This window comes from Heterodontus francisci, chromosome 6 (assembly GCF_036365525.1).
Source record: "Heterodontus francisci isolate sHetFra1 chromosome 6, sHetFra1.hap1, whole genome shotgun sequence".
In the NCBI taxonomy this organism is placed as follows: domain Eukaryota; kingdom Metazoa; phylum Chordata; class Chondrichthyes; order Heterodontiformes; family Heterodontidae; genus Heterodontus; species Heterodontus francisci.
Genome location: NC_090376.1, coordinates 70,391,521 through 70,535,699, shown reverse-complemented (window position 1 = coordinate 70,535,699; position 144,179 = coordinate 70,391,521). Strand labels below are relative to the sequence as shown.

Sequence of the window (144,179 nt, the reverse complement as noted above, 5' to 3'; positions counted from 1 at the left end):
TGGTAGATGATGAGCCTAGAGAAGGGAGTGTAGATAGTCTCAGTCATCTCATTATCAAAAAGGAGGAGGTGTTGGGTCTCTTGCAAAGCGTTAAAGTAGATAAGTCCCCAGGGCCTGATGGGATCTACCCCAGAATACTGAGGGAGGCAAGAGAAGAAATTGCTGGGGCCTTGACAGAAATCTTTGCAACCTCATTGGCTACAGGTGAGGTCCCAAAGGACTGGAGAATAGCCAATGTTGTTCCTTTGTTTAAGAAGGGTGGCAAGGATAATCCAGGAAATTATAGGCCAGTGAGCCTTACGTCAGTGGTAGGGAAATTATTAGAGAGGATTCTTCGGGACAGGATTTACTCCCATTTGGAAACAAATGGACTTATTAACGAGAGGCAGCATGGTTTCGTGAAGGGGAGGTCGTGTCTCACTAATTTGATGGAGTTTTTTGAGGAAGTGACAAAGATGATTGATGAAGGAGGGGCAGTGGATGTTATCTATATGGACTTCAGTAAAGCCTTCGACAAGGTCCCTCATGGCAGACTGGTACAAAAGGTGAAGTCACACGGGATCAGAGGTGAGCTGGCAAGATGGATACAGAACTGGCTTGGTCATAGAAGACAGAGGGTAGCAGTGGAAGGGTGCTTTTCTGAATGGAGGAATATGACTAGTGGTGTTCCGCAGGGATCAGTGCTGGGACCTTTGCTCTTTGTAGTATATATAAATGATTTGGAGGAAGATGTAGCTGGTCTGATTAGTAAGTTTGCGGACGACACAAAGGTTGGTGGAGTTGCGGATAGTGATGAGGATTGTCAGAGGATACAGCAGGATATTGATCGGTTGGAGACTTGGGTGGAGAAATGGCAGATGGAGCTTAATCCGGACAAATGTGAGGTAATGCATTTTGGTAGGTCTAATGCAGGTGGGAAGTATACAGTAAATGGCAGAACCCTTAGGAGTATTGACAGGCAGAGAGATCTGGGCGTACAGGTTCACAGGTCACTGAAAGTGGCAACGCAGGTGGATAAGGTAGTCAAGAAGGCATACGGCATGCTTGCCTTCATCGGTCAGGGCATAGAGTATAAAAATTGGCAAGTCATGCTGCAGCTGTACAGAACTTTAGTTAGGCCACACTTAGAATATTGCGTGCAATTCTGGTCGCCACACTACCAGAAGGACGTGGAGGCTTTGGAGAGGGTAAAGAAGAGGTTTACCAGGATGTTGCCTGTTCTGGAGGGCATTAGCTATGAGGAGAGGTTGGACAAACTCGGGTTGTTTTCACTGGAACGACGGAGGTGGAGGGGCGACATGATAGAGGTTTACAAAGTTATGAGCGGCATGGACAGAGTGGATAGTCAGAAGCTTTTTCCCAGGGTGGAAGAGTCAGTTACTAGGGGACATAGGTTTAAGGTGCGAGGGGCAAAGTTTAGAGGGGATGTGCGAGGCAAGTTCTTTACACAGAGGGTGGTGAGTGCCTGGAACTTGTTGCCGGGGGAGGTGGTGGAAGCAGGTATGATAGCGACGTTTAAGAGGCATCTTGACAAATACATGAATAGGATGGGAATAGAGGGATATGGGCCCCGGAAGTGCAGAAGGTTTTAGTTTAGACAGGTATCAAGATCGGCGCAGGCTTGGAGGGCCGAATGGCCTGTTCCTGTGCTGTACTGTTCTTTGTTCTAAACTATTTTCTTACCTTGCCTTTTTCTTGTTCATTTGAGCTTAGCACTATTCTGAGCCAAGAAAGCTGGTGGGTAATTTGCTCCCAGATTTCTGATAATGCTGCTATGCAAACAGTTACTAGGATAGAGTAAGATTAATCTGATTTTCTCTTCTTTACTCTAGGGAAATTCTGGCACCTTCTCATGGTGGCAAAGTTGTAATCAAGATTTTAACACACTCATGGGCTGTAAGCCCCCCTCCTAATACTCTGCAGTATAGTTCCATAAGCATAGCAGCACAGAAGGAAGCTATTCAGCCTAATATGTCTGTTGCAACTCTTGGCTATAACAATTTAAACTAATCCCACTGCTCTTCTCTCTCCTGAGCCAAGATGTGATTTGCTCCCAGCTCTCTGATATTTAGATTAAGAATCAGGCTCTGACATAAAACTTTCAAACTTCAAGTTAGTTAAATTGCCTTGTTAAACAGGAAGTGGTTTGGCAGTGGCAGATATCTGTCAATCATCTGAAAGTAGTTGGTTCAATAGGTGTTAATTACTGCAGCAGGAAGCTAAGCTAGCTAGTAACTCATCAGAGGCTCTACAAAAGCAGTCAGATTTTCAAACCACATGGAGTAAGGGGTGTATGGACAGTTAGACAGTGGAGTTAGTTAGACTAACATTATTTGAGATCAGAATAAGAATCTTCTATGACTTGGCAATTTATTAAAGTTTTCCTTGCAGTAATCTTTATCAGTAATAAAATTTACTAGTATAGTGGGGTTTATGAATTATAAACTAAAAGATTAATATATATTAAAGATGGCAGGGCTGATTATGTATTGTGGCTGCAGTATGTGGGAGCTGGTGGATGCCAGTGTGATCCACAGCAAACATGTCTGCATTAAGTGCCTGTGGCTTGAGGAGCTTGTGCTAAGAGTCAGTGAGCTGGATACTGAGATATAGACACTGATGCATCTGGGAGGGGGAAAGCTACCTAAACACTTTGTTCCAGAAAGTAATCACACCCTTAGGATAGAGTCTTCTGATTTGGTCAGTGTTCAGGGACAGGAGGGAGTGACTGTGAGTGAGGCAGGTAAGGGGATTGCAAAGGCTGAAGTGGAGGAGCCTCAGCCTTTGCAATTGTCCAACAGGTTGGAGGTTCTTTCAGCTTGTATGGATAAAAGCAAGGGCTGCAGGGTGGATGAGCAAACTGACTATGACACTGTGGTACAGGAATCCATTCAAACAGGGAGTACATAGGAATGTAGTGGTGGTAGAAGTAGTATAGTTAGGGAGATAGTCTCAGGTCTCTGTGGCCAAAAGCAAAAGTCCAGAAGGCTGTTGCCTGCCCAGTGCTAAGGTTCAGGACATCTACTGTCTGCTGGAGAGGAACTTGCAGTGGGAGGGGGTGGGTCCAGTTGTTGTGGTCCATGTGGGTATGAATGATCTAGGATGAGAAAAGAGGTTCTGCATAGGTAGTATGAGCAGCTAGGGACTAAATTAAAAAGCAAAACCTCAAAGGTAATCTCTGGTTTATTACCGGAACCATGAGCAAATTGGTGTAAGGTAAATAAGATTAGAGTGTTAAATGCATGGTTTAAAGATTGGTGTGGGAGAAATGTTTCAATTCATGGGATATTGGGCTCAGTGAGAGCTATACTGTTGGGGTGGTCTTCACCTGAATCGTACTGGAACCAGTGTTCTGGAGAGTTGTATAACTAGGGCAGTAGAGATAATTTTTAAACTAAATTGTGGGGGTGAGGGATAAAGTGGTAGAAAATGTGGTGATTTTAAAGGTAAAAGAGCAAGGTAGCAATAAGGGTCATGACTGAGTGTGGCAGGAAGGGACAGTGTACAAACTTGAGTGTGCCAGCAGATAAGGCTAGAGTTGGTAAAAAATAAAGGCACTCTAACTGAATGCACACAGCATCTACAACAATGTAGATGAATTGACAGCACAAATAGAAGTAAATGGGTATGATCTAATTGCCATTATGGAGATGTGGCTACAAGGTGACCAAGGCTGGGAACTGAATGTTCAAGGGTATTTGTCACTTAGGAAGTATAGGCAAAAAGAAAAAGGTGGGGTAGCATTGTTAATAAAGGATGAGATCAGTATGTTCATGAGAGGATATTAAATCAGGAGATCAAGATGTAGAATCAGTTTGGATTGAGCAAAGAAACAGCAAGGGGCAGCAAACATTGATGGGAGTTGTTTATAGGCCACCAAACAGTAGTGGTAAAGTAGGGCACAGTATAAATCAGGAAATTAGAGCTGCATGTAACCAGGGTAATATAGTAATCATGGGGAATTTGAATTTACATAGACTGGGTAAACCTAATGCTGTGGAGGACAAATTCCTGGATTGTATGAGATTTTCCAGAACAGTATGTTGAGTAACCAACTAGAGAACAGGTTATTTTAAATCTAGTATTGCACAATGAGAAAAGGCGAATTAATCTTGTTGTAAAGGAGCCTTTAGGGAAGGGTGACCATAATATAAAAGAATTTTACTTTAAGTTTGAAAGTGATATAATTCAATCCGAAACTAGGGTCTTAAATCTAAACCAAGGAAACTATGAAGGTATGAGGGGCAAGCTGGCTGTGGTAGATTGGGAAAATACATTAGAAGGTATTACTGTAGACAATGACTAGCATTTAAATAATTAATACAATGGTTTACAACAAATTTAGATTTTTTTTGAGGCACAAGTCCAACAGGGAAGGTGACCCAACCATAGCATCTAAGTTAAAGATTGTTAGATCAAAGGAAGAGGCTTATAAAATGGCCAAAAGAAAGTAGTGAGCCTGAGGATTGGAAGCATTTTAGAATTCAGCAAAGGAGGACCAAGTAGCTAATAGAGAGAAAAAATAGAATATGAAAGTAAACTAGTGTAAAACATAAAAATGGAATGTAAAAGCCTCTTGGGTATGTAAAAATGAGAAGATTAGCAAAGACAAATGTGGGCCCATTACAGGCAGTCAGGGGAATTTATAATGGGGAATAAGGAAATGGCAGAGAAACTAAACAAATACTTTGTGCCTGTCTTTGCAGAGGAAGATGCTAAAACCTCCAGGAATATTAGAGAACCAAAGGACTAGTGAGAATGAGTAACTGAAAAAAATTAGTATTAGTAAAAAAGTAGTACTGGAGAAATTAATCGGACTGAAATCCCCTGGACCTGATCTACAACCCAGAGTGTTGACACCGATGGCTGTAAAGATAGTAGATGCATTAGCAACCATCTTTTCCTGGTCAAACCAGGAAAAGGCTGAGGAGAGCCCTAGACCCCTACCTCACCTGGTCATAACATAAAGGAGATGATAATTGGACACTTCGAAAATAATGGTGGGGTAGGGTAGAGTCCACATGGATTTATGAAAGGAAAATAAAGTTTGACAAACCTTTGAGTTTTTTGTGGATGTAACTATAGATAAGGGAGAAGCAGTGGATGTGGTGCATTTTCATTTTCAGAAGGATTTTGATAAGGTGTCTTACAAGAGTAAGCAAAATTAGAGCACATGGGATGCCTGGTAATCTACTGGCATAGATTGAGAATTGGTTAACAGACTACAGAGTAGGAATATGCTGTTGGCAAGACATCAGCTGTCTCAATTTCTCTGCCCCCCTCATTCACTCTAACCTGCCCCCCTCTTTATTTATTTTTATTTAGAGATACAGCACTGAAACAGGCCCTTCGGCCCACCGAGTCTGTGCCAACCATCAACCACCCATTTATACTAATCCAACACTAATCCCATATTCCTACCACATCCCCATCTGTCCCTCTGTTCCCCTACCACCTACCTATACTAGGGGCAATTTATAATGGCCAATTTACCTATCAACCTGCAAGTCTTTGGCTGTGGGAGGAAACCGGAGCACCTGGCAAAAACCCATGCAGACACAGGGAGAACTTGCAAACTCCACACAGGCAGTACCCAGAATTGAACCCAGGTCACTGGAGCTGTGAGGCTGTGGTGCTAACCACTGTGCCGCCCAGTGACTTGCTACACTCTGTTCTCTCAGATCTAACACTGACATTGTCATCAAACCTGCAGACAAGGGTGGTGCTGTTGTCTGGTGTACTGAACTCTACCTTGCAAAGGCTCAGCTCCAATTCTCAGACACTTCTTCTTACTTCCCCCTGGACCATGACCCCACCACCAAACATCAAGCTGCAGTCCAGAGTGTCACTGACCTCATCTCCTCTGGAGCTCTTCCCTCTATAGCTTCCAACCTCATAGTCCCACAACCCCATACAGCCTGCTTCTACCTCCTTCCCAAAATCCACAAACAGAACTGTCCTGGAAGACCCTTTGTTTCAGCCTGTTCATGCCCCACTGACCTTATTTATTCCTATCTTGACTATCTTTTCTCCCCAGTCCAGTCTCTTCCCACCTACATCTGTGACTCTTCTGACCCCCTACGTCATGACAATTTCCAGTTTCCTGGCCCTAACTGCCTCCTTCATTATGGATGTCCAATCTCTATACACCTCCATTCCCCCACCAGGATGGTTTGAGGGCTCTCTGCTTCTTCCTTAAAGGCCCAACCAGTCTCCATCCACCACCATCTTCCTCTGCCTGGCTGAACTTGTTTTCACATTGAACAACTTCTTCAACGCCACACACTTCCTTCAAGTAAAAGGTGTTGCTATAGGTCCTAGTTATGCCTGTCTTTTTGTGGGATATGTCAAACATTCCTTGTTCCAGTCCTACTCTGGTCCCCTCCTCAATTCTTTTTCCAGTACATTGACTCTCAGTGCCATTTCCTGCTCCTGCCCCGAACTGGAAAACTCTATCAACTTTGCTTTCAATTTCCACCCTTCTCTCATCTACACATGGTCCATCTGACACTTCCCTTCCCTTCCTCAACTTCTGTCTCCATCTCTGGAGATAGGCTGTCTACTAATTATAAGCCTACCAACTTCAACAGCTATCTCAACTACACTTCACACCCTGCCTCCTGTAAGGACTCCATTCCAATCTCCCAGTTTCTCCATCTCCGATGCATCTGCTCTGATTTATTCAACCTTCCACAACTGCGTTTTTGATATGTCTTCCTTTTTCCTCAACCGAGGATTCCTTCCCCCCCACCCTCCCCACCCCACCCCACTGTGGTTGACAAGGCCCTCAACTGTCTGGCCCATTTCCTGCATCTCTACCCTTGCCCCTTCCCCTCTCTCCCAGAACTGTGACAGGGTTCCCCTTGTCTTCACTTTCCACCCCACCAGCCTCCACATCCAAAGGATCATCCTCTGCCATTTCTGCCACCTCCAGTGTGATGCCACAACAAATACATCTTCCCCTCCCTTCCCCTGTCAGCATTCCAAAGGGATCATTCCCTCTGACATCCTTGTCCACTCCTCTACTATCCCCACCACCTTGTCCACCTCCCATGGCACCTTCCCCTGCAATCACAGGAGGTGTAATACCTGCCCATTTACCTCCTCTCTCCTCACTATCCAAGGCCCCAAACACTCCTTTCAGGTGAAGCAGTGATTTACTTGTACTTTCAATTTAGTATACTGTATTTGCTACTCACAATGTGGTCTCCTCTACATTGGGGAGACCAAATGTAGATTGGGTGACTGCTTTGCAGAACACCTCTGCTAATTCTGTAAGCATGACCCCGAGCTTCCAGTTGCTTGCTATTTCAACACCATGCCCTGCTCTCATGCTCATCTGTCCTGGGATTGCTGCAGTGTTCCAGTGAACATCAATGTAAGCTCGAGGAACAGCACCTCATTTACTGATTAGGCACACTACAGCCTGCTGGACTGAACATTGAGTTCAATCATTTCAGAGCATGATGGGGCCCCTTTATTTTTTTGTTTCTACTGTGCCTATCCACTTTTTTCATGTTTGTGCTTGAGGCCAGGGCTGTTCATTTTACTGTCAATTGACACCCTCTCTGTACTTATTTTGTCTTTCACCACACCATTAACATACCATTTGCCTTTGTTCCATGACCTTCTCTGTGACCTTGTACTATCAATACCTTCTCCTTTGTTAACTCTTGCCCCACCCCCACTTTACTTGCTTAAAACCTTTTTACATTTCTAATATTTGTCCCTTCTGAAGGGTCACTGACCTGAAATGTTAACTCTGCTTCTGTCCACAGATGCTGCCAGACCCTCTGAGTATTTCCAGCATTTCTTGTTTTTATTATAGGAATAAACAGGTCATTTTCAGGTTGGCAGGCTATGACTAGTGGGGTGCTGTAAGGATCAGTGCTTGGGCCCCAGCTATTCACAATCTATATCCATGATTTGGATATGGGGACCAAATGTAATATTTCCATGTTTGCTGATGAGACAAAACTAGGTGGGAATGTGAGTTGAGAAGGATGCAAAGGGGATTTAGACAGGCTAAGAACATGGCAGATGGAATATAATGTGGAAAAAATGTGAAGTTTTTCACTTTGATAGGAAAAAAACAGAATTGCAGAGTATTTCTTAAATGGTGAGAGATTGGGATGTGTTGATGTTCAAAGGGACCTGGCTGTCCTTAAGACATTGAAAGCTAACATGCAGGTACAGCAAGCAATTAAGAAGGCAATTGGTATGTTGGCATTTATTGTATGAGGATTTGAGCACGGGAGTCAAGTCTTGCTGCAATTGTATAGAGCCTTGGTGTGACTGCATCTGATGTACTGTACAGTTTTGATATAATTGCTATAGAGGGAGTGCAACAAAAGTTTGCCAGGCTAATTCCTAGGATGCCAAGATTGTCCTGTGAGGAGATTGAGGAAACTGGACCTGTATTCTGTGGAGTTTAGAAGAATGAGATGATCTCATTGAAGCATACAAAATGCTTACAGGGCTCGACTGGATTGATGCAGGAAGGATGTTTCCCTTGGTTGGGGGGGGTCATCTAGAACTGGGGGCACAGTCTCCAAATAAGAGGTAGGCCATTTAGGACTGATGAAGAATTTTTTCGCTCAGAGGGTGGTGAATCTTTGGAATTCTCTACCCCAGAGGGCTGTGGAGGCTCAGTCATTGAGTATGTTCAAGAAAGATAGATTTTTAGATAAAGGTATCAAGGGATATGGGGATAGTGTGGGGAAAATGGCATTGAGGTAGATCAGCCATGGTCTAGTTGAATGGCAGAGCATGCTCAAGGAGCTGAATGGCCTATTCCTGCTCCCATTTCTTATGTTCCCTGTAGCTTTGTATCTTCCTCTGCTTCAAATATCTATACAGTTTTCCTCCCAAAAATGCTATAAAGTCTGCATGGCAAAGCATCCATGCCAACAACTTTCAGCGTAATGACATTTTTCCTAATCTCTCTCCCCACTTAGTAACTCATTTAAATTTAAATGATGACCCCTTGCCACTGATTCCCCAGCCAGAGAAAATAGCCTTTCCTTATTCACTATGAAAAAGCCCTTGATTTTAAAAACTTCTATTAAATCTGATCATTTCTGTTCTAGTGGAAATAGTCTCTATCTCAAGTCTTTCCTTATAGCTGTAATTTTTCATCTGACATGTTAATGGTGAATCTAGCCTGAACATGCTCTATGGTTTAACGATTAATCTTACATAACAGTTCCTCACTGTTAATAATAGATCAGTATTATAACCACAGATTTGTCACAAATTCATTAGTTACCTCCCTTATATAACATGTGTAAGAAAAATACTGGCCCAAAAAAAATCCATGAATGGGAGGGTGGCATCCCAGTATAAGTGATGGGATGGCTACCTCGAAACATCACAGCAATGACAGGGTAGATTCCTTTGCTTTGCTAATGACAGGCACCCAGGCCACTAGGGGTGCATTTGGGTGCTCGCCATGTTTGAGGCTGGAAACCTTGTTTCTGCAGCAGAGGATATATGGGCACCTCCCCAGCCACCCCAAAAAAGTTGTTGATGCCCATCACCATTCCCTTTCTAAGTGAACTACTTTACAATGATTAAATATACTTTAGGGTCAAGACCAATCCTGGCCAGCATACAATTATGTAGGCCCCACTTCCACCATTTGCCAAATAGGTATTCTGGTCTCACCAGGTTTACTTTCACTGACGCTACATTTGGGTCCCTCTGAGGGCTGGAAAAGCAGGAACGTAATTGTTTTTTATAAAAAAATTCCCCCACCCTCACCGTGTTCCTTCTGATCTTGTTTGTGACAAGTGGAGGTTTGAACTTCAACAGGCCACCCTAGAAACTCCTGGGGTAAATGGGTCCTGGTCAAATTTGCAACCCTTCCAGCACATGGCCACGGATAGTCATCGAGTCATTTAGGGTACAGAAGGAGGCCATTTGACCATGTACATGCTGGCATATAAAATTTTAAAATTCCCCAACTGTAAAAGGTTTTTAACACTCCAAAGACAGAGCACATCAAATATTTGGTAATTTCAGTTTAGAGATACAGCACTGAAACAGGCCCTTCGGCCCACCGAGTCTGTGCCGACCATCAACCACCCATTTTATACTAATCCTACACTAATCCCATATTTCTACCACATCCCCACCTGTCCCTATATTTCCCTACCACCTACCTATACTAGGGGCAATTTATAATGGCCAATTTACCTACCAACCTGCAAGTCTTTTGGCTTGTGTGAGGAAACCAGATCACCCGGAGAAAACCCACACAGACACAGGGAGAACTTGCAAACTCCACACAGGCATTACCCAGAATTGAACCCGGGTCGCTGGAGCTGTGAGGCTGCGGTGCTAACCACTGCGCCACTGTGCCGCCCTATAACAATTTTGTCTATCTGCCTGTTATAAAGGCATAATTAAAAATGAGATGACAGATTTGAAAGGACTGTACCTGTAGAGTGGGAAACATTTGCATTACTAGCTAGCATGGGGACCAAGAAGAGAAGCTGGTTGGTTAAGAGTTTAGTGAGAATAAGGTTGAGAGCAGATGAGTCTTATGGACAATTAAAATTTAATTTAAATCTCATTCACATACTGTTACTTAATCAAGCTCAAATAAAATTCTGAAATGCTGCTCTGGGGAGATATCCTTGAAATGTTTGAGAATTTTCATACGTATATTAACAGTGGCTAAATACAGGAAAACAATTCATTTATTTTGATAAATTAGACGCAAGTTTCATTGGCAGATATTATGTTCAACTTCTATTTTAGAGAAACTTATGCACTGTTACAATAAATCAGTAATGTGTGGTGAGATGTTCCATTACATAAATTATATCTGCCAGTTTCAAAGTAAATCTATTTATCAAAAAATTGGAATTTCTAGTAAAGACAAAAGGATGACTCAACTGAAGCCTTTAAAAATATCTTGTCTGTAATTTAGTTTTATTGTACAAATCCTCATGCAAATTAAAGATCAATTTGCACTGACTAAGCTGCCTTGTAGATTTTGTTAACATTCTGTCCCTTGTTTTCCTTCTGACAGCTTAAAATCATTGTGTTTGGCAACAGCTGTGATCTACTTTACATCGTTAAATACAGAAAGGCGCTCTTTATCTTAAAAGACATTGACCCAAGGCTGAACTCTTAACAACACTCATACCATTTGCTTTGTACACAGTACTTGCTATGAAGCATCAAAGTAATCCAAACAGTGCTGCATTGTTACTTGTGTATCAATGAAAATAAATAACTCTTCTTTGGAATGAGGCTTGGAACATGCTTATGAAATCCAAGACCTTTTGTTAGTAGCATATGCACTTTAATAGATCAATTTTTATTGATTGTGGAAGTATGCCTGACTTTAATTTGTCAAAAGTACTTTTGATACAACTACTGCATACTTCATTGTATGAAACTTGGCTGGCTCAGTAAAAGCACTCTTACCCCTCAGTCGCAAGCCCCACTCCAGAAACTGGAGAACATAATCTAGGCGAACTCCTAAGTGCTGCTATGTTGGAAGAACTATCTTTTAGATTAAATTCTAAACCAACACTTCTTTGTGGAGAAGATACCATGACCCATCTTAAAGATGGGCGAGGGGTTCTCCTGGTGTCCTGGAGAAATTGATCTCTCAACCAAAACCTCCAGAAGAGATTGTGGTCATTTATCTCCTTGCCGTTTGTAGGATTTTGCTGTATGCAAATTAACACATTTCCCTACAAAAATCAATGACTACACATCAAAAAATACTTGGTTGTGAAATGCTTTGGATGAGGATATATTGTACTAATGTGGGTTTTTTCTAATGTAATCCAGAAAATGCTTGCATAGTAAAAGGATTTACAGACTAAGGTCTGCTATCAGAAACCATAAAGCATATCTTGAGCAGCTTGCATGCCATCTAAGTTCAAATTTTATTATGCTCTCTCATTAATTGCTGTTGTATGTAAAACAGATGATCTTTGCATAGTCCTATTGGTGACTGGTATGCAGCATACACATTTTGTTGCTGATTCAGATCAAAAATGAGACCACAAAACAGTGTCATGCTAGATGCCCACCTGCCAAGAATGAGGCATATTAATGTTGTCATATGAACATTGATTTGAAAACTGTTGCTGATGTGAAGAAAGGGCTTGTTTTAAAAAAATGTCACCAAGCACTTGGCTGGAAAGAATATTTGCATATTAACACAGTGCCTGTGGAGACAAAGGGATTACTTCCCTTATCCAATTTAACCCACAAAGGACTTTGAGCAGCATGTATTGTGTAAGAAGAGACATTCCAGGTTTGGCTAAGACCAGAGAATCCACAAACAGATGTGGTCAGACTAGCTGGTCACATGCCTAGGCTGCTTCACAACCTGCATTTTTTCTGAATTATACAAATAGTTTGAACTCTGTATGTTTTGCTCCTGGACTGAAGACCTCTCCTGGCTGGCTCACCAACCTCTCCTGTCTACTCCCATCTCTTTTTCACAGAACTCCAAATCCACTGAAGACACACAAACCCCAAGAGAAAGGTCTCCTACAGTGAACAAGGTTTAAGAAGAATACTGAGCCCCAATGAAAAGCAAGATCTAACTACAATTATGGACTCCACAATGAGCTCAAAGAACTATAATAAAAACCCTCTTCAGAGATTGTCTTAAACTTTCCACTTTATTTTCTTTCTCTTCTGTCTCTATCTGCATGTGTACCATGTATGCATGCTAGTATGAGTGTGTTGTGTATCCGTAGGCATTACTCGAAATAGAGTTTAAGTTTAATAAATTTCAACTTTTCTTTAAACTTGAGAAAACCAGTTTGTGCTGGTTCCTTTGCCTTAGAATTGGAAAGCAGTGAACAAGTATTCACCAAGGGGGACCTAAAAATATGGTGTGTTTAAAATTAAACCCTGTTACAGTATGACCAGGTGAAGGCTGAGAGGGAACCCGAGAGCCCTTTCTCACCTGGTCATAACAGATATGCACTGGTTTCATTTTAAAAAGAATAATTATTTAACCAGCTCCATTTTAAATCTGCAGACTTTGAGTTAGGCTTTGCCCACAGTGTGCTCTTCACCTATATGCTGGCAAAAGCCTTTTTTAAAAAAAAAATTGTTCACTGTCACTGGCAAGGCCAGCACTTATTACCCATCCCTAATTGTCCATGAGAACAAGGTACAGAAATTCCAAGCCCTGTGTACTGCTGCAAATCAGACTTCCACCCACCCTTTAGGAGCAGTGCTAACCTCATCAGAAATCCTGTGATCAGCTCATTTTATTGCAGGTTTTAAAAAAAGACAAAAGTAAAACCAATAATTAGTTACACCAAAAAGCTCCATAAAACAATGATGGTGGGGAGGAAGGTGTATAAGCATACAGCTTTGGCACTTAAAGAAAGTCTGGCCTTAAAGGTGATACATTACTTTGGGCATGAGGACAAGAAAATGGCACCAAGCAGAGGAACCAAAAGAACTGCAAACTTCAAGAATTATATTCAATATCTGAATAGTCAACTGATATCAGGCAGAGCAGGGATAGAAATATGATAAAATCTGAAATAATTAATGGGCTGCTCACTCATTTGTCCTGATTCTATATCAAATGTAATGACCTGGGCTGCCCTAATAAACAGGCCATTAATGTTAATTGTATATCAATTGTTTAATCATATACAGGTGGAGTGTTAATTGGGGTCTTGAGCACATTTAAGGGTCGATGCAAGTCATCAACTATCTTTTTTTTTACAAAAAGAAATGCTTTTACAAAGAAATTGTAAAGGCCCCTAGAGGAAGGGGCTTTGTACTTTGTACAGAATGACATTTATTTTGAAATGTTTGAACATGTTAAACTAAGTTTTATTTTAAGAGAAAGCAGGAAATCTGTTATTTGTATATCAATTCTTTAACTGTATGCAGGTGAAGGGTATTAAGTGGGGGTCTTACTTGAGCACTTATAAGGAGACATTTCCTGAGACTGGGGGAGGTTCTGAGTAAGGAGCTATATGGTTGTAATCATTTTACTCTCCCAAATAAATGAGTAAAGATTAGCTGCAGCTTCATCCTACAACAACAAACTTTCTGGAATATAACAATTGCTTGCATTTGTAGGATGTGTCACAGGTTGACCTGCAGATAAGTATAGCTCATCCTGTAGAGATTTAGGTATTCAAATCACAGTATCCTCTAAAGATGGAGAATATTTGCCTTACCAGGCATTCTACACTGCACAAACATCAAACAAGTGATAAATGCTATGTTTGAGAACCAGCACACTCATTACCTTTCTTGTGGAAAGGAGGCACCAGTTGGACAGGATATAGAGCATAGCTCCCTCATGCAAAACTTTGCAAGTGCCACTCACTTGGGAATCAGGCCTACTCATATCAACTCCACAGGATACATGAAGAAAAAGGATTTATTCTGAACTACTGCTCAGATACCAAACTACAGAAACAGCATTGTGCACATCAATGGTCATTATCCAGGAAGCAGCCATGATGTTTTCATTATGTGGCAGATGTCTATAACCTCTGCATCAATGTCTGCTGATTCTACTGAGAAAGCTCTGAGCTGCAGAGAAGCACCTGAGCATCTCAATGTTGCCCCCACCAGCAAGAACAATTAAATGGACTGGATTTTGTGCTCAGCAGCAAAGCAATAGCACTTGTTGCTCTCCTCAAAGAAAGCTGCTAACAAAGATCTAGTCATCTCTGTGGCACAGAGTTCCCCTTTCATGCTGTCAGTTTGAATCTGGTGCCAAGTTAAGGGGAACTCCAGGCATCCCATAGTAATGATGTTATCGAGCAGTGTAAGTAAGCAGCCAACATTTAGGTATTCTCACAAACAGCAAGTCAGGAAGTAAAAACCACTGAATCCCTTCACTTTAATTTTTAGATTTTATGGATAGTGAAACAAATGATTGGGACATGAACATGGGGTTAAGGTAAAAGCTAAAATATCAGAAACATTAAAAGATTATTATAAAAATGTGGAATTTCTTTGGAAAATTTGACTTTTAACAAATATAAACTTTTTCAGGGCCAGAGAGGGTGGTTAGCAGTAATTATGAACTCGGTACACTGTTATAAACCCAGTTCCCCCTCACTCAACAAGGTGCAACTTTTTCAAAGATTTTTACATTAAGACAAAGCCTAAGAGTGGAAGTTCTTGTCAGTTCATTGATTTCTAATTGAATTCTGGAGGGATGTCAACAATGCACCCTCTGGAGAAACATGGAATCACTGACAGCAATGTCGGGATTTCTGCATTTACCTGCTCATGTGTGCACTCCAGAAGTTACTGTCAGTTTCAGAGGAGTAATAAGGTCAAAAATTAACAGTTTTGCCATCATTACAACAGCAAAATCAGGGGCAATGCTTGAAATGATACCTTCAAGAGGGTACAACAGTTGACAATTTAGGTTTGAGCCAAGTTTGATGGGGCCCTTAACATTTCAGCAACAAAGGAAGCAGTGTTACCCACAAATTTACAATGAGCCACTGTAAACAATTAGTCAACTTTCCTGACACCACCACAACCTTAAAAAGCAGTGCCTCACCAGATTTTTCCATGTGCCAACAGAATGTATTACAGGCCAAACTCTCTGGCTCAGCTTTTCATGTGCCAGTAGGGGGAAGGATGCTTATTGCAAAACTTAGTATGATTTACCCCCTTCTAGTGCCATGGACCAACTTAAACACTTTTTGCCATTTTTAATAAATCACAGATAATATATTCAATGCAGTAAATTAAAATCTATATTGTGAATGCCTAAATAAACCACAGTGAATTTTTAAAATATTGAATACACACATTAATCTAACAGTTCTGCATTCACACCTTGTATTTTAAGGTTCTGATCTGTTGTCCAACTGTGTGATTTGAAAGGTTCCAGTGGATGATGTTAGCAGATGAACAGATTAGGGTGAGAAGGAAGATGATGATACTGCAGATTAGCACTCTGTAGATATTATTGAGGGATTCAGGACAGATGGTGGACTTTAGGATAGAATGAATAGTGGTCCTTGTGCAATCTGTTGTAAGCTCTATCCCCAAAGCAATATTTTTATAATGCATCTTTTTTTATTATTATAATGTGCATTCATATGTAAAACCTGTCCTGAATAAATTAATGGGCTATTCAGTCCATTGAGCTAATCAGCTGCAGTGAAGATTGATCATCTTTTTCTCCATTATTATGTATGACAAACATGTATAACCTGGGGCATTGTATTGTAATGCTGTTCTCTCACATACTTACATTTTCTGTAGGGAGATGTTTTAGGTACCTTACAAGAATGTTAAGAATACCACTTTTAAAAATCAATTGGTTAAAAAAATTATATGTAACATTTTAATATGCTTTTTATGGATAATTTACCAATGCCCACTTCTGTCAGGGAGCCTCACCCACTCCATGGGCTGGATTTTGTTCTCCTCCCGATGCGGGTTCCATGGCGGGGACAGCCGGAAGATCGGAGCGGCAGCAGCCCGCCACGGAACCCAACGCCAGGATTGCAGGGCCTGATGGTCTCGGCAGCGGGGAAGCTCTGTGACATGCTCTCAGCCCCATTATTTTTCTGTCCATACATGAAAAATGATGGAAAGTGCACCCATTATTTCCTCATCTGCATTTCTGGCAAGCAAATGTGCCTGCTGATAGTTCATTTTTTAAAAATAAGTCCTTTATGTCTATATCTGTTGTTTAAAAATGGGGTAAAAGAAACAATACTGATATTATCATCAGGGCCCAATAAAGTCAACATTATAAATGAGAATGATTGACATGTAATTGAATTGACAGAATTGTTAAAGCACTCTTGTTATTGACAATACGAAAGGATTTTGAGAGAGGTATTTCAATTGTATGTGAAGGCATTGTCAGTAATGCTGATGAGTTCTGCAGTTAGGTATCACTTCATTCTGTGTAATTAACTCTCTTTAAACTGCCCTATATGAGTAACTTATTCTGAATGGATATTTTAGACATGAACTCATGTAAAACATTTACATGGAGGAGATAATTTCTGCTGCCACTGGCATAAATCAAGATACTCTCCCAGTAACATATTATTGCCAGCAGGTTTCACAAAGTAAAGGAGTGCTACACATTACTGAACATTTCAAAAACAGTTTTAGTTACATTAGTTGGGTAAACAACTCAATTTACATAGAAACCAGTCTTGAAAAAACTGACACAAAAGTAATTTAAGACACTGGCATGAGAAGACTAGAAAGCTTGGAAGTTACAAACAGCATCAATCCAAATGCTTGTATCAGTGCAGGGTTACTGAACCAGGGTTTTGGGACTGCATTGTGATACCCAATTCTTATATTTGGCTGTCTGTTACCATGGGCTCCACTGCCCTGCCTGTGAAACAATTACCTTACAGTCCCCCTCCCTCATCTCCACCTACCCCCCTTGCTGTCACTCACTTTGCCAGGTTTGCTTGGGTCCCCAGCTGAATCACACTGTATGTGCAGAGCACTGATGCTTGTTTTAGGCAGGCACCCTGCATACCTAAAAGTCGCCTGCTTCCAATTTGGCAGAGGGTGCACTTACAGGGGGGATTGGACATGGAATATCCCCCTTGTGTCTCTGTACCCAACCACCACCCATCACCACCCACCTGACTCTGTATCTCTGTGATGACAATTTCTCTCTATACCCCACCAATTAAAGACTGGCTCAAGTATAAAATTAAACCCGGACCCGACAACAGCCAACCCGAACTTCACTTGGGTCCAAGTCCCTTAATTTTTTTAAATGCCCGACCCGACCCGAACCCGATGATGCATGTATTCAGGTTTGGTCGGGTAGCCAGGCTTTAGAGTACAGGTGCCAGTTGTTGATGTACCCCTGTTCAATTAACATCATAAAGTTTAAAAAAAAAACAAACACCGATTTCAAACAGATAAAGGCCGCAACCCTGAGCACTCGCAGGAAAAAGAGTATTCACTTCAGGAAATCATGCAATGTAACAAATGAGCTTCTGAACTGTATCAAGTTCTGATGTCATTAACAAAAAAAATCTCCGCGGAGAATTCAGGTTGGGAAGTTTAATCTCCCTATTTCCAGATAATTTTAAATCCTTGGGCCAAGTATAGGTTAAAGCAAGAGCTCAGTTGATCAGTTGATTCTGTACTTATTGCAGTTACTGGTATCTTCCCTAGGCTTGTCAGGTTCTCCTAGACTTGATAGATTTCAGACTGTAAAGGGTTGGGTTAATTTCACTCAGGTGCTTTATGTCGGTGCTTTATGTTGGAACTTGTAGCTGTTTCTGTCTCCCCCCACCCCCCAAACTCTTCTCACCTCTGATTTCTGTTTGTTCTGATCTCTGTCCATGTCCAGCCCGACTTGACCTGAACCCAAATTCTGGACTCGGAAGAGAGACCCAATCCAACACATGTTGTCGGGTTTGGGTCGGGTAGACATGCCCTGCAACCAATTTCTGACTTTCTCCATCTCCTCGATCTCTCTTGCTCTCTATTTGCCAATGTCTGTTTTCTGCTGCTCCAGTCTCCTTCTCTGTCCTTCTCTCTGTCTCTTTGTTATCCAAATATCTGTTCACTAAATCACTCTCTCTATCTGACCCCATTTTGTGTCTCCCTCCCTAACCTTCCTTTCTTTCTGTCTAACTCTGTCTATTCCTGTAGTCCTAGTGAACAGGGTGGCAGCAACAAATGGCTCAAGAATGGTCCTGCATAAAATAGCATCATTACTCCATGTATGAGGAGTGGGCAGATAGGATACATATCATTGACCTGTGTATCAAGAAGAACAGGACACTACATTGGCCTGCATCAAGAGGGCAGGCGTGGAACACATTGGGCAGGATTTTCTGTGCTTACCCATCTCTTGCTCGCTGCCATCGGGGCCTACAAATTCAGCCCGTTGTTGGTCCATAAATCAAGATGGCAGGTATGGAATGCTGCATTGGCCAATGTATCAAGATGGCAGGTATGGAACATTGCATTGGCCCATGTATCGAGGGTGGGAGCCAGTTATGGGGTACAGCATTGGTCTGTTTCTCAAAGGTGGTGCCCAAGTATGGGACACTGCTGCATTGCTCTGTTTATCAGTTGTTGTGGGGTGGGGGGGGCATGTTGGTGATGATGAACAGCCTGAGCTACTGAAAAATACCAGAGTAGAAAGCAGCCATGCATGGCCCAAGAAGGCTCAAAATAAATTTTGGAGGAGAACGAGCAGTCTGCAATCAAATAGCAAATTAAACCAATATGGCACTTTCACAAGAAAAACAAATCTGCAGAGACACTGGGAGGCCAGAGCCTGCAACTGCATGAGACTCAATGCTTTTTACTTTTCACTTTCATTATAAAACAGCAGCTGTTGTGACACCATTAACCGTCAAAACACCTATAACAATCACCACCTACAGGCAGAGTAAGTACTTACAAAGAATTTTTTGCATAAAGCCAATATTTACATTGGAGTTTTCAGTGGAATACGTGACCTTTGTGCAAAATTTAACATAGGGTCATAGAATGATGCAGCACAGAATGAGGCCATTTTGTACATCATTACCTGTGCCGTCTTATTGAACGAGCTTTCCAATTAGTCCCACGCCACTGCTCTTTCCCCATAGTCCTGCAAATTTTTCCACTTCAAACATTTATTCAGTTCCCTTTTGAAAGTTATTATTAGATCATATAAACTTGCACTTTTAAACATTTTATTCCTGTGTCACCTATTGTTCTTTTGCCAATTACCTTAAATCTGTGTCCTTTGGTTACCAACCCTTCTGTCACTGGAAACAGTTCCTCTGTGTCTACTCTATCAAAACCATTCATGATATTTGAACAGATAGATTTAAAGTGATTGGTAGAAAAATGAGAGAGGCGTTGAGCAAAAATGTTTTCACTCAGAGGGTGGTGGGGGTCTGGAACACACTGCCTGAAAGGGTAGTTGAGGCAGAAACCTTCAACTCATTCAAAAGGAATCTGGATATGCACCTCAAGTGCCATAATCTGCAGGGCTACAGACCAAATGCTGGAAGTTGGGATTAGAATGGGTGGATTGTTTCTCGGCCAACACAGACACAATGCGCCTCTTTCTGTGCCTTAAGCTTTCTATGATTCTATGTGAGCCGCATGGAAGGTGGCAGGATCCCCAAGGACACATTGTAAGCGAGCTCGTCACTGGTATCAGACCCACCGGCCGTCCATGTCTCCGCTTTAAAGATGTCTGCAAACGCGACATGAAGTCCTGTGACATTGATCACAAGTCGTGGGAGTCAGTTGCCAGCGATCACCAGAGCTGGTGGGCAACCATAAAGGCAGGGCTAAAGCGTGGCGAGTCGAAGAGACTTAGCAGTTGGCAGGAAAAAAGACAGAAGCGCAAGGGGAGAGCCAACTGTGTAACAGCCCCGACAACCAATTTTATCTGCAGCACCTGTGGAAGAGTCTGTCACTCTGGAATTGGCCTTTATAGCACTCCAGGCGCTGCTTCACAAACCACTGACCACCTCCAGGCGCTTACCCATTGTCTCTAGAGACAAGGAGGCCAAAGGATTCTATAAACACCTCTCTCAAATCTCCCCTTAACTTTCTCTGCTCTAAGGAGAACAAACCCAGCTTCTCCAGTCTCTCCATGTAACTGAAGTCCCTCATCTCTGGCGCTAAATACCTCCTGCACCCTCTCTGCAACCTTGACATCCTTCTTAACATCTGGTGCTAAGAAATAGACACAATACTTCAGCTGGGGCCTAACCAGTGTTTTATTAAGGTTCAGCATAAATTCCTTACTTTTGTACTCTATGCCTCCATTTATAAAGCCAAGGATCCCATATGCCTTTTTAGCAGCCTTCTCAACATGCCCTGCCAAAGACTTGTGTATGTACACCCCAGCTCTCCTTGGGCTGAATTTTGTGGTTAGGCCACAGGCCCCCACTTTGGGACCATAAGCAGGTGCCCCTTCCGTTCGGGTGGGGAGTGGCTACACGTGATCATCAGGTGACGAAGCCAATTAACAATGGGAAGGTGAGAAGGCCATGCATTGTGAGCACAAAGGCGTTGGCAGCTGACGTTGCGGTAGCTGCTGGTGCCATTTTTAAAGGGCTGCCAGCCTGCATCTACTGCTGACTGTCTGCCTGAATCTTGCTGACTGCCTGCCATTTACTGGGCTGCTGGGACAGCTGAACTTTTAAAGGAAACCTGCAGCCACAATGGCAGAAGGAAGACCCTGGTTGCCCCCAAAGTTCAGCGAGGCTCTCCTCCAGGCTGCAAGGGCAAGGTAGGAGGACCTCTTCCCCAAAGATGGGAGGAAGCGACTGGCCCGCCTGACTAAACAAGCCTGGATGGAGATTTCAGAGGAGGTCAGCAGCCATGGGATCATCCCAAGAACCTGGATACAGTGCCATCAGTGTGTCAATGACCTTATTCGGACTGCCAAGATGAGTACTCCATACCTATTTTTCCTTTGGGCCTTGCGTGTCACAATGCGAGAGAGTGTGTTTGGCGGAGAGGGAGTGAACCCCCCCTCACCCAGGTAGTAGCAATGGACTCAGGCAGTAGCAAATGCTGCCAGAGGTATGGCTGAATTTCAGTGAGAGGCATCCATATGTCATTGCTGACCCCCACATGATCCCTCGAGATTGGCCACATGCAGGAGGCATTCATGTGTCCCCATCATGGGCTTCCACTAGCATAGGTGTTGTGCTTGTTTCTGCAGCGAAACTAACTGTGTTCATCTATGTGTTTGCAGAAGAAGACAGCTCATAACATAAAGGAAAGAGCCAAGACAAGCAAAGGGTGCCATTTCTTTCCATCCCGATACACATGGAAGAAGAGGCCTCAAAACTGGCAGGGCAGCATGGCAGCTGCTCCGTTGCTGATGATGAAGAAGAAAGTGTGTGGATGAATGCAGGGGCACAAGGGTGCATCTGGCACACAAGAGGTATAGTACACATGCTCCACAGTAGGGATAGTTGGAATGACGCCATGGGAAGACCATAACCCTTCAATCCATCTGTTCTCTCATACATATCCAGGTCAGGCTGAAGATCGGAGAGCCAGCAGCCTCCTCCACATCCTAATCATTGGATAAGGCATCGCAATCCATGAGATCCTCATTGTTCAAAGCCTTTCCCCTCTGCAGTGCCAGGCTGTACAGTGCACAGCAGACCACCAGGATACATGAGACTCTCACTGGGTATACTGAAGTGCTCCACCAGATCGATCGAGGCACCTGAATTGTATCTTCAAGAGATCAATGGCCTGTTCAATGGTCACTCAGGTTGCCTTGTGGCAGGTGATGTACCTCTCCTCTGCATCCGTGCATGGGCTCCTCACAGGCAGGGGTCAGCTACGTGTCTGTACAGGGACACCAGTGTCCATGGTAAAAAAAAATTTGAGGTCTGTGACTGGGTAATTTCAGGGTTGAGAAATCTTTGCCAGATGGCAAATTTCCAACATTGGGAAATTGGAAATCCGCCATTGGCATTTTCTTTCTGACCAGACCAACTTTAAAAAAATCAACTCTCAATTTCACAGCTAACAGGTGCTGAGAGCAGGAACAGCAGCTTCTGAACTTTGGACAGCTTTGTGGTTTTCTGGCGGGATTTTTCTTTTAAAAGCCCACCAGAAAACCACAAAGCTGTCCAAAGTTTGGAGGCCACTGTTGCTGCTGTCAGCACCTGTCAGCTGTGAAACTGACAGCTGTGATTTTTTTAAAACCTGGCCAACCATGAAGCTGCTCTACTGCCAGAGAATGGAGGGACAGAGAGAAAGGGGGGAGGCCCCCAGGTGGGGTAGAGAGAGAGGGGTACAGAGAGAGAAAGGGGGAGATAGAGAGAGAGAGAGAGGGGGGACAGAGAAGGTGGGCCAACACAGAGAGGGGGACAGCGACACAGAGATGGGGAGAATGACACAGAGAGGAGGGAATGACACAGAGAGGGGGGACCGAGACAGACAGGGACGAGACAACACAGAGGTGGGAGGACAACATGGGGGGAGACGACGGGGTGGGGGGGTGATGGGGCCACACAGAGAAGGGAGAGATAACACAGGGGTATCAACACAGAGAGGGGGGGGATCAACACAGAGTGGAGGATGACACAGAGAGAGGGGGGAAACGACACCGGTGAGGTGGAATGACACAGAGAGAGGCCATAACACAGAGGGGGGGGGGGGTCACAGAGAGGAAGGGGAGAGAGAGAGATACAGAGAGAAAGACAAACAGACAGACAGACAGAGAGGAGGGCAAGAGAGCAATCAAGATCACTCCTGTCATATGGACATTTATCCAGAATACTTTGCATTGCTACAACAAGTGTGTGGGCAGACATTAACAACTTGTGCAAGCAAATACAATGTCAGATATCTCATTAAATAAGTGTCCAACATTGTGATGAGAAAGTAAATCAATAAATTAGGCTTCTCATTTAAAGTTTCTTCACAAAAATGCACATTTGTTGTTTTGATTAATACTACGAAGAATTTTTAGTGCATGTATCTTTCTGAAATTGTCTCAGTGGCCCCCTATTAAGACAAAAATTGTAATGTAGCCCCCACGCGAAAAGGTTGGAAACCCTGCTCCAAGCCTTTAACCTAGTGTTTTAAATAACCTAACAACCAAGTTATTTTAAAACTCAAGTTTATACACGCTTGTGTTATGTGAACTCATTTTAAAATGGCAAAAGTCACTTAGGGAATGTCTCGGTTTCTATGCTCTAGCACGCATTACTTTCACTTGGGACACAAGCTCAGTGATATGTTGAACGTTGCTGGCCTTTTCCTTCTATATAAATGTTGCAATCCCATTAATATCCATTTGGAATCACATTGTTCCAGAACTTGTATTGAGGGGAAAGCAGGCAAGAAAATCCAAGGAATCTCAAGACATCAGCACTGTAAGTTCCTCATCAATACAACAGTTCAGTATAATGGGGCTGTGATAGTGGCAAAAACAGGATGCTGCTGATCCATATACAATAGTTAGTAAATACAATGTAATGGAAAGCTTTAATAAGCCTTAATCTGCGATGAACTGTCTATGATTCCTTAACAAAGTCCATGCTGCATTTGCAATTTTAAAAACTGTCGGGGAAGACACAGTAAAAATTTGTTTTGTTTCAATGACCATGTTAGAAACAGTCATTAACTGATTTTTTGCTGCAAATTGGATTAAAGAACAAGTGTTACAAGTATTATTACGGGAGTGCTTCTACTTTTAAAAAAATATGTTTTAAGGACTTATAGTTGAATTATGGATAATAATAATAAAAGGAAAATACTGCAGATGCTGGAAATCTGAAATAAGAACAAGAAATGCCGGAAATACTCAGCAGGTCTGGCAGCATCTGTGGAAAGAGAAGCAGAGTTAACGTTTCAGGTCAGTGACCTTTCATCAGAATTATGGACATTGATTCATCTGGAATCTTGAAAAGATGCTGAACTTTGTGTTTTTGGAAAGAAAGAAGTTACCAGAAGGTACCTGGACTTGGCTTGCAAACAAGTATTACTAGAAGGCACCTGTCTGTAGATAATCACCCAGCAGCGGTTGTTTTTGATTTGGGGAGATGTTTACAAAGAAGTGACAGGTCACGATTTATAGAGGTCAGGAGGCTTGACTTCTGGAATGATTTTAGTTTCAGTTTGAACTGTTACCAACGACAATTGGTTTTTTCCTGCCAGAAGAAGACCCAGTTCATCTCCCTCTCTCTTGAAAAGAAATCTGCATTTCCAGTGTGTCAGTTTCCTAGTTCCAACTGTATTTAAAGAAACCCTGCGGATCGAATGTGTGGGAACTGAAACCCTAGTTTCCACATTTCTGCTGTAAGACCTATCTGAAGCCTCTGGACTTACATTCTATGGAAAGCCTATCCAAACCGACCTTCAACATCGCTTGGAAAGAACTGTTCTAGGAAGATCCCAGTGACAGCCATCTATACGCATTTGGGGCACCGAATCCAAAACCAAGAACAGGTATTCTGCCTAAATGTTTTTTGTTTTCTTTGTAACAGCCCTATAAACAACAATCCCTTTTATTTTTCCACTTAACTAGTGTATATATGCATGTGTATATGAGGGGCTAAGATAAATAAGGGGCTTTAATATTTCAATCTATGGCCGGAATTTTACGCCGCCCCAGCGGGTCAGATGGTGGCATGGGGGCTGCGTAAAATTGAGTGGCAGGCACGGGAGGCCTAACCGCTACGATTCCACCTCCGACCAAGTTTATGTAGGACCGGCAGGGGGGTCAGGGAGTGAGAAGCGGCTCGCCCGCCCGAGGCCAATCAAGACCCTTAAGTGGCAACTTAACGGCCACTTAAGTGCCCTCGCCCGCCTCCACGGGTAATTTACCCATGGCAGGCGGGTGTGCCGGGGACGTAAAAGGCCGCCCAGCTATAGCTGCCGGCCTTTCTGCACCCCAGGAGAGGGGGGGGGGGGGGTGGTGTGCCTGGTAATTGGGCACAGGGTGCACAGGCGGCACAGTGGTGCAGTGGTTAGCACCGCAGCCTCACAGCTCCAGCGACCCGGGTTCAATTCTGGGTACTGCCTGTGTGGAGTTTGCAAGTTCTCCCTGTGTCTGCATGGGTTTCCTCCGGGTGCTCCGGTTTCCTCCCACTGCCAAAAAGACTTGCAGGTTGATAGGTAAATTGGCCATTATAAATTGCCCCTGGTATAGGTAGGTGGTGGGGGAATGTAGGGACAGGTGAGGATGTGGTAATATGGGATTGGTGTAGGATTAGTATAAATGGGTGGTTAATGGTCGGCACAGACTCGGTGGGCTGAAGGGCCTGTTTCAGTGCTGTATCTCTAAGTCAAAAAATCTCCCAACCCAACCCAACCCAACCCAACCCAACCCCGGGATCCAAGACGCCCCCCTACCCCCAAACGAACACCCTAGCCTCACCAGAGCACGACCGATTCCCCTGGTTAGGCAACCCAAACTTACCTTCAGTCCCGGCTCCTTGATATGCTCCTCAGTCAGCTGGGTTGCAGTCCCAACAGTGGCCATCGCTCCTGGTGGTGCTGCTGATACTAAGAGCTGCCAGCCCACTGATTGGCCGACAGCTCACTGAGGCGGGACCTCCTCCCTCAAGTGGGTGGAAGTTCCGCCTCGGGCCAATTAAAGCCTGGGGATCCATAAAATACGGGACGGATCCCCAGGCTGGGCGGAAGCGGGTTCGGCACCAACATTTACGTCGGACTCCGGCTCCTGTCCGCCCAGCGTAAAATTCCGGCCTTTGTGTGTAAGTTTTACTTCATTACTGGTTAAGACTTGTTTCATAATAAACTGATAATTTTGTTGTTTATTAAAGAAACCTGGTTGGTGTGTTTTATTCTGGTAAAAATAGAGTGTATGATTGATCGTATCGGTAAGTGGGAAAATTTAAATGTATGTTGTGACTCGTGGAGAAGTGGGATTAGAATAAACAGTGCACTCCTACCACCTCAGCTGTAACAGTATGTCAAAGATCAGTAACTGCAATGTGCATCATTTACTATCCAGTTTGAGGGCAGATAACCTGAGTGGCCAATATCATTTAAAAGTTGTCTGTATCATACAATTACATTGTGTTAAAAATGCAACTTTGCTGAAGGGTAAGCAATTTGGCTTGGACAAATTGGTTAGGCTGGAGTACAATCTTACAGATTGTGACTAAACATTTTGTACTTGAATAATACATACAGTAATAACCTCTGAACTTTTTGTAGAAAAGCCTTTTGTTAATAATTATCTTGTCAGAGCTGAATTTGAATTGACAGTGATAGACTGAGATACAGATAAAAGTGAATTTAAGAGAATCGCTTTATTGGAGGAACTGAAGGGCGCTCTTAATTTGTAATTGTGTTTATCTAATTTTGTCACTAGCTTTGGTGAGTAAATGAGATATTATCCATGGGAGATTCTGTTGGTTCTGTACTTTAGAATCCAGGATCCAGTTTAACAGCCTATCAAGATGAATAAACTAGTCTTGGATACCTACCATTAATCTCTCTGTCCCTCCTGTCTCAATCTGCTTTTCTGTTTTACATGACTCTTCTGAAGTACTATCTGCTCCATCGTATAACATTCTCCTGATTTGGAGATCACTGCCCTTTTGTTGACTGTCCTGTCTTCAGACACATATTACATGCAGGTGGAGAAGTTGCACAAACATTGACCATTACAAGGTAAGTTGTCTTGTGACAACAACAGTATGAGAAATGGTTTGCCTTTATATTACTGATTTTTCTACTGCCTCACCTCAATAACCACAATAACAATCCTCTCCTTGAGTTTCATGGTTTATTGGATGAATTTGCATTCCTGACACAATGTGAATCCACAGAGGTTATCCAATAATCTATCACCCCCATGACATGGTGTAGCTAGCTCTATTCTGTCAACTAAATTAATTTGCATTGGCAGTGCATACAGTTTTGCTTGATAGCTAGCTAGTACAGTTGTGCTGCTCCCCATTGATGTTTGTATGCTTAGCTATTTTATCTATAGGGAGAAATGTGTTTAAATCGGACTGTGTTTTGATGATATTAGATTGGCTATACACTTTATATACAAATTGCCCCCATGTCCATGGCTGAGTCAGTAATTTGTCAAATGTCCATGGTGCAACATATCAGTGCCTATCCCTGCTTACAGGCATGAGTAGCTATGTGGGTAGCCCTTGTCTCCAATTATCCATTCCTGAAGGCGCATAGGGGCCCAGAAAAGCTATGGCACCTGGGATTGCAGAAGTATGTAGGAGCTGTGGCTGCTTTGAGGGAGCTGTGCACACACCTGAAGGATCCATCTGCGATGATCGCAGACCAATTGTACATTAAGTGAGTGGAAACCCTTCCTGTTGATGAAGGCCCCTGGCTGGTCTGTGGGAGCCTTGATGACCACAGACATGCAGTTGATCACACACTGCACCTGGGGAACCCAGCAATGGCTACAAACCTGTGGACTGAGTAGACCTCTCAGCTTGACTGTCTGAGTCAGTGCAGTAGTGCACATAATTACCAGCCCTCTTGAAACCATGATGCATGGATGTGCCACAGGCTGTGAGATCCCATACATACCTCCAGTGGATTGCTGGAAAGATTCAGATGCATAGAGGTTCAGTGCCCTGGTGACCTTCGGTGCCACTGGCATTGGGTGTCCTTCTTTCTACACCTCCTTTAAGATTGTACCATTTAGTTAATATTCACTCTCCTCATTCTTTCTAACAAAATGAATCATGTCACACTTCTCTGTGTTAAATTTCAATTGCTATGTGTCTGCCCATTTCACCAGGCTATGTCCTCCTGAAGTCTGTTACAATCCTCCTCACTGTTCACGACATCAAGTTTCGTGCCATCTGCAAACTTTGAAATTTTACCCTATATGCCCAAGTCAAGATCATTAATATACATCAAGAAGATTGGTGGTCCCCTGGGGGACACCAATGCACACTTCCCTCCAGTCTGACCATCAACCGTTCACCACTACTCTCTGCTTTCAGTTCCGTAGCCAATTTCATATCCACACAGCCACTGCTGCTTTAATCCCAAGGGTTTCAATTTTGTTCACATGTCTAATATGTGATACTTAATCATATGCCTTTTGAAATCTCATATAGACAACAGCCATCACACTACCCTTATTAATCCTCTCCATTATTTCATCAAATAACTCAATTAAGTTATTCAAACATGATTTGCCTTTAACAAATCCATGCTGGCTTTCATTTATTAACCCATCTTTTTCCAAGTGCCAATTAATTTTGTCCTGGAATAATATCTCTAAAAGTTTCCCCACTATCAACATTAGGCTGACTAGTCTATAGTTACCAGGTTTAGCCCTCTGGCCCATTCCCATATTTAAGGAGGAATAGAAGATTGTGACCAGAGACTATGCAATTTCCACCTTTACTTCCCTCAGTAACTTAAGATACCTCCCATCTGGACCAGACAGTGCTGCCAACCTTTTAAGTACCTCCTCTTTATCTATGTTAATCTTATCCAAGTTCTCTACCTCTTCCTTGTTTACTGCATCCTCTTCTTTAGTGAAGACAGATGCAAAGTACTCATTTATTACCTCAGTGTGCCCTCTGCCTCCACAAGAAGATCTCCTTTTTGGTCCGTACTTGTTCCTGCCCTTCTTTTGACTATTCTTTTACAATTTATATGTTTTTAAAAGACTTTTGGGTTCCCTTTTATGCAACCCACTAATCTATTCGCTTTGCCTCTCTTATTTCCTTTTCAGTTCCCCCTGTACCTTTTGTATTCACCTTGGGTTTGTAAGAATATAAACTATGTTCTGATTCATTTATCTATGTACATGTATCAATCAAGTGTATTTTGAAATCTGGCTGCCATATTTTATACACCATATTTTTATACATTGGTATTTGGTACACTCCAGTTATACATTTATATACATTGTTATACATCTTAGTTGTCACATGGACTAGTTTTTAGTTTTGTATTAGTTTTAAGATTATGTACCCTCTTACTTTTCTCATGGTTAAAAACTTTATTCACCCTTAATAATTTCATTTATAAGACAATATAAGAGGTGTAGACCCTTTCTTGGAAACCATATGATTTCCCCCACCACCAACCCACACCCACCCCACCCCCAACAAGTTCAGATTCCGCGAAATCGTGTAGTTTCCTAAGTTTCAGTGATAAAGCAGGAGTCCTGGAAATTACACAACTTCATTCCTGTAAAACATGTGGCCCCTTATCTCTAGAGAACAAAGATTTAATGGATGACACTGCCTGGGTGTCTGTCACTTTAAGAAACCAATAAGAAAGTGATCACATGCATCTGAGACCAATCAAAAGAACTGGGTCATTCGGTTAGGTGTAAACCTCCAAAAATGGGGTAAAAGTCACTGCACAGTAGCCTTGGCACACAGCTTTACTGGAAAAAAAAAGAAGCAAGAAGAGACCAGAACTAGCGTCGCTCTGTGTCCAAGTGTTGTGGGAAGTAAAGATTGTGTGTGACTTGTTAACTATTGCCTGATTGCTAAGTATAATTTTGTTACTTAATAAATCCTCTAATTTGTTGCATCAAAACTGTTGTCTGCAATTGTTATGTCTTGCCCAAGAACCCCAAATAAGGTTCAGAACTGGTCAGAATCTTTACAGGTTTCTACTGCATGATGAACCTGACATTTATAATTTTTCTGTTTCATTTTAAGCTCTATAACTTCAGTCTCCAGGAATCTCTAGCTTTGGATATTCTTTCTTGCTGCCTCAGGGGAATGTCATTGCTCAGTTGCTGTTTTACCTGCCAATCTTTGATTCCAATCCACCTGGGCCAGATCCCTTTTCAACTCACTGAAATTAGCTCTCCTCCAGCTCAGTCTTTACACATTTGATTTTTCCTTGCCCTTTTCTATAACTACTCTGAAACTAATGATACTGTGATCACTGTTTATTAAATAGTCTCCCACTGAAACATGCTCCAGTTGGCCCATTTAATTTTCAAGCTCTGGACCAAACACTGCTTCATGCCTAATTGGGCTGGAAACATAATGATCAAGAAAGTTCTCTGTACACATTTCAGGAATTCCTCTCCACTTTGCCCTTCATACTCTTATTAGCCTAGTCTATATTAGGATGATTGAAGTCCCCCGTTATCAAAACTTTAACATTCTTCAATCTTTCTGCAGTTTGCTGAGAAGCATATGTTATAGATACGCATATCGTTGTGTCTCCATATGGCCAATCAAACAATAATTAACACTCCATCTAGACTATTATGTGAAATCAGTCATCTAACATAACATTATACAGTGCTAATGCTCCCTCTCTAGATGCACTAACTCATTTAGTAAATATTTTAGAATTACATTTTGGACAACCAAAGGTAAAACATTAATACTTCATTAACCTTTCTTGTACATCAACTCTTTAAACCAAATTTTCTGAAAAGAAACATAGGCCAGAATTTTATCGGGCCACTAAGTGTGAGGTCAGAGGCAGGCGGTGGGAGAGTGCGCCATAAAATGAGATTGGGCTGTGCTGGACCAGCTGTCTGACATTTTGACGTTGTTTCCAAATTTTAGCAATGGCGGAAACCATGGTTTGTGGAATAAAAACAAGAAATGCTGGAACCACTCAGCAGGTCTGGCAGCATCTGTGGAAAGAGAAGCAGAGTTAACGTTTCGGGTCAGTGACCCTTCTTCGGAACTGGTTTGTGGACTTCTGGTGTCGAGACGACAGGACAATTAACTGGAATTTGACAGGGTGATTTGTATTTTATCAGTGATGCATGTTGGACCACAGGGTTTCGGAGCCCTGTACGGTGAAACGAGGTGGCAGCGATATCGGGCATGGCAAGAAAGCAGGGGCTAATGCTGGCTCTTCAATTAAGCCATCAGGAAAGTCAGCACGCAGTGGCAGGAAGGGTGGTGCACAAAGGGCACTGGCAGACATTGGCAGAAGCAGAAAGAAAGTGTCACGAGTGACAGCACATGTGGCCAGGATCATACAGGAGCAGTGGCACTTGCCCCAAGGAGAGGACTGATGGGCAGGTTTGGGGGATGGTGGAGGACATCCTGGTAGAAGGCCACCTACCATGGGCCTCATTCACCCAGGCCTTGTGGCCTCCATTGAGGAGGAGGGGCAGCTCAGAGGGAGGGAGGTTCAGACACAGGCAGGAGCACATCAGTAACCTCACAACCATCAAGAGGGCCAGCCTCAGGGTGGGCATAGCACAGAGGGGCATGCCAACAGCCACGTGCACACAGAAGAGGCTATCCCCAGGAAAGAGTCTACCGCCCGAGGCTGAACTTTCTCCATTTGTTCAAGCAGCACTGTCAGTGAAGACTGCAGCTTTCCAGGGAGGCCATCACTGATCTCTGCACCATGCTGCAGGATGAGCTGAGACCGATGGGGTTTGGTGGACACCCAATGAAAGTGGTCCTGAAGATCACCCTGGATCTCAACTTCTACGCCTCTGGCTCTTTCCAGGGATCCACTGGGGACATGTGTGGGATCTCCCAGTCTGCAGCCCATCGATGCATTAAGCAGGTGACCAATGCCATGTTCAATAAGGCTGGCAACTATGTGTGTTACCCCACCAATTCGGAAAGTCAGATGGAGAGATCTCTGCCCAGGCTTGTTTGGTCAGGTAGGGCCCTGTCCTCCTCCTGTCCACTGGCTATCGGGATAAAATCTAGCATAAACTCCTAATCTGAATTAAAGCTCTCAGTCAAACAGTACTTTGTACTATTACTGAAAGAGAAGTGGCCTTACCAACTTCCAGGGCTCAATGTGTTAGCAAAATTTTTCAATGACACCCAAGACATGATTCAGAAGAGAATGATAAGGGCGACTGTTACGACCAGTTGAGAAAGTTGTCTAGGGTTCTCTTTCAGCCTTCACCTGGTCTTACTGTAACAGGGTTTAATTAGTCATGTGACTAGCTGGTTTGACCATGTCCATTTGTGTCTTCGGCCATCTTAGCAGTCAACCTGGAATGTGAGCTCCCCCACCTTCAACGTCTGGTGAACAAGAGTCCATTGTGGATTGAATGGCTGCTTTGTCCCTCCAAACACTGTCTGCCAATATGCAGACGTCCCTTCCAGTCACGGCCAATCTGTTCAACAAGTCCTCCCCTCACTCCAGTAACAGTTTAAAATCAATGTTTATGACAACATTAATGTGCCTCATTCTTGGCAGGTGGGGGCCTAGCATGACATAGACATTCTTCACACATAGGTCGGAATTTTACCGGGCCACTGACACCGAGGTCGGAGCTGGGGAGGGGTCCGTAAAATGCAGTTGGGATGTGCTCGGCAGAAGTCCGGCATCGTGACATGAATTCTGGATTTTATGAGTGGCGGGAAACATGGAGGGAGGACTTCTGACAACGACATGGCGGGACCTCAATTAAGGTAGTTAAACGACCAATTAATTTGAATTTTATGGTGCATTTCTAATTTTATCAATGGCACACGGGAACCATGGGACTTCAGAGCCCCACCTGGTTAAAGGAGGTGAGAGTTCAGTGCTGTCTTTGCCAGCCAGCCATCCGGAGGGTCAGTGTGCGGTGGAAGGGAGTGTGGTGAAAGGAGAGCATTGCCAGACAATGGCAGTAGTGGGGTGACCATGCCATGACTGGCTGAAGGGCGTGCAAAGGTGCCAGAACTGCCTGAGGGTGTGTGTAAAGATGCCAGGACTGCCTGACAGGCGTGCACAGGTGCCAGGACTGCTTGAAGGGATGTATAAAGGTGCCAGGACTGCTTGAAGGGATGTGTAAAGGTGCCAGGACTGCCTGACGGGCGTGCACAGATGCCAGGACTGCTTGAAGGGATGTGTAAAGATGCCAGGACTGACTGTGAGGTGTCCTGCAAGGGACACAGAGGTGCAGTGGCATTTGGTCCCAATGGACTAGCCAAGGTTAATGATTTATCGGATTGACTGAAACATGCCTTTATTACCGAGTCACGAGCTTCCCTTGCACCTCATCGTGCCTTGCCTGTTGTCCCTCGGGATCTTCATCCTGTTATGCCTGTTCACCATCTCCTCCCTGGACTCGGAGGAGGCTTTGTGCTCCACGATGTCCTCATTGTTTAAAGCTTCTCCCCTCTGTAGTGCCAGATTGTGCAGAGCACAGCACACCACAACAATACGCGAGACCCTTGCTGGGGCATACTGAAGGACTCCACCAGATCTACCCAGGAATTGGAACTGCATCTGCAAAAGGTCTATAGCCTGCTTGATGGTTGCTCAAGTTGTCCCATGACAGCTATTATATCTCTCCTTTGCATCTGTGTTTGGGTTCCTCACGGGTGTCAGAAGCCAACTCTTTAGTGGGTAATCCTTATCACCCAGTATCCATCCTTGAAGGCATACTGGGGTCTGAAAAGGTCAGACACCTGGGACTGCCTTAGTATGTTGGCATCATGGCAGCTTCCTGGGAATCTTGCACAGACCTGAAAGATCTGTTTGTGGTGGCCACAGACCAATTGTATATTGAATAAGTGGAAGCCCTTCCTGTTGATGAAGGCTGCTGCCTCGTCTGTGGGAGTCTTGATAGCCACACACGTGCAGTCGATGACACCCTGCACCTGGGGGAATCCAGCAATGGTCCCAAATCCTACAGCCCTCTTAGACTGACTGCCTGGATCGGTGTAAAAGCACACGTATTGACTGGCCCTCTTGAACATTGCATTGGTGATCGTCTTGATATAGAACTGAGCCACAGACTGGGAAATCCCACACATATCTCCTGAAGATCCCTGGAATGATTCTGAGGCATAGAAATTCAGCGCCATGGTGAACTTCAACCCATCAGGTATTGAGTGCCCACCCCTTCCTACAGGGCTCAGCTCATCCTTCATCATGGCACACAGCTGAGTGACCACATCCCTGGAGAGGCACATTCGGCAACACTGCTGCTGTGACATTGCAGGAAGTTGAGCCTCCAAAGGTAGACCTTTTCTGGTGGGTAGTATTGTCTGCACACCAGAAGCTAGTTATATTCCCCTTTGCGCCTTCCTCGTCCATTCCCACTTCCAGCTTCATGATCCTGGTGCCCCTCTGGGTGCTGCAGCCCTGCTCCCTGTGGCTCCAGCTTTCTCCCTGTCTGATGCTCCTCCTCACTGGAGGCCTCGCAGCCTAAGTGAATAAGGCTCATGGCAAATAGCTGCACTCAGCTCTCTAGGACCTTGCTCTGTACATGCAAGTGCAGGGTAAGAGAGAATGTTCAAGCAGGATGCCCCAGCTGTGCTAGACAAGTTTGTCTTTGCTCCTAATTCCTACTGCCATTGTCTACCCAGTTTGAACTTTCCTACCAAACCATGCTGCCTCTCGCAATGGCTGCTGACTGCAGCCAATACTGATCTTCCGCTGAGCCTGCATCTTATTATAGCTGGCAAGGCTCTGAACATCCATTGTCCCATGCGCCCCTCCGAAATGATAAAAACCTGGTAAAATCACAGTTAGTTGCCTGTTTAACAGGCTTCATTACCTTCCCATCATGTTCCAGTGCGACCTCCTCCCGCCAGCCTTTGGTAATATCCACTCGCGACGTGAACGCATCAGGCTTCCTTCACAATGCCTTCTGCAGCCATTTTAGCACCCCTCCCACCTCCGAGCCTGTCTCCAATGGCTGGTAAAATTCCTGCCTATGACTCTCAGGCCGGGATTTTATCAGTACTCTGCAAGTACTGATATCCGGACCAAATGTGGGTCTCGAGCCCACACAGGCAAATGGGGGACAATGGTGGCAATTTTACCAGCGTCCAACTAACAGGCTGTCGCTAGGACCACTGTCCCATTAAGGACAGTGTCCTGCCTCTCTGAGCTGCCGCCCAGTCAGAATATCCGCATCCCTGCAATCTCAGCAGTGCCACTGATCGAGGTTGCTGCTGCTAAGGCTGCAAGGGGAAAGAGAGGCTACCTCCATATTGAGGAGCCCTTGATTGGAGGGGTGAACTCTCCAGCAGTGATGTCAGGGCTGCAGGGGCAGCCATTGCTGCTGGTGGGCACCCACCCCCCCCACTGCCCACAATGGGTCATGGAGCCTCTGGAAAGGAAGGCCCCCTCCGAGAAGCCACTGGGAGGCTGCTCCGATGAAGTTGGTGGACTCCTCACGTAGCGAGGTGCCATTCCGACACTGGTAAAATGGCCTTCAATAGGCTAATTAATTGGCTGCCCGCCCCTGGTCAGAGGGTTGCTGAGCCACTGCCATTCCCACTGCTAGGAATATCCCCTGGCGGCAGAAACACGTCAGGCTTCCCTCCCGATGCCTTCAATCCTATTTAACCGCCCCTCCCACCTCCCAGCTCCAGAGAGCTGGTAAAATTCCAACCTATGACTCTAAACTATCCAATCAACATGCTGTTGTCTTCATTCTATTTTTTGATTGAATGTCTTTAACTATTATATTTCCACACTATCAGGTTAGCATAGCTGTAGGATATATTGAAGGACCACATATGGCAAGAAGCTTTATTTCAAGAGTTTTTTGCATTAATTTCATAGTTCCTGATGATGATGTTCTAAACTTGCAAAATAATTTTAATTATCCAACATGTGTAATACATTCTAGAGTAATCTAGCTGGGTCTACCATTAACTACACTCAAACAAGACAGAATCTAACCATCTCCCCTTGATGTTCAATGGTATTATCATCGCGGAATCCCCCACTATCAACAACCTGGTGGTTATCGACCAGAAACTGAACTGGACTAGCCACTTAAATACTGTGCCTACAAGAGTGCGAGTAACTCACCTCTTGACTGCCCATTGTCTGTCCACCATCTACAAGGCACAAGTCAGGAGTGTAATGGAATACTCTTCACTTGCCTGGATGGGTGCTGCTCCACCAACACTCAAGAAGCTCGACACCATCCAGGATAAAGCAGATCACTTGATTAGCACCGCATCCACCACCTTCAGCATTCACTCCCTTTACCACCAACACTCAGAGGCAGCAGTGTGTACCATCTACAAGATGCACTGCAGCAACTCACCAATGCTCCTTCAACAGCACCTTCCAAACTCATGACCACTACCAGCTAGAAGGACAAGAGCAGCAGATGTATGGGAACACCACAACCTGCAAGTTCCCCTCCAAACCACACACCATTCTGACTTGGAACTATATAGAACATAGGAACATAGGAACAGGAGTAGGTCATTCAGCCCATCGAGCCTGCCTCGTCATTCAATATGATCATGGCTAATCATCCACTTCAATGCCTTTTTCCTACATGATCCCCATCTCCCCTTATGTCATTTGTATTTAGAAATCTGTCAATCTCTGCTTTAAACAGACTCAATGACTGAGCTTCCACAGCCCTCTAGGGTAGAGAATTCCAAAGATTCACACCTCTAAGTAAAAAAATTTCTCCTCATCTCTGTCTTAAGTGGCTTGCCCCTTATTTTGAAATTGTGTCCTCTGGTTCTAGAATCCCCAACCAGGGGAAACATCTTACCTGCATCTAGACTGTCTATCCGTTTAAGTATTTTGTAGGTTTCAATTAGATCACCTCTCATTCTTCGAAACCCCAGAGAATATCGGTCCAGTTTCCCCAATCTCTCTTCATAGGACAGTCCTGCCTTCCTGGGAACATGTCTGGTGAATCTTTGTTGCACTCCCTCTATGGCAATAATATCCTTCCTCAGGTAAGGGGACCAAACTACACACAATACTCCAAGTGCGGTCTAACCAAGGTTCTATACAATTGAAGCAAAACTTCACTACTCCTGTATTCAAATCCTCTTGCGATAAAAGCTAACATTCCATTAACCTTCCTAATTGCTTGCTGCACCTGCATGTTAGCTTTCAGTGACTTACTGACAAGGACACCCAGGTCCCTTTGTACATCTACACTTTCCAACCTCTTACCATTTAAGAAATACTCTGCACATCTAATCCTCCTACCAAAGTGGATAACCTCACATTTTTCCACATTATATTCTATCTGCCACGTTTTTGCCCACTCACTAAGTCTGTCCAAATTCCCTTGAAGCCGCTTTGCATCTTCCTCACAACACACACTTCCACCTAGTTTTATGTCATCTATGAACTTGGAAATACTACATTTGGTCCGCACATCCAAATCATTGATATATATTGTGAACAGCTGGGGCCCAAGCACTGATCTCTGCGATATCCCACTAGTCACAGCCTGCCAATGCGAGAATGACCCGTTTATTCCTACTCTCTGCTTTCTGCCTGTTAACCAATCTTTAATCCATGCCAGTATATTACCTCCTATCCAATGTGCTTTAAGTTTGCTATCAACCTCCTGTGGGGAACTTTATCAAAAGGTTTCTGAAAATCCAAGTATACCATGTCCACCCACTCTCCTTTATCAATTCTGTTAGTAACATCCTCAAAAACTCCAACAGCTTCCTCAAACATGATTTCCCATTCATAAATCCATGTTGACTTTGTCCAATCAGATCATTATTATCCATGTGTCCATTTATCACATCCTTTAGAATAGATTCTAGCATTTTCCCAACGACTGATGTAAGGCTAACAGGTCTGTAATTCCCTGTTTTCTCTCTCGCTCCCTTCTTAAACAGTGGGGTGACATTTGCGACCTTCCAATCTGCAGGAACCGCTCCAGAATCTATAGAATTTTGGAAGATGATCACCAATGCATCCACTATCTCCATAGCTACCTCTTTCAACACTTTTGGATGTAGATAATCAGGGACTTATCAACCTTCAGCCCCTTTAATTTCTCCACTACAACCTTCTTACCAATACTAATTTCTTTCAATTCCTCATTCCCCCTAATCCTTTATATCTCTAATTCTGGGAGATTTCTTGTATCTTCCTCAGTGAAGACAGTCACAAAGTAATCATTTAGCTCTCTGCCATTTCTCTATTCCCCATTATAAATTCTCCTGACTGTGCCTGTAATGGACCCACATTTGTCTTAGCCAAATGTTTCTTTTTTACGTACCAGTAGAAGCTTTTATAGTCATTTTTATATTTTTTGCTAGCTTACATTCATATTCTGTTCTCCTTTTCTTTATCAGTTTCTTGGTTCTCCTTTGCTGTATTCTAAAATCCTCCCAATCCTCTGGTTTATTTCTATTTCTGGCAACTTTATAGACCTTTTCTTTTAATCTTATACAATTCTTAACTTCCTTTGTTATCCACAGTTGACTGCCTTTACTTTTGGGAATTTTGTGCCTTGAAGGAATGTATCATTGCTGTAAACTATGTAATATTTCTTTAAAGTCTATCCATTACCTATGTACTGTTATACCTTTTAATGTATTTTCCCAATGCACCTCAGCCAATTTGCCCCTCATAACTTCATAATTTCCTTTGTTCAAATTTAACACCCTGGCTTCAGATTGAACTACCTCGCTTTCAAACATAATGTAAAATTCTATCATATTATGGTCACTCATCCCTAAAGGTTCTTTTACAACAATATTATTAATTAGCCCTTTCTCATTACATAATACTAGATCTGAAATAGCCTCTGTCTAGTCGGTTCCTCAATATACCGCTCCCGAAACCCATCCTCCACAGCATTAGTGCTCATTAGGTTTACCCAGTCTATATGCAGATTGAAGTCATCCATGATTACTGTATTACCCATGCCACATGCTTCTCTAATCTCCTGATTAATACCATGTCCCACACTAACACTACTGTTTGGTGGCCTATAAACAACTCTTACCAATGTTTGCTGCCCCTTGCTGTTCCTTAGCTCCACCCAAACAGATTCCACATTTTGTTCTTCTGATCTAAGATCCTCCCTTACTAATGTACTGATCCCACCCCTTATTATCAGCACAACATCACCTCCTTTTCCTTTTTGTTTGTCCTTCCTAAATATCGAATATCCTTGAATATTCAGTTCCCAATCTTGGTCGCCCTGTAGCCACGTTTCTGTTTTGGCAAATAGATCATACCCATTTACTTCTATTTGGGCCTTTAAGTCACCTACCTTGTTGAAAATGCTGCATGCATTCAGGTAGAATGCCCTTAACCTTGTCTTCTTGACATTCTGCATTCTAAATTTAGTTGATGCTCGCCTTTGTTTCGCCTGCCTTTGAATGTCATTTGTTACTTTTCTGCCTCTTGTTACCAGCTTTACTTCCTTCCAATTTGAGCTACCCCTCAGTTTCCCATCACCCTGACAAGATATCATCATTCCTGCACTGTCACTGGGTCAAAATCCTGAAACTCCCTTCCTAACAGCGCTGTGGGTGAACCTACACCCCACGTACTGCAGCAGTTCAAGAAGGCAGCTCACCACCACCTTCTCAAGGGCAATTAGGGATGGGCAAAAAATGCTACCTAGTCAGCGCCACCCACATCTCTTGAATGAATAAAAAAAACATATGTAGGAGCACTAAAACTATTTCACTCATCAGGAAAGTTTTATTATAACTCTTTCATGCTTGTTGTACTTAGGGGTTATACTGCTTTCACACTATGATCATGCATATACTGTATATTGAATAAGCATTTTTGTCATTGCAAATGCTTCAGTACTATTGGAAACTGTTCATCAGAGAGGCACAGTTACATGGCTTGTCAGATTTTATTCCTCTTGTCTATTGAGGAAAGACACCATACGAGATAGTCATAGAGTCATGAGTTATACAGCACAGAAGCAGGCCCTTTGGCCCGTCATGTCCATGCCGGCCATCAAGCACCTATCTATTCTAATCACATTTTCCACTTGGCCCATAGCCTTGTATGCTATGGCGTTTCAAGTGCTCATCTAAATATTTCTTGAATGTTGCGAGTGTTCCTGCCTCTACCACCCCTTCAGGCGGTGTGTTCCAGATTCCAACCACCCTCTGGGTGAAAAAATTCCTCCTCAACTCCCCTCTAAACCTCCTGCCCCTTACCTTAAATCTATGCCCACTGGTCATTGACCCCTCCGCTAAGGGAAAATGTTTCTTCCTATCTACCCTATCTATGTCCCTCATAATTTTGTACACCTCAATCAGGTCCCCCCTCAGCCTTCTCTGCTCTAAGGAAAAGAATCCTAGCCTATCCAGTCTGTCTTCATAGCTGAAATGCTCCAGCCCAGGCAACATCCTGGTGAATCTCCACTGCACCCTATCCAGTGCAATCACATCCTTCCTATAGTGTGGTGACCAGAACTGTACACAGTACTCCAGCTGTGGCCTAACTAGCATTTTATATAGTGCCATCATAACCTCCCTGCTCTTATATTCTATGCCTTGGCTAATAAAGGCAAGTATCCCATATGCCTTCCTAACCACCTTATCTACCTGTGTTGTGCCTTCAGTGACAAGTACAGCAAGGTCCTTCTGACCCTCTGTACTTCCTAGGGTCCTACCATCCATTGTATATTCCCTTGCCTTGTTAGTCCTCCCAAAATGCATCAGCTCACACTTCTCAGGATTAAATTCCATTTACCACTGCTCTGCCCATCTTACCAGCCCATCTATATCATCCTGTAATCTAAGGCTTTCCTCCCCATTATTTACAACACCGCCAATTTTCATTTCATCTGTGAACTTACTGATCATACCTCCTATATTCACAACTTCATGTACACTACAAACAGCAAGGGTCCCAGCACCGATCCCTGCGGTACACCACTGGTCACAGGCTTCCAATCGCAAAAACAACCCTCGACCATCACCCTCTGCCTCCTGCCATTAAGCCAATTTTGGATCCAATTTGCCAAATTGCCCTGGATCCCATGGGCACTAACCTTCTTAACCAATCTCCCATGCAGGACCTTATCAAAAGGCTTACTGAAGTCCATGTATATTACATCAACTGCTTTACCCTTATCTACCCATCTAGTCATCTCCTCGAAAAGTTCAATCAAGTTTGTTAGACACGATCTCCCCCTGACAAAGCCATGCTGACTATCCCTGATTAATCCCTGCCTCTCCAAGTGGAGATTAATCCTGTCCCTCAGAAATTTTTCCAATAGTTTCCCTACCACTGATGTTAGATTCACCGACATGTAATTATCTGGTTTATCCCTGCTTACCCTTCTTGAATAATGGTACCACATTCACTGACCTCCAGTCCTCTGGCACCTCTCCTGTGGCCTGGCATACATCTCATCTGGGCTTGGGGATTTATCCACTTTTAAGCCCACTTAAACGGCTAATACTTCCTCCCTTTCAACGCTAATTTGTTCCAGTATATTACAATCCCCCTCCCTGATCTTTACACCTACATCGTCCTTCTCCATAGTGAACATAGATGAAAAGTAATCATTTAAAACCTCACCTTCGTCCTCCGGCTCCACACACAGATTGCCAATTTGGTCCCTAATGGGACAAAATAATTACATAAAATGTTCTAAATGTGAAAGTATTGCTAAAATTTAAAACCAAGTTTGTAGGTTATGATAATATGAAATTGCAGAAATGCAGACATTCACCAGAAAATATATTTCTTTCAAGTAACTGATCAGCTTGCAATATACTTAAGCACATAAAGAGCTACTGTCAACAATAATAATCACTATTATTAATGGTAGTGTGCTGACACTCCAATGTACTGTAACTCCAAGTGAAACGATAAAACTTGACACCTTGATTGCCTGCATTGAGTTCCTAATCTCAGATATATCATTCTAGGAGTTGCTACGTAGAAACAAGGCACTTCCTCACAGGGAGCAACAAATCAAGTGACTGCCAGCTGCTGAAAAGTATTTGCAGAGGCCTGAAAAGAGTAGAGGAAATGCAGGGTCAGTTACCAAAGCTGAATTCCACATTGAAGAGGTGGAAGAAGTCAGAAACAGATTCAGGCCTAGACCATTCTTGTCCATCTCATAGTGGTTGGATAGATAGAATCATAGAAATTTACAGCATGGAAGGAGGCCACTAGGCCCATTGTGTCCATGCCGGATTAAAGTGGAATTGGAAGAGGCTCTGGAGACGGTTACCTGCCTGTTGTTTTTCCTGCAGGATGTGCATCAAACATTATGCAACTTTTTTAATATTCTAGCAGAGGTTGCAATAGATGTGCATACAGTAGCACTTGTGCCGATACCTGTCCTATGGTAATGAAATGCCCTCCCCTTGACTGCACAAACTCCAGTGCAGTCAGTGCTGCAGGGCATTGGCAGGTGTGATTCCAGCAAAACTGCCAAAATCATGACCTATGAATTTTTCACCCTTCAGAGAGTAATCCTTTCCCAGTCTTATAGGTTGTGACATTGTGCAAAGGAGCACATAAGGCCACATGGGTGCTATCTAAAACCCAGGACCTACAGGAAACTTGCCACTGTAAAGTTTTTTCTGTTGGTTTCCCACGAGGAAGATGATAAAATTGCTCACTTGAGGAAGCAGAATACCATTCATTTGCTTTCTACATTTATAAACAGCTGATTGGCTTATTTTTATGGTGCAATATAAGGATAGTTGTGACCTTCACAACCGGGGCAATATGAGTCTGTGGAGAAGATAAGTTACAAGTGAGCTTGGAGCATGCGGTATAAGTCAATTGTGGCAACCCTTATAAGTCACAGTTTCCGCAATCACTTCTCCTTTAATAAATAGAGATATATATGCCACTGCCTGTAGATTATGATGTGAGAACTCCTCAGGTGCAACCTAGCCTGTCTGGCATTCTTCTGTTGCTTTGCCTTTTGTTCCTTCAAAAATCACAAATATAGGGGGGTTTGCATGGAAAAGTCTGCGCAGCAGTTGCCGCATAGGATCTTGAACACCTAAGTCATACATCAAAAATCAAAACTGAATGCAAGAAAAACAGTTGAGAAATTTCCTGAAAATCATTTAAAGGACCTTTTCATTGGACTCTTCCATGTTTAGCCCAGTCCCTGCCAATCATGTGCACCCATGGATGGGTGGGTGGATGATTCAGTGTTATGCATACATGAAATTGCATCTGTGTCAAATTGATCAAAACTTAACTTAAATATTTAAATTATGCCCTCCCCTGCTTTGTGTGTAAGTTTCTGCACCCATCAACATCCCCAATGTGTGCACAAAACGGGCAGAGATATGGCATGACTGATTTCTGCCCCATTTTCAATTGTGCCTATTTTGTGCCTGAAAGCCAAGCAAGAATGTTCGGAAGATCCACTTCACTGTTTCAATTGTAACTGTACCAGTGAAATATAGAAAGGCAGAATAACTTGTTTTGGTTTATGTTCCGATGTCATTGAGGTGCATGTCAGTAGTTTTGTTAATAACTGAAAATTTTCAGTAAATGATTAATTTTCACAGTTAAATCCTTTTCCCTTTGCAAAATAAGACTGCTTCATCCATTATACGTTTGTTGTCTTCTGTTCAAATATGCATTACTTTGCATTTATCTGCATTAAAACCCATCTGCCATTCCAAACCTCATCTGCGTAATTGCTTTTTATCCTTCTTACATTTGGCAGCTGTACACATAACTTGATATCATCAACAAATTTTATGATACAAGTATATCTCCTGTGGATTTGCTCATGGTGAATTAGAGGATTTTTTTAATAACAGAAAGATTATGCCATGCCGTGCAATGCACAATATATTGTAAGTACCACTGATTTGTAATGACTAAATAAGTCGGATTCTGGGATTTATACCAATATTTTGAGGATAATATCCATGATCCTATCCATTTTTTCATAAAAGCCATAAATCAGTGATTATTACCACCTGAATAAAAAAAAAAAATTGGTTTCTCTCTTCCTCGCTTGTTCTTTCTTACCCTCTAATTCAAAATGTGTTACTCTGTCTGGGGTACATTTTCATTTCCACAGCCTGGGTAGTAATCTGGCAGAGCAGAGTGCCAGCCTATTATAGAACCCACCTGCTTTTCTTTCCATTGAAATCAGCAGAATTAAATTTGGGCAGATTGGGCAATCCGCTCTGCCAAATTATCTCTGCCAGGCAGTTAAGACAAAAATTTGCATCTCTATTATTTCTCTTTGTATAGATTGAACACTTCTCTCATTGTGGTATCATTTTATTTCTGAACCTTTTTCTAAATTTTTCACTGTTTGTGTGTCTTTTCTTGGCTGTATCACCGCAATTTAAACTCAGGCCTGGCCAGGAAAGTTGTAGTTTTGCAGCTAAGTTGAACAAGGATAACAGCAGTAAGAAAAGGTAAGTTATTTTACTTTACTTTGTGGAGCAAGGAACAGGAGTCGTCCTCCTGTCCCAGACACCTACACCTCTTTTCTACAAGACCCTCCTGGAACTCTCTTCCCCATATTTGCCGGGTGGGAAGAGGACCGGTGGCGTGGTAATATGCCAAGCGGTTAAAATCAACGTGGTCTATTGCTATCACTGAGCAAGACAGAAACAAATAAGCTTCCTACTGTTTACTAACTGGCAGTTAAAATAAACCGGCCTTGGGAACCAATTGAGTTTCCTTTATGCCTTGACCAGTTCTGTTCAGGATTTTTTTAAGCATTTAAATTTAAAATCAGGGAAGACCATTTTTAATGGATACAATGAGTGTAGATATGGGACTGAAAGGATTAATGTTTGGGACAATGTGAGTAACACCTCCCACTGTGATGATGTCAGAGATCACATGTGGTAGAGACCCAAGAAGGAGAAACAGCATCAAGTCAGCAGTGAGTTAGACCTGCTTAAGAGAAAGTGAAAATAATTCCTGAAATGTAGTAAACGAGTTATAGTTTAAACCTTACAAAGACTCAGTGATCTCTACAAGCTAGAGCAATCAAACCTATCTCCTAGTAACAACAATGTACGATAAGTTATACTACTTGCACTTGTAAATTTTCATTTGGGAGAATAACTTAAGTTATTGGCTCAAACCAAGTCTGTAAAATTATCTTATGAGGAAGGTGCTAGGTTTTCAAGCAATGGGGCATGGAACATGGAATTTGGCAGCATTGTGGGAGGACACAGGGGCTGACAGCTTCCTGCTACTTGACAATTCAAGACTGTTATTTGCAGCTGCATGCCAGTTCAGGATTGTTAGTATTCAAAAATAAATGAGCAGTTTCAATTATCAGTTTTCAGCTGCTTACTTTTGCCTCATTGGTTGTCTTTCAGACATTTTTTCACTTTTGATTCATGGGTTAATATGTTCGTTCACCTCTTCAACTTAGATTTATTGTATTTTATGAGTTCAACATTTGGCACAATCATTTGAAAGAAATTTAAATCCAGAAAGTTGTAATGCCCACTGTGTGATATCCAAGTACGACATCTAGAAGTTAATAATATGATGGTGGGTGCAAGCTCCTTGGAAAAGCAAGCATTGAGGTTTGAAGCCTGCAGTGCATCAGAGGTGCTCAAAGTCTGCGTATAAGTTTGTTACTTCAAAAAATTTGGGCACCCCGCCCAATGCCCCACTACCTTTGTGTCCTGACATTAACTGTGTATTTTTTCAATTTTTTGAACTTTCATTTATTGTTTATAAAAATGTTATAGTTGGAGTAAAAGGTGGTTTGACTGACAATGAGGAATCATCCAATCAGATAATGAACAGCCTGTTCACTTTCCAATTGGCATGGGGAGGCTGTGCACCATGAGGTTGGAGATGTTGGGTGACCAATGGCAGGAATGTGGAGGTGGGGCAGTTGAAGGTCAGAGGTCATGCATTGAACCCTCCAGGAATACATCCAACCAGAGTGGAAACTTTAACATAGCAGTTGGCAACAAGAATAACAGACAACACATTGTTTTGAACATTGGGCACTTAGTTTGCAGTCAACCTTGTTACTGCAATTTTATGTATGATGTCAACATTGGTTGGAAACATCATGCTACTGAACAGTGTCTAACTGGAGTAAGTAGAAAGAACTAATTTTATTTTGAGACAAAAAAAGAACAGTTTTGCTTACTGTATCTGCAGACCTGCAACTTATACATTGATGAAGAATTTCACAGAATCGTAGAATCATACAGCACAAAAGGAGGGCCATTCGGCTCATTGTGTCTCTCCCCTGCTTTTTCCCCACAGCACTGCAATTTTCTTTCCTTCAAGTATTTATTAAATTCCTTTTTGAAAGTTATTATTGAATTTGCTTCCACTATCCTTTCAGAGTACTTTCCAAATCATAGTAACTCACTGCTTAAAAAAAGTTTTCCTCATCTCACTTCTGGCTCTTTTGCCAATTACCTTATATCTGTGCCCTCTGGTTACTGACTCTTCTGCCAGTAGAAACAGTTTCTCCTTAATTACTCTATCAAAACCCTTCATGATTTTAAATACCTCTATTAAATCTTCTTTTAATCTCCTCTGCTCCAACGAGAACAATTCCAACTTCTCTAGTCTCTCTATGTAGCTGAACTCCCTCATCCCTACTATCATTCTAGATAATCTCCTCTGTACCCTCTCCAAAGTCTTGACATCCTTCCTAAAGTGTGGTTCTCAGAATTGGACGCAATATTTCAGCCGAGGCCAAACCAATGATCTGTAAAGGTTTAGCCTAATTTGATTGCTCCAGTAAACAAAACAGGAAGAGTTGGTCTAAGTGGTCAAAGAACATCTGAGCCCGAAGCCACTCATTATTATGGAACAGTACATGTTCATTAAAATATTTCTCAGTTTATAGCCATAGAGGGGAAGTGGGACTAGCTGAATTGCTCATGCAGACAGCAGGTGCGGACATAATGGACTGAATTGCCTTTTTTTGTGCTGTAACCATTCTAAGATTCTAAGAATAGAATTAAAGAATCTTTCAACACAGAATTCAATTCAGCTTGTCATGCCTGTACAGGCATTTTGAAGGAGCTGTTCAATTTAATCCCACACCTCAGAATTTTCCCCATAATCCTGCAAATTAGTTTCCTTCAAATATATGTCCAATCACCATTCAAAAGTTCATATGGAATCTGATTCCACCACCCTTTCAGGTAGATCATAACTAAATTCTCCTCATTTCTCCTCTTGATATGGTGGAACTGAAGAAACCATCCAAAACATGAGACTTTGGTGACAATGGCAGTTGGAGTTCAATGTGGGGAAGTGTGACGTAATCCACTTTGGATCCAATTCAAGAAAGACACATCAGAATATATTCTAAGTGGCAAGAGACCAGAAGGAGCAAAGGGAATTTAGACTCCAGACATACAAATCACTAAAGGCTAAAGCATAGGTACAAAAAGCAATCAGAAAGGCCAAAGGAATGTTGGCCTATATATCAAAAGGGTTTGAATTCCAAAGGAATTAAGTTATGCTTCAGTTATACAGAACCTTGGTTGGACCCCATTTGGAGTATTGTGCTCTGTTTTGGGCACCTTACCTCAAGAAGGATATATTAGGGGTTTAGCACAGATTCACCAAAATAACACCAGGGCTAAAAGAGTTAAATTATAAGGACAGGCTGCATAATCTGGGTTGCATTTCCTTGAATTTAGAAGGTTGAGGAGTGATCTAATCGAGATGTTTAAAATTATAAAAAAAGGATTTGAAAACCCTGATGACAGTCTGCTTTGTGGCTTCAAAAAAGAGCACTGGAAATTACTCAATCCAGAGGGCAAGAAATGATGTGACCAGGAATTTCTCCATGGGTTCCAATTTATAGCAGCCTGTATCTAAAAGCAGACGATTTACCAATGACAGTATTAACCAGCCCAAACAAATGACAAGACCTTTCGACCTCTCACAAATGCTGCCCAGAAGCCTGGATTTCACACCACCCTATACAGATTTTGAAAAGCAGTCACAATTTGAATGAGAATGAGTTTCTGATGAGCCTGAAGTAGAAACGACACAGAAACTATACCAAAGATTGAGAAGTATCCTGAACAAGCTTAAACCACTAGATGTTTCAACAGATAATGAAGCAGATTCAGGAGCTGACAATTGATATGAAGGAAGTAGCTGTTACAGCTACTCATAAAGTTTCAGATGTTTTGCTATGTTTCATGAACCATGAAGTTCATGTTCCTGATTTTGGTGTGATCTCTGTTGAAAGCAATGACGGTTTTGAAACCGACTCTGAGAAGTTGCCATGCACCGCACCTGTTATTCGTTCCATCCCACCCACTGTTCAATCTATTTGAAAATATTGTGAAAGAGCAAGGAAAACTCCAATTCATTTTACCTTGTAGATAATTCTGAATGTAATGGTTTTCATTCTGGTATGATGTTGACATACCCTATGTTTCTTGCATATTACCAGGAGAGTCTTATGGTTTATAATATAGTCCTATGGTTTATTGTTTTTATCACTTTATTTTATGACATTGTTGCTGAATGTCCTTACTTAATGTACTATTGTTAACCAGGCACATTCTTGTAGATGGTTCTGGTTACGTTCTAAAGGGGGATGTGATATGTATTGTACTTGCATATTATAAACTGAACACTATAGCGTCTCCTGATCGCAGCAAGCATCCTGTAGCAATTGCAATCCACGGTATCTATTTTATTGTTTATTATATTTAGGGGAAAGTGTTCCAGAGGGTCTGAAATAAAAACAGCTACTACATTACCACACAAAGTGTTTATTGAACGTAACACCTGCCAGGAAAGTAGCCTTACACTGACTGCTGGCACCTAACAATGCATCCCTGGCACTTCCTGTACATCATGAGATGTATGCCTGGAGCGCCTGTAACTTATGCAAATTTAATTACATTGCTTTATTTGATGAGGTCAGCCCAATTGTATGATGTGAATAGAAGATAGGGTGTAAAAAGAAAGGAATCAGGGAATGGAGAAGTCAGGGTGTGGAGGGGATTTATCGGGCTGGAGGAAATTGCACAAATGGAGAGGGGTGAGGCCATTAGAGGGATTTAAACACAAAGATCAAAATTTTGAATTTGAGATATTAGTGGACTGAAAACCAATATTGATCAGTGAGACCAGGGGTGAGTGGTGACTTGCTGCACAATAGGATATGAGCTGTATAGTTTTGGATTAGTGAATTTATAGCTTCTATGGAAAGGGAGAGAGATATTTTGATTTAATAGGTTTACTGTAACTCCTACAAAAAAAACAACATACTAATCAACTCACATATAAGATCCAGCCCCCAAATTCCATCCAAAAACCTGAAAAAATCCATGACCTTTCGATAATATGAGATCATATTACAAAACATCTATCCTCTAAAAGTTTTGCCATAATCTTCTTGACATTCACAAATATATGTATTTCTGTTTTTCAGCATTTCAACCAGTGGATTTTCATCAGTTGTTGCTGTGCTGCTCTGGCTTTATAACATTTAAATGGCAACCACACCAGGCAACTTCATTCCTGGCTCTTGCTGTTGATTTCAATTCTCCTTTACTCCTGCATTACCTTACTTGTCTCAGATTGAAAATCAACAGCAAGAATCTGGACTGAAATCAGGAGAAGGAAAATTGCCAGTTGAAAAGCACAGCACTGGAGGAGTAAAGTAACCACAGATAGGAACACACTGATATGGTACAGCTGCAGGGTCCATTGTGTTTGGAGAAATTGCTGTATCAGAGGGAAAACAGCCAGAAAGAAACCTAAGGGAAGATATGACCCATGTATAAGCAGATTTTTCCTTACTTAACTTCCTTAACAGGGACTTAAATCTCTTGTCTTATACATGAATATATGGTTATACTGAATCAAAAGCAATAAATAATGAATAAAACTATATTTAAAAAGTAATAACAGCAGTAACCAGCAATTATCTTGTGTATGCTAATCTCTCAAAACTCTATTAGTGGACACAAGCAAGTCATGCTGTTTAGTATTTAAACAAGTGTGCCAACGTTTGATGACTGCTATATATCAGAACTAATATTATAATTAAAACCATGTCCCATTATAAAAGTCAGAAAAAATCAAACATTTCTTGTTTTGCAGTTAAAACATATTTAATTCTTTTCATTTTGCTGCCAAATAAACCTGTAAAATTTAAACGGTCAACAACTGCAAATGTCAAATCAGTCTAATTAAATCAAATAAAGAGTTGCATTTATATAGCACCTTTCATGACCTCAGGATGTCCCAAAGCACTTTAGAGCTGGCCTCAGACACCGGAAACATCAGAGGAATGTATGATGGCATTGAGAGAGCTTTTGGGCCAACCATCAAGAAGATCGCCCCCCTCAAATCTAAATCAGGGGACACAATCACTGACCAACGCAAGCAAATGGACCGCTGGGTGGAGCACTACCTAGAACTGTACTCCGGGAAAATGTTGCCACTGAGCCCACCCTCAATGCGGCCCAGTCTCTGCCAGTCATGGATGAGCTGGACGTACAGCCAACAAAATCGGAACTCAGTGATGCCATTGATTCTCTAGCCAGCGGAAAAACCCCTGGGAAGGACGGCATTACCCCTGAAATAATCAAGAGTGCTAAGCCTGCCATACTCTCAGCACTCTACGAACTGCTTTGCCTGTGCTGGGACGAGGGAGCAGTACCTCAGGACGTGCACGATGCCAATATCGTCACCCTCTATAAAAACAAAGGTGACTGTGGTGACTGCAACAACTACCGTGGGATCTCCCCGCTTAGCATAGTGGGGAAAGTCTTCGCTCGAGTCGCTTTAAACAGGCTCCAGAAGCTGGCCGAGCGTGTCTACCCTGAGGCACAGTGAGGCTTTCGAGCAGAGAGATCCACCATTGACATGCTGTTCTCCCTTCGTCAGCTACAGGAGAAATGCCGCGAAAAACAGATGCCCCTCTACGTTGCTTTCATTGATCTCACCAAAGCCTTTAACCTCGTCAGCAGACGTGGTCTCTTCAGACTACTAGAAAAGATCGAATGTCCACCAAAGCTACTAAGTATCATCACCTCATTCCATGACAATATGAAAGGCACAATTCAGCATAGCGGCGCCTCATCAGACCCCTTTCCTATCCTGAGTGGTGTTCTTGCACCTACACTGTTTGGGAGTTTCTTCTCCCTGCTGCTCTCACACGCGTTCAAGTCTTCAGAAGAAGGAATTTTCCTCCACACAAGATCAGGTGGCAGGTTGTTCAACCTTGCCCGTCTTAGAGTGAAGACCAAAGTATGGAAAGTCCTCATCAGGGAACTCCTCTTTGCTGACGATGCTGAATTAACATCTCACACTGAAGAGTGTCTGCAGAGTCTCATCGACAGGTTTGCGGCTGCCTGCAACGAATTTGGCCTAACCATCAGCCTCAAGAAAACAAACATCATGGGACAGGACGTCAGAAATGCTCCATCCATCAATATCGGCGACCACGCTCTGGAAGTGGTTCAAGAGTTCACCTACCTAGGCTCAACTATCACCAATAACCTGTCTCTCGATGCAGAAATCAACAAGTGCATGGGAAAGGCTTCCACTGCTACGTCCAGACTGGCCAAGAGAGTGTGGGAAAATGGCGCACTGACACGGAACACAAAAGTCCGAGTGTATCAGGCCTGTGTCCTCAGTACCTTGCTCTACGGCAGCGAGGCCTGGACAACGTATGTCAGCCAAGAGCGACGTCTCAATTCATTCCATCTTCGCTGCCTCCGGAGAATCCTTGGCATCAGGTGACAGGACCGCATCTCCAACACAGAGGTCCTCGAGGCGGCCAACATCCCCAGCTTATACACACTACTGAGTCGGTGGCGCTTGAGATGGCTTGGCCATGTGAGCCGCATGGACGATGGCAGGATCCCCAAGGACACGTTGTACAGCGAGCTCGCCACTGGTATCAGACCTACCGGCCGTCCATGTCTCCGCTTTAAAGACGTCTGCAAACGCAACATGAAGTCCTGTGACATTGATCACAAGTCGTGGGAGTCAGTTGCCAGCGATCGCCAGAGCTGGCGGACAGCCATTAAGGCGGGGCTAAAGTGTGGCGAGTCGAAGAGACTTCGCAGTTGGCAGGAAAAAAGACAGAAGCGCAAGGGGAGAGCCAACTGTGTAACAGCCCCAACAAACACATTTTTCTGCAGCACCTGTGGAAGAGTCTGTCACTCTAGTATTGGCCTTTATAGCCACTCCAGGCGCTGCTCCACAAACCACTGACCACCTCCAGGCGCTTACCCATTGTCTCCCGAGACAAGGAGGCCAAAGAAGAAGAAGAAAGAAGAAGTACTTCTGAAGGAAACGAGGCAGCCAATTTGCACACGACAAGATCCCATAACAGCAATGTGATCATGAACAGATAATCTCATTTTTCGTGATGTTGACTGACGGATAAATATTGACAAGAGTACCAGGGATAACTCCCTTGCTCTTCTTCAAAATAGTGCCATAGGATCTTTAACACCCACCTGAGAAGACAGACAAGGCTTCAGTTTAACATCTCATCTGAAAGATGGCACTGCTGATAATGTAGTACTGTACTATCCTGGAGCATTAGCCAAGATTTTATGCTCAAGTCTCTGGAGTAGATCTTGAACCCACAATCTTCTATCCCAGAGGCTGGAGTGTGACCAACTGAGCCACTGCTTGGTAGACCACTGAATCACACAATCTTAATTAGACACAGTCCAATACTGTTTCTGGGATTTTTACAAAGTGTAAATTATAAAAGAATTAGTTTGGATTTGAGCATGCTGATTTTCTATATGTCATTTCAAAATGGGGAATGGGGTTTGACTTTTTGCCTGATCTTGTGTCCTTCCAAAATAATGGAAAACCCCTTTGAGAACAAGTGAAGTCATATTTTTTTAAAAAACAGTTCACTATTTACCTTGAAATAAAAACAAAATCCCAGAAACACTTAGCAGATCAGGCAGTCTGCTACTTATCCTGACTTGGCAGCCAAACTGTACATATTTTCCTAATAAAATCCAAAAGTTTAAAATGGATTGATGAAATTATTGCTGCTTTAATCTCTTGGAGTTTCTTTCAAACATGATGAAAACATAAGTCTGAAATGCAGGGACTCATTTCAAACATTGAAAGAACATTAGTTTGTACTGTTTTTAATTGGTTTCATTGTAAATTTTAATCAGTTAGTTTAAGTATTAGTATTCCCTGTGGTTAAGTTATATTTTCATGCACTTAAATCAATTCTGTATGCTTAAAGGTCAGGGGTGAGGGGGGGGAGCATCCCCTGAAAATTAATTAAATTAATTTACAGGATCCAGCTGTGCCTGACCAGCCTCCTGCTAAACATACAGCTTGAATTAGGAGAGGCGGTGGTGTAGTGGTAATGTCACTTAACCCAGAGTCCAAGCTAATACTCTGGGAACATAGATTTGAATCCCATCACAGCAGATGATGGAATTTGAGTTCAGTTAGTATATCTGGAATTAAAAGCTAGTCTAGTGATGACCATGAAGCCATTGTTGATTGTTGTAAAAACCAACTGGTTCACTAATGCCCTTTAGGAAAGAAAATCTGCTGTCTTTATCTGGTCTGGCCTACATGTGACTCCAGACCCACAGCAAAGTGATTTGCTCTTAAATGCTCTGGCAAGCCACTGCCACTCAGTTGTATCAAATTTCTACAAAGCCTAAGAAAGTGAATGAAACCAGACACACCACCTGGCATTGTCCTAGGCACTGGAAACGAAATGGCAAACCCAGTCCTGTCGACCCTGCAAAGTCCTCCTTACTAATTTCAGGGGATTTGTGCCAATGTTGGGAGAGCTGTCCCACAGACTAGTCAAGCAACAGCCTGACATAGTTATACTCATGGAATCGTACCTTGCAGATAATGTCCCTGACCCCAACATCACCATTCCTGGGTGTGTCCTGTCCCACTGGCAGGACAGACCCACCAGAGGTGGTGGCACAGTGGTATACAGTCAGGAGGCAGTTGCTTTGGGAGTTGTCAACATGGACTCTGGACCCCATGATGTCTCATGGCATCAGGTCAAACATGGACAAGGAAACCTCCTGCTGATTATCACCTACGGCCCTCCCTCAGCTGATGAATCAGTGCTTCTCCATGTTGAACGCCAATTGGAAGAAGCACTGAGGGTAGCAAGGACGCAAAATGTACTCTGGTGGGGGACTTCAATGTCCATCACCAAGCGTGGCTTGGTAGCACCACAGCTGGCCGAGTCCTAAAGGGCATAGCTGCTAGAGTGGGTCTGCGGCAGGTGGTGAGGGAAAAACCTACTTGACCTCGTCCTCACCAATCTATCTGTCTATGACAATATTGGTAGGAATGACCACCACACAGTCCTCGTGGAGACGAAGTCCCATCCTCACATTGAGGGTACACACCATCATGTTGTGTGGCACTACCATTGTGCTAAATAGGATACATTTCAAACAGATCTAGCAACTCAAAACTGAGCATCCATGAGGCGCTGTGGGCCATAGCTGTAGCAGGGGCGGCATAGTGGAGCAGGGGCAACGCAGTGGTTAGCACCGCAGCCTCACAGCTCCAGCGACCCGGGTTCAATTCTGGGTACTGCCTGTGCGGAGTTTGCAAGTTCTCCCTGTGACCGCGTGGGTTTTCGCCGGGTGCTCCTGTTTCCTCCCATAGCCAAAGACTTGCAGGTTGATAGGTAAATTGGCCATTATAAATTGCCCCTAGTATTGGTGGTAGGGGAATTGAGGGGAGGTGGGGATGTGGTAGGAATATGGGATTAATGTAGGATTAGTATAAGTTAGGAAAGGTCTACCTCACAGTCGCAGGACTGGTACTTTAAGTTGGTATCAAAGAACCAACAACTGGAGACTTGAGTGTCGAGCGATCAAAGCGTGCGCCAGTGTACTAGGTCACGAGTTGAGAGAACGGGGCAGAGAGCTGAGAGAGACCCCAAGGCAGACCTTGACACGAGGTCAAGCTGCACAGGGGATCTAAAGGGCATCCCACAGGGCAATACTGCCCAGGGGATTTAAAGGGTATCCCGCAAGTCAATACCGCTCGGGCAGACCACACTCTGACAGAAAAGCAAAAGTGCAGAAGGCCTAGATTGGGGACCTGGTGGGGGGTCCCTTACCAGGTTTATAGCAAATGAACGTGAAAATTTGACCAGTAAAATGAAAAAATGGTGGGTGAAAATCTAATGACCCCCCAGAAGCACAAAGAGCATGGTGGAAATGCCAAAAGAAAGGTCAGAAGGATAAGGCAATTTATGATCAAAATCAATTCTTATATGGGACTCTGCCGGCGAGTACACAAACATTTCCAAAAGCAGAAACAAATTAACAGTGAGACTAGAAACAAGTCCATAGATAGAAACAAGTTTCAGAAAATGATTGGTAGAAATTACATTGGCAGTACCACAGTAGTCTAGAATACTGCTGAAAGAACAAAAGAAGGGCAACTTGTGTATGTGCGTGTCTATGTCAGTGTTTGGTCTCTTTGTGTGTTCGGAAGTTGTTGAATGGTAAATGTGAATGTGTGTGAGGCATCTCTGAGTGAAGTTGTATTAAATTGGTCTGTTACAAGAAGAAGCTACGATAAAGATGAGTGTTTAAGTTACTAGAAAGCATTGCTTTCTAACTTGCTTTGTTTGGTGGTAGTGAAATGTATAGGGTGGGTCTGAATTGTACATATTTCGGATGACCCTGTCACTGAGGCAGAGCAGTAGATGCAGGGGCCCACATGTAAAGACAGACAAATGAAAACAGTCTGGCTGTTGGAGTATCAGGCTAAGTGTGCACCAGGAGGAAAAGCATAGACAGTTGGAGTTAGAAGTGAGTAAATTAAGGAAAGAGAAGGAAGATAGGTGTGCCATAGTTGACAGGACAAAGAGTCAATTAACAGACAGGTTGGAGGGCTGGGAAAGTGGAGTTCCTGAAGGCATATTGTGCAGATATATCAAGGGAAAGGGAAAAGAGAGGCGGACGAGAGATTGTTGAAGCAGAGGTGTAATGAAGCCAAGCAGGAGCAAGATGGCGTTAACCCCATCTACTGGATTTTGCAGTCACAGTGCGAGACCAGGATAGACCATGCATTAAGCTCAGGGATTTACACAGCCCTACCAGACGAAGGGAGAATGGCTCCACACCTGGGATGAAATGAAGGCTTGGGTAACAAGGGCTATGGGCCTCAGAAAAGGCAACGCATACCAGCAAGTTCAGAATACTCGTCAAAGAATGACTGGAAGGCTGCTGCATAACCTCTTGGAGTTTGTCTGCTTTGTGAGAGTTTATCTTTTTCCTTTAGTTTCTAATTATAGTTGGTGCAAGACATTTGAAGAAAGGAGAATTGGGATCGTTGACAGAATTGATTTATTTCTGTTTCCCTTCCTTTAAACATAGTGCTACTCTTTTCTGTCTGTGGATGTGTGTGTATTCATTTATTTTATTTGGGCATATGATGTTTGTGTGCTTGAATTTGTAATTTTCATTGCGATTTTAAAACTAAAATGTACTGGCACAAACTACTGGCAACTGGGGATGAAGCCCAGTTTGTTTTCCAAATATAAAGATAAGTCCGGAGCCTTGTAGAAGTCCGACAGAAACCCACAATTCAAATGTGGTTAAGTCAGGAACATCAGAACTTGGAAGTTAATCTAAAGGACAGGGAAAAGTTGCCAGGAGTAGGGGATCAAATGTCCTACTTGTAAAACCAGGCTTAGCATCTCATTGACAAGCACCTTACGAGGACCCTATGACCAGCAACACTTATACATGTGGATGTGGAAGGAAAAGGCCAGGGAAACACTGGTCACAGATCAAGGAGTATGGAAACACAAAGAATAATAAGGACTAACCGGTGATGACCGCCATTCGCTATGTTCTCTCTTTACAGGACCATGAAAAGCACAGTACTGCTGATATGTCTGGCAACCACAATCACGAAAGGAACCAAGTCAGTTGTCTGGGGGACCCAACAAGGCTTGTTCTATAAGAACTTGAGTGATGCCAATTGCGATTGGGTGCGTGGAACATTAAATGACACGGTTAACAAACTAGTATGCCTAAGGAGTTGCTCAGGGAGTTGGGAATGGGGAACAGCAGTGCCTGAAGTTGCAAAGCATGGCAATGAAGGTTCCCTATATACTTAAAGCAGTCATGCATAAATCTAGCTTCAGTATCATCCACTGTAGTTTTAACTTTATAGCCCCTATTCTATCTGTATGTAGTTACTTGTTGGATTAAGTTCTATTCAAGTTATTTGTTATTAAATTGTCTAACCAACATGAATGTTGACTGCAGGGTCCCATTTTGGGTAATCTGTTCATTATTTATATCCTGAACGAGAGAGGTTGTTAGACTCCATTAAGTGTACATGAGCACAACAAAAAGTGCTGGAAATACTCAGCAGGTCTGGCAGCATCTATGCAGAGAGAAGCATAGTTAATGTTTCAGGTCTATGACCTTCCATCAAAACTGACAAAGGTTAGAAAATAATTATGTTTTATGCAAGTGAAGGGGAGGGGAGTGGGGAAAGAGAACAAAGGGATAGGTGTTTGATAGGGCAGAGGGAGATTAAATAGCAAAGCTGTCCTGGGACAAAGACAAAGTGTGTGTTAACACTTGTGGTGAAAGACAAAGCGTTAGTCCAGAGAGAGTGTTAATGGTGGAATAATGAGCAGCACTGACTGCATGAAAAGCAGGCACATGGTTAAAAAATTTTTTTAAAAAGGCTAGTTATGCTCTGAAGTTATTGAACTCAATGTTCAGTCCACAAGACTGTAGAGTGCCTAATCGAAAGATCAGGTGCTGCTCCTAGAACTTGTGTTGATGTTCACTGGAGCAGGCCAAAGACAGAAATGTTGGTATGAAAGCAGGGGGCAGTGTTGAAATGGCATGCAACCGGAAGCTCGGGGTCTTGCTTTCAGACGGAGTAGAGATGTTCACCAAAGCGATCACCCAATCTGTGTTTGGTCTCCCCAGTGTAGAGGAGACCGCATTGTGAGCAGTGAATACTTTATACCAAATTGAAAGAAGTACAAGTAAATCGCTGCTTCACCTGAAAGGGGTTTTTGGGGCCTTGGATAGAGAGGAGAGGAGGTAAAAGGGCAGGTATTACACCTCCTGCAATTGCATGGGAAGGTGTCGTGGGAAGGGAACAAGGTGTCGGGGGTAATGGAGGAGTGGACCAGGGTGACGCAGAGGGAACAGTCCATTCGGAATGCTGGGAGAGGAGGGGAAGATGCGTTTGGTGATTTTAAAATACACTGCATATAAACTTGTGTCTTCTCTGCTTTATTTTTGCAAATTCTCAGTTGGGAGTCTTTCAACTTTTTTTTAAAAACAGCATAGTTTCATTGAAATGATATTTCTAACATTTTTTCTCAGCTACAAATGAAAACTACAATATTGTCTTTTTGTGCATAACTGTTATCTTTAACACATTTCAACTATTGGTGATGACAAATAAAAGAAATTTGCTTTTATAAACTGAGATCTTCCACTCCACCATGGTTGTCTGGTTTTTGGCATATCATTTTGATGGACAACATATTGTGAGGTCAAGTGTCGCATGGGTCCACAATTAGCTTATCTATCCAACGCAAATTCAGAGTAATTATAAGCTTTTACCCCACTGCCTTGAGGCCGTCTCAGGAGAGACCCAAGGCTAAGGGAGTAAACCCTAACAGAAAATCTGGAGCAGAGCCCCAAAGCCGGTCATGTGTCACCTTTGGCAGTTTCCAGCAGTTCCTGCAGCCATACCGGTGCCAAACGTCGTGCTCTGCACTCCTTTGGACCCCACCAGTAAGGCCGAGAGGGGGGTTTTGACGCTTGGGCAACTCACAACCTCCATACATCCGCCCAGGCATGCGCCATGGAGAGGTCACTCCACAGTCGCCTCACAACGACCAAAACAACACGGAAGGCAGCCGTTACGGGTTATAAGTCCAGCTCAATTGGCATAGCGATTGAGCGCCACGGGTTGCCTTTGTCGGTGGGAGAGGTCATCGCATCTCACTGGACAGCTACCGCCCGCCTCAAACTGGGCAGCCCCTGGTCAGTAAGGTTCTGTCCCGCCACAGTCCACCTGTTTCAATGGGTGCTTGGAGCTCAGGGTCATTGCCCCAAAAGTGGACTGCAACACCGCACCAAACAGCACGACAAAAAAAAGGTACCAGCCCTTCATTTTGCAAGCTGGAACGTCAGAACTGTGTGTCCTGGCCTGTCGGAAGACCTTACACAAATCAATGATTCTCGGAAGACCGCCATCATTAACAATGAGCTCAGTAGACTCAATGTGGACATTGCAGCACTTCAGGAGACACGCCTCCCCGAGAGCTCATCTCTAAGAGAGCAAGACTACACCTTCTTTTGGCAGGGTAGGGACCCTGAAGAACCAAGACAGCATGGAGTGGGCTTCGCCATCAGAAACTCTTTGCTCAGCATGATAGAGCCACCTTCAAATGGCTCGGAACTCATACTGCCCATCCGACTGCTCACCACCTCTGGTCCAGTACACCTACTTAGCATCTATGCTCCAACACTCTGCTCCCCACCAGAAGCTAAAGACCAGTTCTACGAGGAACTCCATAACATCATTAGTAACATCCCCAATACCGAACACCTGTTCCTCCTGGGGGTCTTTAATGCCAGGGTTGGGGCCAACCATGACTCATGGCCCTCTGCCTTGGGCGCTATGGCATTGGAAGGATGAATGAGAATGGACAGAGACTGCTTGAGTTGTGTACCTATCATAACCTCTGCATCACCAACTCATTCTTTCATACTAAACCCTGTCACCAGGTTTCTTGGAGGCACCCAAGATCACGTCGTTGGCATGACCTCATTGTCACAAGGTGAGCCTCTTTAAACAACGTTCAAATCATACGCAGCTTCCACAGTGCGGGCTGCAACACCAACCACTCCCTGGTGTGCAGCAAGGTTAGACTCAAACCAACGAAGCTGCATCACTCCAAGCAGAAGGGCCACCCGCGCATCAACACTAGCAGAATTTCTTATCCACAGCTGTTACATAAGTTTCTAAATTCACTTGAAAAAGCCCTTCAAAACACTGCTACAGGGGATGCAGAGACCAAGTGGGCCCACATTAGAGACGCCATCTATGACTTAGCTATGACCACCTATGGCAAACGTGTGATGCAGAATGCAGACTGGTTTCAATCTCATAATGAAGAGCTGGAACCTGTCATAGCCGCTAAGCGCATTGCACTGTTGAACTACAAGAAAGCGAGTTAACATCCGTAGCACTGAAAGCAGCCAGAAGTACTGCACAAAACAGCCAGGCGCAGCGCAAATGACTACTGGCAACACCTATGCAGTCATTTTCAGCTGGCCTCCGACACCGGAAACATCAGATGGCATTAACAGAGTTTTTGGGCCAGCCATCAAGAAGATCGCCACCCCCCCCCCCCCCCCCCCCCGCCTCAAATCTAAATCAGGGGACACAATCACTGAACAACGCAAGCAGATGGACTGCTGGGTGGAACACTACCTAGAACTGTATTACAGGGAGAATGTTGCCACTGAGACCACCCTCAATGCAGCCCAGTCTCTGCCAGTCATGGATGAGCTGGACGTACAGCCAACAAAATCAGAACTCAGTGATGCCATTGATTCTCTAGCCAGCGGAAAAGCCCCTGGGAAGGATGGCAATACCCCTGAAAATCAAGAATGCCAAGCCTGCTATACTTTCAGCACTCTACGAACTGCTTTGCCTGTGCTGGGACAAGGGAGCAGTACCACAGGACATGCGCGATGCCAATATCATCACCCTCTATAAGAACAAGGGTGACCGCGGTACGGCCACAACTACCATGGAATCTCCCTGCTCAGCATAGTGGGGAAAGTCTTCGCTCGAGTCACTTTAAACAGGCTCCAGAAGCTGGCTGAGCGCGTCTACCCTGAAGCACAGTGTGGCTTTCGAGCAGAGAGATCCACCATTGACATGCTGTTCTCTCTTCGCCAGCTACAGGAGAAATGCCGCGAACAACAGATGCCCCCCTACATTGCTTTCATTGATCTCACCAAAGCCTTTGACTTCGTCAGCAGACGTGGTCTCTTCAGACTACTAGAAAAGATCGGATGTCCACCAAAGCTACTAAGTATCATCACCTCATTCCATGACAATATGAAAGGCACAATTCAGCATAGCGGCGCCTCATCAGACCCCTTTCCTATCCTGAGTGGCGTGAAACAGGGCTGTGTTCTCGCACCTACACTGTTTGGGATCTTCTTCTCACTGCTGCTCTCATATGCTTTCAAGTCTTCAGAAGAAGGAATTTTCCTCCACACAAGATCAGGTGGCAGGTTGTTCAACCTTGCCCGTCTTAGAGTGAAGACCAAAGTATGGAAAGTCCTCATCAGGGAACACCCCTTTGCTGACGATGCTGCTTTAACATCTCACACTGAAGAGTGTCTGCAGAGACTCATCGACAGGATTGCGGCTGCCTGCAACGAATTTGGCCTACCCATCAGCCTCAAGAAAGCGATCATGGGACAGGACGTAAGAAATGCTTCGTCCATCAATATCGGCGACCATACTCTGGAAGTGGTTCAAGAGTTCACCTACCTAGTATCAAATATCATCAGTAACCTGTCTCTCAATGCAGAAATCACAAGTGCATGGGAAAGGTGTCCGCTGCTATGTCCAGACTGGCCAAGAGAGTGTGGGAAAATGGCGCACTGACACGGAACACAAAAGTCTGCGTGTATCAAGCCTGTGTCCTCAGTACCTTGCTCTACGGCAGAGAGGCCTGGACAACGTATGTCAGCCAAGAGAGACGTCTCAATTCATTCCATCTTCGCTGCCTCCGTACAATCCTTGGCATCAGGCGACAGGACCGTATCTCCAACACAGAAGTCCTCGAGGCGGCCAACATCCCCAGCATATACACCCTACTGAGCCAGCAGCGCTTGAGATGGCTTGGCCATGTGAGCCGCATGGAAGATGGCAGGATCCCCAAAGACACATTGTACAGCGAGCTAGTCACTGGTATCAGACCCACCGGCCATCCATGTCTCCACTTTAAAGACGTCTGCAAATGCGACATGAAGTCCTGTGACATTGATCACAAGTCGTGGGAGTCAGTTGCCAGTGATTGCCAGAGCTGGTGGGCAGCCATAAAGGCAGGGCTAAAGTGTGGCGAGTCAAAGAGACTTAGCAGTTGGCAGGAAAAACAGACAGAAGCGCAAGGGGAGAGACAACTGTGAAACAGCCCCGACAACCAATTTTATCTGCAGCACCTGTGGTAGAATGTCAGTCTAGAATTGGCCTTTATCGCCACTCCAGGCGCTGCTTCACAAACCATTGACCACCTCCAGGCACTTACCCAATGTCTCTCGAGACAAGGAGGCCAACGAAGAATAAACCTTTATCCTTCCTCCCCCTACCCCACCCGCCACCTCCACTGCATATAAAAAAAAGCTAACGAATTACTTAAGCAGAACTGGAGGTGAATCCACTTGAAGTTTTCCTGCAGGCATAGCATTGTGCATGAGTGGAACTATTTTACTTCTGAAATGAGACTGTCAGTGTAATTCAAAACAAACCTTTTTAATCATAATTCACTGAACATTTCGGTGAGTGCACAGAACTATGCAAAAACAGCAGATCTTTTCTCAGTACAGCTGCAGCAGTACCAAGAGACATTATTTAGTGTTCATGGTTCCTGTAAAGGATATTGCATATTGAAATCTGATTACTCATTCACAGCAGCAGCAGAGAAGAAACTGGCTTTTTGCCAACAGATTAGTGTGATGTTTTGCAGTAAATACTGCAAATAAAATATTTTTATTTTCAGTTAAGATTATTTTAGTCATGCTTGGAAATAAGAAATTTACAATGAATATAAAATATGCTCCATTATAACAATCTAACAGAACTGGCAATCTCTACTGTGGATTGGTTGGTAATTGCTAAACTGTCATGTTGGGCCTAATACCTTTTTATGTTCCAAAGTACTCTCATGCTCCTCACTTCCTGTATGCTTGTCATGATAAACCACCAGAAATTCACCCTGCCAACACCTGATCAACAACTTGAATTTAATCATCCATTTCATAGATTTTTCTTTGCAGTTTTCTGATATAGCCTTTTTATATCTTTCCTATATTATTTATCTCGTCTTTCATTTTCATGATTTACCCTTTAAGCACTAAATGCTTTTTTGTTCAGTTTCAAATTTGATCAGATCTCCCCATTCATCCACAAAATGCCTAATCTTCGACATACTCTTTTTTTTTCTCCCCTTACTGGAATGCACATGATTTGTATCCCTTCCATCTCATTTTGTTTATATATGGTCTCATTTACCTCTTTCCTTCTATTTAATCTGAGCAAAGTCTTTTGTTTCATTACTACGTTTTAAAACAATCCTTAATTAATTTAACAAGGCAAAAATGGCTCTATTAATGGAATTATTCCATCACTGATATTTATTGCCTGTTGAATAGCATTCACAAGGCACGGACTCAATTTAATCTGTGGTAAGTACAGACTGGATAGGAAACCACTCTTCACTGTGTTGGAGATGAGCTTTTCTCATTACAAACCTGTCTTTACTGCACTGTGTTCCTATCTAGACATTACCAAAAGAAAAATGAATTTTCAGAATTCAATAACTTGAGCTTTCTTCTGTTCTCCTATAGTACATGGAAAATGTGAATGAGGTGGAACTTAATTCATGCAGTGACAAAAAGAGTTCAGAAGTAGTTTTTAATCCAAATAAATATATTTTGTACTTTATATAATACAAATATACACGAGATTGCAGCATTTTGTTTTATCCATTTTTGAAACAGAAAAGGCATTGAATCAAAAAACATTTTATGGTAGCATGCGACACAGTGTAAAAGATTTTAATAGTAAATAGAAAGATTCATACTTTAGATTAAAAGGCCTCCAGTTACAAACAACACATTGTAATGAGAAATGCCTTACATAGATCCTTGGTAAAAACATTAGTCAGTTTCCAGTTCAAGTTCAATGTTGGAGCATACCATGTGCAACTGTAATGTGAATGTAAACTGGTCTGGGGCTTGCTTGGTGTATTTTAGTTGCTTAAATACTGAATGCAAGATTCCTTTTGACTATTGCAACATTGTATCAACTTTAAAATCAAAAAACTTTCCAAAGAATTTAGTGTGCAAAATCAAGAATGAAATTTTGTATATATTGCTGCCTTTAAAAACAAAAAAGTGCTCTGTAGGCAGCAATTGTATGATAAAAAGCCACAGCTGAAAATTCATTAAGTGTTTACCAACAGTGCAAAACAAATTTTGCATCTGTATTATACTCCACTTAATTCACAACATACACCAGAACCAATACAAAAGGTGAGTACAAAATAAATCAAAGCTGGCATTATTTGGACAATGATTTGTCAGCCCTGTTCTTCTAACAAATATATACTCTTGCTCATTTTGGTTTACAACTTCAGAAACAAAAATACATAAAGCTTCGTGTTTAAAAGCAAAACTATATTGTGAAAATGCCTAAGAAATTGTATAAATTTAGCAAATACAAATTAGTGAAGCATTTTCATGTGAAATAAAATACAGTAAGATAGCAAAGTTTAGCATTGCAAACCTTGATAACAATTCACAGTAACACTGGATTTTTCAATCACAATGGGTAATTTTACAAACCAACTGTTCAACATCCTTAAGAACAGGTAAGTTCACAGGATTTTGACAAAGGTACTGGAAATTAGGATAAAATAATTCTAAACTGAAGATTGGCAGTGTTTTAGGGGCATATAAAAACAGTACTGATTCAAATTACAGTATTAAGCATTTCCAAAATATCAAACAGGAAATGAAGTGGGGGAAAAACACATTAAAATCAGCAGTAGGTGCCAGAGAAAATACAACTCAGAGGGCTGGAAGGGAAGAGAAAAATGTGTATTTTCCTGTACCAATTAAAGCAATTTATTTCTTACTACAATTAAACATCAGTAATTCTTAACACAGTTTAACTCATATAAGTTGAAGAGATAGGCAAGAGCTGGAAAATCTTAAACAGAATGATACGAGGTACAAATCACTGGAGATTCACTGCCAGGCATCCACATTGTCATGCCGGCCCCCACCTCCAAAGCAGGAGGCCTATTAATTTCGCCACATGGACATTAAATTTCAAACTGTTGAAGTGAAGAACGGACTTGCTTTTAAAAATTGCCAGATCTTGGCTGGAAAGACATTTGCATATTAATGGAGAGTGTTTGGAAGGACAAAGCAGCCATTCCCTGACACATTCAACCCTCAATGGACTTTTGATCACCAGACGTTGAAGGTGGGGGAGTTTGCATTCCAAATTAACTGCTAAGATGGCCGAATGCACAGACATGGTCAAGCCAGCTAGTCACATGACTAACCTGCTGGGCAACCTGAGTTTTTTGAATTTGTACAGTTTGGGCAAAAAGCAGAATGCTCCTGGACTGAAGATCTCTCCTGGCTGGTTTGCCACAGCCCCTCCTGTCTGCCTGCTCCCATCCCTTTCTCACAAGCCTCTGAATCTATGGAAGACACATGAACCCCAAGAGAGAAAAGTGTCCTACAGCGAACAAGGTTTAAGAAGAATACTGGACTCCAATAAAAAGCAAGATCTACCTACAATCAAGGACTCTACAGTGAGCTCGAAGAACCGTAACATCTCTTCAGATATTGCCTCAAACCTTTCCACTTTATTTTTCTTCTGCTCTTTTGTCTGTTTGCATGTGTATTGCATGCTAGCGTGGGTGCGTCAAGTATCCATAGGCATTAACCAAATTAGAGTTTAAGTTCAAGTTTAATAAAATTCAACTTCTCTTCTTTAAACCTAAGAAAGCCTGTTTGTGCTGGTTTCTTTGCCTTATAATTGGAAAGCAGTAAACAAGGATTCAACAAGGGGGAGTTAAAAACAGTGCGTTTAAAAATAAAATCCAGTTATGGGACCCCTAGACACCTTTATCACCTGGTCGTAACATAGTGATGGCAGAGCGTGTTGAAATTATGTTCATTTTTAAAATCAAAAAGCTTCACAGGCATAATTAGTGACAGAAAATTAATCCTTGTCCTTTGAAATTTAGAATTTAATATCACGTAAGACTGCCATTCCCACCTATATTTACATCAATTAAGCAGATCCAATTGTAATAAAATTGCAAACTGGTGTGAATACATAAATGCTAAAGTCAGTGTTAAAAATCTTAAGGAATTTCTTCAGCAGATATTGTTTACCAAAAAGTCTAAAGGCAATACAACAGTTACAAATGCAAAATATATCCAAGAGGGGTTCAGTCTCGAGAAGTCATGAAATAGCATGCAAGGATGTGGGTATTCTACCAAAATTATAAACCATATGGTATCTTTTTAAACTCAACTAACCAAAGATATACTTGGCAGTGGACAAGCAATGAGTGATCTATTGGAAGAAAGTGGTTGGGACAGAAAACTCAAAACATGTGTGGAATCCAATCTGTATTCATGTAGCTAACAATTTACTCAAGTGGTACTGAATAATTGCAGGCCCAGCTGAAAATAAAAAAAATTAAGATCAATTATGCCTCCATAAAAAGGCTGCAACTAGTAAAATATGGTTTTGTAATAAGCAAGCTGTTCTGATAATGTGAGAAAAGGCAGTGCCCAGAGTAGTACTGAAATTGTTAAGATTTTAATCCATTCCTAATGTGATTTGGTGGAACTCACTTGCAAAAGAAGGTGATTCACTTCAGTACTAGCAAACTGGAGTGGAAACAGAAAGTGTGATCAGTTTTCTACTCTTACATTTATAGCTAGTGATCTGTTAGAAAGCTTGTGTGTTGAGTAAGTGAAAACTGTATCAGGGCTTTATTACACCATTCTTGAGCAGCCTGCCAAAGCTCACTGATTCGATTCACTTGAGCACCCAGTTGAATGAGATCCAAATGAGTCATCAGGTATGGTGGAACTGTAAACCATGGGTCATTCCCGCCCTCTGAACTGGAAGCAAAGATGGCAAGAAAGTTGCACTCTTGATGGCAATAATGACTCAGAATTTGCATTTGCAGAGATTCGACAGCAAACTGGCAGTGCTCGCTGTCAGTACCCATCCGAAACTGAACACAACTTAAGAAATTAAACACAAGTGCAGATGAGCGTGGAGATCCTCCATTTGTGGTCTGTCATTCATTGCTCTGCCATAGGCTGCACTGTGGATCATCCCTCACCCACCAACTCCCCGCTATCTCTCCACCCACCCCCCCACCACCCTCCAATCCAGAGCCAAATCAGCAAAATCAATTGATCCAATGAGAATATCCCCTTTTTCCACACTCATATCGCTACTAAAAACCCCATAAAAAGTCACACCTTGTTGAATGAGATGTAACTGGGTTTTTACTGGCGATCCGTGTAATAACCACTGCTGAACTGATCTGCCCTAAAACGTGTAGTTATTAAAAATTAATTAAAATGGGAACTTTTAATTATTTAACAATCTAATTTCATTTTTTAAAATGTTTGTTCATGGTATTTCAGCTTCTACCTTAACCCCATGAGTATATGCCAATCTTTATTTCACACACTGTAAAAAAATTTTAAAAAGTGATTTGATCATTAATGCTTTTCATTTCCTGGTTGGCTCTAAAAATTCTTTAATGTGATTGGCTGCTTGAATAGCTCAATAACATCACTGCAGCTCCACCCTGGGAATCCCTATTAAAGAATGCTACAATCAATTGCACATTGAGGAGGTAAAGTTCTTGCCATAGAGATTGCTAGATCTCTCAGCCAGGCTTTCTTTGAGGTCAGGAGTGAGCACCCTCGCTTCGCCACTGACTGCAAAATCCAGGGCAATGCTAATATTGAGTAATAAGCTTTCTTAACTTGTGACACTAGTAGTGTCCTATCAAACTTTCCCAAATCAAATAGCACATTTTCCTACTGCGCACAACTTGCAGTGACACAGTTAGCCCCAAAGATTAATACAAGCAACTTCCCTGTGCTTCTAAAAATGGCATTAGGAATGAGATCATCTGGAGGGGATAGCTTGGTAACATTTGTGCAGTGTATCAACAGTATTGTAAAAGCAGAGAATGACAGAAGTTCAATCCAGAGTGCATCATACTACATATGCTGATAAAACATGTGGACAGAACTCTCAGAACATAGATCTTCAAACCTTCCTCCAAGCAGTGCAAATGGACTGTGTGCCACCCACTCAATTGAAACAACCAATACAAGGTAAATTTCCATATACACAGCCCTGTCAATCTTCAGAATTGCACTATGAAATTTTATGTCCCAGATCTGCCACTCTTGGCTTCTTGCAATGGATAGTTCTGTTCTGTGAACTTGCATTTACTAGCAGTGACTGACTCTGCTGAAAGGCATTTTATACAGTACACCTACAGCACTGAGAAGATTTTCCAATCAACATTGCTTGGTTTCAACTACAACGGAGGTGAAAAGGCAGTTTAACTCATTTCTTAGTCCTTTGAGAGTGCATTTTCTTGACTGTAGGTTTCTTTCTCGATTTACATGGGAAGGAATGACTCACTGTTCAGTTTAATTATACAATTCTAAAGATATTATTTTGGCTCTGATTGAACTTCAAAAAGGTTTTCCATATATAGATTAGATCAAAAAGGTAACACTGATACCAACATCAGTTTTTGAAAACACATTTGGAATGCAGCTATAAACCCCATCAAGACAATATCACAGTGATCGAAGCCGTTGTCGGGTCACAAATACTAATACACGGCGAATGGCAATAAGGCGATCTTTGAGTGAGGTCATTGAGAGAACAGCCAGTTGAGCACGACTTTCTAAAGGTAATACAGCTAACAGCCACCAACACCAGGCAGGACCATTTTGACTTGACTGTAATTAAAAGCACAACAGTTAAAATATGTCTTTGTGCTCAAGTGCTATCAGTTTCAAACCCTATGCTATAAAGAATAGAAAGATGTTCCATGCCAATTACTTCTTTACCTTGGATCTTAGATATGTCCTGCGATAGTATCTATGAGGAGGTACAAATGGTTGGAATATACAATTCACACTTTATACTGGACATGCAAAAGTTTCGCAGTAGGAACGGAGACAAAAAAACTTCCACCAAGTTCACTTTATTCTCTTTTAAAGTCATGAAATCCTTCTACCTCAGCCACCTGTTTTAAGGTCTCCAATCAATGCTAAAATCATTCAGTTGATTGTTAGAGGGTGTTTGACAAGGTAACTTTGTTGCCTTCTTCCTGTAGCCAAAATTAGAAATTCAGCAACACAGATCCAGATTTTGTAGCAAGAATTTTGTGGCACTTACCGTTATTAAGGAGTAAATTGGACAGCAACTTCTGGCATTTAAACTTAAACTCAAAAACTTGGAAGTTGCTGTCAGGAGATACCCTGCTCCTCCGAGTATGCTGCAACAGTACCTCATCAATACACTCAGCATTGAAATCAATGCAATGACATTAAGTTACTGTTCTTACACATCAGTTCCCCACTAAAGATGCCAGAAAATGTTCGGCTAGTGCATTCAGCAGTAAGTGAATATTTAACAGCTGACAAATGATAAATACAGACAAACATTATGTTCCTTAAAAGTTAATCTTAGAAGTGTTGAGTCTCATTCCTACAGAAATTAGCATTGGAGATTTTTTTTTAAAAATGTGTCTCATTGCCATCTGTCTTTCCAAATCTTCATTTCACTTTCTGTAGATGTTTTAAAATGTAATTTATACTTCCAGCTTTAGACTCTGCATGTCTCAGTGAGGGATTTCCAATCTAATTGGTTGAACAGCTTTGCTTTTTTTTTTTTAAAAACCTCGCACAGGCATCAGACCCACGTAGAAGGTGCCGTGCTGGATCAAATGGCAGACCAGAGTAAGTTTACGCTCAAAACGGGTATGGTAGCATAGTGTTTCATTACTGGACTAATAATCCAGGGACAAGAATTCAAATCCCACAATGGCAGCTAGCAAATTTAACTTTATAAATAGTGACCATGAAACTACCAGATTGTCATAAAAACCCCATCTGGTACACTGATGTCTTTTTAGGGAAGAAAATCTGCTCTTCTTATCTGGTCTGGCCTACATAAGACTCCAGACCCACAGCAATGTAGTTGATTCTTAACTGCACTCTGAAATGGCCCAGCAAGCGACTCAGTTGCACCAAACCACTACAAAAAACTATAAGAATAAAACCAGACAGAGCACGCTGTATTGACGATGTAAGCCGTGGACATGGCAAAAGCACACCTTGCCCAGTCAACCCTGCAAAATGCTTCTCCTGGAAACTTATGCCAAAATTGGGAGAGCTGTCCCACAGACTAATCAAGCAACATCCTTACAGCCATACTCAGAATCACAGCTTTCAGCAAACATCCCATACTCCTCCATCACTGTCCCTGGTTATGTCCTTCTCACCAACAAGCCAGAGCCACCAGAGGTGGCAGCACAGTGGTATACTATGAGGGAATGGCCATGTGAATTCTCAACATTGACCCTGGACCCCATGAAGTCTCATGGCATCAGGTGAAAAATGGGCAATGAAACCTGTGGCTGTTTACCTATTGCTCTCCCTCAGCTGATAAATCAATACCACATGCATGAAGCACTGAGGGTTGCAAGGGCACAAAAATGCACTCTGGGTGGGGGACTTCAAAGTCCAAATAAATAAAGCTGCCAGACTTGGCCTGTGGCAGATGGCGAGAGAACCAACATGAGGGAAAAACCTACTGCTGCAACCTCACCAACTGTCACAGATGCATCTGTCCATGACAGTATTGGTAGGAGTGACCACTTCACAGTCCTTGTGAAGATGAATTTCCATCTTCACATGAAGGACACCCTCCAGTGCATTGTGTGCACAATGCTAAATGGGATATATTCAGAACAGATTCAGCAGCTCAAAACTGGGCATCCATGAGGTGCTGTGGGCCATCAACAGAATTGTATTCCACCAAAATCTACAACCTGATGGCCCAGCATAGCCCTCACTCTATCATTACCAACCAGGCAGGAGACCAACCCTGGCTCAATGAGCAGTGCAGAAGAGCATGCTAGGAGCAGCACCAGGCATAACTAAAAATGAGGTTATAACTTGTTGTCCTGCGTTACAGCTTCACCTTTCAGTAGAATCAACTGCTATATAGACGGAGTTAAGCGAGCCCACAACCAATAGATCACATCAAAGCTCTGCAGTCCTGTCACAACCAATCATGAATGGTGGTGGACAATTTAAGGAACGGGAGGAGGCAGCTCCATCAACATTCCCATTCTCAATGATGACAGAGTCCAGCACTTTTGCAGTCAATTTCCACTCGAAATGCCGAATAGACGATCCACCTCTGCCTCTTCCTGAGGTCCCCTGCACGTAATCATCAATAAAGAGCTCAGCACACTGGACCCCGAAGGCATCCTGGCTGTAGTGCTCAAGACTTGTGCTCCGGAACTAGCCGTACCTCTAGCCAAGCTGTTTCAGTGCAGCTCCAACACTGGTAACTAGCAAAGTGGGAAATTACCCAATTATCCTTCCACAAAAATCAGAACAAAATGAAATTTTTCCAAGTACCATTCCATCAGTCTACTCTCAATCAGCAAAGTGATGGAAGAGGTTGTCGACAGTACTATTAAGTGGCACTTACTCAGCAATAACCTTCTCAGTTTGGGTTCTTCCAGGGTAACTTGGCTCCAGACCTCATTATCGTCTTGGTCCAAACAGACAAAACATGGAAAAAAAAAACTTAATTCCAGAAGTGAGGGAATAATGATTACTCTTGACCTCAAGGGTAGCATTTGACCACGTGCAGCATCAAAAAGCCCATGTAAAATTGAATTGATTGGTAATCAGGGGGAAAATTCTCCAGTGGCTGACATCATATCCAGCACAAAGGAAGATGGCTGTGGTGGTTGGAGGCCAATCATCACAGCTCCAGGACAGGGTCCTAGGTGTAACCATCTTCATCAATAACCTTCCCTCCAACATAAGGTCAGAAGTGGAGATGTTTGCTGATGATTGCAGTGTTCAGTTCCATTTGCAAATCAGATGATGAAGCAGTCTGTGCCCGCATGCCATACAAGTGCCAGGCTAGCCACCTCACTTTGGCACTCAATGATATTACTATTACCAAATCACCATCATCATCTTGGGGTCAGCTTTGACCATAAACTTAGCTGAACCATATGCAAATACTTGTGGCTACAAGAGCAGGTCAGAGGCTAGGTATTCTGTGGTGAGTAACTCATCTCCTGACTGCTCAGTCTTCCCATCATCTACAAGGCACAAGTCAAGATTGTGAAGGAATACCCTCCACTTACCAGCAACACTCTAAGCTCAACACCATCCTAGACAAAGCAGCCTGCTCAATTGCCATCCTACACATCATCTGAAACATTCATTCCCTCCACCACTGTCGCAATGATAGCAGTGTGTACAATCTACAAAATGTATTGCAGCAACTCACCAAGGCTCTTTTGGCAGCACTTTCCAAACCTGGGACCTCTACTACCTAGAAGAACAAGGGCAGCAGGGGTATGGGAACACCACAACCTGCAAATTCCCAAAGTCACATACCATCCTGACTTGGAATTATATCGCCATTCCTTCACTGTCACTGGGTCAAAATCCTGCAACTCCCTAACAGCACTGTTGGTGTACCTACACCACATGGACAGCAGCAGTTCAGAGCGGTGGCTCACCACCACCATCTCAAGGGCAATTAGGGATAGATAATAAATACTGGCCTTGACAGCACTTGTATCATAAAAACAAACTTTTTAAAAGCCCGAGAAAACTTCATGGGCAACTGTCAGCGAGGTGAATGGCGAAAGCCTTTCCTTTGCCACTGGCTGCAAAATCCAGGCCACTGGCTAGGTTCGAAAAGTATTTGGTATCCCGCTATTCTGTGGTGCTCTAATGTGCTACACCATCCCATGTTTTATTTACTTCAAGAAAGAAACTGCTTTGTAACTCATCAACTGTCAGTGCAACACAGTTGTATTATGAAATGATTGTGGACCTCCATCACCTTCATTAGCTTAAATGAATGCACAATACTATGCTGCACAATCACATTTACCTGAGGTATTGCCTCCTTTCCAGGCATTGGTCCAAAATGATTCAGAATTTGAGTTCTCATATTGTCCTTGAGGGAACTGAACCAAGTGAAAGCTTGGTCATATACTGAGTCAGACAGACAGACAAGTTCATTATACTCCTCTCCTTCCACCTGTTGGAATCAGAAAAATTAACCAATCTTAAAAAAGGTAGGAATAACTTTTGGTAACATTTGACTTAAAAGCATATTTTGCACAATGAAATTAGTAGCTACATCAGTTTCAAAATGTTCAACCTGTAGCTATATTGGAACTCATTAGTGTATCCCAATTTAGAGAAACGGTTTATATCATGCAACTTAATCTTACTGTCCAGTCCCAAGATATAGTAAAAAAAAAGCACTTCACCGAGCAAAAAAAAAAATCAATGTCTCTAGTCATGTATAATTTCTGCAAAAATATAAAGCATACTCCAGTTGAGCTGTGGAACACACTCATTTATTGAAAAATCTGTCGTCAGACTTATCCCAAAAAAATTTACAGCTGGGATTTCACCAATTTCCTCAGTTTAATAAAATGGAATACTATAGGCTGAATATTTATAGAAACTGCTGTATAGCAAAAGCAATTCTCAATGAGAGAAGAGATGCTTAACTCTAGAATTATCCATTTGAAAGTCATCACAAAATTCCTACTTCAGATTGATGCAAAACAAAAATGAAAGCAAGTAAAATCCATTAGGGTGGTGTTTCCATTAGTTTTGCACCCAGGTTCCAGCACAATTGGCCAAACCAACAGAAAAGATTGGGGAATTTTAAGTGCAAGTGAGTTACACCCATGTTTTTCACTGGTTCAAGATTCAAATTATCTGGATTAACCCTGCCCACAAAACTGGTTATGCCCCTAGCTTGAAATTGCAGGATCCCGCTCATTCTATTAGGCACACAGGTACTAATAGGCACATTTTAAAAGTTTTTCCATATCAAATAATATTTAATTTACTGAGAAGTCCACACTAATGACAATTATTAAATAGTGACTAAAAAAAAAACTATACGGAACTATCAGTGATTTTAATCAAGTGACTTACAGGTGGAGGACTGTGTGGTAGCTTAAGGGGATTAAATAATTATAGGGACAAAGAGCATCCTTTGTAAGCAGGATCAAGTTTTCCACATAGTATGTTGCCTACCTAGTGCCAAGGTGAGGGATATCTTGAACTGGTTTGAAAGGATGTTGGAGAGGGAGGGGAAGGAATTAGTCGTTGTGATCCATGTTGGGGCCAACATCATAGGGAAGAGCAGACAAGCAGTCCTGTTGGACAGTAGTCAGAACTAGGAGCTAAATTGAACACAACCTCGTGTTATAATCTCTGGATTACTACCCGAGCCACTTGCAAATTGGCACAGGGATAAGCAGATTTGGGAGGTGAACATGTGTCTGAAGGAGTGGTACAAGAAAGAGGATTCCATTTCATGGAACAGTGGCATCAGTACTGGAACAAGAAGGAACTGAACCACTGAGATAGGCTCCACCTGTACCAGGATGGGGGCCAGCTTCCGAGCAGTAAAGATAAATAGGGCAATTATAAGGACTTTAAAATAGTAAATGGGAGGAGTTGGGGGTGGGGAGGAGTTGGGGGTGGGGAGGAGTAGGAAGGGCTCAGGTGGAACAGTTAGTATAAACTAATAGTTCAAAAACAAACGAATGGAAGAGAGTAGAGTAACTGCCAAGAATTGTGCTTTAGGTACTACATGTAGGAAAGAAACTAAAAAGATGTACAGTGATTAAACTGGGAAAGAGAAATAAGAAATGAGAGAGTAAAACAGGACATCAGAAAGATAGTCGAGGGAATGTGGCCCAAATAAATGTTCTTTATACAAATGTGTAAAATATAGGAACAAATTCAACAAATTGCAGGAGCAAATTCAACTTGCATGACATGGTAACCATTACTGAAATATGCCTGCAAGACAATCAGGACTGGTAACTTAAAGGGCCAAGTTTGCTCACAATGCAACCACTAGGTGATGCAGTACTGGAACATGTGAAAATGCATCATCCATGTACAGGGAGGTTAAAACCTCCCTGTACATGGATGACGTCGCTGTCTTCTGCTCAGATCCGCTGTCCGTGCGCAGACTGATGACCATCTGCGACCAGTTCGAACTGGCCTCGGGAGCCAAAGTTAACCACGGCAAGAGCGAGGCCATGTTCTTTGGCAACTGGGCTGACCGATCCTTTGTCCCCTTCACCGTCAGGTCAGATTACCTGAAGGTGCTGGGGATATGGTTCGGAAGGGCCGGGGCGTGCACCAAAACATGGGAGGAGCGAGTAGCCAAGGTACAACAAAAGTTGGGCATGTGGGGGCAGCGATCTCTCTCCATTGTGGGCAAGAACCTGGTCATCAGGTGCGAGGCGCTCACGTTGTTGCTCTACGTGGCGCAGGTCTGGCCCATACCCCACTCCTGCGCCGTGGCAGTCACCCGAGCCATTTTCCGCTTCGTCTGGGGATGTAAAATGGACCGGGTCCGAGGGACACGATGTTCAAATCTCTGGACAAGGGTGGGAAAAATGTACCCAACATGGCCCTCATCCTGATGACCACTTTCGTGTGCGGCTGCATCAAGCTGTGTGTAGATCCCCAGTACGCAAACTCCAAGTGTCACTACGTGCTGAGGTTCTATCTGTCCCCGGTGTTGCGAAGGATGGGCCTGGTCACATTGCCGCGGAACGCTCCATGCAGTTGGGCGGTGCCGTACCACCTATCCTTCGTGGAGCAGTTTCTGCGGGAAAACAACTTTGACCACCGGTCCATCAGGCAGTGGTCTGCACGGAATGTCCTCAAGGCCCTACGGGAAAAGGAAACGGTGGATCCTGTCGGATGGTTCCCCGAGCAGACCGTCAAAGTCATTTGGCGGAATGCCTCATCACCAGAACTTTCAAACAAGCACCAAGACATAGCTTGGCTGGTGGTGAGAAGGGCCTTCCCCGTCAGATCCTTCATGCACACCCGAAGTCTCGCCCCCTCCGCACAGTGCCCCCGCGTTGACTGTGGTGGGGAAGAGACGGTCGCACACCTCCTCCTGGAATGTGCCTTTGCAAAGCAGGTGTGGAAAGAGATGCAGTGGTTTTTGTCAAGGTTCATCCCAAGCAGCTCTGTAACACAGGAGTCTGTGCTCTACGGGCTGTTCCCAGGGACGCACACCGAGACAAACATCAACTGCTGCTGGAGGACTATCAATTTGGTGAAAGACGCCCTTTGGTCTGCCCGAAACTTGCTGGTCTTCCAGCGCAAAGAGTTGTCCACCACCGAATGTTGCAGACTGGCACATTCCAAGGTCCAGGACTACGTGCTGAGGGACACACTAAAGCTTGGGGCAGCCGCAGCAAAGGCTCAATGGGGAAAGACCACAGTGTAAGGTCCCCCCACCAAGCTGGACTGAGGGGCTGGATCCATGGGAAACCCCTCGAACTGTATCGTTAATATTCTCAATTGCTGTAAATGTAAAACTGTAATTGACATGACAATTGTGAAACGGAAGGGTTGGGAAGAAACTCATGACAGTATTGAAGGAAACTGATCTCCCTTGCAATGTTTGTATTTTTTGGTGCTGTTTGGAAACTGTTTGGCAATGTAATTTTTACAGATTTTTATGAATAAAGTATATTTTGGAAATAAAAAAAATAAAAAATGTGAAAATGCATCTATCAGGCAGTGGTCTGCACGGAATGTCCTCAAGACCCTACGGGAAAAGGAGATGGTGAATCCTGTCGGATGGCTCCCCAAGCAGACCGCCAAAGTCATTTGGTGGAATGCCTCATCACCAGAACTTTCAAACAAGCACCAAGATGTAGCTTGGCTGGTGGTGAGAAGAGCCCTCCCCGTCAGATCCTTCCTGCACGCCCGAAGTCTCGCCCACTCCGCACAATGCCCCCGCGGTGGCTGTGGTGGGGAAGAGACGGTTGCCCACCTCCTCCTGGAATGTGTCTTTGCAAAGCAGGTGTGGAAAGAGATGCAGTGGTTTTTGTCGAGGTTCATCCCAAGCAGCTCTAACACAGGAGTCTGTGCTCTACAGGCTGTTCCCAGGGACGCACACCGAGACCAAAATCAACTGCTGCTGGAAGACTATCAATTCGGTGAAAAACACCCTTTGGTCTGCCCGAAACTTGCTGGTCTTCCAGCGCAAAGAGTTGCCTACGACCGAATGTTGCAGACTGGCACATTCCAAGGTCCAGGACTACGCGCTGAGGGACGCACTAAAGCTTGGCGCAGCCGCGGCAAAGGCTCAATGGGGAAAGACCACAGTGTAAGGTCCCCCCACCAAGCTGAACTGAGGGGCTGGATCCATGGGAAACCCCTTGAACTGTATCGGGAAAATTTTCATTTGCTGTAAAATGTAAAAATGTAATTGGCATGACAATTGTGAAATGGAAGGGTTGTGAGGCAACTCATGATTGTAATGAAGCAAACGGATCTCCTTTGCACTGTTTGTATATTTTGACTTGGTGCTGTTTGAAACTGGTAATTCAATTTTTACAGTTTTTTATGAATAAAGTATATTTTGGAAATAAAAACAAAAAATGTGAAAATGCAGCTTCATCGACAGGAATACTGTCTGACATCTAGGGCAGCTGCCAGTAATAAAAATGGCGCTGCTCACTTTGAGACAAAGAATTAATTGAACCCAAACCCCACCACCCCTCAATGGCCACGATTGTCGCCTCCACATCTCCCCCCAACCAACAGTACCCCTCTCCCTCCCACCACTTGCTCCCCACCTTGCCACCTGGAGAAGCAGGGAAGGGAAGCAGCAACCACGGGAGGGAGTGAGGGAGGTACGGTTTTTGGGGGGGGTGGGGGAAAAGAAAGAGAGGAGGAGGAATGGTGGCGATTGCGGCCATTGAGGGGTGAGGCAACAGGAATGTAATTACGCCTGACGTCATTATATAGTGATGTCAACACGCATGCACAGACTCATACTGGCAAGCTGGCAAATGTTCGGACGCACTGATGACATCGGTGATTGCTCTGCATTGTCAGCAGGCACCAGGTTATATCAGGAAAGATAGGGGAAACGAGGGGAGAAATGTAGCCTTAGTGATTAAGGCTGAAATCACTTCAAATGATTAGAGGATCTAATGAGTGGTAAGCAGACAGTAGAGACTTTGGAGTAGAATTAAGAAATAGAAGAGGAATTAAGACATTAATAGTTGTTTATAGGCCCCCTGAAAGCAGTTATGAAGTGGTAGATTGCATAAATGCAGAGATAAATGCATGCAACATAGACAAAGTAGTTTTAATGGGGCTTTTAACGTTTATATAGATTGACAAGCAGACTAGCACATATCAGAACGGTAGTGAATTTCTTGAGTGCCTGGGATAGTTTCCTGCAATATGTCCTAGAACCGACAAGTGAGCATGTCATATTAGATTCAGTAATGAGTCAGCGTTCGTTAACAGCCTAGCAGTGCGTGAACATTTATCTAATAGCAATTATATAATTGAGTTTAACTTTTGTGTTTGAAAAGAAGAAACCCAAAACAGCTACCAAATCTGTTAATGGGTAAAATGACAGGTGATCAGTAGAAGGTGTTCGAAAAGGAATTTGTGAAACAGAACCAGTTGTATCCCTAAGGAGCAAGAGTTCCACTTGCCAAATAAAAGACAGCCATAGACTAAAAAGAGGTAAGAGACAATTTAAAACTGCAAATGTGCAAAATTAGCACAGATCCTGGCGCACTGGAAAGGTACAAGAGCAGCAAAGGGTGACAAAAGATGGCAGGAGCTACAAAAAGGGAGAATGAAAAGGAACCTGTAAGGGATATCAAAATAAATTAATACTTTTATAATTACATTTGGAAAAAGCAATGTGAGCCCCTTGAAAACTGATGGTGATATCAACAATAAGGAAATAGTGGACATGTTGAATATTAACTTTGCATCAGTATCTACAGTAGAGGAAGAGGTCAACATTCCACACATCCCAATGAAACCAAAATTGAATCGGGGACAAGGACTCAGTAAAAAATTAACATAAGCAAAATAACAGTAAATAAGAAAATAATGGCACTAAAGAACAACACATCCCCAGGACCAGATGGTTTCCATCCCAGGGTTTTAAAGGAAGTAAGTGTGAACATTAGCAAATTATAGTTAAGGCATCTGCAAAGTTCTCAATTGGGAACTGATCCTTTTGACTGGAAAGTTGCATGTTGCTCTACTGTTTAGGAAATTTTTAAAAAGGGGAAAACGAGGGAATTACAGAACAGTTAGTCTAACATCTGCTGTCAGGAAATCATTAGAGTTTATAACTAAGGATAGGGTGACTGAACACCTTGACAATTTTCAGCTGATCAGAGAAAGCCAGCATGGATTTGTGCAGGGTAGGTCTTGCCTGACCAACCTGATTCAATTTTTTGAAGAGGTGACTAAAGTAGTGGACAGGGGAATGTCTACGCATGTTATTTTTATGGACTTCAAGGGGGCATTTGGAAAGCGACTGTTAGCTAGAGTTGACCAGGTTAGGTAATCGACTGAGTGGCAAGAGGCTCAATAAGGATAATTGACAAGTACTCAACTGTTAGGATATGACTAATGATGTCCCACAACGATCTGTGTTACAGCCTAAACTATTCATTAACGACTTAGGTGATGAGATATTCAAATTTGTCAATGCTATAAAGATGGGCAGCATTTTAAGCAGTGTAATTTTATGATCCATCTACAAAGAGATGTGGATAGATTAAGTGAACGGGCAACACTGTGGCAAACTGACTTCACTGTAAACAAAGGTGAGGTCTTCCACTTTGGACACAAAAAAGGATAGAACAGAGTACTTACTAAATGGTGAAAAGCTAGGACCAGAGAAGGTCCAAAGAGTCCAAATGAGGAAATGGCAAAGGTGCTGAATAAATATCTAGTGTCTGTCTATACAGAAATAGAGAGTAACCAAGGAACTAATAAGAGTGAGGAATTTAAATTATCAAAAGGGAAAAGAAATTGGAGAAAGTTAAGGGATTAAAAGCAGACAAATCCCCAGGACTAATGGCCTAGGGTTCTAAAAGAGGTTACTGCAGAGATAGTGGATGCACTGGTTATGATTTTCCAAAATTCTCTAGATTCTAGAATGGTCCCAGCAGATCGAAAGCTAGCAAATATACCACTATTCAGGAAAGGAGGGAGGGGGAGAAATCAGGGAACTACAGACTAGTTAGCCTGACATCTGGCATCAGGAAAATGCTGGAATCTATTAAGGAAGACTTAATAATGCGCTTAGAAAATCTCAGTATGATCAGACAAAGTCAACCCGGTTTTACAAAAGGGAAATGGTGTTTGACAAATTTATAGAGCTATTTTTTTTTTCTTGTTTATTTTAGAGATACAGCACTGAAACAGGCCCTTCGGCCCACCGAGTCTGTGCCGACCATCAACCACCCATTTATACTAATCCTACACTAATCCCATATTCCTACCACATCCCCATCTGTCCCTATATTCCCCTACCACCTACCTATACTAGGGGCAATTTATAATGGCCAATTTACCGACCAACCTGCAAGTCTTTTGGCTTGTGGGGGGAAACCGGAGCACCTGGAGAAAACCCACGCAGAGGATGTAATTAATAGGGTAGATAAAATGGAACCAGTAGATGCAGTATACTTGGATTTCCAAAAGCATTTGATAAAGGTGCCACACAAAAGGTTAATACACAAGATGAGGGCTTACGGAGCTAAGAGTATTAGCATGGACGGAGGATTGGTTATTAGACAGGAAGCAGAGAGTAGGGATAAAATGGGGCATTTTCATGTTGGCAGGCTGTAACTAGTGGAATGAATAATAGCAATTTACAGCATGGAAGGAGGCCATTCAGCCCACTGTGTCCATGCTGGCCAACAAGAAGCCAACCAGCCCAATCCCACTTTCCAGCTCTTGGTCTGTAGCCTTGTAGATTACGGTACTTGAAGTACATATCCAAGTACTTTTTAAATGGTGCATGTTTCTGCCTCTATCACTCTTTCAGTCTGTCAGTTGCAGATCCCCACCATACGCTGCATGAAAAAAAACTTCCCCTTGAATCTTCCCCTTGAACATTTTACCCAAAATCTACACCCCCTCGTTATCGACCCCCCCAAACAAGGGGAATAGGGCCTTCCTATCCACTATCTAGAGTACTGAATTTTATACATTTTAATTAGGTCTCCTCTCAGCCTTCTCTGTTCCAAGAAAACAAACCTAGCCTATCCAATCTATCCTCATAACTAAATCAAGTCCAGGAAACATCCTTGCAAATCTCTTCTGTACATGTTCTAGTGCAATGACATCATTCCTCTAGTGCAGTGACCAGAACTGCACACAGTACTCCAGCTGTGGCCTAACTCGTATTTTATATAGTTCCAGCATAACCTCCCAGCTCTTATTATGCTATGCCTTGGTTAATAAAGACACGTATCCCATTTGCCTGCTCATCTAGCCACCTTCAGGGATCTGCGGATATCCACTGCATCTGGTTAGCATCTTTCCATCTACGAAAGGTGATAGACATGCAACAAACAATCCATTTAGGCGGGGTGTCTTCTCTTAGTGCATGTTTGTTGATGGCTGTGAAGGCCAATCCTCGAGAGGCAGGTTCTTCCACAAGTGCTGCACATGAAGCTGCCAACTGGCGTTGAGTTATTGTTTTTGACCAAGTTGCTGTAGCAACTGGTCATCGTGCACACAAGTCCGCAGGATGTATCACCATTTCCCTCTTTTGCCAGTCAGGGACTCCCAGGTGCGATAGTTGACATTTAGGGCCTTCATGTCACGCTTGCAAGCATCCTTAAAGTGGAGCTTTGGGCACCCCACTGGTCATCTGGCCCCGACACTCCAAGGTCTCTCTGCACTTCTCAAAATCCTACCATTTATTGTGTATTCCCTTTCCTTCCTGTGCTGTGGCCTCAGCTACTTACAATTATATTAATGACTTAGACAGAGAGACTGAGGGCAATGTATCCAAGTTTGTTGATACAAAATTAGGTGGAAATGTAAATTGTGAGGAGGACACAGGCTCCAAAGAGATAAACAGGTTAAGTGAGTGGACAAGGTGGCAGGTGGAGTATAATATGGGGAAGTGTAAGGTTATTCATTTTGATAGTAATAGAAATATTTTTAAAAGGTGCGAAACTTTTAAATATGTTATTCACAGAGACTTGGACATACTCGTACAAGGAACACAAAGTTAACATGCAGGTACAGCAAGCAATTAGGAAGGCAATAAAGGCCAGCATGCCATTTGCAAGGGAATTGCAGTACATGAATGAGGAAGTCTTACTATAATTGTATTGGACTTTGTTGAGACCAAACCTGAAGTACTGTGCACAGTTTTGGTCTCCATATCGAAGGAGAAAAATACTTGCTTTGGAGCAAGATTCCACTAGATTGGTTCCTTGGACGAGAGGGCTTTCCTACAATGAACAACTGAGTAAATGGGGCCTATGATTCTTCTAAATTCCAGACAGTAGAGGTGCTCTCATTGAAACATACAAGATTCTGAAGGGACTTGACAGGGGAGATACAGAGGTTGTTTCCCCTCTCTAGGAAATCTAAAACATAGGGGCACAGCCTCAGGAGAAGTGGTCAACAATTTAGGACTGAAATTAGGAGAAATTTCTTCACTTGGAGAGTTGTGAATCTTTGGAATTGTCTACCCCAGAGGGCTGTGGATGCTCCATCATTAGGTATATTCAAGATTGAGATCAATAGGTTTTTGAATGTGCAGGCAATCGAGATATGGGAAGCGGGCTGGAAAGGGGACTTGAGGAAGATCAGCCATGATCGTACTGAATGGTGGAGCAGGCTTGAGGGGCTAAATGATCCATTCCTGCTCCTATTGCTTAGGAGTTTTGGGGATCCAGGTACATAGATCATTAAAATTTCATGAATGGGTACAGAAAATAATCAAAGCAGCTAATGGAATGCTGGCCTTTATAGCTAGAGGACGAGAATACAAGTGGCTCGTGATCTGCTTCAGCTGTACAAAGCCCTGGTTAGACCACACCTGGAGTACTGTCAACAATTGCAGGCATCACACCATAGAAGGATATAGCGACCTTGGAAGCAGCACAGATTTACTAGAATGATACCTGGACTCAAAGGTTCACATTACACGTGGAGATTACACAAACTAGGGCTGTAATCCCGAGGATTTAGAAGGTTAAGGGGTGATTTGATGGTAGTTTTCAAGACATTAAGGGGAACAGATAGGGTAGGTAAAGAGAAATTATATCCACTGGATGGGGAGTCTAGAACTCAGGGCCTAGCCTAAAAATTAGATGCAGACCATTCAGGAGTGAAATCAGGAAACTTCTACACACAAAGGGTGGCAGAATTTCAAATTCTCTTCCAAAAACAGCAATTGATGCTAGATCAATTGTTAATTTTAGAACGGAGATTGATAATACCTTTGGGTAACAAAAAATCTAAGGGACATGGGGCAAAGGTATAGGGTTAGAACAAAGAACAAAGAACATTACAGCACAGGAACAGGCCCTTCGGCCCTCCAAGCCTGCACCGATCCAGATCCTCTATCTAAACATGACGCCTATTTTCTAAGGGTCTGTATCTCTTTACTTCCTGCCCATTCATGTATCTGTCTAGATACATCTTAAAAGACGCTATCGTGCCCGCGTCTACCAACTCCGCTGGCAATGCGTTCCAGGCACCAACCACCCTCTGCGTAAAGAACTTTCCATGCATATCCCCTCTAAACTTTTCCCCTCTCACTTTGAACTCGTGACCCCTAGTAATTGAATCCCCCACTCTGGGAAAAAGCTTCTTGCTATCCAACCTGTCTATACCTCTCATGATTTTGTACACCTCAATCAGGTCCCCCCTCAACCTCCGTCTTTTTAATGAAAATAATCCGAATCTACTCAACCTCTCTTCATAGCTAGCGCCCTCCATACCAGGCAACATCCTGGTGAACCTCCTCTGCACCTTCTCCAAAGCATCTACATCCTTTTGGTAATGTGGCGACCAGAACTGCACGCAGTATTCCAAATGTGGCCGAACCAAAGTCCTATACAACTGTAACATGACCTGCCAACTCTTGTACTCAATAGCCCGTCCGATGAAGGAAAGCATGCCGTATGCCTTCTTGACCACTCTATTGACCTGCGTTGCCACCTTGAGGGAACAATGGACCTGAACTCCCAAATCTCTCTGTACATCAATTTTCCCCAGGACGTTTCCATTTACTGTATAGTTCACTCTTGAATTGGATCTTCCAAAATGCATCACCTCGCATTTGCCCTGATTGAACTCCATCTGCCATTTCTCTGCCCAACTCTCCAGTCTATCTATATTCTGCTGTATTCTCCGACAGTCCCCTTCACTATCTGCTACTCCACCAATCTTAGTGTCATCTGCAAACTTGCTAATCAGACCACCTATACTTTCCTCCAAATCATTTATGTATATCACAAACAACAGTGGTCCCAGCACGGATCCCTGTGGAACACCACTGGTCACACATTTCCATTTTGAGAAACTCCCTTCCACTGCTACTCTCTGTCTCCTGTTGCCCAGCCAGTTCTTTATCCATCTAGCTAGTACACCATGGACCCCATGTGCCTTCACTTTCTCCATCAGCCTACCAAGGGGAACCTTATCAAACACCTTACTGAAGTCCATGTATATGACATCTACAGCCCTTCCCTCATCAATCAACTTTGTCACTTCCTCAAAGAATTCTATTAAGTTGGTAAGACATGACCTTCCCTGCACAAAACCATGTTGCCCATCACTGATAAGCCCATTTTCTTCCAAATGGGAATAGATCCTATCCCTCAGTAACTTCTCCAGCAGCTTCCCTACCACTGACGTCAGGCTCATCGGTCTATAATTACCTGGATTATCCCTGCTACCCTTCTTAAACAAGGGGACAACATTAGCAATTCTCCAGTCCTCCGGGACCTCACCCGTGTTTAAGGATGCTGCAAAGATATTTCCTCTCTCGCTTCCCACAGTAACCTGGGATAGATCCCATCCGGACCTGGGAACTTGTCCACCTTGATGCCTTTTAGAATACCCAACACTTCCTCCATCCTTATGCCGACTTGACCTAGAGTAATCAAACATCTGTTCCTAACCTCAACATCCGTCATGTCCCTCTCCTCGGTGAATACCGATGCAAAGTACTCGTTTAGAATTTCACCCATTTTCTCTGACTCCACGCATAACTTTCCTCCTTTGTCCTTGAGTGGGCCAATCCTTTCTCTAGTTACCCTCTTGCTCCTTATATATGAATAAAAGGCTTTGGGATTTTCCTTCACCCTGTTTGCTAAAGATATTTCATGACCCCTTTTAGCCCTCTTAATTCCTCATTTCAGATTGGTCCTACATTCCCGATATTCTTTCAAAGCTTTGTCTTTCTTCAGCCTCCTAGACCTTATGTATGCTTCCTTTTTCCTCTTAGCTAGTCTCACAATTTCACCTGTCATCCATGGTTCCCTAATCTTGCCATTTCTATCCCTCATTTTCACAGGAACATGTCTCTCCTGCACGCTAATCAACCTCTCTTTAAAAGCCTCCCACATATCAAATGTGGATTTACCTTCAAACAGCTGCTCCCAATCTACATTCCCCAGCTCCTGCTGAATTTTGGTATAGTTGGCCTTCCTCCAATTTAGCACTCTTCCTTTCGGACCACTCTCGTCTTTGTCCATGAGTATTCTAAAACTTACGGAATTGTGATCACTATTCCCAAAGTAGTCCCCTACTGAAACTTCAACCACCTGGCCGGGCTCATTCCCCAACACCAGGTTAGGTTGCAGATCAGCCATGATCTCAGTGAATGGCAGGGCAGGCTCAAGGGGCGAAATGGCTAACTCCTTTTCCTGTCATCAAAAATGCTCATAAACCCATTTTCAGCAGCATTAATTAGAACTGCACCAGGTTACCATGCTCAACTGCATCATGGAATACTTTTTAATGGAAAGGAAAAAAATACATGCTATTATGCTGCCTGATTGCGCTAGTTCATGGAAAATTTTAAGTTTGTGATTATGCAAATGAACTTTAGCAGAAACTTGAACTGGAACCCAACCAGCACAATTTCATACAGTATTTTGGGTGCAATTTCTCCATCTCCAGCTCATAATATTTACTGAAAAAGTTAAAAATAATTCAGTTTTTTCCATGCCTGGTCTAGGGGAGTTTGGACTATTTTGAGATCAGGAAACATTGGACTAGTTTCTGAACTGGGATATTGAGCAGTACATAAACCTTAAAGTATTTACCTTCTTGTCTTCAAGATATTCAATGTTGGCAGTATTATAACCATCTCTCTGGCCATGGCGTAAAACTTTAAATCGACGCTTGCCAATTGTATCAACTACAGAACGGCCATCAGGAAAAAATTTTACGTCCCTGATTTCTAGCATGCAGCCATAATCAGCAAACCTGAACAAAAATAAAAGCATTATACATAAACTTAAGATTTAAAACTTAACCTAAAATATTGCAGACAATAAAATTAACTACACACAGATGTTTCATTCGGACTATGAACATAAGAACTAGGAGCAGGAGTAGGCAATTCAGCCCCTCAAGACTGCTCCGCCATTCAATACGATCATGGCTGATCTCATCTCGGCTACAACTCCACTTTCCTGCCCGTTCTCCATAACCCTTCAACCCATTACTAATTAAAAATCTGTCTATCGCCTCCTTAAATTTACTCAATGTCCTGGCATCCACGGCACTCTGGGGTAGTGAATTCCACAGACTCACGACCCTCAGAGAAGTAATTTCTCCTCATCTCGGTTTTAAATCTGCTACCCCTTATCCTAAAACTATGACCTCTCATTCTAGATTTCCCCATAAGAACACCTACTTTGTCAATCCCCTTAATCATCCTATATACCTCAATTAGGTCTCTTCTCATTCTTCTAAACTCCAGAGAGTAAAGGCCTAAACTGCTCAATCTTTCTTCATAAAACAAACCCCTCATCTCTGGAATCAAACTAATGAACCTCCTCTGAACTGCCTCCAATGCAACTACATCCCTCCTCAAGTAAGGGGACCAAAACTGTATGCAATACTCCAGGAGCGGTCTCACTAATGCCTTGTACAGTTGCAGAAAGACCTCCTTACTTTTATACTCTATTCCTTTAGTAATAAAGGCCAAAATTCCATTCGCCTTCCTTATTACCTGCTGCACTTGCATACTAGGTTTCTGCGATTCATGCATGAGGATACACAGATCCCTCTGCACCGAAGCACTCTGAAGTTTCTCTCCATTTAGATAATTTGCCTTTCTATTCTTCTGACCAAAATAGATAACCTCACAGACTTATCCATGTTAAACTCCATCTGCCAAATTTTGGCCCAGTCACCTAACTTATCCACATCCATTTGTAATTTCTTTATCCCAACAATTTTAGTGTCATCTGCAAATTTGGCTATAATACCTTCTATCCCTGCATCCAAGTCATTAATATAGATTGTAAATAGTTGGGGCCAGAGGACAAAACGCTGTGGCACCCCACTAGTTACATCTTGCCAACCAGAAAAAAGACCCATTTATCCCGACTGTTTTCTGTTGGTTAGCCAATCCTCTATCCAAGCTAATAAATTGCCCCTAACCCCATGTGATCTTACCTTGTGTATTAACCTTTTGTGCAGCACCTTATCAAATGCCTTCTAGAAGTCCAGATATACTACATTTGCAGGATTCCCATTATCCACTTTGCTCGTTACATCTTCGAAGAACTCTAGCAAATTAGTTAAGCACGATTTACCCTTCATAAAACCATGCTGACTCTGATGGATTGTGTTTTGACTTTCTAAATGTCCTGTAATTACTTCCTTAATAATGGATTCTAACAATTTCAAAACGACAGATGTTAAACGGGCTGGTCTAAAGTTTCCTACTTTCTGCCTCCCTCCCTTTTTGAATAAGGGCATTATATTAGCATTTTTCCAATCCACTGGAACCTTTCCCGCATCCAGAGAATTTTGGAATATTATAACCAAATGATCCACCATCTCCGCTGCCAGTACCTTTAAGACCCTAGGATGTAGGCCATCAGGCCCTGGGGACTTGTCTGCCTTCAATCCCAACAGTTTGCTCAGTACTTTTTCCCTAGTGATGATGATTGCTCAAAGTTCCTCCCTTTCGATAACCTCTGCATTACCTGTTACTATTGGAGATGGTACTAGTGTCCTCCTCCGTGAAAACTGAGGCAAAATACTGATTTAGTGTGTCCGCCATTTCTGTGTTCCCCTCTATTACTCCTCAGTTTCATCCTCCAAGGGACCAACATTCACTTTAGCTACTCTCTTCCTTTTTATATACTTATAGAAGCTTTTGCTGTCCGTTTTTATATTTTGCACTAGTTTTCTTTCATAATTTACCTTCGCTCTTTTTATTATTTTTTTTTTAAGTAACCCTTTGTTGATCTTTAAAAGTTTCCCAATTTCCAACCTGCCACTGGCCTTTGCAATATAGTATGCCTTAGATTTTGTCTTTATATTATCGTTAACTTTCTTGCTTAGCCATGGATGTCTTTTCCCCCTCTTACAATCTTTGGGAATATATTTTAGTTGGGAGAAATTGACTATCTCTTTAAATATCTGACACTGCTCATTAACTGTCCTACCTTTTAGTCTTCCTGCCCAGTCCACTTGGGCCAAATCAGTCCTTACGCCTATGTAATTACCTTTAACTCCAGAATGCTAGTGTGGGTCTCCAGTTTCTCACCCTCAAACTGAATTTGAAATTCCAGCATGCTCTGATCACTCTTCCCTAGAGGATCCTTAACTATGAGATAATTTATTAATCCCACCTCATTACACAGTACCAAATCTAGAATAGCCTGCTCCCTGGTTGGTTCCACAACATATTGCTACCAAAAAAAATCTAATACATTCAATGAACTCTCCCTTGAGGCTACTCTTGCCAATTTGATTAATCCAGTCTATATGCATATTAAAATCACCCATTATTATTGCCGTACCTTTCTTACAAGCCCCCAGTATTTCCTGGTTTCCTGCAAGATACAGAAAAAAAAAATTCTACTCCTACTGCTTTTGCAAAAGTTAACAGTTGGGATTGCAGGTGTGTAGCAAAGTCTACGTAATCAAAATGCAAAGGTCATTACATCTGACACTTTAGCCTGCCCAAATTTAATCAAATACCTTTTGTTTCCTTTTACATCCAAAAGGCAAATCATTTACATTTTGTTTTATGCATTCAGATGGAGCAGATAGCCATGAACCAAATCACCATGCCAGTTAACGTGTCTGTCACTACAAACAAGGATAGAATGAACTCTGCAGTACACACTTGAGGCATGGCTGAAATTGTAGCACAAGTTATACCTTTTAGTTCCATATCTGTTCTGCTTGTTTGTGAAGTTTCATTCAGTACTTACAGGTTAATTACATTTTAACTAATAGACGAGTATTCAGCCATACTGTATTCTTTTCCATGTCTAAAAGCTGCTCTCAGATCCTCTCCCCATCTGCCCAGCACTTTTCAGGTCATGGTCATCTCTTCCCATAATACTCTGAATAGGTTATATACTTTGGCTACAAAGTATCTATTTCTTATCAAGCTTTCCAGCATCTGCAAGATTGGAGACACCTAGCTAATCATGCACCAGTTCCCCCCACCCAAAAAAACCTGCCCTCAATAACACTGATTAAAGGGCAGTAATAATTTCTGGCATTTGCTGAAATGGCTCAATTATTCCTCCTCTCCACAATTCTAATGCCAACCTCTATCCATTCCTTAAACAAAGGGCAGTATAAGAATAACAGCTTTCTTTACCCACTGGTCTTCTCTCAGTCCAATTGGAGGAGTACCTATCGCAATAGCCTGTTCAAGTTTACCACTATTTCTGAAGCAGTGGAAAAGCATCCACAACATTAGCTATGGGGAAGGGTGTTTTTTTTGGGGGGGGGGGGGGGGGGGGGGAAGGGAGGGGAGAGAAAAGAGAAAGGAGTGGATGAACTGGCAAAATTCCTAGTATATATAAAAATTGATGACCATTGCAAATGTAACACAGGCCTAGAAACTGTTCTATGGTTCATGTAGTGTACTATATTTTGACAAGCAAGCTGAATTTTTCCATAAACTTGTTATGCAACACATGATAAAAAAACTCCTTCAGCCATAATTAAATATATTTGGCATAATTACTGGCAAAATATGCCACACACCTCAAAACACACGAGGACTTGAACAATAAACACAAGTATATAGAACTTTTCATTATCTATTCAAGGTTAATTAAGTATTCCTGAAGTGTAGTCACTGTCATAACGTAGGCAAATGCAACCACCAATTTGTGCCCCACAACAGCAAAGAGATAAATAACCGGATAAATTGCATTGGTCAAATGTTAAATGCTGGTGAAGATACTGGGAGAAACCTCCTGCACTACTTTGAACAGTGCCATTAAGTTCACCTGAGCAGGCAGACAGGCACTCTTTAATACCTCACCTGAAAAATGGCAATTCTGACAATGCAGCACTCGAGTGTCAACCTAGATTAATGCTGTCACATCTCTGGAGTGGGGCCTGACTGAACACCCTTCAGACTCAGAGGGGAAAGTGATAGCACTGAACCAAGGCTGATGTGTGTATATTCAGGTTATCTCTAGGAGCTATTACAAAGTAGACACACAGACACAAAACAAACTCTTACCCTTTAAGCTCATTTCCAATACACATTCCAAATTGCTTGGTGCCCGTTTCCATACACCTGCGAATCATAAGCCGATAACGCGGTTCAAAAACATGAAGAGGGCATGGAATAGTTGGGAAGCCCATAGTGCAGACAAAAATTGGAACATCTTCAGTTAAGCTACAATAGTAAATAAAGACATTTCACTCACTGTTCTCATGCTGGTTTAATTGATTGTAGAAGGATTAGGAAAGATCAAGTTAATAGCAGCTACAATGTAAAACATTAAAACTTTTCATAGGGGAGTGAGTTGGTGAAACCAAGTACAGAATTGACTCTGGTGCTTTTCTAAAATTAGAGCATCAAACTGGGGTTAAATATTACCAGTGGTGGAGAAAACCTTTAAAATAAATTTTAAAAACACTTTAAAATGACTGCAGGATAAAAAGCAGTCTACACAATTAAAACTTGAGCACCTTCTAGTGGTCAAAGAAAATTCATGAGACTACTGAAACAGGTCCAACCAGTTAATGTTGGAGTTACCCTTCATGTGACGAGAACTATTTGTTCACATTAACCTGATTTGTCCCCATAATCCTTTCAACATCTCTCTCTCATCCATCTAGCCAATCTAATCTTGAAGCTTGCATTTCTGCCTCAACCAATAATCATCGAAGTGAATTTCACAGCCTCAACTCCTTGTAAAGCAGCATCTCCTGCTCTATTCTAAATCTCTTGCATTTAATGCCCCACCTTTTTGAATCAACTACTGAAAACAGTCCATTTCTGTCTATCCTCTCCCATCCCTTTATTACTTTAAAGACCTCTATCTGCTGAGAAAAGGTGCAACTTTTCAAGCCGTTCTTCATAATATTTCCCCATACCAGGCAGAATCCTGGTAAATCTGCATTGTACCCTCTCTAATGCCTCACCATCTCTCCTAAAGAATGGAGCTCTATAGTGCATATGGTACTCAGAGGACACAATATTATATAGGATCACTATTGCACAGCTTTATATTCTATATCTAGTTATAAATCCAATAATTACCGTACTAATGACAGTATATATATATTACTGCAATGAATCAGGCAGCATCAACACTACAACCTTCATCCAGGTAGTTCAGATATTGTTAACTGGAAGGAACCCTCCACTCCAAAAAGATTTACACTCCTCTATAGCACCTCTTGCTGAAGCAACTGCAAAGCATATCACAGAGGTGCAATTCTGCCTCCATACCTTACTTCTACATTTTACAATAGCAGTTCCCATTTAGGGGCAACCAACTGTCAGAGTTGCTGATGTCAGATATTCTGCTCGCTGACCCAGGTATACTCCCATCGAGTCACACAGTGTGCACAAAAACTGCAAAAAACTTTATAGCACAAGGTGTATGCTTGTATTGCACTTCCCTTGTAAAATGATACGCTGAGAAACTTGCAACAAGCTTCACATAACTAACAAATTCCTGTTCTCACACAGACTGTGCATGTATCCTTGTGTGCATCCTAAATCAACACTGGGAACAACCAAAATCTTCCATCATTTTCAACAGTAGGTGAATACTGATCTGTTTTATGGCAGAGCATCTACCTCACCTTGACTGCTGGTGGCCTATAGTATATTTGCATAATCACTAACCTTTTCCCCTTATTCATCTTCCAAATCCAACACCCTCTTAGTAACATTTATACTGCACCTTTAACATAATAAAACATCCTAAGACACATCACAGTATTATAAAACAAAATATGACACGGAGCCACATAAGGAGATAGCAGGTCAGATGACCAGAAACCTAGTCAAAGAGGTAGCCTTTAAGAAGTGTCCTGAAAAGAGGGAAAGTGAGGTAGAGAGGCAGAGAGGTGTAGGCAGGGAATTCCAGAGCTAAGGGCCGAGGTAACAGGGCACAGCCACCAATGGTGAAGTGATTAAAAGCGGAGATGCTCAAGTGGCCAGAATTAGATGAGCACAGGTATCTCAGAGGGTTGCGGGGCTAGAGCAGATTAGAGAGATAGGGAGGGGGAAGGCCATGCAGGGATTTGGCAACCAGGAAGAGAACTTTAAAATCAAGATTTTGCTTGACCGAGAGCCAATGTAGGTCAGCAAGCACTAGGTTGATAAGGGAATGGGACCCAATGCAAGCAAGGACACAGGCAGCAGAGTTTTGGATGACAAGTTTATGGAAGTTAGTATGTGGGAGACCAGCCAGGAGTGTGTTGGAATAGTCAAGTCCAGAGGTAACAAAGGCACAAATGAGAGTTTCAGCAACAGATGAGCTGAGGCAGCGGCAAAGTTGTGGAGGTGGAAATAGTCTTAGTGATGGTGCAGATGTATGGACAGAAGCTCATCTCAGAATCAAAATGTGACACCAAGGTTGGTTTACTCTCAAGACAGTTGCCAGGGAGAGGGATGGAGTTGGTAGTTAGGACTGAGACCAGGCAGAGACTGAAGGCAATTGCTTCAGTATTCCCAATATTTAACTGGAGGAAATTTTTGCTCATCTTGCACTGGATTTCAGATAAGACAGACAGTCTCTACTTGATCAACAGCTCCAATCTTCAATATTCCCTCCTTTAAAATGGAATTAGTTATACGAAAAGGAAGAACATGCAGGGTTATGGGGAGAAGGCAGCGGAATAGAACTGAGGGAGTTGCTCTTTCAGAGAGCCATGTGGACACAATAGGCCGAATGGCCTCCTCTGCACTGTAACGATTGTGATTCTGTGAACTTTACTAAACAAAGCCCTACAGGCTTATTCCCCACACTACCAGCTTCATCCAAGATTCAGTTATTCCCATATTTATTTGTTCCCTATTCACCAGCCCATCCAGTTGACCCATTCGTTTCCTTAAACTCCTTACATTCAAACACTTAGTCACCCTTCACAATCTTTAGTCGATTTTCCCCAAATCATCTTAGTTGATGGGATGTCCTGCTTTAATCTGTCTCCCTCCTTCCCCCAACACCCTCCGCTACCACCAGCTTAAAAGCCTAACTCAGTTCAGGTGAAGATTGTCACTGATTCAGGTGAATGGCATCTTAACTGCATAGCCCCCAAAATAGTTCCAATGCCCCAGGAATGTGAAATCCTGCTCCCAACACCACACCAGAAGCGACACTAGCTCACCTCTAACAAATATTTATATATTACTATCTGTGAAATAAAAACTTGCACCTAAAAATATGGCTGTTGGGTCACCTTTAAAATAAAATTCCATCATGAAGTTGTGAATTGCAACTGCCCCAAAATATCATCCTAAAAAGGATGTCACATAAACAGTTAGTGGCAACCCAATAAATTCCTATTACCATGTTTTATGCTTTAAAATTGCTAATCAGTGGTAATCTGGGTACCAGGAATTTGTACAGTTCTTTTCAATTGAGATTCACAATGTGCCATTCTATTAAAAGAAAACAGATTTCCTTAAAACTACCCTGCTCTTCACAATAATGCCACAGAGACAGCAGACAGGGCCTCAGTTTAATGTCTCATCTGAAAGAAGCACCTCCAACAGTGCAGCATGACCTCAGTCAGCCAGATTTTGTGCTGAAGTTTCTGCAGTGGAACTTGAACCCACAAACTCTGACTTGGAAGAGAGTGTGCTATCACCTAGTCATGACTGACATCTGACATGAACGGAGAACAGAAGCAGGTCAACATCATCACTGTCGATGATGTCCATCAAGAATTATATTCATTATGCCTGTTCCCCACTATTAGCAGCTTTAAAGCATAGAACAAAAAGGAAAGACCATATGATAACCACCACTTGGCACAATTAAGGGGCCTCGAATTTCATGGAATGTCACATTTTGGCCCAAATGCCACAAGTTAGACCAATGTGCTTCCCCAGTCATCCAGTAGCAAATTGCCACCAATATTTTCTGCAGAACAGATTTGAATACATTACAGTGAGCATGTCAACAATTCAGAAGCAGTGCATTCAATGTCCAATACATATTCAAGTTACCAGGACAGAACATGGAATGCAAAAGGTTATTTAAATGTTGCCATAAGCCACAGTCCATTATCTTGAATTAATTTTAACTCTGAATATTCACAATTATTGCCCTTTTGAGTTATGTAGTATGTTTTTCATATTAACCAATAAATTCACTCTCATTTTTCTTTCCAAAGTGCATAAATTTCATCTGCCATGTGCCTGCCCAGATCACCAGTCTGTCCATTCCCTCCTGAAGTCTGCTGCTATCCTCCTCACTGTTGACTACATTTTCAAGTTTGGGTTATCTACAAACCGTCTGATTTTTCCTCTTATATTAATGATCTGGTCTTGCATATATCAACAAGAGCAGTGGCCCAAATATGAACCACAGATGGACACCACTGTCTAATTCCCTTCAGTCGGATAAAGAACTGTTCACCAGTACCCGCTGCTTTCTATTTAAGCAAATTTCATATCCACGTTGCCACTGCCCCTTTAATCTCGTGGGTTTCCATTTTGTTAACAAGTCTGTCATGCGGCACTTCATCAAACGCTTTTTCAAAGTTCATAGGCGCAACATCAACCTTCGCCGTTAATGCATCGAGGAACTCAATCAATCAATTGCATCAGACATGATTTCCCTTTAACAAATCCATGTTAGCTGTCATTTATTAACCCATGTTCTGCCAACTGACAACTAACGTTGGGCTGGATTATGGTCTTTAGAAGATTCCCGCCACTGTTCGGCTGACTGGCCTGTAGTTACCGGGTTTGTCCTTTTCCCATTTTTTTTTTGAAAGTGTAATGTTTGCAATCCTCTGGTACCGCTTCAATATCCAAGCAGTCCTAGTTGAACTTGGGGAAGCAGCTCCAGGAGACAATCAGCTGATTTTGATTGGAATTTTATATATCTTTGTTGTTAACTCCATTCTTTGCTTAGTGATGAACCTCTTTTTATGTATTTTGATTTTGGACTTTAAAAGTACTCAAGTTAAATTGCTTATTCATTAAGAAAAGTGTAATTTTATAAATTGGATCCTGTGTACAGGTTGTCACTCAAATTATGTGTGACCCCCTAAATGTATTTAATTACCAGTTGCAAACCACGCTTATCACACAAGCTCAATAAATATTAAATGTAACATAATCGGTGATGGCAGGGAGCGGGAATGACTGGCTGTCAAAAAAAATATTAAATCTATCAAATTCTTACATCAAGAATTCTTTCAAGCTCAAGACAAAATTAAACCTAAATTTTACTTCCTCAGCATGTAATGGGAGCTGGTATACAAGAGCACCAAGCACAGCAGCCTGCATGCATCTATACCTGGTTAAGATTGTTCTTTGGCCTCCTTATCTCGAGAGACAATGGATAAGCGCCTGGAGGGGGTTAGTGGTTTGTGAAGCAGCGCCTGGAGTGGCAATAAAGGCCAATTCTGGAGTGACAGGCTCTTCCACAGGTGCTGCAGAGAAATTTGTTTGTCGGGGCTGTTACAGAGTTGGCTCTCCCCTTGCGCCTCTGTCTTTTTTCCTGCCAACTGCGAAGTCTCTTCGACTCGCCACGCTTTAGCCCCGCCTTTATGGCTGCCCGCCAGCTCTGGCGAACGCTGGCAACTGACTCCCACGACTTGTGATCAATGTCACAGGACTTCATGTCGCATTTGCAGACGTCTTTAAAGCGGAGACATGGACGGCCGGTGGGTCTGATACCAGTGGCGAGCTCGCTGTACAATGTGTCTTTGGGGATCCTGCCATCTTCCATGCGGCTCACGTGGCCAAGCCATCTCAAGCGCCGCTGACTCAGTAGTGTGTATAAGCTGGGGATGTTGGCCGCCTCGAGGATTTCTGTGTTGGAGATACGGTCCTGCCACCTGATGCGAAGATGGAATGAATTGAGATGTTGCTCTTGGCTGACATACGTTGTCCAGGCCTCGCTGCCATAGAGCAAGGTACTGAGGACACAGGCCTGATACACTCGGACTTTTGTGTTCCGTGTCAGTGCGCCATTTTCCCACACTCTCTTGGCCAGTCTGGACATAGCAGTGGAAGCCTTTCCCATGCGCTTGTTGATTTCTGCATCTAGAGACAGGTTACTGGTGATAGTTGAGCCTAGGTAGGTGAACTCTTGAACCACTTCCAGAGCGTGGTCGCCAATATTGATGGATGGAGCATTTCTGACGTCCTGCCCCATGATGTTCGTTTTCTTGAGGCTGATGTTTAGGCCAAATTCATTGTAGGCAGCCGCAAACCTGTCGATGAGACTCTGCAGGCACTCTTCAGTGTGAGATGTTAAAGCAGCATCGTCAGCAAAGATGAGTTCCCTGATGAGGACTTTCCGTACTTTGGACTTCGCTCTTAGACGGGCAAGGTTGAACAACCTGCCCCCTGATCTTGTGTGGAGGAAAATTCCTTCTTCCGAGGACTTGAACGCATGTGAAAGCAGCAGGGAGAAGAAAATCTCAAAAAGTGTGGGTGCGAGAACACAGCCCTGTTTCACGCCACTCAGGATAGGAAAGGGCTCTGATGAGGAGCCACCATGTTGAATTGTGCCTTTCATATTGTCATGGAATGAGGTGATGATACTTAGTAGCTTTGGTGGACATCCGATCTTTTCTAGTAGTCTGAAGAGACCACGTCTGCTGACAAGGTCAAAGGCTTTGGTGAGATCAATGAAAGCAATGTAGAGGGGCATCTGTTGTTCACGGCATTTCTCCTGTATCTGACGAAGGGAGAACAGCATGTCAACAGTCGATCTCTCTGCGCGAAAGCCACACTGTGCCTCAGGGGATCAAGACAATGATGTGTTAAATTCTCTTTGGCCTCCTTATCTCGAGAGACAATGGGTAAGCGCCTGGAGGTGTTAAATAGTCATCTTTATTACAGGCAACTTACTAAGTGATTGAAAACTGCACAGATTCTGAGCCCACCAGCACCATTGTGTCGCTAACCAATTCCAGCCTGTAACAGTCTAAGTGGTAGCAGCAATTAAAGCAGCATTAATGGAACAAATTTATGATTGCCACATATTTTGGTAAGGGTGAGGCCTTTATGATTCTGGCAAAGATCTCTGGAGCAGAGAAAAAGTCCCATAATTAATGGCACATCGCTCACAGAATAATTAGCCTCCAGCTGCTCAAACTCACACAGAGTTTCTGAGCCTGAGGGGCAACTGGATTCACTGAAATACAAATGGGTGGATGAACATTTCCTAGATTGCAGGTTCCAGGTGGTGGTCACCCCACAATGAGGTAAGAAAAAGGGTGGTCACCTAGAAGGGTAGAAAGAGGCAGGCTGTTCAAGAATCCTCCAGGAGTGTAGCACACAAACTAATATTCAGCACTGAATACCAGTGAAGGGCAACGATGCCTCAAAGAAGTGCCATCGTGAACCTGACACCAGAAGGCAAAAGGACTGCACGGTGAGCTTCAGCAAAGTGTAGGAATGCCATAGTAATTAGGGACTTGATAAAGGGACAGACAAGCAATTCTGCTACCATCGATGTGATGCAATGGACATCATGGAAAGGGTATGGAATATTCTGTAGGGAGGAAGGGCAAGAGCACCAAGTTATGGCCCATGTTGGAACCAGTAATACAGGAAGGAAGAGGGTTGAGATCTGGCAGTTAGAGTCTAAGGAGTTAGGGAGGAAGTTAAAAGCACAACCTGAAAGCAACAATTTATTAATGTAATAAAAGGCGCCAAGTTTTTCACAAAAACTTGAACCCAAATTTGACACAGACAGACACATAAGGTGATATTAGGGCAGATGGTCAAAAGCTTGGTCAAAGTTTTAAGGAGTGTCTTAAAAAGGAGGAAAGGGGTAGAGGGATTGAGGAGGTTTAGGGAGAATTCCAGAGCTTAGGGCCTAGGCAGGTGAAAACATAGTATATTACAGTGGAGCAATTAAAATTGGGGATGCTGAACAGATCAAAACTAAATGAGTGCCGATATCTCAGATGGTTGAGGGGCTGTAAGAGATTAGAGATAGGGAGGGGCGAGGCAATGGAGGGACTTGAAAACAAGGATGAGAATTTTAAATTTGAGGCGCTTCTTAACCAAGAGCCAATGTCGGTCAGCGTGCACAGGAGTAATGGGTAAATGGGACATGGTGCAAGTAAGGACACAGGCAGTAGAGTTTTGGATGACCTCAGTCTGAAGAGGATAGAATGTGGAAGACCAGCCAGGAGTGAGTTGGAATAATAAAGTCTAGGAGATAAAGGCATGAATGAGGGTTTAAAGCAGATGAGCTGAGGGAGGGGCTCAGTTTGGTGATGTTACAGAGGTGGAAGTAGGTAGTCTTAGTGATAGCACAAATATGAAGTCAAAAGCTCACCTTGGGGTCATATTTTGCTAGGGAGAGGGATGGAGTCTGTAATTAGAGAATGAATTTTGTAGTGTGGATTGAAGATAGTGGGCTAAAAAGCTTGTTCACGTAGCACCGTTTTAAAGCGATGCTCAGTAGACTGGATCAACTCCCCAGGGGCAGACGGCATCGCTGGCCCTATCTGCACGGGCCCCTGGGATACATAGCACTGCTTTGAAGCGACACTAGGCAAAGAAAGTTTTAGCCCAATGTCTCCAATCTTCCCGATATTTATTGGGAGAAAATTTTTACTCATCCAGTATTGGATGTTGGACTAGCAGTCTGATAATTTAGTGACAGTGGAAAAGTCGAGAGAGGTGGTGGTGAGATAACACAGGAGGATACAGCAGGTTAATGCATGGCTAGACATGGTGCAGGAGAGAGGGCTTCAGATTCCTGGGACATTGGGACCAATTCTGTGACAGGAGAGAATGGATTAAGATGGACCAGTTCCATCTGAACAGATCTGGGACCAATATCCTTGCAGCCAGGTTAATTAGTATTGGGAATAAAAACAAGAAATGCTGGAAATACTCAGCAGGTCTGGCAGCATCTGTGGAGAGAGAAGCAGAGTTAACGTTTCAGGTCAGTGAACCTTCATCAGAACTGACAAGAAATGTAAAAGGTTTTAAGCAAGTAAAGCAGGGGTAGGGAAAGAGATAACAAAAGAGGTGTTGATAGGACAAGGTGACAGAATAACTGACCAACAGGTCATGGAACAAAGGCAAATGGTATGTTAATGGTGTGGTGAAAGACAAAAGCATTAGTACAGAGAGGGTGTCAATTGACTGTAAAATGCACAGCCCTGGCTCCAAGCACGAACATTAAAATAAAAGTGGGTAGGCACAGTAGAAACAAACTAAAATAAAAACAAACAAATAATAAAAAAGAAAAATAACTAAAAATAAAAAGTCATGCTCTGAAATTATTGAACTCAATGTTGAATCCGGCAGGCTGTAGCGTGCCTAAAAATCAGTAAATGAAGTGCTCTTCCTCGAGCTTGCATTGATGCTCGCTAGAACACAGCAGCAATCCCAGGACAGAGATGTGAGCATGAGATGAGAGCAGGGGGGCTAAAATCACTGCTTCACCTGAAAGGAGTGCTTGGGGCCTTGGATAGTGAGGAGAGAGGAGGTAAATGGGCAGGGATTGTACCTGCCTTTTAACTTTTGCTTTTAATTAGTATTGGGGGCAGGAGGAAGCTTTAAGCTAATTTGGCAGGGGGCTGAGCAGCAAGGTGTAGTATTAAAGAGTAGAAACAAGGTGCACAAATGACTGGGAAACAGCTAAAGTTAGTAATAATAATGATGATTAGGTGGGATCACAGAAAATGCAAAGAGCTCTAAGCTGGGTTTGGGGGTGCATGTGTGCAAATGCACAAAGTGTGGTTTATAAGGTTGGTGAGCTGGAGGTGCAAATAGCCACATGGGAACATGATGTAGTGGTGATAACCAAGACCCAACTCAAAAGGCCGCCTGGATACTTAATATTCCTGGGTGTCAGGTTTTCAGAAAAACTAGGGAAGGAGAAGGTGCAGCAGTTTCAAATAAGCAAAACATTAGTGCTAGAAAAAGAGACTGCCCTTGAGGGATCAAAGGCAGAATCTATTTGGATGGAGTTGAGAAACAATAAAAGGAACTATTATGCTACTTAGTGCATTTAATAGGCCACCAAATAGTGAAAATGGGACAAAGGACCAAAGAAGAGGACTTTATCAAAGTTATGGGAGACGAGGTTGCCAGGATATTGGTTAAGATAAAAATAAAGAGGTACTCAGAAGGCTGGCTGTACTTAAAGTGGATAAATCACCTGGTCTGAAGGGGATGCATCCAAGGTTGTTAAGGAATGCAATGATCGAGAAACTGCAGAGGTGCTGGTCACAGTCTTCCAATGTCTCCTTAGATACAGTGGTGGTGCCAAGGATTGGCAGATTGCAAATGTTATACCCTTACTCAAAAAGGCAGGAAGGATAAAGCTGGCAATTACAGGACAGTTTAAAGACATATTTGTTGTTGGAACATGGGCATTGCTGGAAGGCAAGCATTTGTTGGCCATCACTAACTGCCCTCGAGAAGGGGGTGGCGACATGCCTTCTTGAACCACTACAGTTCATGTGGTGTAGGTGCATCCACAATGCTATTAGGGAAGGAGTTTCAAGATTTGACCCAGCAACAGTGATGGAACAGCGATATAGTTCCAAATCAGGATGGTGTGTGACTTGGAGGAGAACTTGCAGGTGGCGGTGATCCCATGCGTCTGCTGGCCTTGTCCTTCTAGCTGGTAGAGGTCATGAGTTTGGAAGGTGCTACTGCAGGAGCCTTGGCAATGTTAGTGCTGGGGAAGTTTTCAGAAAATGATCAGCTACTTGAACAAGCACAGACTAAAAGGAGAACCAGCACAGATTTGTTGAGGGAAAATAGTGTATGAACAACTTGATTTGAGTTTTTTTGATGAGGTTAATGGAGAGGATGGATAAGCGCAGCAGAGTTACTGGTAGAATGTGTGGACATAAGGTAGATGAAATTCAACGCAGAACAGCATGAGGTGATACATTTGCATAGGAAGAGTGAGGAGAGACAATGCATGTTAAATGGTACAATTTTAAAGGAAGTGGAAGAAGAGAGAGGCCTAGGGGTGTTTGTGCACAAATAGTCAGAAAGGTGGCAAGACGTACTAACAAAGCAGTTTATAAAGCATACAAGATCCTGGACTTTATAAACAGAGGGGTAAAGTACTAAAGGCAGGAAGTAGACTCAAGCCCAGTTGGAGTATTCTGTCCAACTCCGAGCACCACAATTCAGGAAGGGCATGAATGCTTTAGCAAGGGTACAGAAGAGTTTCTAGAATGGTTCCAGGGATGAGGAATTGTTATGTAGATATACAGGAGACGGAGGGGTTGTTCACCTTACAGCAGAAAAGGCCAAGAGGTGTTTAAAATCATGAAGGGCTTAGATAGAGCAAGTAGAGAAACTAATTCCAATGGCTGAAAGATCGATAACAAGCTGCCACAGATTTAAAGGTGATCGGCAAAAGAACCAGAGGCAACACGAGGAAAAACTTTTCACACAATGAATGGTTAGTATTTGCAAATGTCTGATATGGTGGCAGATAGATTCAATAGGAGCCTTCAATTATTTATCCAATAAATCGGGGTAGGCGGTGGCGTAGTGGTATTATCACTGGAGTAGTAACCCAGAGACCCAGGGTATTTCTCTGGGGACATGGGTTCGAATCCCATCACAGCAGAAGGTGAAATTTGAATTTAATTAATAAATCTGGAATTAAAAGCTAGTCTAATGATGGCCATGAAACCATTGTCGAATGTTGTAAAAACCCATCTGGTTCACTAATGTCCTTTAGGGAAGGAAATCTGCAGATTTCCTTCTGTCTTGACCTGGTCTGGCCTATATGTGATTCCAGACCCACAGCAATGTGGTTAACTCTTACATGCCCTCTGAAATGACCTAGCAAGCCACTCATTTATACCTAACCTCTACGAAGTCAATACAAAGGATTGAAACCACACGGACCACCCGGCATCGACCTAGGCACCGGAAACGACAACGGCAAACCCAGCCCTGTCGACCCTGCAAAGTCCTCCTTACTAACATCTGGGGGCTTGTGCCATAGTTGGAAGAGCTGTCCCACAGACTAGTCAAGCAACAGCCTGACAGTCATACTCACGGAATCATACCTTACAATGTCCCAGACACTGCCATCACCATCCCTGGGTGTGTCCTGTCCCACCGGCAGGACAGATCCACCAGAGGTGGAGGGACAGTGGTATACAGTAGGGAGGGAGTTGCCCTGAGAGTCCTCAACATTGACTCCGGAACCCATGAAGTCTCATGGCATCAGGTCAAACATGGGCAAGGTAACCTCCTACTGATTACCACCTACCACCCTCCCTCAGCTGATGACTCAGTACTCCTCCATGTTGAACAGCACTTGGAGGAAGCATTGAGGGTGGCAAGGGCACAAAATGTACTCTGGGTGTGGGACTTCAATGTCCATCACCAAGAGTGGCTCGGTAGCACCACTACTGACCGAGCTGGCTGAGTCCTAAAGGACATAGCTGCTAGACTGGGTCTGCGGCAGGTGGGGGGGGAACCAAGAGGGGAAAACATACTTGACCTCGTCCTCACCAATCTGCCTGCTGCAGATGCTTCCGTCCATGACTGTATTGGTAGCAGTGACCACCGCACAGTCCTTGTGGAGACGATGTCCCGCCTTCATATTGAGGATACCGTCCGTCGTGTTGTGTGGCACTATCACCATGCTAAATGGGATAGATTTCAAACAGATCTAGCAATGCAAAACTGGGCATCCATGAGGTGCTGTGGGCCATCAGCAGCAGCAGAATTGTACTCAACCACAATCTGTAACCTCATGGCCCGGCATATCCTCCACTCTACCTTTACCATCAAGCCAGGAGACCAATCCTGGTTCAATGAGAAGTGCAGGAGGGCATGCCAGGAGCAGCACCAGGCATACCTCAAAATGAGGTGTCAACCAGGTGAAGCTACAACACAGAACTATCTGCGTGCCAAACTGCGTAAGCAGCATGCGATAGACAGAGCTAAGCGATCCCATAACCGACGGATCAGATCAAAGCTCTGCAGTCCTGCCACATCCAGCCGTGAATGGTGGTGGACAATTAAACAACTAACTGGAGGAGGTGGCTCCACAAATATCCCCATCCTCAATAATGGGGGTGCCCAGCACATCAACGCGAAAGATAAGGCTGAAGCATTTGCAACAATCTTCAGCCAGAAGTGCCAAGTTGATGATCCATCTCGGCCTCCTCCTGAAGTCCCCAGCATCACAGATGCTAGACTTCAGCCAATTCGATTCACTCCGCGTGATATCAAGAAACGATTGAAGGCACTGGATACTGCAAAGGCTGTGGGCCCTGACAATATTCCGGCAATAGTACTGAAGACCTGTGCTCCAGAACTTGCCGCACCCCTAGCAAAGCTGTTCCAGTACAGTTACAACACTGGCATCTACCCTGCAATGTGGAAAATTGCCCAGGTATGTCCTGTACACAAAAAGCAGGACAAATCCAACCCGGCCAATTACCGCCCCATCAGCCTACTCTCAATCATCAGTAAAGTGATGGAAGGTGTCATCAACAGTGCCATCAAGCAGCACTTGCTTAGTAATAACCTGCTCAGTGACGCTCAGTTTGGGTTCTGCCAGGGCCACTCAGCTCCTGACCTCATTACAGCCTTGGTTCAAACATGGACAAAAGAGCTGAACTCAAGAGTCGAGGTGAGAGTGACTGCCCTTGACATCAAGGCAGCATTTGACCGAGTATGGCATCAAGGAGCCCTAGCAAAACTGAGGTCAATGGGAATCAGGGGGAAAACCCTCCGCTGGATGGAGTCATACCTAGCGCAAAGGAAGATGGTTGTTGGAGGTCAATCATCTGAGCTCCAGGACATCACTGCAGGAGTACCTCAGGGTAGTGTCCTAGGCCCAACCATCTTCAGCTGCTTCATCAATGACCTTCCTTCAATCATAAGGTCAGAAGTGGGGATGTTCGCTGATGATTGCACAATGTTCAGCACCACTCGTGACTCCTCAGATACTGAAGCAGTAGAAATGCAGCAAGACCTGGACAATATCCAGGCTTGGGCTGATAAGTGCCAGGCAATGACCATCTCCAACAACAGAGAATCTAACCATCTCCCCTTGATATTCAACAGCATTACCATCGCTGAATCCCCCCTATCAACATCCTAGGGACTACCATTGACCAGAAGCTGAACTGGAGTAGCCATATAAATACCGTGGCTACAAGAGCAGGTCAGAGGCTCGGAATCCTGAGGCGAGTAACTCACCTCCTGACTCCCCGAAGCCTGTCCATCATCGACAAGGCACAAGTCAGGAGTGTGATGGAATACTCTCCACTTGCCTGGATGGGTGCAGCTCCAACAACACTCAAGAAGCTCGACACCATCCAGGACAAAGCAGCCCGCTTGATTAGCACCCCATCTGCAAACATTCACTCCCTCCACCACCGACGCACACTGGCAGCAGTGTGTACCATCTACAAGATGCACTGCAGCAATGCACCAAAGCTCCTCAGACAGCACCTTCCAAACCAGCGACCTCGACCAACTAGAAGGACAAGGGCAGCAAATACATGGGAACACCACTACCTGCAAGTTCCCCTCCAAGTCACACACCATCCTGACTTGGAACTATATCACCGTTCCTTCACTGTCGCTGGGTCAAAATCCTGGAACTCCCTTCCTAACGGCACTGTGGGTATACCTACCCCAAATGGACTGCAGTGGTTCAAGAAGGCAGCTCACCACCACCTTCTCAAGGGCAATTAGGGATGGGCAATAAATGCTGGCCTGGCCAGTGTCACCCACATCCCATGAATGAATAAAAAAAAATTCCCTTTTGAAGAAACAAAATTGCAGGGATATGGGGAAAAAGTGAGGTTGGGGGAAGGCAGGATTGACTGGAATGGTCTACAAAAGAACTGGCACAGACTCAATGGGCTGAACGGCCTGCTTCTGTGCTCTGTTCTATGACCTGCACTATAATGGCATGAGTCATTACTATTGTGCAAGTTTTTAGTAAGACCCAGGCCAATAATATTTTTACATTCGCCATTTGAGAGGAAGGATAATACAATTTAATTCTTTAACCTAATCTTTAAAACTAGATAGTAAATTTCACATACTTGGACAGTTCCTTCATTTCTTCTTCATAAAGCCTCCTCCTGTCATTTAATTCTTCAGGTAGGTACCGAATAATCAGTTCTTCTGTCAAGAATGTCTTACTGAAAGCTCTCGTTACCAAATACTGCAGCAAGTGGAAAGTAAAGAGCTACAGTACACTAGTAAATATAATTGGATGGATAAACATGTAATACTTTGTTTTTTTGAACTTAGTCCTGACAGCGTCTTTGTAAACATGCAATATCTTAAGTGCTATTTTGTGCTTTGTGTGATCATTGGAATAGCGTTTAATACTAGATATATTATTTTAGTCTTTAAGAAAGCAGAATTGCATACAAAAACTAAAAATAAAACTAGAAAGTTAACAGACAAGTTAATTATTGCAAGGATTGGCATTTTAAGGGCTGAAACCTATAGTCTCAAAAACAATTTCTTATATTGCCTATCCCCAAAATACTTGCCATTGACGTTTTTCTTTTTCAAGTTACATGGATTGCTTCAAGCTTCCAAACGTCTGATGCCCTTCAAGGCAGAGTGATAGACAGAGACTAAGTTAACTAACTGGATGTATATATATTCAATTTAGGCTGTTACAAAGCAAACAAGTGCACAACCAAGTCTAAAGCATGTATTGATATAGTAGCATTCCCAGCAGAGTGGCACCCAAATGGAAGTCTATGACCACCTCAATCACATTTTGCGTTTGTTACTTTCATCACTTCTAATAGAGATCTGTGCACTTGCAGACAAGGTGAAAAACCAACATTCCATATATGAGCACATGAAAGTATGAGACTCGAATGCTGTTTGTTCTGTGGAAATCCCTAACTTTGAAAAAAAATGTAGGAAAGATATGGAGAACTGCACATCTACCATTAACAGTATGCTTATTATGCAAAAGTATCTGTGTAAACCAAGAAATACTGGGGGCTTGTAAGAAATGTACGGCAATAATCATGGGTGATTTTAATATGCATATAGACTGGATTAGTCAAATTGGCAAGGGTAGCCTCAAGGGAGAGTTCATTGAACGTATTAGAGATTGTTTGTTGGGAGCAATATGTTGTGGAACCAACCAGGGAGCAGGCTATTCTAGATTTGGTACTGTGTAATGAGGTGGGATTAATAAATTATCTCATTGTTAAGGAACCTCGAGGGAAAAGTGATCATAGCATGCTAGAATTTCAAATTCAGTTTGAGGGAGAGAAGCTGGAGTCCCACACAAGCATTCTGGAGTTAAACAAAGGTAATTGCATAGGCATAAGGACAGATTTGGCCCTAGTGGACTGAGCAGGAAGACTACAAGGTAGGACAGTTGATAGGCAGTGGCAGATATTTAAGGAGATATTCAATTTATCCCAACTAAAATATATTCCAAATGAGTAAGAAAGATTCTAGGGGGAGGAAAAAACATCCATGGCTAAGCAAGGAAGTTAAGGATAACTAAGACAAAAACTAAGGCATACCATTTTGCAAAGGCCAGTGACAGGTTGGAAGATTGGGAATCTTTTAAAGATCAACAAAGGGTTACTAAAAAAGTAATAAAAAGACCAAAGGTAAATTATGAAAGAAAACTAGCACAAAATATAAAAACGGATAGCAAAAGCTTCTATAAGTATATAAAAGGGAAGAGAGTAGCTAAAGTGAATGTTGGTCCTTTGGAGGATGAAACTGAGGAGTAATAGAGGGGAACACAGAAATGGCAGACACACTAAATCAGTTTTTGCCTCAGTTTTCATGGTGCAGGACACTAGTACCATCCCAATAGTAACAGGTATTGTAGAAGTTATAGAAAGGGAGGAACTTAGAACCACCACCACCACTAGGGAAAAAGTACTGAGCAAACTATTAGGGTTGAAGGCAGACAAGTCCCCAGGGCCTGATGGCCTACATCCTAGGGTCTTAAAGGAAGTGGCAGTGGAGATAGTGGATCCATTGGTTATAATATTCCAAAATTCTCTGGATACGGGAAAGGTTCCAGTGGATTGGAAAAAAGCTAATATAATGTCCTTGTTCAAAAAAGGGAGGGAGGCAGAAAGTAGGAAACTATAGACCAGTTAGTTTAATATCTGTCGTTGGGAAATTGCTAGAACCCATTATTAAGGAATAACAGGACATTCAGAAAGTCAAAACACAATCCAACAGAGTCAGCATGATTTTATGAAGGGTAAATCGTGTTTGACTAATTTGCTAGAGTTCTTCCAAACTGTAATAAGCAAAGTGGATAATGGGGATCCTGTAGATGTAGTTTATCTGGACTTCCAGAAGGCATTTAATAAGCTGCTGCACAAAAGGTTAATACACAAGATAAGATCACATGGGGTTAGGGGCAATTTATTAACTTGGATAGAGGATTGGCTAACCAGCAGAAAACAGAGTCTGGATAAATGGGTGTTTTTCTGGTTGGCAAGATGTAACTAGTGGGGTGCCAAAGGGTTCGGTCTTTGAGCCCCAACTATTTACAATCTATATAAATGACTTGGATGCTGGGATAGAAGGTACTATAGCCAAATTTGCAGATGACACTAAAATAGGTGGGACAGTAAGTTGCAAGAAAGAAATAAGAAATCTACAAATGGATGTGGATAGATTAGATAAATGGGCCAAAATTTGGCAGATGGATTTTAACGTGGATAAGTGTGAGGTTATCCATTTTGGTTAGAAGAATAGAAAGGCAAATTATCTAAATGGAGAGTAACTTCAGAGTGCTTCGGTGCAGAGGGTGTCCTCGTGTATGAATCGCAGAAAACTAGTTTGCAGGTACAGCAGGTGATAAGGAAGGAAAATGGAATTTTGGCATTTATTGCTAAAGGAAGAGAGTATAAAAGTAGGGAAGTGTTGCTGCAACTGTACAAGGCATTGGTGAAACTGCACCTGAAGTATTGCGTACAGTTTTGGTCCCCTTACTTGAGAAAGGATGTAGTTGCCTTGCAGGCAGTTCAGAGGAGGTTCACTAAATTGATTCCAGAGATGGGGGGCTTGTCTTATGAAGAGAGATTGAGCAGTTTAGACCTTTACTCTCTGGAGTTTAGAAGACTGAGAGGAGATCTAATTGAAGTATATATGATTAAGGGGATAGACATAGAGAGGATGTTTCCTCTTGTGGGGAAATCTAGAGCGAGAGATCATAGTTTTAGATAAGGGTAGCAGATTTAAAACAGAGATGAAGAGAAATTACTTCTCTCAAAGGGTTGTGAATCTGTGGAATTCACTACCCCAAAGTGTGGTGGATGCTGGGACATTGGGTAAATTTAAGGAGGAGATAGACAGATTTTTAACTAGAAATGGGTTGAAGGGTTATGGAGAACGGGCAGGAAAGCAGAGTTGAGGCCAAGATGAGATCAGCCATGATCATATTGAATGGCGGAGCAGGCACAAGGGGCTGAATTGCCTATTCCTGCTCCTAGTTCTTATGTTCTAAGTGGTCACCATAAACAGATTACTTATTGCAAAGGATTACATTTTAAGAACTGAAGCCAATAGTTTCATTAATTTTCTTCACAAACACAAATATGTCGGTCACTTCTTTTGGAAGTCTGAAGTGAGCCAGTTATCTCTTCCAAATGTCCTTGCAATAATTAGCTTGTCTGTGAGCAATGCCTTACTTCCACAAGATGCTAGAATTTTTACAGTGTTAAAAATACCAGAGAATTGAATTATTTCATTCCTTTTATGAAAAGGTGTGGAACTACAGCCAGTACAATGTAATCTTGTCTTTTAATTAAAAACACATTAAGAAGCATTGCACACACAGTACTAACCTCTGCTACATTTTCTTTACAGAGCGGACAGCTAGAATTATGATCCAGACAGCGTTCCAGACACTTTAAACAGAAGGTGTGCCCACAAGAAGTGGTGACCGGTTCATAGAACAACCTGGGGAAGAAAAAATAAACTTTTAAAAACTGCAATTTTATGTAGTTGTAAAATGTTCCATACTCGAGAGGTCAAGTTACAAACAAATGACATAATTACAGATAATGAAGCTGCATCATTATCTGTAATTTATTTGGAGTGGCAACTTGAGTGATCTTGTGCTACTGCAGGCACTCATGCTGTGAGGAAAGCTTAATCGTTTAGACAGAGTGCACATTGGTGTTTGCATGTACAATCTTTTTGCACTCTAGATGAAGTTAAATTCTCAATTCTTAAATGGGACAACTTCTGTTTCTCTCCTTCAGCAGTCACGAATGTGACACAAAGTAGATAATGAATTAGCTGCAAATAACAAGGTAATAAGTAGGGCGTACCAAGGTCCGGCATTTGATTCCATTCTATCAATAGCTTGAAAGACTATACCAACAATTAAATTACTGCTGCCAATGACACCAAATTGTATAGCACAATCAGGACCTTTGAGGGCAACAGATACAAATGGAGTTTGATAGATTGTGAAAGCAGACCCAAAATAGGTAAATGGCAGTATATTATGATTCTAGGAAGAATCAATATCCTGATTCTCTACAGTTGTTCAAGAAAACAAATACTTCAGGGAGGGGAAAAGAAAGTGATAACAGTAAGCCAAAAGCAGATTATTCTGGGTAATTAAGCTCCTGGGACATGCATGATTGTCCGAGAGGAATTATTAACAAGAGGATTCTTGAATTAGCTAGGAGATCTGGTTTTCTGCCTCTCCCAGAAGATTGGGAAAGTATTAGTATATGGAGATTAAATATTACTTCTATCATGGCCACCAATTATATAGTGTCATAAAAATAAAATGTCCCACAGCATTATACAAGCATTAACAAAAGTAGACACTGAGCCACATAAGATATTAGGCAAGATGACCAAAAGCTTGGTCAAAGAGGCAGGTTTTAAAGGAGCTTCTTAAAAGGAAGAGAGGGAATTCTAAAAATTAGCACTTTGGCAGCTGAAGGGACAGCTGCCAATAGTACAGTAATTAAAAATCGGGAATACTCAAGAGGCCAGAATTGGCAAAGCACAAAGATCTCATGGGCTGTAAGGCTGGAGGAGATTACAGAGATAGAGAGGGGCAAGACCAGTGAGGGATTTGAAAACAAGGATGAGAATTCAACCCATCTAGTTCACTAATGTCCTTTAGGGAAGGTAATCTACTGTTCTTACCTGGTCTGGCTTACATGTGACTCCAGACCCATAGCAATTTGGCTGACTCTTAACTGCCCTCTGAAATGGCCTAGCAAGCCACTCAGTTCAACGGCAATAAGGGATGGGCAAAAAATGCTGGTCTACCAGTGATTCCCACATCCCATGAAAGAATGAAAATAATTTTTAAATCCGAGGCATTGAGAGCCAATGTAAGTCATCTGAAAACACAGCAGTTTCCACATACACGCCAACGATACCCAGCTCTACTTCACCTCCACTCTTTGGATACCACCAGTGGAAATGGGTGAGCAGGACTTTGCGCGAGTTAGGACACGGGCAGCAGAGTTTTGAAAGACCTGAAGTTGGAAGGAGGGTAGAACAATCGGCCAGGAGTATGCTTGAAGCGTCAAGTCTAGAGGTAACAGGCATGGATGAAGGTTTCAGCAGATCAGCTGAGGCTAGGGCGGAGTTGGGTGACATTAGAGGTGGAAATAGGCAGATTTAGTTGTTGTATTCCAGAAAGCCAGTTGATGAAGGATAGTACTGGAGCTAATCTTTACTTAGTCTAATATTCATTGAGAGTGAAACATTACAAGCATACACCTCCTAACTCAACCACACCACAGCTTCAGCAAGTGTCTCTTTGTATGGGCTCAAGTGAAACCCTAATTAATACCCTCCACCTGTATATAATGAAACACAATTGACATACAGATTCCCTTTTCTTTAAATAAAACTGTTAATTTTCACAAATAGAATTACAAAACAAATAAAAGAACTTCCATATTCTGCACAAACCATTAGATTGTGAGATGCCCCACTTCCAGGACCCCTAAATGTCTTTGTACATGCATTTCTTTTTGTAAAACAGTTGACGGCTTTAATTTATTTTATAAATTTCCTTTCCCTCCAACATTTGTTTCAAGCCAGCAAGGTCAATCCATAACCTTTTCTCACTCACATTTTGTAAAGGGTCCATTATCCCATATTGAGTAATTATGTAAACAATCAATGGGTATACTATCTTCAGTAGCCCCTTGTATAGAATCTCAAAGTATTTGACAAAGTAGAATCCAATATACATTGCCTCCACGAGAGCCAGTGTTTTGGCAACTAAAGTACTTTTAACAACACTTTTCTCCAAAAAAAAAGCTTCCCCAAGCTAAAGGGGATTTCCCATTTTCACCCATCAGAAGTATTATGAAACTAGCTGCACTTGAATTCCCATCAGGAAGGTTAGCACAGGAAGCATCACTAAAAATGACTAGTTTCATGTTATTTGGGTGAGCTAAGAATGGGAACTGTGGTACAAATTTCTCCAGATTTAATGTTTTTCAATGTTTTATTTGCCCTTAAAACATTCTCAACTTTAAGCGTTTCATCATAGCACTTAAATCCAACACATTAAAACCAGCATCTGGTCTAGTCTGAGTGCACAATCAGTTCAACTGTCCAATTAAGTCACAAAGTAAACGGGGTAGTGAGGGTGATGAGAATATGGGAATATGGGTAGACAGATATAAGGAAATAATCAGAGAGCCTTATAAGTGATCGTTACGGCAGGAGTAGCAAGGTTGCATGAGATAAAGTCAAGGGGGTGGGCATGAATGAGTAGGAAATTTTATATGGAGTGAGAGATTTAGGGAAGAAAGAAGGGCAATAAGCTCAAAAGGAGAGCAAGAGTTGAGATGGAGGTTGAAATCACCAAGGATATGTTGCTCGGTGCAGAGGAAGAGAGGAAAGCAGAGAAGATATCTCAGGTGAGAAACTTGGTGTGTACTTGGGTGGGCTGTACAGAACAAGGATTTTAAAGAGATAGGAAGGGTGGATCAAGACGAGATGCTCAAAAGGAGAAGGTACCAGAGGAGTAGGGAGACAGATCAAGGTTTGATTTAAAGATAAGGGGTCCACTAACACCACAGTGGTTTGAGTGAGGCAAATGGTTGAAAGTATAGCTAGATGGAGGGAATCTTCATTAGGAGGAAAGGTTTCATCATCCCTCAACCAGGTCTCCATCAAGGTCATGACGTCAACGTGAGCATCCATAATAAGCTCAGAAATGGCGAAGTCCTTATTTACAAGTGAGCGTACATTCTGGAGGGAGATGTGGAAAGGGGAAATGATAGCAAATCCACTGGCAGAGTCCAGAGGGTCAGAGCTGAGAGCAATCAGTGGGATGGGAAGGAGACTGGCAAGAATAGCCCCTGGCAGAGCGAGAAGGATGGGGAGGGAATAGAATGGAGCAATTGAGATTGCTGCTTGTTGGGAGGCAGCTACAAGTGCCTTGATGGGCCCGTTTGAGTACTCTACCTTCACAATCCTCCAAGGTTGAAAAAAAAAAGAGGCCTGACATCAGGATGGATAAAGAGAAAATAGGAAAAAGGGAATAGAAGTGGGTCCAGAGTGGCAGCCAAAACATGCACAAGAATAGACACTTGGTAACTAAGCTATGTAGATGTGATTACAGTCAGCAAACAAATTGATGTCCAGATGCCAAGATAGGTGATGGATGAGATCATGACAGTAGAGCACTGAGGTGTGAATTCCAATAGTTTAAAATGCTTCCTCAGCCAACACTGAAAGAGCTGTTGCTGGTGACTAGATTTCCACACGGAGCTGACTCAAACACTGGTGCCTATGGATGGTCCCCCAGGACTCCCAGTTGATGAATATTAAAGCTACAGAAGCGTAATTCCATTGTTTAAACTTTAAACAGCCAAATGCTGGTAGGTCAAAGCAGCTGTGGGAAGTCATCATTCGAAACATCGCTCCTGCTGCCAGTAAAAAAGGCTCTTGGGAGGTGATACGACAAGAAACCGAGTGTTGTCTCCCCAATCAGATTTGAATTGAATTGATTTTAAATGCCAAAACTGACCATCCCCAGGGAAGAGCAGATACCACTTCTGCTAAAATCCACAGCAGTCAAGTTCTGCAGCTGATAATTTTAAAACTTCCCCATACACAAAGTAAAGTCAGATATTTTTGACTGATTTTTTTCCCCCCATTCAGTTGTTTGATGTTCCTCTCTTAGGAACCAGGATTCTGAATTACTTAATTTCCTCAGGCTAGATCAGCCAAAGATGAAAGTAAGCATAAATGGACAATGGCCTTTTCCCCTCCTCAATACATAAGCAAACAAGTTCTATTTGATTCTAAACTTTTTTTTTTTAAGCGTATAACAAAAAAGGGCTGTGAATACATAACGGTGCTGACCTAAAATTTCCCAAACCAATGCCTGTACAATGCAATGCTGATTTTAAGCATAACAGATTGAGGAAATTTGGGAGTAAATAACTTAAGTCATTTATATGCTATGCCTGAATTTCCTTGATCTTTTATGTGAATTCAGTGAAACCTCCACTGCTCATCATAGCTTCACTTTTGCATGGGTGTTGAGCTAACACAAATCTTCTGAATTTACAGCAGCTCTGTAAATTTATACCTAAAACTTCAGGCACAAGTCATATTTCTGGCATTTTAAGGCAAATTTTAAGCTTTTTTCTCTCCTCACTGTAACCCAAAATTCAAGACCTGCATCATCTTCTATATCAGAACTTACATTAAAAACTGCAAAACTTCCATGATTGCATTTTCTTAAACACTGTGCTTAGTGTATATAAATTGTAACTTGATCACTTCAAATATAATTTTCCTTCCTAAAGAGGGACTAAGGAATATGGCATCAGCTGAGTGCTTTCCTCGCACCTTGAATGTTTATTCTGATTTCTCGTTTTACGTCAGTATTTACACTAATGAGATTCACATGCAATTTCAGCATGACTCGCCAATGGGAAGGTTCACATAAATAGGTGTAATTTGCCCATTAAAAAGTCTATAAACAGAAAAGCACAGGTTGTGTTTGGTGTAGACTCATCACAACTGACAGTTCTAATAAGCATACATGAAACATTAACCTGCCTTATTTATCCTTACAGATACTGACAGACCTGTTCAGCATTTTCATCCTGTTTTGATTCCAAAATTACAACGCCTCCAGTTATTTTTTTAAAAATGCATTATTGAATTTGAACTAGCATTCAGCCCCTTGCTTAGCTTGACAGACAACCTATGGTTGAGTGCGTCAAATGCGCCAGAGCAAGTCTCTTCTAGTTGGATATACCAAACTCAAGCAGGTGGTTCTTTTACAGAATATTTTGTTTTCCAGGAACTAATTTGCATTAGAAGATCATTTCTTTCCTCACTCACTTAAGTATTGGTCCCATTTAATTTTGCACCATTTTGTATTACTAAAGCAGCCTTTAAAAGCACAATATTTTTTTTAATTAATGTTCAATTACTAATTTTAAAATATACTCTACTCCTAGCTCGTCAGAAGGTCTTGAAAAAGCCACTTAATGAATTTAAGCTATAAGTAGAACATATTCTAGCACTGTCACAGAGATAGTCTGTACAGAAAAGTCCCATTGCTTTAAAAACAAATTATGAATTCTACATTTTATGCAGTGTTAAAGGCTAATTTCTGATCAATTTATTGTAGACCATTTAGAAAAAAAATTTAAAACTTAAATACCTCATACAAAGAGAGCACTCAAAATCAGATGGATCCACAAGTTCACTAGGAATCTCCCTTGATGCTTTAAAATTCTCAAAGGTCAATGGTACAAATTCATCTAGTTTAGGAGGGAAAAAAAAGGTATTTTTTTTTTAAAGCCACTGTAAATACATAACAAAATTTATAGCTTCCAGTTAGTGGTCTCACTTTTAGCAAGACTAAATTTTGACTAGTTCAAGAATTACAAGATGTTTCTTCATTTCATCTTGGGAAATTGAAAGATGAGATGATCAATTAAGACTTTAGAATCTGAATCAGAGCACAGAAGGAGACCATTTGGCCCATCATGCCTGTGTTTTTAAAATCTTGCATCTTCATGTGTGCTCCTCTTAAATGGGTCACGTTTATCTACACTCAATTTTTCCATTATAATTTTCAACATACAATCATGGAAAACACCCATGCAAATGTCATACCTCATTTATGCTATTTGCCCACATTGTGTTTTTCTGCCTACACCTTCACAAATCCACAGAAGCTTCCGAATCGCCACCTACCATTATTTTATCTGTAGCAAATATAGCATTAGATGTAAAAAGTCAGGGAAGCACTCAAAAATTGATCAAAATATCAAACCTTTTTTAGCCATTTTTTGGGGTGTTTTGAAGCGCTGGCAGATCTCTGTCTCCTGTGATTGCTTTCTCTTTTGGCTGCAGTTAATTAAACAAGATGGAACTGCTTCAGTTGGCACAGAAGTTTCACCTAGTGTTGCCTTGGACTTTTTCAGTATTTGACTTGATGCATCTGGCTCTTGTACTGAAATTTTGTTCATTTTGGACAAAACCTAGCAAGGAGAAAATAAAATGCAAGGTTCGTTACAATCTGAAATTCAAATTTACATGGAGACACATTTACCTTTTCTTTTAAGAACTAGATAAAACGTTAGTTGACAGTATATTCAAGATTCCTGTCTACAAATCCAAGTCATTAATGTACAAGTCACTGAATTACCATGCTCTGAAATCAAGATTTACTGCAGATTAAATCAGAGTTTCATCTCCACTCAAAATCTACAAGCATCCACAGAAGTCAGACTCAAGTTTATTTTTATCAGCTAGCTATGTATACAGCATACCACATGTACTATTTGGGCCAACACTTGCTGAAGCACAATGCTTCCACTTTATATTACCTAACACTTATTATTACAGTTTCCCATTTTAAATTTTCCAGTGAAACAAATTAGATTCAACCCACCTAATCTGAACCTTGGATTTGGTCCAGAGCAAAACTGATAACATAGAACTTAATTTCTGTAATTAAGTTTCTCAGAATTAACGAAGAAAGTAGAACATAAAGTGCTATTTGTTTAGTCCAAACGTAATCAGTTTCCTGTTTGCACTACACTATATTTATGTTTGTAGACACTTCTAAAAGTTAGAACATATACCTCAGAAGGTCCAGCATCTATACTGTCTCTGGCAACTGATGCAGAACTAAAAGTGCTGAGAAAAGCAGGCTTAGGTCTTATGCAAGATGATTGCGATCGCATGTTGGTTGGTAGAGTGTCCTGCATATTCTCCAAGACAGGTGAAAACATATCACACAAGATCTATAATAGAAATGAAAGTCATGAATATCTTATTAGATCATCCAACAAAGATGCACAATAAAAAAAGCAGAAAGTTTTGAAATCCTTTGGGCTACCAATCACACTGGCCCACTCGACATACAAGGGAAGTTAGCAATTCGAGGGACGATACAGCAACACTTATTTCCTCACCAAGTGAAACAGTTAAGTCACTTTTAGTGTCACGCTATTCTTGTTGTGATGTGCGTCTTACACTAACTGACCAGTGAATAGAAAAGGTATAAGTTGGCACACCTATGCCCAACTGGGAACATATTTGGTCGAACAACTCAATGGTCTGGAGAATAAAGGAACTAACATAAATTACCTTTTGTGCTTCTAATTTTACGGAATTCCAGTCTGGTCTCAAAGCAATGCAGTACAAATACTCCTTTAAAGCTTCTTCCGTTCTACCCATTTTAACAAGAGCTTGAGCTTTCCAAAAATGCCCCTATCAGGAAAACAGGTACAAATATAACCGAACAATCCTGGTGCGAGCAGGGCCAATTGTGCCATTTAAAAATACATGAATTTTTAAGCCAGACCCCAAAAAAAATTCCATGATGCAATGCGTTACCTTTGTCTTTAGTGGTTTAAGTGTACATGCTACACCTCCATCACATAGTGCTTCCTCGTATTTTCCTATAGTTACATTTAGCTCTGCACGGTAACACCGCATCAAGTAGTCATGGGGTACTGAGGAAATATATTGATAAAGTTCAAGTAAAACATTTTAATATCAAAGTTAAATATGGTTGACTATATCATCTTTTTCAGTAGAATTTAAGAATTTGACTTGCACATCTTATAGCTGGTAACACATTTCCCGTATATTCAAAATGCTCTGCTTTTGCATTCCTTAGTATTAATGCAGTCTATCGCATGTCCAACCATCAGTTTTGAAACAAACTACGAAAGCTCCACCTTTTCCACCAAGGGCAATTAGTTATTTTTGAGGAAAATTACCTATTAAACACAGCCACATAGAGTCCATTTTGAACGCAGGCAACAGGCAACTGCGCATCCTCTTCCAGTCAGGGTAGTCCAAGCTACCAGATTCTTATACTACTAGAATTCAGTTTGTGATTAATCACAGAAAACAATTCTAAAAACCAACTTCTCTCCACCCCAACATCCCACTCCTTCCCCCCAAATAAATGGTAAGAAAATGCTTAGAACAAAAAAAAATTATATGAACATATCTGGTAATTTAACAACAACTTGAGGTGGGAATTTTTGTGAAAAGAAATATTAAGCAGAACTGCCTGCTGGGGAGAAGGCACTGTAGCCTGTGATCCCAAGTAGTAAGAGCTGGCAGTCATAGGATTAAAAACTGCATAGAGATTTAAATTCAATAAAGTAAAATTATCTATATAGATTGCCAAGAAACAGAAAATCATGTTATTTAAAGTTACAAAAATATAGCATAGCAACTTCAGTTAAAATGCTCAAATTTCAAGCACAGGATTTTAATGCACAGCCTCATAACCATGCATTTTTAAAGTATAGAACACCTAGCTTAAGACAACTGAATTTTACCAATTTGAGCACCTAAATACAACATTTAGCTGCTTGTGTAAAATGTTTGTCAGCTCTTTATAAATTTGTGTTTAAAATGGGCTGTTGCACAAATACTTGCAAATTGGTTATCATCCAGTTAACAAATAGTGAACCAAGCACATTTCCTGGAAAGCTGCTTGTGTGTTTAATCAGGATTAACTGCACCATGTTCATTACTAGCATTGGATACTCTCAAACTGGTCTGCAGTTGTGAACTACATTCGTAAGACAAACTTTAAAAAAAAACTTTAAACATTGTCACAAGAATTTTTTTTTTATTTGAAAGCTGAAAATTCTGTGTTTTTTTAAAAAAACTGAGAAAAAGGATTTTCCGTGAATATTGAATGCTGAAACTTGTGTTTGAACTGAGTGGGTCAGACTGCAAGACACCGGTTCCAAACAAAAGCAAGGGAAATGACAGGTCATATGACTTGATTGTTAGAGTTTCAGTTTCTTTTTTTTTTTGCAGTGAAGACCAGTGCTGGTCAGGCAGGAGTCAGGAAAAAAAAACTGGCTGGGACCTGTGTTTTTGTAGACCACAGGAAAAAATCCTCTCCCTGAAAAAGGTTTCCCTCCCTTGTAAAGAGAAATTCTACATTTGAGGTGGTGGCTATGGTCTGCCTGGAGAGAGAAAAAGACCGAGGAAGGCAGTTGCTGCTCTCTGTGGAGAAAGGCTCTTTTGCTGACAGGAAGCCCCTGCATTTTAAAAGGTAGTAGATTCCTATTGTCTCCAGTGTCTGAAAAATCTCTGCCTCAGGAGTGGTTCCTGTTGCCTCATGTTTTGGGAGATCCTGAAAGCTCAAGAAAGCCTCTATTGCTAGACTGCTATTTAAAAACCCAAGTAGACCTGTTGCTACACCCTTTGCTGAAAGATCTGTGTGACACCTGCTGCTAACGAAGTGCCTTGAAGCCTACCCATCACAGACTGCTCATCAACTTGGCCTGGAGAGACAAGTGGCATCCAACTATTCGGCTCTGGGACGCCTCACTGACCCAGAAATATCCTACCAGAACGTGACAACCTAATTATATTATTCTTAAGAAACAGTTGTAATCAAAAACATTTTAAAACCGGTTAACTTTTTTTTCTGAATGTATGCGTGTGCGCGCTTGAGGGTTAGGAGTTTGAAAAGAATCCTTTCACAAAGAGTTCTCATTATTGTTTAAAACTTAGTTTATTAATAAATAGTTAAATTTTGCAGTTGTTTAAAGAAACCTGGTTTGGTGTGCTTTATTCTGGGGGACAAATAGAGTGTTTAATTTGGCTATTTTCCAGTGGGTGGGAAACTTTACTAATATGCTATGACCTGCAGAGTAGTGGGACTGAAAAATTCATAAAAATACATGATCTGCAGGAAAGCACCTTTTACTTAATATTTATATGCTATAAAAAGCCCCATTATGAAACTTATGTTGCCAAATTAGCAGACAGAAAACAGTAAAAGAGCAAGGAATGTGCAACATTGGTCTGATTTTTAATTGGATGCATTTAGTGACAAAAGTCACTCCATTTTTAATTACCCTTAAAACTTCCTTCCTGTAGGAAAGTCAATAGCCTACACAGAGCAGCTCTTCCAGCGCCTAAAGCCAAAATTAGAGCTCCGTTTAGAGATGATCACTGGCATAACCATCACTCCATGGGCATCATGGTGTAACTTCAATATAATGCACAACAATACTAACACTGATATTAAAGGCTGTTTATGAGGCAACAATGGAGTATTTGGACTTTTCAGCCTGGAAAGCAGCCTTGAGGAGTATACAAGATAATTAAGGCAATGAAATAGGTCTGCAGCATCTGTGGAGAGAGAAACAGTCAATGTTTCAGGTCTAAGGTAACCATCTGAAATGTTTACTCTTCCTCCACAAATGCTGACAGACCTGCTGAGTTTTTCCAGCAGTTTTTGTACTCAGAGGTCAATGTTTTGCAACAGCAATTCACATTAATAGAGCTCATTTAATACAAGAAAACATCCCAATGTGCTTCACAAGAGTGTGAACAGACAAAAATTGCTACCAACCCAAAAGGTATTAGGAGGGTGACCAAAAGCTTGGTCTAAGAAATAAGTTTTAAAGGAGGCAATTCCAGAGCTTGAGGCCTAGATGGCAGAAGCATGGCACGAACAGTGTGGCAAAATGAATGGGGGATGCATAAGAGGCCAGGGTTGGAAAAACAAGAAAAACCAAGTGCTGGAAAAACTCAGCAGGTCAGGCATCTGTGGAGAGAAGCAGAATTAACATTTCAGGTCTGTGACCTTTCATCAGAACAGCTAGGGATAGACAAGTCGTGGCAGATTTGAACACGAGATGAACATTGGTGGACCAGGTGACAATGTAGGTTCGCATGCATGGGATGGTGGGCAAGGGTAGAAAGAGCAGAGAAGGGAGGTTTAAGGAGTCAGTTGGAAGTGGAAATAAGGGGTTATCTTTGTATTCTAGGATGATCCTCGAGTTTGAGGGCACAGATGCCTAAATCTTTATCATGGACTACATTAGGTTCATATCATGGAGCTTCAGAGTTGGCACAAAGTTTAAATCAGTGTTCTCATCAATATGTATTAATTAGCAACATTAATGTGCTGTAACCATTCTTATGATTCTACTTCTCAAGTTGCGGACATTAATATTGGCTCTGTTACCAAAGCATTTATCCATCATTAAGACAACAGTGTCAAGTTCCAGGCTGATTAAAATCAAACAGCACAAACTAATGAATAATAAACCTAGATAGGAATGAGTTGTCTTGGTTTCAAGGGCCATGTTGCCTGGAATTGGGAGAACATGGCATCTTTGGGTCACAGATTGGATATTTAATTGTTGCTTAGTGATCTGCATTCTGTGCCAAAGATTTTGCCTCGATCTAAATTCAATTAATCTCTGGGATTTTTTTGCAGTGTTAAAACTAAGAAAACATTGACATCAAACTTACTTTCTACCAAGATACTTTCAAAATATGTACATGATCATATTTTACCAACCCCAACCAATTTTCCAGTTCTGACAAAAGGTCATCAACCTGCCTGACTTGAGTATTTCCAGCATTTTCTGTTTTTATTTCAGATGTCCAGCATCTGCAGTATTTTGATTACATACAAGTATAATCCATTATTTAGAAGATAAAAGGAAGTCTCAAAGCAACACTGAGAAGCTGGGTAGTGGGCTAAAAAGTAGCAGCTGGAACGCAACATCAGCATATGCGGGATCCTGCAACAACAGTATTTATACTTAAAATGGAAAGAAGTTCAATATTGTAGGATAGAGAGACTCAGGAGCCAGGTTCACAGGTCCATTAAAAGCAGCATATCAAGTTAATAATGCCATAAAAATGCAAATATAATTTTAGGTTTAATCACCAACAGTATAGAATATAAAAGCAAAGGTATGTGAAGTACTGGGCATCACACAATGCAGGAATGATAAGGAGGCTTAGAGAGGGTACAAAACAGACTTGTTAGGATACTACCTTGGGGATTTTTTTTTACATTAGGTATTAGATTACCAAGCCCCTAAGAATTGAATGGAAGACAAATCCCCCTCCAGGACATTCAAGTCACCAAATCCTGTTTGACTATTATTGTGCTAAGAGGAATAGTTACCCGTTCCCAACTTGTAAGTCAGACAGTCATAGAGTCGTACAGCATAGAAACAGGCCCTTCGGCCCACTGTGTCCATGCCCACCATAATGCCCATCTATACGAATCCCACCTGCCTGCATTAATTCCATATCCTTCTATGCCTTGCTCGTTCAAGTACCTGTCCAGATGCCAAATTCTTCAAGATTGATCACAAGGAAGGCACGTTTTTACCTCAAATTAAAGGTCTTCTGGCAGTCAGCCATAGCAAATCCAGCAAGGCTATTCTGGCTTGCCAACAAGCAAGGCCTGCACATTGGGAAACAGCAGCCTCTGCATCATACTAGTGTAACATAAAAGCATTTTTTTTTTATTTTCTTAAAAAAATTCAATGATAGGCCTATTCATCCAAATGAACCTTTGTCAGCCCAGATAGCTCGCCAATAGGCGATTAATATGCATGTACAGGTTTCAGTTTTTGCAGTGATGGGTCACTGATTTCAGTCATGCTATTATCCAAGTAACTGTACCTTTATCATAGCCAATCATTTAGGGCTAACCACTCTGAAGCCTAAAAATAAAAACAATGATGTAGTCACTTGCAAAATCCTCTCTTCTGCCAGCAATAACAGCCTTGGCTCAGTCAGAAGGTGGGAGGTTCAACCTCAGGTCAAGAGACCTGGACACACAATCAAGGCTGGCAGTTCAGTGGAATACTGAGTGAGTGCTGCACTGTAGGTGGTGCTATCTTTTGACAGATGTTAAACAAGAACTGCATCAGTCTGCTCATGTGGACATAATAAACCAAACACCTTACAAGTGAGGTTAGACAGACAAGGTTTGCCATTTGGTTCAATGGCGTTTTAATCATTCAACTCAACTGTTTTTGACATATAATCATTTGGCAGTACAGAACTTGAGTATTGCTAAAAATAGAGACATGTTCTCAAAGCTTTTCATCTTGCGCTCATCAGGACAATCCGCAAGAATACGAATGTAAGGGAAAACAACTTTATACTGTATGAAAAAAGTGCTGATTGGTTGGCAAGTGAACTTTGATCGGTAGAGGCATTGCCATGGAGAATGTACCAGTTTACGCTGACTGACAGTTAACTGCCAGGTTTTGTTGACATTTAAACCAGGCAAGTTGACTGATTGCCCTGAGGGATAAACCAATGCTTGACCAAAGAATGGCTGTCACTTAATTCTGTATAGCTGAAACAAGCACCATGTTTGTACTTTCTTTCTGTCTGCAAAGAACAGGGCCCTGTGTTTTAATATATGTAGCTTCCAGTACGTACAAATGCGCCATACTGTGAGCCCGACTGACAATCTTAAATTGGTTGTCAGCGTAATTCTTAGCATGCTGAGAATTATTTAGCAAATGTTATCCAATCGTGAAATCACATTTAATGTTCAACACTGTGCTTTGAACTTTGCAAGCATGGGCTGGTTGGGTACAGCCTGTACCTTGCCCGTTGCAAACAGCGGAGGGACATGTTGTTTGATACAATCCACTAGTCTTTGGGACGCAAGGCCTATACACCTAGCATCACACTGGCATTGAAAATGACAGCTTTAGGCCCGTTCATAGGTTTGCATGACATACACAGAGAGAAATGATCTGATCAGGGTAGCCATTTCTGGCCCCAAAAAGTGCTCAGTCTACCTCAAATTACCCTGGAAGGATAATGTATCCCAAAAATTTGAGCAACAGGTGAAGTTAGCTACTTCACGCAGCTAATATGCAGTAGCAACATGTGTGGTGTTCGCCACTAACAGGATGCTGCTGTCAAGCCAAAAAGATGTCCTGCCTGTCACACAAATGAGTAATGTGATATAGGAATTTCAATGCCAGTCCCAAAGACTGGCGGATCGTATCAAACAACATGTCCCTTCTGCTGTTTGCAAAAGGCAAGGTAGAGGCTGTACCCAAGCAGCCCGTACTTGCAAAACTCAAAACAAACACAGTGTCCAACATTAAATGTGATTCTGCGATTGGACAACATTTGCTAAATAATCCACAGTGTGCTAAGAATTATGCTGACAACCAATTGAAGATTGTCAGTCGGGTAAGCAGTGTGGTGCATGTGTGTGTACTGGAAGCTACATATATTAATACACAGCGCCCTGTTCTTTGCAGACAGAAAGAACATGTACAAACATTGCGCTTGTTTCAGCTAAACAAAATAAGTGACAGCCATTCTCTGGTTCATTCCTCAGGGCAATGCCTTGACCAGAGTCAAACTGCCTGGTTTAAATTTCAAACAAAGCTTGGCAGTTAACTGCCAGTCACCATAAACTGGTGCATTCTCCATGGCAACGCCTCTACCAAAGTTCACTTGCCAACCAATCAGCACACTCTTCTCAGTATAAAATTGCTGTTTTTCCTTACACTAGTATTCTTGCGAATTGTCCTGATGAATGCAACACGAAAAGCTTCGACAACATGTCTCTATTTTCAGCAATACTCAAGTTTTTGACTTACTTGTAGAAGTCTCATTTGTGTGGGAAATTTAGGGCTGAACAGTTTTATGTCTGAGAACTTGTAATGGCAACTATAAAGCGAAACATATTCATCAAAACTCCCACTTAATGACTAATTTTCATGTCTACCAAGCATTCTAGCAGAACAGGGTTGACGGTATTCACTTGTTGAGTTAAAACTTCTAAACTTAATCATGTCCCTCCCCCCACCCTCCCCAAAGCCTGTGGAAGACAGCTTTGCTCATTAGTTCACTTTTCAAAACTCACTCAATCCTTCACTTCCTTATGAAATAATCTTAGCTCCACTGATCATTATGCAGCTTCTATTCGGTATATACAATTTACCAAAATATTTAGGCTTGTTAAATTTTGGCAACTTATCAGCAACAACTGCTTTAATTTTACTAAAACATTTCCCTTCACAGCCTATCCCCCTCCAGTCCTAGTGAAGTCCAGATTTTTAGCTCTGCAACTGAACATACAACTGAAAATTCTGCGTTCTTTTTATTCAATGACTTAACACGTTATTTCTTTTCCTATGTGCCAAAAAGCAAAACTTCCACAAGTAAGCACACGGCATTCTTGGGAGTGTTCTTTATTCACACACAGAAAAGATCAAAAAGTACTACATTAAAAGCCATCTAAAAATTTGCAAAATGAGGGATCACCAGTGCTGTGGAAGGGATCAATTTTTACTACAGCATATGGCACTTGCAAATCAAATCTAGCATGGGTTAACACTAAGAGAAATTCCTACTCTAGCTAAAATAATCGACATTTAAAAAACCTGCATTGACGAATTCCCATTCCCACTGAAGCTAGGCACATGAAAAATCACTACCCTTGATCCTGCATTTTAAATTCTATTTAAAAAATTCCAGGATAAGTGTACACATTTTATAATACATAGCACAAGTCATATCATTAAAATAGCAGATCAGGGATTGTCTAAGATGTTACTTACACGGACTTCCAGAAAACATTCAACACGGTTCCACAAGAGACTTAATAAAAATGAGTATGCATGAAATTGATGGCAACCTATTGGCTTGGTCAGGTAACTGTTTGGGAGATAGGAGTCAGGAGGTATAATGGGTATGTATGCAAATTGGCAAAACATGACTGCCCTCTCTCCTTCCCCCCCCCCCCCCCCCACCACCACCACACCACCACCACAACCTGTAATGGGGCCACAGTTTTTAATATTCCTTGAATGAAGGACTAAGGATCCATATGTCTAAGTTTGCTGACAACTCTACGTTAGGTAGCAAAGTAAATAGCGTAGGTTAAAGGACAAAGTTTCAAAGGGACATTAATAGATTAGGTGAGTAGCAAAACTGTCATATATGGAGCTTAATGTGGCCAAGTGGAGGACATCCAACTTGGATCCAAGAGAAACAGTGGATGAAGAGAGAAATTTCTGGCCCCAAAAAAGCTGCTCAGGCCAGGTAAATTGAAAATTTCAAAGCTGAAATTGATAGATTTTTGTTATTCACAGGTTATGGAACCAAGGCAGGCAAATGGAGTTAAGATACATATCAGCATAGTAAAATAGGAGCAGGAGTAGGCCATTTGGCCCCTCGGGCCTGCTCCGCCATTCAACTAGATCATGGCTGATCTTCTACCTCGACGCCATTTTCCCGCATTATCCCCATATCCCTTGATATCTAAATATCTAAAAATCTATCGATCTTGGTCTTGAATATCCTCAATGACTGAGTCTCCACAGCTCTCTGCGGGAAAGATTTCCACAGATTTACCACCCTGAATGAAGGAATTCCTCCTCATCTCAGTCCTAAATGGCCTACCTCTTATTCTGAGACTGTGCCCCTGGTTCTAGACCCTCCCAGTCGGGGGAAAACATCCTTCCTGCATCTACCCTGTCGAGCCCTCTAAGAATTATTTTGCTTCAGTGAGATTACCTCTCATTCTTCTAAACTCTATACAATTGCAGCAAGACTTCTTTACTCCTGTACTCAAATCCTCTTGCAATAAAGGCCAACATACCATTTGCCTTCTCAATTGCTTGCTGCACCTGCATGTTCGCTTTCAGTGACTTATGAACAAGGACACCCAGGTCCCTTTGGACATCAACACTTCCCAATCTCTCACCAGTTAAGAAATACTCTGCCTTTTTGCTTTTTCTACCAAAATGGATCACTTCACATTTTTCTACATTACATTTCATCTGGCATGTTCTTGCCCACTCACTTAGCCTGTCTAAATCCCCTTGAAGCCTCTTCGCATCCTCCTCACATTCCCACCAGTTTTGTGTCATCAGCAAACTTGGAAATATTACACTTGGTCCCCACGTCCAAATCATTGATATAGATTGCGAATAGCTGGGGCCCCAAGCACCATCCCTTGCGGTACCCCACTAGTCACAGCCTGCCAACCTGAGAATACCCATTTATTCCTACTCTGTTTTCTGTCCGCTAACCAATTCTCAATTTGTGTCAGTATATTACCCCCAATCTCATGTGCTCTAATTTTGATTGCATGATCTAACTGAATGGCACACTAGGCTCAAGTGGCTCAATGACCTACTTCTGGTTCCTTTAATATTGTTCAAACATCTCACTAATTATGTTTTGTAACAGAAGCATTGTTTCTGATTTAATCATTGTTTCATCAGACAATAACAGATTAATCTATACTTGCACCGCTTACAAAACCAAAGCAAAATATTGTCATTAAATGCACACATATCTGATACTTTTGCAAGAAAATAAAATTCACCATGGTTGGTTTTCAAATCATGATATATCAATTAATTTTGGAAGACAACAAATCTTTCTCTAACCAACGATGTCATAATGTGCCTATTTTTTTTTTTTAAAACTTCCTAACTGGTTGTGACACCGTCAAAAACAGCAAACATTCTCAAATTCAAGAATGCATTAACTTAAAACTAATCTTTGAGTTAACTAAAAATATTAATTTTTTTTAAACATGGAGCACAAGCTAAATAGTGTTCACTACAAAATTATCTTTCTATGTAGATTAACTGCTTGGGTTTAGCAGGCTCATCTTCAGATCTCACTGAAGGAGGTGCATGTCAAGATGCTTAAAACCCAGTTACTATTATTAGTGCAAAAGTTCAGCGACGTAAGTGTTTCATTACAAAAAAAGTTATTTATTTCATTTTCAGTTCATATATTTATAAATAAATTTCAGTTACATGGATAGGCTGGAGAAGCTGGAGCCGTTTTCCTTGCAGAAGCAATTAAGAGATTTAACAGAGGTGTTCAAAATCATGAGGGGTCTGAACAGAGTTGATGGGGAGAATTGGAGAATGATTACAGAACAGAAGGCAGCCATTCAACCTGTTGTGTCTGTACAGTCTCTACAAGAACTCACCTAGTTCCATTTCTCTGCCTTTTCCCTGTTGCCCTTCAATTTTTTCTCTTCAGAAAGTCTCAATTGAATCTGCCTCCACCACATTTTGAGGCAGTGCATTCCATATCTTAACCACTCACTGCATAAAAAAGGTTTTTCTTCATATCGCTATTGCACCTGTGCTCACCTAATCCTGGCTTTGAGCATTCTCGATTTTAGTCACTTCACCATTGATTCCTGTACCTTCAGCTGCCAAGGCTCCAAGCTCTGAAATTCCCTCCCTGAATCACTCCACCCGTCTTTTCTCAAGATGTTCTTAGAATCCTGACCAAATTTTTGGCCATCTGCACTACTAGATCCTTATGTGGGTGTCAATGTTTGCTTTATAACGTTGCTCTGAAGCCTTTTGGGGCGTGCATGCACTATATAAAATACAAGTTGTTTTTATTGTTGCTATTTCAGCCCAACAAGTTACGTAAATGAAACCAGAAGTAGGTCACTCGGGTTTTAATTGACTTATTCCTTCAAATCTGAAGCAACCCCACAAAAGCTTTGCGTCATTAATCTGGTCTCAGAGAAATGCCAGCCAGAGTAAACCTTCCCTCCCCGGGTCTCTCCCACTCTTACCCAGAGACAGAGCCTGGTCACACAGCCGCAGAGCGGCCGAGTAATCCCCGCTCCTGGCCAGCCGGGCCGCCTCCAGCTGCAGCCGCTGGATGCGACACTCGGACGGGAACCACTTCTCCAACAAGTTGCACAGAACCACGTTGAGCCTGAAATTTGGATCGGAGGAGCCCGGTGATGAAGTGCCTCCAGCCGCAGGGCGTTGGCAGAGTTTGCACTCGGTCACCGTCTCCTTCTCTACGCATCTCCGGCAGAAAGTGTGTCCGCACGGCAGCGAGACGGGCTCGAAGAGTAGCGCCAGACAGACTCGGCAGCTCAGCGGGTCCGAGGGCGCCTCCTCCCCGTCCTCGTCCCGGTCTCCGGGGCCGTCAGCTGGTGTCCCGGCCCGGAGCTGACAGGGAGCCTGCGGCCTCGGCAGCGCCTCTTTGCTCCGGATGTTGGCGGCGATGCAGTCCAACAGGTTCAGCAGGTTCTCGGGCCGGAGCCGATCCAGATCCGCGGCCTTCTGATAGGCCTCGAAGGCCTCAGTGAAGCGGCCGCAACGGGCCAGAGCGTCGGCCTTTCTCAGGTAGAGGGGGCGCTCGGGGCACAGCTCCCGCAACTGGCACTCGTAGATATCGGCCGCTAGCTCGTAGTTCATCGCCCGGAAAGCCTCATTTGCTAACTCCAGCATCTCGGTGCGAGCGGCCGGAGCCTCCATCACGCAGAACCGACAGGGCCGAATTCACCGCTGCCCGTTGCCGCCTCAGCTTCTAACTGCTGTGTCCGCCCCCTCGCCTAGCCATTGGGCCCCCGCCTCTCAGGGTATTATATAAGTGAACAGCTGTTGTGTAAACAGCAGTGAGTTGACCGCGCCTTTCAGCTTCGGAGCTTGAAAACTAGAACAGATACTTGTTTAGCTGATTTATTCATGAGATTAAAGGTTAACTTGAACATGGCTTTTTTTTCTCCAAGTGACTTAAGAAACGAATGAATAAGTGGTATCCCTTTCCATGAAAATGACTGGAAATCTGAATTTAAAACACAAACTGCTGAAAAGTGTGAAGCAGGTCAACCAGCAGCTGCCTTTTTGAGCAACTGTGTTCTCAACACCTTTTAAAGGAGCACAATAAATAAAATAACAACCATAAAATAAACTTCCAACAAAACAAAATGAAATTATAAATCAGCATTTATAATATTATTTGTCTGTCAGTCCTTGCGGTGCCCACCAGTCACAGAAATCCTGCAGCCTTAGCTATGCATTTTTTTTTTACCGCATGCTCCCTCTCTCAGGTAACTCCAGCATCAGTAAAAAGGCGCATGTATGGGCTCACCAAAATCCATAAACTATTTTTAAAAACTTAATTCTGTATTTGAAGCATTTTCTTTGTTACAGCTTTCCCTGACCCTTCCTTTCCAATTAGTCTGAACATTTGTTTTTTTTCTCTATTAAAGTCTGTAGTCAAAGGAATATTTACTTAGTAAAGCTAAAAACAAGATTCTGAGCGCACTGGAAAATGATTCAGCACTCAGAAAATATTATGGTTGAATGCAGCACATTCACGTAGTTAGAACAATTCTTTTTGTTCAATGGAAGTATTTTTGGAAATATATACTCCATAAAATAATATTTATTAGAAAAGACCATGTTATTTGCAAAAAGAAGCAGTGGTGGACACCTTAAATCAATACTATTTTTGAAAAATAAAATCTTTGGTGTGAAAAAATAAATTCTTTATTGCATAGGTACTGCTGTCAGAATTAACATTTGGTTATCTGTTGACTCCTTGATCAAAACATGTAATCCACTTGCAATAGATTTAAATTTTTAACCCATAATGTTGTTGTTTTTGAAAACTAGATACTTAGTATATTAGGTTATTACATCAGTTAGAAGAAACTTTGTGAAAAAGGTTGCTAAAACCTCATTTAGTTTTTCTCGTATAATTTAAAAATCTTTTTTCTTGCCTATAAATCCTTCAATGGCCTTGTCCACTTGCACCTCTATGATCTTCTCCATTCCTCTTACTCTATTCTTATGTGCATTCTTCTTTCCCTTCACCCACCACTGGTGCCAGAGCCTTCAGCTGCCTCAGTTCTACTGTTTGGAACTCCATCTCGACCTTCAGCTATAAAATCTTCCTCAAAGCCCATCTCTCCGACCAAGCTTTCAGTCAACCTCTTTCTCCAATTCCCCCAACCCTATCTTTCCCTTCTGCTCCCAGCATCAATTTTCCATATATGTATTTGTGAAGTGCCTTGGATGTTTCCTTACATTTAAAGGCATGATATAAACGCAAATTATTGTGGCTGTTGTTTTTAAGAATAACTTGTTCTAGAGTTCTGATTCCTTTTAAATGCTAACTTCTACCTAATCTACCTATTTTATATATATATATCATACAAATCATTAAATTTCTGAAATTCTTCAATTTCTTAAGTACAATCTTAGGTTCCTTAGTATGATTTATGACAGTTCCCTAAAATCCAGCTGTAATTTTGTTGTCCTCCCTACATCTATGTATTGAATTAAAAGTCTAGCATGTGGCACGGATCTCATTCAAAGAGCAGGAATATTTCTGTCATGTCCCTGCATGGAGAGAGCATGAGCTCCATATTGAACAAACAGAAATAGGAAGATTGGGCAGTTGAGGGTTGGTGCTATTTCGGAGGCAATGTAATGTTAAGGGTCAGTGCAGTGAGCTTCAGAAGGAGTTTAACCTTTTATATGCCTTTGGCCTAAAAGTGTATGTTGAAAGGAATTCCTAAGTTGTTGTGTTTGTTCTTATTAAGCATTTCAGAAAATAGGTTAGCATGAAGCCAGAGTTGTGCAATACCTTGAGGCCCTGAATCATTTGTTTGTCTGTGATGACCACATGTGCAGAGAAGTGTCTCTGATTGCTTGTGCTCAAGTTCAAAACTGCCAGAAACACTTTTATCACATACAGGAGGTTTTTTATTTATTCTTTCTTGGGATGTGGGTGTCGCAGGCTAGGCCAGCATTTATTGCCCATCCCTAATTGCCCTTGAGAAGCTGGGGATGAGCTGCCTTCTTGAACTGCTGCAGTCTATGTGGTGTAGGTAAACTCACAGTGCTGTTAGGAAGGGAGTTCCAGGATTTTGGCCCAGCAACATTGAACGAACAGCAATATAATTCCAAGTCAGGATGGTGTGTGGCTTGGAGGGAAACTTGCAAGTGGTGGTGTTCCCATGTGTCTGGTGCCCTTGTCCTTCTAGGTGGTAGATGTCGCGGGCTGTCAAAGGAACCTTGGTGAGTTGCTGCAGTGCATCTTGTAGATGGTACACACTGCTGCCACTGTGTCAGTGGTGGAGGGTGTGAATGTTGAAGGTGGTGGATGGGACGCCAATCAAGCGGGCTGCTTTCTCCTGATTGATGTCGAGCTTCTTGACTGTAGTTGGAACTGCACTCACCCAGGCAAATGGAGAGTATTCCATCACACTCCTGACTTGTGCCCTGTAGACAGGCTCTGGGAAGTCCGGAGGTAAGTTACTCGCCACAGAATTCCTAGCCTCTGACCTGCTCTTGTAGCCACAGTACTTATGTGGCTGGTCCAGTTCAGATTCTGGTCAATGGTAACCGCCAGGATGTTGATAGTGAGGGATTCAGCAATGTTAATGCCATTGAGTGTGAAGGGAAGATGGTTGGATTCTCTCTTGTTGGAGATTGTCATTGCTTGGCACTTGTGTGGCATGAATGTAATTTGCATGAATGTAACTTGCCACTTATCAGTTGTGATAGCAGTTTTGCTGACCTTGGGGTCTACAGCTCTTTGCTTTAATGACTCGTTTGTCTGCAGCAACCTGCTAAGCAAAACCGCAACCCACACAGACATTATCAACGGGCGAATGTGGTATCTGGAGTATGCATTGACTTAAGGAAAATAATAGCTTGTTATGTACAGCCTTATGCGAAGCTGACCTCGGATTCTGCATGGTGTATAGTCACGTAGGCCATCCTGTGCTTATCTTGTGGTTTTGTAAATAATTGGAAAACTGTCAGCTCGGCATCTGTTGTACTATATAAATCCACGGAGATCTGGAGCGCTTTGGAGTAGCACCGGACCGTGATTAGGAAAGGTGTGCTCCCCATGATATCATGCAATAAAATTTGTTAATGCTCAAGGTCTGAGTCCGGAGAATTTCTTTGACAATCAAATTTCTTCAAGAATCTGGCGTAGTCGGCAGATTACGGGATCCTGAGCGAACCTAAGGTATAGAACCGGCTGGCTGCGTGATCCTGACCTGAGTCCACAGGCTGATCCCAAGTTAGGGAAAGACGCTGTGACAAGACAGAACTGGAAAGACCGCTGCCGTACAACGCCGGGAATAGTAAAACAATTAAGGTGACCTTGAGGGATTGACAACGGCGCCAGCGCAATTTTGTCTTTGTTTGGTTTGTTGTTCATTTCTCCACAGATCGTAGATCCGCGCTTCGGAACTGAGGAAGTGACGATGGGGTCGATGCGTTCTAAACGTAAGAAAGAAGGACCGCCCCCAGGGACAAGTAAACCATGTCCCGCTGAGAAGGGCGGCCCATGTCCGTTTTCCCCCTCGAGGAAGACGCAGAAGCGCCACGGTAAATACGTGCAATGTAAAACGAAGGTAGGAGATCCCCTGGTTCCGCCAGGGTCACCGGCCGATATTGTTTGGAGGGAGACAGGTGACAGTAGATATGTTATTCCTTTCACCTCTGATCTATACGGGTGGTCCCACGGCAACTGGCCTTATGGAGGCTCCTTTAAATTGCAAAAGATTGATTACTGGAGGACATGTGTTGAGAATGGGTGCGGCGACCCCTCATGGGATAATGCTTACATGCTGTGGTGTTTAGATAAATTTAAAGAATTGCGAAAGGCCATCAGCCCCCTAAGCCTGAAGAAAGAAGAAAATCATTGACAAAGTTTATGGCAGAGTGACATAAAAGACTATGTTTTAGAGTAAAAACAAGTTACTGTGTCTTTGATTCGAATATGTGAATGTTGGAAGTATCCACGAATGAATTGAATGTCTGGGATGTACAGCTTGTGTTCTGTACAAATTGTGTTCCGTAGAACTGACTGTCGTTAACTTTTTGTTGTCTGGCTTTAATGTTGAAAGCATCAGTCTATTAAGTTGTTTGGAATTGAATGAGTGTGAAAAGTGATTGTTGAGTGTGTTCATTTCGATTTAAGATTGTGCACCCAGGAATGGGATATAAACTTGAATTATATTTTAAGTTAAAGTTTTATTATTTTAAAAGTTGGTTTTGCAACTGTGAAAAGGCAATGAACAATTTTCTAAGAGATAAGCTTCAGCCTTGAAGGTCTGAAGATGTTTGGCAGAAATCCAATTTGAAGTTTACAACTCCTGCTTTAATTGGAGTTCCAGTTTAAAATCTGTTCTAGTTTCTGGAGTTTAAATTAAAGACATGTTTTATTGACTGTTTTAAGTAGCAAATGTCAGGAATTGGATATTGGTTGAAGAGAGAGATGGATAAACAAAGGAGATATAGGAAAGATTCTGTCTGTTTAAAAAGCTGGTGTTAAATCTTTTGTTATAAGAATGTTAAATAACTTTTTCTTTAGTTTTTGGTTTTATTACAGTCATTTGAAAAGGCGCCGAAAGAACAAGAAAAATGACGTAATTTACCTATCTTTTAAAATAAGCACGTGCTATTCTGTTCTGTGTGTAGTTAGTATTATAAGTTAATAAGTCTGAATTAAATTAATACTGTTAAGGTTAATTGACCTGTTAAGTTGAAAAACTGGAAGTTTCATTTGTGGCTACAATGAACTTTCAAGTTTATTATGTCAAGTTTTGGAGGAGCCTTCAGTTCCGGACACAAGACTCGTTCATATAACATTGGCAGTTTTGGTTTTTAAATATTTATTGCAGTGAATTGGAATTTGGAATCATCTTTGTTGTAAAAAAAAAATCCTGACATTAGAAACCTCTTACAAAAGATGCTAAAAATTTGAAAACAATTGCAGTTTGATCTAAAATGCTGTCTTTCCTGAAGGAGATGTTTTCCTTTGAAGTTGATAATGTTACTAATGATTTTGTTGTTTTCAAATCCTAAGGATACCAAAAGGATTGAAAAAAATGTTTAAAATGGACAGTAGTTCTTTTCGATCAGAAAAGAAAGGTTACGTAAAGTGACGCAGCTGAGAATGTTTTGCTCCGCCCCCTTGGAGACAAACAAAGAACTTAACCCTGCTGCAGCTTTTTGCACTGCTGAGAGTAAAATTTATACATATTGGACATTGTTAAATTTTAAATTTCTAAATTGACAGATATAAGTGGACAAATTAACCCATTGGGCTCAGGGGCAGAGCCACATTGGATTCTTTGTGTTTTTTTTTAAGCAGGTGACGGCAGGTTCCAAGGCCATGTGAGAACTGGTGCCACAGCAAGAGATCCAGCAGCTTTGAGAATTTAAGAATTTAATTGCAGACATCAAAAGCCATAGCATCTTTATCAATGAGACAAAGTGCTTGAGAAGGAGAGATAGTTGCAAGCACTTCTGCCTTTAACGTACAAAAAGTACAATCAAGTCTGGGCATAAGAAATTGGAATCAATAAACAACATTTAATTGATATGAGTGGTTATTTAAAGCACTCAAAGGGAAATTTATCTGATATTTAAGAGGACAATCAAAGTTTTAGAAAATAAAAAAACAAAACAGTCTAAGTGGTTTACTGTGTTGGATATTAGCATTGGGTTCTTTAAGTTTACGTTCCAGGGACAACAGTTCACCTGGATGTGTCTCTCCCAGGGATTTTATAATAATTGATTGATATTCCACCTTCCTCCAGAAGGTCAGAGTGAAAGTTAAGCTGAAAAAGGCACAGATAATGAAGGAAAAGGTTTCTTCTTTGGGAATAGTAGTAACACAGGGAAAGCATGAGATAGAGCAGCTAGTCACACAAATGATAAAATTACCAGGTGCCAACTCAGAAAACTTAAGGTATGGAAAGGTCAGGAGTGTGTAAATACAGGATCTATGAGTATTGGAGTAGTGTTGGGAATACCTGTAATTCTGAGATAAGTTAGGGATGCAATTATACAAAGTAGAAAATATAGGGGTGATGAGGGGAAAAGATTACATAAAATACTATGATATATTACCCTATGTTATGGAAATTGGAAAAGAGGTAATTGGAACAACATTGTCCATTGTCTGAGTGTAGTCTGGAAAACCAGGTGGTCATATGTCCTCATCCTATAAATAAAATGGCAGAATCAAAATGTGGATTTAATGCCACTGTAAATTGCACCATGGAGACTAGGAAAGCATTGTCAGGGTTAACCCATGTGGCCTATATGGAAAAGGAGAGATATTGCTTAACCACCACAGCGAAGGAGTACCAGTATGGACATAAACGGACTTGGCCGGTGAGCAACAGTACATTTTGGTTCAACCCACAAATACCAACCCGAGTAGGGAAGATGGAGTTGGTAGAGATACATAAACAAAAGACAGAAACGATAACTGTGATAGAAAGTATTAAGGAGGATTTGACAAATTACCTCTGGGACTATGAATATACTATTCAGCCATTGCCCACAGGCTTGGGTAAAGAGAGACAGTAGCTAGAAGTCATTGCTGTAGTGTACTACAATCTGGAACAACAGTCGAAGATGCTACAAGATGAGATTGACGAGATAAATGGCAGGAGGACTTATGGAACTGGGGGTCAGACGTGCAGATACACCCCTGGTTTAGAATTATCTCCCATGTCCTGATAGTGGTTTTGGGTATCATGGTGTTCTATGTGACCTACTTAATTTGGCAACTTTAAAAATTAATTAGGCGATGTAAGAGGATGTATGAACACAGTTTGGACAGCTACCCGAAAAGCAATTAGTGTTCGAACTTGCTCTGTCAAAGGAGGGACAATTAGTTATGCCATAAAAGGGTAATTGTATAACCTTTTCATATATACTTAAAATGAATTAATGAATGATCAATGTACTCTAAGAATGGAATTGTATTATGTTTGTACAATCAATTATGTAATAGTGATGCTTAAATGAAATTGTAATTGTACAAGTGTACCACCTTTTATGTTGTAAACAAGTAATTGAAGCCCCTGCAAAACTTATGCCTTTACAGAGTTCCCGCAGGCCCCTCTTGTGGCACAAGCAGGCAACATATTGAGTGCGACCCCTCCGGGTGTTGAAGGCTGTTTATAGACAAATAGAGACCATCAAAGGCACCTAGGTGGGATCAAGGGAAGGATTCTTAAAAGTGTTTTGAAGAATCAAAGGGGGGACTTTGAGAACAGAATTTTATGGGGACATTTAAGATGAAATAATTAATCAATCATGTATTGCTAACAAGCTAGCTTCAGTGCTGCAGGGAGGGACAGCTTATCAGAAATGACTTCATAACTTGGCAACTTGGCCTTGCAGCTGGTACAGCGCAATAGCAGAGAGAGACATTGTGCTTCAGCAACACTCTTCTTATCTCATCACCCAGACATGACACATTCCTAAGGAACAGTTAGTGTGAGAAACATACTGACCAGGCAAACCCACGCCCCTTGTCCGAGGGTGGCTCAGCCTAACGTTCCCAGGGAGATAGGGGAATAAGAAACTGCTTGAGGAGAGGATGACAAGGCAGTGCCCCAATCAGACCCTGAGGACTACACTTCTGATTCCAAGCCTCCACCGCCGGATAATCCCCTGGGACCTGCTCCTTTGATCTTATGATCAAAAAGGAGGGATTGTGGTAGCAGTTTTGCTGACCTTGGGGTCTACAGCTCTTTGCTTTAATGACTCGTTTGTCTGCAGCAACCTGCTAAGCAAAACCGCAACCCACACAGACGTTATCAACGGGCGAATGTGGTATCTGGAGTATGCATTGACTTAAGGAAAATAATAGCTTGTTATGTACAGCCTTATGCGAAGCTGACCTCAGATTCTGCATGGTGTATAGTCACGTAGGCCGTCCTGTGCTTATCTTGTGGTTTTGTAAATAATTGGGAAACTGTCAGCTCGGCATCTGTTGTACTATATAAATCCGCGGAGATCTGGAGCGCTTTGGAGTAGCACCGGACCATGATTAGGAAAGGTGTGCTCCCCATGATATCATGCAATAAAATTTGTTAATGCTCAAGGTCTGAGTCCGGAGAATTTCTTTGACAATCAAATTTCTTCAACATCAGTCCAACCCTGATTGATGTCCAGTTCTTGCTGCATATGGACATGGGCTGCTTCAGTATCTGAGGAGTCACGAATTGTGCTGAACATTGTGCAATCATCAGCGAACATCCCCACCTCTGACCTTATAGAGTCATAGAGAGATACAGCACTGAAACATGCCCTTCGGCCCACCGAGTCTGTGCTTACCATCAACCACCCATTTATACTAATCCTATATTAATCCCATTTTTTCCCTCTCACATCCCCACAATTCTCCTACCACCTACCTACACTAGGGGCAATCTTTTTTTACAATGGCCAATTTGCCTATCAACCCACAAGTCTTTGGCATGTGGGAGGAAACCGGAGCACCTGGAGGAAACCCATGCGGTCACAGGGAGAACTTGCAAACTCCGCACAGGCAGTACCAAGAACCGAACCTGGGTCGCTGGAGCTGTGAGGCTACGGTGCTAGCCACTGCACCACTGTGACACCCAATGGCTTATGATGGAGGGAAGGTCATTAATGAAGCAGCTGAAGGTGGTTGGGCCTAGGACACTACCCTAAGGAACTCCTGCAGTGATGTCCTGGGACTGAGATGATTGACCTCCAACAACTACAACCATCTTAATTTATGCTAGGTATGACTCCAACCAGTGGCGACTTTTCCCCCTGGTTCCCATGAACTCCAGTTTTGCTAGGGCTCCTTGATGCCAGACTTGATCAAATGCTATCTTGATGTCAAGGGCAATCACTGTCACCTCACCTCTTGAGTTCAGCTCTTTTGTCCATGTTTGGACCAAGGCTGTAATGAGGTCAGGAGCTGAGTGGCCCTGGCTGAACATAAACTGAGCATCAGTGAACAGGTTATTGCTTAATAGCATTGTCGATGACACCTTCCATCACTTTGCTTATGATCGACAGTAGACTGATGGAAGGGTTCTTAAGTAAGATGGAAGGGTACCTGGAATATACATTCGAAGATATATGTCAGGTTAGATGAAGTGACGCATACAGGCAGCACAACCTTGCAGTCATTCCTATCTTCTATCATGGAGGTCTTGGATGACAGTAAATGGGAGAGTCCAGACAAACTGCTAACTCTGGACGAACTGACAAAGGCTGTCAGGTCCTTCAAGATGAATAAAACTCACGGAAACAATGGTTTACCGGATGAGTTGTATTCAACTCTTGGTCTGGATTGGCCCAGACCTGCTGGAAGTGTATGAAAATATGTTTCTGATCAACAGCATGTCAGAATCCATCAGGAAAGGCTTCATCACCCTCATCTATAAGCGGAAGGGGGGAGGGAGGAAATCAAAAATTGGCGGCCCATTTCACTGCTTAACGTGGACTACAACATTCTGTCCAATGTCATTGCCAACCAGGTCAAGTCTGCTCTGGAGTTGATGATTCACCCCAATCAGACCTGTACTGTACCCGGCAGGAAGCTCTCTGATAGGCAATCGTATCTCTGAGTAGTGCAAGGCTATGTACAGGGCAGGAGGCTGGCCGCCTGCCTCATCACCTTGGATGAGGAGAAGGCCTTTGACAGAATATCGCACACCTACGTGATGGACGTTCTCTTCAAAATGGGGTTTGGTGAGGGAACCTGCAATTGGATCCAACTGCTCTACACGAACATCAATAGCATAGTTTCAATCAATGGGTGAGAATTGAAAAGCTCGCCGATAAAATCTGGAGTCAGGCAAGGCTGTCCTCTCTTTGTCTTGTTCGTGTGCAGTATCAAACCTTTTGCCAAGTCCATCAGGAAGGATATGGGCATAAGAGGGGTGAAGATCCCTGGCAGTGGAGGCACTCAGGTCAGAGCCTCCCTATACATGGATGACATCGCCATCTTCTGCTCGTATCCGCTGTCGGTTCACAGACTGATAAGCATCTGCGACCAGTTCGAACTGGCCTCGGAAGCCAAAGTAAATCGCAGCAAGAGCGAGCCCATGTTCTTTGGGAACTAGACTGACCAATGCTTATTCCCCTTCACTGTCCAGTCAGACTACCTGAAGGTGCAGGGGATATGGTTGAGAGGGACTGAGGCGTGCACCAAAAACTGGGATGTGCATACAGCCAAGGTCAAACAGAAACTGGGAATGTGGGAGCGACACTCCCTTTCCATTGTTGGTGAAACCCTGGTCATCAAGTGCAAGGTGCTCTCGGTGTAGCTGTACATGGTGTAGGTCTGATCCATACCCTGCTCCTGTGCCACTGTTCTCACCCTAGCCATCTTACGCTTTATCTGGAGATCAAAAATGGATTGTGTCTGCTGGGACACCATGTACCAATCTCCAAATAAAGTGGGGGAAATTGTACCAAACATTGCCCTCATCCTGATGGCCACCTTTGTGTGTGGCTGCATCAAACTGTGCATTGACTTTCGTTACGCAAACACCAAGTGTCACTACTTGCTGAGGTTCTTTCTGTGCCTGGTGTTGCGAAGGATTAGTCTGGCCAGATTGCCACGTACGCTCCATTCAATTGAACTCTTCCATATTACCTGTCCCTCGTGGAAATGTTTGTGCAGAAAAACACCTTTGTCCACGAGTCCATCAGGCAGTGGTCCACACGTAAACGTCCTTGAGGCCCTGAAGGCAAAAGAGATGGTGGATCCTGTCCGATGGTCAAAGTCATTTGGCATAATGCCTCATCGCCAGAACTTTCAAACAAGCACCTAGACTTAGCTGGTGGTCAGATCCTTCCTGCACACCCGGAATCTCAGTGCCACTGCATGCTGCCCTCGAGGTGGCTGTGGTATGGAAGAGACCTTAGCCCACCTCCTGGGATGTGCCTTTGCAAAGAAGATCTGGAAAGAGACGTAATTTTTTTTTGTCAAGGTTCGTCCCGAGCAGCTTCGTAATGCAGGGCTCTGTGCTTTATGGGCTGTTCCAAAGGACACATACCACGATAAACATCAATTGCTGCTGAAGAGCCATCAGCTCGGTGAAAGATGCTCCTTGGTCTTCCCAAAACTTGCTGGTCTTCCAGTGCAATGAGCAGTCCGCGACTGAGGGTTGCAGACTGGCACATTCCAAGGTCCAGGACTACATGCTGATGGATGCAGTACAGCTTGGGGCAACCGACACAAAGGCTCAATGGGGAAAGGCCACTATCTAAGCCCCTGGCGCTGTAGTACACCAAGGGCTTGGAACCCCTCAGGCTGTAAGGCCAAGAGAATATTTGACAATAAATGTAAATGTATATTGTAAATATGTGTATTGTAAGTGTAGTGAGTCACCTCAGAGCACCACATACTGTATTGAAAGAAATTGAACTGTAAGCAATTTATATCATGTGAAATTTGAACTGTTATGTAATGTACATGTCCAAATTTTATGAAGAAAGTATATTTTTTGAAAAAAATACATTTGAGGATATGATCACACCACAGGCAGAGGGTTAGTGAGAGAGGGAAGTTGGGTTTGAAGCAGAGATAGAGAAGGGGCACAGATTGCTTTGGAGAATATGATGTAACAGCATTTAAAGATACATTTCTTAGATTACAGCCAGACTGGGTCCTAATTTTACTATCTCAAAATGTTCAGAAGGGTTCGAGTAGGAAAACTGGAGGAGTGGTAGCAGTATTAATTAGAACTAGATCATGCCAGTGACATAAGGGATGCTGAGAAATCTGAATCTATTTGGTTTGAGTTAAATAATAAGGGAACTGTTACTCTATTGGGAGTATATTATAAGCCATCACATACTGGGGATGAGATAGAACAAGTCTTATGAGACAAATTAAAGTAAACGTAGAAATAACATAGCCACAATAATTATCCAAAGATAGATTGGGGTGCCATGGTGGTGGTCTCCCAAGGGCAGGTCCTCTGCTCTTTTTCTCCACCCAGGAGAGATAAGCATGACTAGGGAAGAGGGTATATGAGATGGTTTCCCATTGCCTTCCTGAGACCAGAACAGGAATTGAACCCGCTCTGTTGATGTTGTTCAGATTGGGGTAAAAATGGCAAAGATAGGGAGTGTTTCTACAGTGGGGCTGATAATGCAACATCAGTTATCCAGAGTACTGCTGAATAGTCTTTGGAATATTCGATAATGTGGGCTATTCTGCACATACAGCCTGAAAACAACAGCCACCAGCTTAATTCAGATAAAGGAGCCCCTGAATAAACTGATTGGAAAGTCAAAGCAATACTTGATGGGCTCAGTGTCTGTTTCAATTGAGCACTGTTGAGAAAACCAATTTGCTTTTTGGGATAGAATTTTCACGGGAGTTCTCCTGATCTTCTGGTGTAACTTCAGGAGAAGATTGGCGGAAACACTGGAAACATAATGCTTTGGCTGTTTTATTGTTAAAAAAAACTTTGGTTCTGCTTTGTTTCAGTCTTTTAGCACAAGAAAACTTCTTGGAATTTGTTGCACACTTCCTTATAACCTCCTTAAAACTGCTCTTTTGTGAGTGACTCTTTGTCTCGTACAGTTGTTACAGTTCTATTCCTTCCAGGTAGAGATATTCCTATGGGCATAATTTGGTCTGCATTTTTTGAAGATCAAGCCTATACATGAAACAAAGGTGAGACTGCACTTTACAAGCTCCACGCAGACATATCCTTATGATAACCTTCAAGTATACAGCACTACTTGACTTCTTAGACTAGATTGGCAGCACAAACCTCAATTTGTGAAGGAAGCCATCACTGAACTCTGCATACTGTTGCAAACTAGAGACAATTCCAGACAAATGTGGGAGATCTTGGTCACAAATCCCTACTCTCAATTGTACCAAACAGGTAACTGACATACAGCCAGGATTTTATCTGGGCAACGGGGGCCTGCACCACACTCTCAGGCAGTGCATTCCAGATCTTAACCTATTGCTGTGTGGAATATAAAATATATACCTCATGTCACTTTTGCTTCTCTTGCCAAGTACTTTAAATCTGTGCCTTCTTGTTCTCGATCCTTTCATGTGGAGGAACAGTTTCTTCCTATCTACTCTGTCCAGACCTCTCATGATTTTGAATACCTCTATCAAGTCACTCTCAGCCTTCTCTAAGGAAAACAGTCCCAACTTCTCCAATCTATCTTCATAACTGAAGTTCTTCATCCCTGGAACCATTCTTGTGAATCTTTTCTGCACTCTCTACAATGCTTTCACATCTTTCCTAAAGTGTGGTGCTCAGAACTGGACACAATACTCCAGCTGAGGCCAAATTAGTGTCTTATATAATCTCCTTGCTCTTGTAGTCTATGCCTCTATTAATAAAGCCTAGAATTACTTAGACCAGAGCAGTGGCAGTCAGCAGGCTCTCTGTCTGTGTCGGCGCGCGCTGGGTTTCAAAAGAGGAAAAAAAGACTTACAGTGACATCACGGGAAATCTGTAAGTTGATTGGTTGGTAATTAACAGCTCTTATTGCCTGTAAATAGCTTTAAAAAATCAGGGAAAAAGTTCTTTTTTTTATACCCTCAAATAGCTACCTTGAAAGTGATAAGGTTAGTACTACTAAGGTTTTGTTTTAATTAGTGTAATTTATTAATAATTACTACTTAGAATAGTGCTGTTTGAATAGAGTGTGAGGCTGTGAGTTGTGCGTGAGGGATTTTACTGACTCAGTGAAAGAGGTGCTCTTTGCAGTCTTTCTTTTCTGCCTTTTCAGCCTCCACAGTACATGGGAAGAAGCTGATTGGCAAGTAACTGGTAAGTTGTTCCACCTATTACATTAGCAATAGTTAGTTGTAAAGCTAAGTAATGGTAGGGCAGCTCGGCCAAGTGGAATGTGCCTCCCATGGCATGTGGGAAGTCATGGACGCACCCATGTGTCCTTGGCAAACACATCTGCAGCAAGTGTCACCGGCTGCAGAAGCTTGAGCTCCGGGTTTTGGAACTCGAGCGGCGGCTGGAGTCGCTGTGGCGCATCCGCAAGGCAGAGAACTACGTGGATCGCACGTTTCAGGAGGTAGTCACCCCGGAGCTTAAGAGAGCGCAGCAGAGAGGGACTGGTTGGCTGCCAGACAGACAAGAAGGTCAAGGCAGGTAGTGCAGGAGTCCCCAGAGGGCATCCCACTTTCTAACCAGTATTCAGTTCTGAGTATCAATGGGAAAGAGGGTTCCTCTGGAGAGTGCAGCGAGAGTCATGACCATGGGTGGCTCAGCTGTGCAGGGAGCAAGAAGAAAGGACAAGAGAGCAATAGTGTTAGGAGATTTTATAGTTAGGGGAATAGATAGACGTTTCTGTGGTCACAGACATGATTCCAGGATGGTATGTTGCCTCCCTGGTGCAAGGGTCATGGATATCACCAAGCGACTACAGGGCATTCTGGAGGGCGAGGGTTCACATTGTTACCAATGAAGAAAGAGGGATGAGGTCCTGCAGGCTGAGTTTAGGAAGTTAGGAACGAGATTAGCAAGCAGGACGTCAAAGGTAGTAATCTCCGGATTACTCCCAAGGCCACGTGCTAGTGAGTATAGAAATAGGAAAATACACCAGATGAATGCGTGGCTGGAGAGATGGTGCAGGAGGGAGGGC

At 42.4% G+C, this 144,179-nt stretch overlaps 1 protein-coding gene across 2 annotated transcripts; it reads right to left on the bottom strand.

Annotated features, from left to right (window-relative positions):
- Nucleotides 1-63,770: 63,770 nt before the first annotated feature.
- lonrf2 (LON peptidase N-terminal domain and ring finger 2) lies at nucleotides 63,771-129,456 on the bottom strand. 2 transcript variants are annotated; one of them, XM_068033884.1, is made up of 12 exons: nucleotides 128,552-129,456; nucleotides 117,544-117,662; nucleotides 117,295-117,417; nucleotides 116,787-116,948; nucleotides 115,973-116,180; nucleotides 115,355-115,454; nucleotides 109,515-109,629; nucleotides 105,756-105,877; nucleotides 90,760-90,816; nucleotides 86,345-86,507; nucleotides 73,087-73,236; nucleotides 63,771-68,882 (listed from the first exon to the last, which is right to left on the bottom strand). In XM_068033884.1, exons 1-12 carry the CDS (start codon nucleotides 129,246-129,248, stop codon nucleotides 68,718-68,720), a joined length of 2,181 nt encoding a protein of 726 aa, XP_067889985.1. In that variant the 5' UTR covers nucleotides 129,249-129,456; the 3' UTR covers nucleotides 63,771-68,717. The 2 variants fall into 2 exon arrangements, with proteins under 2 accessions (XP_067889985.1, XP_067889984.1); XM_068033883.1 differs by having other exon boundaries at nucleotides 90,760-90,918; nucleotides 128,552-129,455.
- Nucleotides 129,457-144,179: the final 14,723 nt, after the last annotated feature.

What these genes read in the sequence shown, in the direction of transcription:
- lonrf2 (XM_068033883.1), bottom strand. Translation starts at nt 129,248, where the DNA reads ATGGAGGCTCCGGCCGCTCGCACCGAGATGCTGGAGTTAGCAAATGAG. An exon ending in TTAAACCACTAAAGACAAAG is followed by an intron (nt 117,418 to 117,543) that starts GTAACGCATTGC and finishes TTTTCCTGATAG; the next exon opens with GGGCATTTTTGGAAAGCTCA. An exon ending in TAGATGCTGGACCTTCTGAG is followed by an intron (nt 116,181 to 116,786) that starts GTATATGTTCTA and finishes TCTCCTTGCTAG; the next exon opens with GTTTTGTCCAAAATGAACAA.